The sequence below is a fragment of the Crinia signifera genome, chromosome 6, assembly GCF_055691185.1.
Source record: "Crinia signifera chromosome 6, ASM5569118v1, whole genome shotgun sequence".
Taxonomy (NCBI): Eukaryota; Metazoa; Chordata; class Amphibia; order Anura; family Myobatrachidae; genus Crinia; species Crinia signifera.
Window position 1 is genome coordinate 204,063,320 of NC_139222.1, and position 144,179 is coordinate 204,207,498.

Sequence of the window (144,179 nt, forward strand, 5' to 3'; positions counted from 1 at the left end):
GGGAGCTAGGTAAAGGTGTTTCATCACAGGTCTGCACTGCACTGCCACAAACCCCTCGGCAATGCACAACTCCCCTCTATACACTGCACACAAACCCCTCTAGTCTGCACTGCACAACACTGCTCTGCACTGCACAACACCCCTCTGAGCCTGCACAGCACAAACCCCTCTGCAGTCTGCAATGCACAACACCCCTCTGTCTGCACTACACAGCACCCCTCTGCACAACACCCCTCTGCACACTAAGTAATGATTGGTGACAAGTTTAAGTTCTACACCCCAGTGCACAACATCCAGATCCGCCATGAGCAGAGCTGTGCGCAGCTGGAAGCGTGACTGTGAAATGGCGCCAAATTCTCGTGAGGCCGAGCTTTTATAGACTCCGACACCAGATTCCCGCGTTCGGCTGTGCTCGGGTTTCCGAACAAAGTTGGAAACTTGCAAGCACCGCTCGCGGGATGTCGGGCCGGCTATGTTCAGACAGCTCATCTCTATAAATAATATAATAAACAATCCTTAAAAATTATTTAAAAACATTCTGATTATGGATATCAGCCAGAAACCATATACATGCAAGTACAGTTCGATGACAAACAGTTAAGGAATAGACAGGTTTTAACAACAAATAGGACATGTACTGTAGAAATATTTTGATAAACTGACAAATAAGACATCATCCTAAATTGGAAAATCCTTCAATTAGAATCAAAGCATGGAAATGTCATGTTTAGTCTTGGTCAAATTTTAGCTAGTCATTTTATACAGTGGTCTTAAAAAGAAAATATAAAAGAAATGTACAAAAAGTAAAGTACATCCTATTTCCTAATGTTGCAGAATTACTAAGCTATTACAGAAGGGGACAGTGTTTGCTCTACATTGAAGGCTTTAACGATTCATGTTAGAGGTTTTTATACTGTACTTGCATTACTAGCACAATCATCGCTATGATCAAATACCTTTGGGGGATAGGTGTATGTGGGTCATATCAAAAGGCCAGCTATAGTGTGACTTAACAAGCATAGATCATCTATCACAGCATACAAAGGGGAAAAAAAGAAATATATAAAGTTAAAAGTTTGTCAGAAAAAAAGGACAAGAAAAATGGAAAATGATAATTCAATTTCCAGGCATGCTTATGAAAAAAAAGGACTCTGGGACATATTCAATTATCTGAGGGGTTTCACCTCAACACTAATTGCACTTATCGATTCAATTATCCCCCAATACCATGAATGTTAAGGGCACGTTGTGCCCTTTTCCTCGCATTCTCGGTGGAGCAAGTTAAAGTCAATTTTAAAATGAACCCCATGGATATAACATGTGGGTAAACCCATAGATGCTAGCATTTTACGTGGAAACTATGAGTTACTTAATATACATTAATATACATTTGCATGGGGAAAATGCAGAATATATTATTTGAATAACTCCATGGTAAAACCTGGTCCTAACTGGATATACCTTATACAGTATGTGGATGTAGCCAGCATGTTCACATTCAATAATGTTGATGTGGTCACCAAGGTTTTTTTTTTTTTAAATACACTGTGAAGTACCACATTGTAACTGAGATCCAGGGATTATTGCAAGCATATTTCTTTCTATTGGATAGCACCCCAAAATTTAAATATTTAAGAGTGTGCTCTTCCACATGTTAAAAAAATATATTATAAAAATACAATCCATTCATGTCCTTCAAAGGGAGTACTCTCTCATACGCACACACACACACACACACACACACACACACACACACACACACACACACACACACACAGTGCATAACGTAACATTGTTCAATAGATCACTATTTATGTTAAATAAAGCATAAACAATTATATCACTAACAAACATACTTAAGGGCACCAAAAAAAAAATGACAGTACAGCAGTATGCACTTTCCAAAAAGCATTTAGGACACAGTGTCTATAAAATTACATGATAGTACATTACATTGCCAAAACACCCAGGAAAGAAAACAGTTGATTTATTCTAACAGTCAAAGAAAGGAATTGATTTGCTTTGCTAATGGCAGTGTAATCTCACATCTTGACACTCTACTATATCAGACTTGCCTTCTTGTTTGGCGAAGGTCTTGCAAGATGTTTTGCATATTTTATTGAAGGAGACTCTTAAAATGTACATTATGCAGAGATAGTGCGACTCTAACATCAATTTCAATAGTTTTACAACGTGCACTGGAAATTATGCCTTATTTGAGGACATGAATTTTAAAAAGTTGAACTTGAAGTGCCAATTTCAAAATAAAGGCTGCGGATGCAATAAATGTACCATAACCAAAAACATTGCATCGGCGAGAATACATTTTATTTTTTATATTTTTATTTATCCGCATAGATTCGCCACTTGTAAAAAGTATATTATAAAACCTTCTCTTTGAGATTGAAATATTCCTGCAATGAACTTGAGAGCCAGAGGCTTCAGTAGCATGTGACAGAAAAAATAAGTAAACACATAAACAGTCAGCAATCAAATCACCTGCAGTTATATACATAGGTTGCTTTATAAATTTACATAGTTGCATGTAAATCATACAGTTACAATTTTGACTGTAATTTATGGAAGAAAAAGTTTTCCTTTGAGATATATGACTGAAAACACATTGATTTACAATCTTATATTATTTTTGTGAAATTTTAAACTTTATTTTATTTATTTTCAAATATAATTTTTTTTATTTAAATAATTCCCATCTTACAAAAAGTAATAAAACTAGTTCTACATATGTGTCAGAATTAAAATAATATGGTAAATTGAAACATACATTTATGGATGTTCCCATTGAAATGCACTGGTGACGCGGGTGCCATACAGGGGTGGCTCAGATCTAAGACACCAGAGAGTGTCTTAAATCTACGAGCACTAGAGAAATCAATCGATGGTCAGTGACCATCAAATGATTTCTGCCCCGCACGGAAGCTGCGAATGAATGTTTATGCAAAACATCCATTCACATGTGCGCGGGTGCAGTCTGCGTGCGGGCGGACCTTAGTGCCGATGGTTAGGTGCCTTTAGATGACCCGGAAATCTGCAAATTTTGCAGTTTTGCATGTAAATCAAAATGAGGGCCAAAATGTGTAGAGAGAGTTAGATTTTGGTGGCGTGTGTTCAAACTGAAATCTAAATTGCAGTGTAAAAATAAAGCAGCCAGTATTTATTTACCCTGCACAAAAACAAAATAACTCAACCAAATCTAAAGCTGGCCATACTTTAGAATGACGTGCATACTATGCAGATCGTATGCAGGTCGTATGATTGAACGCGTGATCGTGTGTGCTATAAAACACATACAATCTGCTTAGAAATGCAAGCCATCCCGACTGATCATGCATACGATAGGATACCATATTATTCACTTTATTGTTATTACCATGTATAACATAGCAACAAAATACAGTTTTAGCATCAACCAGATACAATATACAGCAATTTATAAAAACTTACCCCCCCCCCCCCCCCCACACACACACACACACACTATGCATTAATATAAAAAGAAGAAAGAATCCTGCCCTATCAGATGCCAAAATTTAATACCACAACTGCTCTTGGGAAAAAGCTATTCTTTAGTCTGCTTGTTTTAGCCTTAAGGCATCTAAAACACCTTCTGGATGGACAAGTGTGAACAATCCCTGAACTGGGTGGGTTGGATTCTTCAGAATGCTATATGCTCTTTGAAAGCAAAGTTTCTGTGCAATATCCGCCACCGCCAGAAGAGAATCCGCTACTGTACAGCTCTCATGCCAAACCATAGTGCAGCTGGTTAAGATACTTTCAACCACACAGTGATAAAAGTTCTTCAATATATGTACAGATAAGCTGTTCCTAAGTAAATGCCCTGCAATACCATCAGGTCCAGCAGCTTTCCTTGCATCAATTTGACTCAATATTGCACACATCCTCTGCAGATGTAAAAGACAAAGGTTCACTATCCAAAGGCAATCTAGTCACATTTATATTATTCCCTGTGTCAAAATGTGCATAAAAATGATTTAAGTTTGTGACTGGAATGCCCTACCACATGCAGGGCCGGTGCTAGGGTGTCCGGCGCCCTCCTGCAAACCATAAATTTTGCGCCCTTTCACACTGCCATTGCAACAAGCTGTGGGAGCGTATGCAACATGCAATCCTATGGAGGATCTCGGGTGCATGTACACGTATGCATACACCATCTCAGTGCTGTGTCTGCAAAATGTTGCAGGCACCTTTACACACTGCAAGAATCTCATAGGTTATGTGCTAGATCCCATCGCACGGCATGCATGCAATGTGTGTGCGATGCGATCCAAAAGCAGTACAAGAAGTCTGTGCAGCACATACTTTGTACTGTGCGATGACCGCAGGAGAGCACATCACATCATACGCTGCTATTGCAGCGTGTATGGCCCATTTTAGGCACATAACCCAGCCCATTATTTAAAAAAATTCTAAATTAATATAAAAAAAATCTGCAATTATTACAAAATTTGTTATAAACATGTATAATAAAAGACTCACTGTTCTTTTGCTGTTTAACTCTTGTGCAGTCCCTCCTCTTCTATCTGTGTAGGCAGGACGCTGAGGACGCCATTACACCCCTCTCGTGACTGAGGGGGAAAGGAGGGGAGAGGATGAGGAGATGGAAGAAGAGGGGAGGAGATAGAGGGGGCAGAGTGTTGAGGACTGGCAGTGGCACTGGCACAGCACACTGAGAAGAGGGAAAGGAAGGGCGGCACTGCTACCTGTTCGTGATTTGTTTGATTTGTTTGACAGGTGCAGGGAGCAATGGCTAGGGGGCGGATCCGGACATGACATGTCATTCAGGCATTCACAGACAGCACTTCATGCCTCAGCGCAAGTGTCCTTGAGTAAGAGGGGGCAGGTCGCAGGAGGAGGACAGGGTGTGCGCAGTGCAGGGAGCAGCTCTTTATACTGCCGCCTGCCCGCTGTCAGAAAGGCGCTGCGGGCGGTGTGCAGGAGGCAGTGACAGTGAGGGCTGAGGCAGCTTTAGCAGAGCAGGGAGGGAGACAGCGCCTTTTCAGCATGGCGCCTCCCTGCTTTGCAGGAGCTGCTGAGTGTGTAGCGCCGGCCCTGACCACATGCGTTGGGGGTCAGTGCTCCTTGATCTTTAGTTTATAACAACACTTTTCTCTTGTGATACCCCTCTTCAGTTTCACCCTGGATTCACTGTATGCCTGGACATCCTCTTTCCTGAAGGCGATGTTACGGGTCCTCAGAAGGAGCTGAACCTCCTTATTTATCCACAGGGTACTTCCCCAGCATCCCTGCCCAGGCTGACCGGTCAGAGGGTAAATGCTTTGGCTGGGGGGACTTGTATAAAAAGTCTCCCCCCTGCTGTGGCATTAACCTTCTGGTTGGTTGGGCCCAGTGCTGGTTCTCAAAATACAGATGACCCCTACTCCCTACTCTTTTTATCCCCCATATTTTGGGAACTAGGATTGGCCCTTGAGCCTGGTGCTGGTTGTAGAGATTCATGGGGACCCCTACATTTTACCACGTGAATTTCTAGAATTAGGACCAGCTCTTTGAGCCTGGGGTTAGTTACGGCTGTGGGGGGGACCACAAGCCATTTTTAAAAATAATTTATATATTTTTTTTTACACTGAAGCCTGCACAGATCTGACTGCTCCGTGCAGGCTTCTGACAAATATGCCTGGAAAATGAGTTGTATTTTCCAGGCATATTTTTGTGGCAATTAGCAGCCATATTGCGGCAATCACAGCCGTATATTGTATATGACTGGTTAGTAAATTAGGAATCACCATTGTACTGATTGGTGATTCCTACTCGTATTTTTTTGATGGTGTATGCATTTGTATTCGTAAATACTAAGGTGCCATGAACACAGGTACATAGTAAATGCCGAAAATACATGTAGGCCTATGAATACGACTAAAATAAGAGTATTTAGCTAAGTAAATGTCCCCCAATACAATTTGTTATACCTAGTGGATTTTACCTCTTTGCAAACTCCTCAGCAATGCTTGCAAATCCCAAGCACTATGGGACTGATTCTAATTCGCATACAATGCTGATATTTTTGCAATTTTCAATGGTTTTCAACTACGTCTATGTCATTAAAAATGAGGGCTGCTTCCAGAACTTTCCTGTTCTGGTTTCCCATCCCAAACAGCTCCATTATTAAGGTAATACATTTGGAGGTAATAATTATCATTTGGTATAGTAATGTAAAGAAGTGAGGTCATTAATGGTATGTGATTGCGCTGTGAAATTTGGAGGATGGTGCAGAGTGTGAAAGTAAGTGGGGACTATTCATGAAATATAGAAGCTAATAGAAACTTCTAAATATTGTGTATCTTTATAAAATGTAACTGAAATTGCGGTGGGCACCATAAATGTATAGTAGGGCACAGGGACCTGTGGTGAGTTAAATGGCTGATGAGTCTCTGGCATGTACCAGAGCCAGATTTGCACATAATATATGAGCCATGCGGTACATGCGGGCATTATACATGGGATATGGTCACTGTATCGACAAGCATTAGGTCGAGATGTATTGAAGGTTGACATGACTGAAGGTCTACATGGGGTTAGGTCGACAGGGTCATTAGGTCTGCAGGGTCATTAGGTCAACATGGGGAAGGTCAACAGTCAAAAGGTCGACATGCGGTTTATACTTTTTACTCCATAGTTTTTATAAAATGATTAGAATAATGAAAACAAGAATTTATTTATATATTCTTTGTCTTTTTTACATACTTTATAAACTCAAAACTGTTTGCTCATTGTATTCTAGTCATAAACTATAGACCTTCAATGTCTCATTTGTAATTAGCTGCAATATGATTTCCAAAAAACAGGAGATGAATTAAGCTCTTCTGTGATTTGTTTCTATTAGAAATTTGAGAATATGGCACCTGTTGTATTGTAATGCTGTAAGGTATTTCTGAAATAGATATTGATAACTACCAGGGTTGCTAGGAGTACCAATGACCTTAGTCAAGGAAAGAAAGTCAGGAATGTCATTGAGAGATCAAAATTATGGTACCAAGCCAGTCTGGGGAGTCATTAAGTGCTAAGCCAAGCTGCTTCAATCTGATAAAATTCATTGTGTATGATAATTGATACATCAATCAATCAACTCACAGCTGTCATTTGTCAAACATGGGACAGTTAGGGGCTGATTGGTTTAAGCACCAGTTTTATCGCTCACAACGTGTTTTATCACTTATTGAGTGGTCCCATGACTGCAACATCGCAAGCTGGGCTATAACTGAATGAAAGTGCATGCATTCCATCTCAGCATGCCATTTGCCAAGAATGGGACACATATGCGTGTCCCCATCCCGGCGTACAGTGCGCAGAGAGGTAACACTTTGGTGTGCCAGTGGGATGAGCACTTGAATTACACATGCGTGAGGCCAACCTGTGATAAAATAAAATCTTGGTACATTTTTTATCGCTGGCCATAAGCAAGTTGATTTACATGAAGCAGGTGGGTGATAACCGGCCATTTTCTGCACACACTGGAAAAGATGGTGAGCGGCTTGCATAAGGATTTTCTGCTAATTGCAGTGCTGCAATATTTTTGCAAGCATTCACAAGCCTTGCAGAGGGTGGGATTTCACTCTGACTGGGTGGAGACTACCTGATCGCAAGGCTTTGCAAATTAGCAGCCCAGCAATCGGATCTGACTAACCCCCAAAGATCCTGTAAACCTTTATGCAAGCATGGGTCTACATAAATATGCATTCAGTGGTATTCACTCTTGTGACTACATAAATACATGCATGGAAGTCAGGGGAGTTCATCCCAGTCATCAGGAGTCAAGTTTGAGTTCAGTGCCCCCCTTTAACCCCTTCCTGACAGAGCCAGTTTTTGCGTTCCTGACAGAGCCTTTTTTTTCAAATCTGACATGTATCACTTAAGTGGGGATAACTTTTTTTTGCTTTTACTTATCCCAGTGATTTTGAGATTGTTTTTTCGTGACACATTGTACTTCAAATTAGTGGTAAATTTGGGTCGATACAGTCTGTGTTTTTTTGTGAAAAATACCAAAATGTCGTAAAAAAATGGAAAATTTAGCAATTTGAGACAAATAATCATACCACTCAAAATAGTTAATAACTAACATAGACCACTTTATGTTTCCATCATTATTTCAACTTCCTTTTAATTTTTTTGGACACTAGGAGGCTTACAATATGAATAGCAAATTCTTAATTTTTCAAGAAAATTTCAAACACTGATTTTTTTAGGGACCAGTTCAGTTCTGATGTGACTTTGAGGGACTTGTATGTGAGACACCCCCATAAATGATACCATTTCAAAAACTGCACCCCTCACAGTATTCAAAACAGCATTTTGGAAGTTTGTTAACCCTTTAGGTGTTTCACAGGAATTAAAACAAAGTGTAGGTGAAATTTCAAAATTTCATTTTTTTTGCAGATTTGCAATTTTAATACATTTTTCTAAGGAACACAGTACATTTTACTAGAGAAATGTGACTAAAAATTGATTCCCCCAATTCTTTTGTTTTCATAAATATCCTATATGTGGCCCTAGTGTGCACGTTGACCAAACCACAGGCTTCATAATAGAAGGAGCACCTACTTGATTTTGGAGCCTCCTTTTTATGAGATTATTTTTTAGGCACCATGTAGGTTTCTAGGCACCATAAGATGCTAAAATTTAGGAACCCCCCCACAAGTGACCCCATTTTGCAAACTACACCCCTCAGGGAATTCATCTAGGGGTATAGTGTACATTTCAAACCCCCAGGGGTTTCACCAATTGTGGTACAACTGGGCAGTGAAAATGAAAAATTAAATTTTTTACACAAAAATGCAGTTCTGGCTCCAAATTTTTCATTTTCACAAGGAATGAAGGAGAAAAAGCACCCCAAAATCTGTGCCCCAATTTCTCCCGAGTACGGCAATGCCTCACATGTGACCAAAAAATACCATTTGGGTGCATGGCAGGACTCAGAAGGGAAGGAGTGATTTTTGGATTTTGCAGCTCAGATTCTGGTGGAATGTTGGTGGGTGCTATGTTGCATTAGCAAGACCCCCCAAGCACCAATACAGTGGAACCCCCCACAAGTGACCCCATTTTGCAAACTACACCCCTCAGGGAATTCATCTAGGGGTATAGTGTACATTTCAAACCCCCAGGGGTTTCACCAATTTTGATACAACTGGGCAGTGAAAATGAAAAATTACATTTTTTTACACAAAAATGCAGTTCTGGCTAAAAAAATTTCATTTTCAGAAGGTATGAAGGAGAAAAAGCACCCCAAAATCTGTGCCCCAATTTCTCCCGAGTATGACAATGCCTCATATGTGACCAAAAAATACCAGTTGGGTGCATGGCAGGACTCAGAAGGGAAGGAGTGATTTTTGGTGGTGGAATGTTAGTGGGTGCTATGTCGCATTAGCAAGACCCCCAAAGCACCAATACAGTGGAACCCCCCACAAGTGACCCCATTTTGCAAACTACACCCCTCAGGGAATTCATCTAGGGGTATAGTGTACATTTCAAACCCCCAGGGGTTTCACCAATTTTGATACAACTAGGCAGTGAAAATGAAAAATTACATTTTTTTACACAAAAATGCAGTTCTGGCTCAAAATTTTTCATTTTCAGAAGGTAAGAAGGAGAAAAAGCACCCCAAAATCTGTGCCCCAATTTCTCCCGAGTACGGCAATGCCTCACGTGTGACCAAAAAATACCATTTGGGTGCATGGCAGGACTCAGAAGGGAAGGAGTGATTTTTGGATTTTGCAGCTCAGATTCTGGTGGAATTTTGGTGGGTGCTATGTCGCATTAGCAAGACCCCCCAAGCACCAATACAGTGGAACCCCCCACAAGTGACCCCATTTTGCAAACTACACCCCTCAGGGAATTCATCTAGGGGTATAGTGTACATTTCAAACCCCCAGGGGTTTCACCAATTTTGATACAACTGGGCTGTGCAAATGAAAAATTACATTTTTTACACAAAAATGCAGTTCTGGCTCAAAATTTTTCATTTTCACAAGGAATGAAGGAGACAAAGCACCCCAAAATCTGTGCCCTAATTTCTCCCGAGTACGGCAATGCCTCACATGTGACCAAAAAATACCATTTGGGTGCATGGCAGGACTCAGAAGGGAAGGAGTGATTTTTGGATTTTGCAGCTCAGATTCTGGTGGAATTTTGGTGGGTGCTATGTTGCATTAGCAAGACCCCCCAAGCACCAATACAGTGGAACCCCCCCACAAGTGACCCCATTTTGCAAACTACACTCCTCAGGGAATTCATCTAGGGGTATAGTGTACATTTCAAACCCCCAGGGGTTTCACCAATTTTGATACAACTGGGCAGTGAAAATGAAAAATTACATTTTTTTACACAAAAATGCAGTTCTGGCTCAAAATTTTTCATTTTCAGAAGGTATGAAGGAGAAAAAACACCCCAAAATCTGTGCCCCAATTTCTCCAGAGTACGGCAATGCCTCACATGTGACCAAAAAATACCATTTGGGTGCATGGCAGGACTCAGAAGGGAAGGAGTGATTTTTGGATTTTGCAGCTCAGATTCTGGTGGAATTTTGGTGGGTGCTATGTCGCATTAGCAAGACCCCCCAAGCACCAATACAGTGGAACCCCCCCACAAGTGACCCCATTTTGCAAACTACACCCCTCAGGGAATTCATCTAGGGGTATAGTGTACATTTCAAACCCCCAGGGGTTTCACCAATTTTGATACAACTGGGCTGTGCAAATGAAAAATTTCATTTTTTACACAAAAATGCAGTTCTGGCTCAAAATTTTTCATTTTCACAAGGAATGAAGGAGACAAAGCACCCCAAAATCTGTGCCCCAATTTCTCCCGAGTACGGCAATGCCTCACATGTGACCAAAAAATACCATTTGGGTGCATGGCAGGACTCAGAGGGGAAGGAGTGATTTTTGGATTTTGCAGCTCAGATTCTGGTGGAATTTTGGTGGGTGCTATGTCGCATTAGCAAGACCCCCCAAGCACCAATACAGTGGAACCCCCCCACAAGTGACCCCATTTTGCAAACTACACCCCTCAGGGAATTCATCTAGGGGTATAGTGTACATTTCAAACCCCCAGGGGTTTCACCAATTTTGATACAAGTGGGCAGTGAAAATGAAAAATTACATTTTTTTACACAAAAATGCAGTTCTGGCTCAAAATTTTTCATTTTCATAAGGTATGAAGGAGTAAAAGCACCCCAAAATCTGTGCCCCAATTTCTCCCGAGTATGGCAATGCCTCATATGTGACCAAAAAATACCAGTTGGGTGCATGGCAGGACTCAGAAGGGAAGGAGTGATTTTTGGTGGTGGAATGTTGGTGGGTGCTATGTCGCATTAGCAAGACCCCCAAAGCACCAATACAGTGGAACCCCCCCACAAGTGACCCCATTTTGCAAACTACACCCCTCAGGGAATTCATCTAGGGGTATAGTTTACATTTCAAACCCCCAGGGGTTTCACCAATTTTGATACAAGTGGGCAGTGAAAATGAAAAATTACATTTTTTTACACAAAAATGCAGTTCTGGCTCAAAAATTTTCATTTTCAGAAGGTATGAAGGAGACAAAGCACCCCAAAATCTGTGCCCCAATTTCTCCCGAGTACGGCAATGCCTCATGTGTGACCAAAAAGTGGCAGGACTCAGAAGGGAAGGAGTGATATTTGGATTTTGCAGCACAAATTCTGGTGGAATGATGGTGGGTGCTATGTCGCATTAGCAAGACCCCCAAAGTTCCAATACAGTGGAACCCCCCCACAAGTGACCCCATTTTGCAAACTACACCCCTCAGGGAATTCATCTAGGGGTATAGTTTACATTTCAAACCCCCAGGGGTTTCACCAATTTTGATACAAGTGGGCAGTGAAAATGAAAAATTACATTTTTTTACACAAAAATGCAGTTCTGGCTCAAAATTTTTCATTTTCAGAAGGTATGAAGGAGACAAAGCACCCCAAAATCTGTGCCCCAATTTCTCCCGAGTACGGCAATGCCTCATGTGTGACCAAAAAGTGGCAGGACTCAGAAGGGAAGGAGTGATATTTGGATTTTGCAGCACAAATTCTGGTGGAATGATGGTGGGTGCTATGTCGCATTAGCAAGACCCCCAAAGCACCAATACAGTGGAACCCCCCCACAAGTGACCCCATTTTGCAAACTACACCCCTCAGGGAATTCATCTAGGGGTATAGTGTACATTTCAAACCCCCAGGGGTTTCACCAATTTTGATACAAATGGGCAGTGAAAATGAAAAATTACATTTTTTTACACAAAAATGCAGTTCTGGCTAAAAATTTTTCATTTTCAGAAGGTATGAAGGAGAAAAAGCACCCCAAAATCTGTGCCCCAATTTCTCCCGAGTACGGCAATGCCTCACATGTGACCAAAAAATACTAGTTGGGTGCATGGCAGGACTCAGAAGGGAAGGAGTGATTTTTGGATTTTGCGGCTCAGATTCTGGTGGAATGAATGGTGGGTGCTATGTGGCATTAGCAAGACCCCCGAAGCACGGTGAAATGATGAACCTAATAATCCATAGATGTGTGGTATATTTTAAAACACTCCTTTATACATAGGCCGGGTTTGTCGGGGCAAGTGTCACACTGGAAAATAGTTTGCTTTCTTATTCCCTTTTTATAGCAAACTTTGCACCTTTTTTGTGTCCTGCCCTTTTTTCCAGTGGAGGGGATTTCATCAGGAAAATGCTGCCCTGGTACAATACGGGGGCCAGTACTAGAAGTACTGGGGCCCTCTGCCTGCTGGTTCCCAAATATTAGGCCCTTTATGACTTCCTCTTGAAAGTGCATAAATGTCCCCCTCTGGCCGGTAGAACGGAATAGCACGTAAGCGTTATACAGTGCCATCTGGATGATATACACGGCCAGCTTCTTGTACCAGATTTTTGTTTTCCGCAGGGCACTGTACGGCTTCAGTACCTGATCTGAAAGATCCACTCCGCCCATGTACCTATTGTAATCCAGGATACAATTAGGTTTTGAGGTGTGGGTACTGGTACCTCGTACAGGGACGGAGGTGGTACTGTCTCCGTGAATTGTTGTCAGTATAAGGACATCCCTCTTGTCCTTATATTTGACCAACAACATATTTTCGGTGCATATTCCCCTGCTTTCACCCCTTCTCATTACTTGGGCAATGTGCATTTTTGGGAGGCCTCTTTGGTTCTTGCGCACAGTACCGCAAGCTGCTGTACCTCTTGAACCAAGGGCCTTAAACAGGGGGATGCTAGTGTAAAAGTTATCCACATAGAGGTGATACAGTAACCTTTATCCAGGAAGGGGTGCACTAAATCCCAGACAATTTTTCCACTAACACCTACGAGGGAGGGGGGGCATTCTGGCGGTTCAATTCTTGAATCCTTCCCTTCATATACCCTAAACCTGTGAGTGTACCCTGAGGTGCTTTCACACAGCTTATACATTTTTATGCCATACCTTGCCCTCTTACTGGGAAGGTACTGGCGGAATTTAACCCTTCCTTTAAAATGTATAAGGGACTCGTCTATGCAAATGAATTTATCTGGGATGTACATGTCTTCAAATTTGGCACTGAAATGATCAATGACCGGCCTGACTTTGAATAGCCGGTCAAAGGTGGGATCATCTCTGGGTGGGCACTGTGCATTATCGTTGTAATGCAAAAATTTAAGGATCGTCTCAAATCGAGCCCGGGGCATGGCCATACGGTAAAATGGGGTGCTGTACAGAACATCTGTACTCCAATATTGCCTAATTTCTGGCTTTTTTACTATGCCCATATGAAACACCATACCCCAAAACGTCATCATCTCTACTGCATCTACAGGGGTCCACCTAGCAAATGATGATGTGGGGTTTTGAGCAATAAACTGCTGGGCATATAAATTAGTTTGGTCCACCATTAAATTTATAAAATCATCAGAGAAAAATCATTTGAAAAAGTCAATTTCTCTGAGACCTGTGGAATCAAATTGGATTCCTGGCATGGCCAAAAACTCAGGAACCTGGGGCTCAAAATTGTCTGGTGGTGGGGTCCATACGAGATCAATTATTGGGGGGGGTCTCAGCTGCTCTACGGGGGCGTCTTTGAGGGGGTCCCTCATCACCAGAGGAGGAAGAGGTGCTTAAGACGAATCCTTCAAATTCCCCGCTTGCCTCACTGGCTGTGTCAGAGTCAGAGGCAAGCATGGCATATGCCTCCTCCACTGAATACATTCTTCTGGATGACTGGGATGACATTTGGGATGACATTTGGGATGACATTTTTATTTTTGTGTTACTGGTAGTGAAATGTTTCAACACGTGTATAGTGTAGGGGGGGGTACAAACTTTATTTCAACCCGGGGGGTATGTAGTGTGTAGTGTGTATGTAGTGCAGAAAAAAAAATTACTTTATACAAAAAAAAAAAAAATTGAAGGGGTTAAAAAAAAAAATTGAAGGGGTTAAAAAAAAAAATTGAAGGGGTTAAAAAAAAAAAAAAAAAAGGTCCTGCGCCAAAAATTGAGCACAGATGTTGGTCAGTAACGTCCTTCACTGAACAGCGCTCAAAGGCAACAGGAATTTGATAAAAAAAAAAAAAAATAGATCAACCCTGTGCCGAAAAAGCTGATCAGTGATGTACGTCACTGATCAGCGCACAGTGGCCACAGGACACCCACAAAATCACAGTGTGTGTAAAAAAAAATTTAAAAAAGACCCCACAGCACCCACAAAAAAAAAAAAGGTGATCAGTGATGCGACACTGATTACCAGTGAGGGGCAGCAGGTGCACAACCTTTGGTGCAACTGACAGTGCAACTGGCAGCAACTGACAGGTATATATATAAAAAAAAAAAACCTCTGCACCCCCAAAAAGTTGCTGATCACCTCAGATATAGTGATCAGCACAAAAGGCGGGGGCAGCAGACACAAAATTTAGCACTCTCTATCACTCTCTATCACTCTCTGTCACTATCTCTCTCTATCTCTCTATCTCTCACTATCTATCACTCTATGACACTGCAGCAGCAGCAGTGACAGGTATATATATATATAAAAAAAAACCTGCGCCCCCAAAAAGTTGCTGATCAGTTAATTTATACTGATCAGCACAAAAGGGGGGGCAGCAGTCAGTTATATAAAAAATATATAGCACAATCTGTCACTATCTCTATCTCTCTCTCTCTCTATCTCTCTCTATCTCTCTATCTATAACTATCACACTGCAGCAGCACAAAATATAGCTCTCTCTGTCACTAGGCCTCTCTATCTCTCTCTATCTCTCTCTATCTCTCTCTCTCTATCTCTCTCTATCTCTCTCTATCTCTCTCTCTATCTCTCTATCTATAACTATATCACACTGCAGCAGCACAAAATATAGCACTCTCTGACACTATCTCTCTCTATCTCTATCTCTCTCTATCTAACGCTATTACACTGCAGCAGCACAAGTTCACAGGACGTCACAAGTAACAGGATCCAGGAAGCATCCAGCACACTACAAGCAGGATCCAGGAAGCATCCAGCACACTACAAGCAGTGATCAGGCAAGGTATTTGCAAGGATCAGGTAAGTATTTGGCAAGGTTCAGGTCAGTATACTGCGGCAGCTAGGCACGGTGACCGCACTGCACGCAATTCCAGACCGGAATGGCGTCTGCAGTGCAGTCACCGTTAGTTTAAATCCCCCTCCTTGGCTGTGATTGGTCCGTCGGTCCGACGAACCAATCACGGCCTTTGGGGGCGGGCGGGGTGAGGTGGGGTGACACCAGTGTCACCCTTACACCCCGCGGTGATTGGTGCTGTACTTTACAGCACCAATCACCTCCGATCCCGTGTCACCGGCGAACGTTATTCGCCGGTGACACAGGAAAACGCTGTGAATGGCTGTTCACACTGAACAGCCAATCACAGCGATCGCCGACGGGGGGGCGGCATCGCAGCCCCCCCTGGGCATGCACGGACATGTCTGCTGTCAGGGACAGCAGACATGTTGAAACTGTCACCGTGTCTATAGACGCGGTGACAGTTACAAGCCATGACGTACATTTACGCCATGTGTCGGGAAGTACTTCCCGACCATGACGTAAATGTACGTCAATTGTCGGGAAGGGGTTAAAAAAGGGGTAAAACAAATATGGTTTATGTGAATGTGTATGTGCATGTGTGTGTGTTCATAATTATATACTGTAGCGGTGCTCTAAACTGTCACTGCCCAATGTGTACTTTCCTAGAGGCATGTGTACGCTTGCAGTTGCTTGCTGCAGTGCAGGCTGAGCGGTACCAGAGGGCAGCCACCCTGTCCCCTAATGCAGGTATTAGCAGAGCACCTGGGACAGAGTCAATTAACTCTGTAGCAGCAGCAGTTGTCCCTCAGAGCTCTGTTGGAAGAGAAGCAGTCACACTAGGATCCCACTGTGAACCACACGGGTGCTGCTGTACCTGCTGGTGCCACTTCAGGGCTTGGAGTACAGAGGTAGGTAACTCCATTGCCTCTAGGAGTTACACCCCTGACATAAGTGTACATTTGTATAGCCCCAGAAATGGCAAATTTTTGCAATTAGCTACAATATCCAACAAGACATATGCACACAGTACTAACCAGTTTGTTACATAATAGCCAATAATAATGGTTACATCTACTATAGTTTTAATCCTGAATAAAGAATGTAACAAGAAAAGAAGTGAAAGTGAGTATGGGATTGACATGAGAGATGGAAGCAAATTCTATAGCTACTGTGATCCCGTGTGCAGAACATCTTTGAAAATATGCTAATACTGCAGCTGTGGGCAGTTGTACACAGATGCCCACAAATGGAGTCTCTACAACATTTATTGGGTACAAAACACAAGATCATTCATACACGGGTTGCAATATTAGACCTCAAAGCAATTTTATGCTTGATCAGAACATCCATCACAAATAAGCCGATGGAGCTTTTACAACTGTGTGCATTTAACTCACCTCCCCCCATTAAGTCCCACAAACACTTGCAACCTGTCAATCACTTTAAAACTAAGGGCCTGATTCAACATGCTCGGTCCCCAGCATATTTACTCAGGGGACTGATGGTGCAGCTTTGGGCATACATGTAGGCATATATATGCATGTGCAGGGTGATTGTAAGAATGCCTTCAGCGACTATCACTGAGGAGGGGCAGCAGTGGGTGGACAGGGGGCTGGTGCAGCATGGGCATGACCAGAAAAATGGTGAGTGCACCCAGAAAAACTCTGGGCATCCCCATGAGAACACAGACGTGGCAAAGCCTGTATGGGACCGGTGACTGACATCACATGATGTCAGTGCCTGCCCCCTGTGCGACCATCTCCGGCCCATATGCATATCAGATCAGACTGACTTATCTGCGAAGGATTTTTCACCCGTATTGCCGCATTTGAATGGATGTGTCTGGGAACACATCAATTTGCATGCAAATGCTCCCCTTTGCTCAGCGGAGAGGGGCAGGCGCTCGCTCGGCGGGCAATATTTAACTGCACGGTAAGCAGCAAATTTTATGCTGAATAACCCTCACAATCCTCACTGCATCTGTGTTAAACAATGACTCTGTTTGTGTGTGTGTGTGTGTGCGTGCGCACTATGACTCTGTTGCATGCACAATACAATAAAATACTTAACTGTGCAAACATCAGCATTGCATCTGTTCCTAAATAAGGCCCTATGTTATATAGGGCCTTATTCTGGTCGGTGCGGTCGGATGCACTCGGATGCGTATATGCGGACAGGACCGAACGTCCTGAGCCCCGCCTTCCGTAAGGACCGCTCACTGCGTCCGAATGCGGTAAGCCGCTGACCGCACGGAGCACAGATTTCTCGTGTGTACACCTCCTCCATCTCTGGGAACCTCCCCCACCATTCGATGGTCACAGACCTTCGAATGCAGGACTAGTGGTCAGGCAGCACCGAGTGCTCCAGACCACTCGGGCATTTCTCCGTGCAAAAGCAGGGATATGGGCGGGCAGCTGACATCTGGCTATGTCATATGTCCGCCCCCCACACGTGCGTCACGGCCGCATTACCATACATACGCCCAGCGTTTTCATGGGAACGCCCATGAAACTCTGGGCGTACACATATGGTAATGAGCCAAAACAGCCCTTCACGCCCCTCTCCTCCCCCTGTTCGGAGTGTAGAAAATTCATGCGGTATTTGGACGTGCCTGCCGTTCGCACATGCGCAGATATGCCTCTGGACATGCGCAAACACCAAACATCGGCGGACCGACCGCACGCGGACAGAACCGCACTAACCAAAATAAGGCCCATAGTTACAGGTCTTTATGAAAGAATACCTCCCAATCTTTTAAAAAAAGTAAATCAATGTGTAGCTTCAGAAAAATAAGGTATGACTTTGCATCAATGCCCTGATTGTGAGCATCTGCTCTTGCTTTTGTCACTATGGGGGAATACCCAGCGCTCTGTGAGCTGCTGGCATGCCCCCAGTCCCTCTGTCTTCAGTGAATAGATGCTGTGCACATGTGCACAGCATCTACTCACCTCTGATTAGTGACAGCTGGACAGAATTGTCCCCTAACGACACTGCTGCGCACAGGTGGGACTGCGGGATAGTCAGAAAAAAAAAAAAGAATCAGGATTATCCTGCAAGGGGTATGTAGAAGTTTCTGTTACATGGAGCACCCAAACAGAAAATAATTATTGTACAAGAGATCAGGCATTACGGTATATACTAAACTAAAGCTGACAAGTACCATATTGCATTATATATTAATGGGAATAATTTGTTACATTTTATCCTGTAAAGACTTTTAATGACTTTCCATGTGATTCGTGCATTGTGTCTACCTCAACTCCTAAAAATAATTTGCCCCATTTAGATCTATTTTTCAATAGCTCATATGCTGTGTACACTTGGTGAGATTTCAGAAGAAAGAAGATTTCAACTCAAAAAATGGCGCCCCTCCCTCGGATTCACTAACAAGAATATATGAAGAAATAATTGACGAAAATACTCCCCTTTAAGATATATTCATCCAAGAGGTTTCACTTCACATATCTCCTTTTCTCTCTCGGGGGGGATTATTCGGTGTTTCCATATAATAGAGATGAGAGATAAAAATAGATATCCAAATATGTGAAGTATGTCTCAATTCAAAAAAGTTATAATAGAGTAGGCTGATATGATAGTGGCGTACCACAACTCACTATAGGTAAGTTGGAATACTCGTATAAAGGTATCTTTCCTTAAAAGCAAATCGTACCCCTACTCATGATCAGGTATGTATTTTCCAAGCATATAATGGTTTCTTTTTGGTTCTCTCAAAAAACTTTTATTTCACAGACAATTTCCAATAAAAATTACAGAGCAAAAAAAGGGACTTGTGGCAAAATTTTAGGGTGAAGGAAGTGGGGCTGTGAAATCTACACACACAGCAAGAATCCGGATCTTAACTGCGTGTGGACTGTCGCTTTTCACTCACCTTCTTCCCTTGTAGTCTGTCCACAAGTTTTCAGTAAAAAACAGAAATGCACTAGTCCAGCAACAACAACATGTTTCGAGATGCTTCTGATCTCTTCCTCAGGTTCCTCTCGGTGAGATTTGCTTGCAACTGGACCCCGATTCGATTGGGATTGAATCTGGATCAAACTGAATGGCAAACAAAATACATTTGACTTGGACTACATACTGTAGTACAGATCTGTACTATATAGTCTTGCCTGCACAGTCTATTTTACTGTTTGTGTTAAACTAAATGGAAGAGCGCATCGGGATCAAATCGGCATCACATGAGACTACACAGGTTAAGGGAGGTATTCAATACCCGACGTGGGAAATAGCAGCGGGGGCACTCTGTCTTGCCCAATAGAATTGAAGAGGCAGATCGACAGAACAGGCCCAACTTTAAAAGCTGTCGGGCCCATTTTGCAGAGAATGGAGGTGAATTGTCGCGATCACGGGTGTATCTCGACAATCCACGGCCATTTACGCGTACACACCCCACTTTTCGCCGATCGGCAGGTGAGACATTGAATCCCGCCTGGCAATATGCGGTCGAGCAAAACGAAACCGTGCCAGGGTCGCGGCTGTTGGGACGGATCAACAGTCGTGACTCGGGATTGAGTATCCCTTATCCGAATATCCACTATAAATTATTTAAAAACCATAGTCTCCAAAAATTTCCTTTTTTTTTTCTTAAAACCTACTGGGTACATCTTTAACTGGCACTACTGGGTACTGGGGACATGATCTGTAACTGGTACTACTGAGGACACGATATGTAACTGGCCCTAAATATGTGTTGATTGCTTGACATTCAAATTCAGTGTCCAGTGTACACAAACTTTGTTTCATGTTTAAAACCTTGTTTCATGCACAAATAAAATATATTTTTGTGTATTTCATGTGTTTGATGTGCTTATTCAACATAAAGGCAAGATACCTCATTCAAATATAAAAATATTCCAAAATACGGAATAATCTGTTATACAAAATACTTCTGGTCCCGAGCATTTTGGATAAGGGATACTCAACCTGTATAGTCAAAATCGAACACAAAATCTCACTGTGTGTGCACAGCGATACTGTTAAATGCAATATCCTGTATTTACTATAGTGGTCCTCACCGTTATTGTGATCCCACTGATGTAATAACTGTACTATATAGTTTCTGGGTTTTCTTTTTTTTTTTTTTTGACCCTTTGTTTACATTTTTATTTTTCATTACATTATCATGTTGTTTTTCTGATATAATACAGGATTATTCTTTATAAAACATGACTTACAGTATAAACCTTCTGCTGATATCTGTGGGTATGACTAGATAACAGTTCAGAGGCAAGGTAAAACATTTCTATTTATGGTACAATGATTATTATGGTTCTTATTTTGCCATTTTCTCTTCTGAAAGGTATATTATCTGTTGTATGCATATGGACAATGAGGGTTATGTGTCTGTTTTAGCTTCAAGGAATATGCTGTGTGCAAACTGCACCTTTGTGAATTCTCACGGCAAAAATACTATTAAAACAAATGGATAGTGGATAATGGGTGATTTGCCGTTATTTTGCATGAATGCACCATCAATAAGCATTATGAATATATTGTCAATATCAAAATCTACTAAATCCACCTGTCATATCCTGCAGTGCTCAACCTGCATACAAGGATTCTGGGTAATGACTTGCTAATGAGCTTACTTTTCAGCTTCCTATCCATTATGTACAAAGAAATTTCCCCAGAGCTCCAGGCTGCCAAATGACACAGCTTGTACGGTAGAAACTGAGATAGTACTTTTAAGATGATGAAAAAATAACCCTGAGAGTTTTTAATATATATATTTTTTTCATTTGGTGTAATAATGGCATGTGATCTATCCCTGAAAAGTACAGCCGTAATGCAGTTGTTTGCAGGAAATATGCATGCTATCATCCGATCACAAATATTTGTTTTACATGGTACAAAATGTTCCAGGAATATTGGAAACCAATTATTTGAGTCTATGCACAGGAGACACCAAGCTCAGATTAAATAATCTATGATTAATTTGGTTAAAAATTAATTAGAGGCTTCTGTTGAGAAAATCACAATAGGAAAATATACAGTATAAATCCTTTGAGGAGGCAGAATGATAGAAACAATGTATTAACTGCAGATTATGTACATCTGAGACAACTAATTAAACCAGTAACATATGGCCATAATATCTATTTGCATAGCTATTGCATTACTGCTGAGATGTATGAATCTGAAGACAAATTGTTGACAGTCTTAGATATAAAGGAGTCTAACCTTCATGCATTATATTTGTTATAGAAATGACTACGGAGAGTTTAATTCAAGATAGTTTATGGACTTGGTCACAAGAGGACACGGTAAGCTTCATGCAAACAGTTCACACATGTCCCTAATTGCAAGATGGATAAATAGAGAGATATTACTGTATATAGATAGGCATACTGTAGATATTGGGTTAGATGATAGATTAATGGTGAATTTACAGTTTTTCAGCTGCAGTGTGTGCATTGCACATGGGCCCCTGAATCTCAGGGGGCCCACGCCGCACATGCTGCCCCCATGTTTTTAATATTACCCTCCAGGGTCCAACAATGGCGGCAACAGTGCCCCAGAAATACCACTGCACCATTTTTCCTGAGATCTCTGCATGTGCAGAGCTCAGCAGGTGTAGCTAGGTGACATGGTGCCCAGAGCAAGGGCACCATGCCTACTTATGCCACACACCATAATGTCTATTACATATTATGCCACACTGTAATGCATATTACATATTATGCCACAAAGAGGGGCGTGGCCACGGCTGAGGGAGAGTGAGGACGTGTGAGGCAGAGCTCTCTCCCGACACCATCCGTATGTAACATAGGGGAAGAGTCTGAACCTGCTACCCGGCATCCTCTTGCTGTTTCCCCGCCACTGACGTGCAGACTGAGCGCGAAGGTTATCCGGCGCACTGTGCGACGCTGCAGCCATCTCCCTGAATACAGCACGCTGTCTCTCTCCGTTCCCTGTGGCGCCAAAGTACCCCACGCCAAACACCTGCGGATGTGCAGGCGCGCACGAGCTCCAGGACCAGAGCGGGCTAGTTGGCAAGCCGCGGCTCAAGCAGACGGAACAGTGGAGAGAAGTGAAACCTGCGGGCGCATCTGACGGCTTTCTTTGCCGCATATAGCACACCAGCACGCCACCATCTGCACCCAACAGCCTTCTACCCCTCTCTATTCTCGGGGGCACCAAAGGGCTGTACGCCCAAACACCTGTAACACTCAGGCGAGCAAGGGCTCCAGGAGAGGAGCAAACAAGTTGGCGGGTCGCGACACATACAGCCGGAGCAAGGGCAAGCAAGCGAGATCAACCCTGTGGGCACATCTGACGGCTTTCCCTGCAGAATATAGCACACCAGTGCACCAGCATCTGCAGCTACGTGCAAACAACGGGACACTGTAGAAGTACAGGTACGGTGGTTGGTACAGCGGGGCATATCACGCAGCTTTTGTGGCCTAACAGCGCAAGTAATTCTGGGTGAGTTGGACAAAGCTTAAATTCTTCTGGTTACATTATAACACAGACTCTATCTTGATTGGCATATTGTGACCAGTGGTGGAGGAAGGGGGCAACTGCTAAGTGTATAGCGTCACTGTAGCCCTAAAGATTCAAGCACTGTGCATATTACTATTATTTACCTAGCGGGGACAACTGAATGACTGTGTGGACATAGCGGCTAGACCCACTCACTTTTTGATATTATTATCAACCTGTCTTGACAAAGATAACAGCATCATTCCCCTTTTCTAAATATGGGGAAAACTGGTACAGCAGCCGCAGCCCGCTTGGAGAAATATGCTAGAACCCAGGTTGGTAATACCTTGCAAACTTCAATCTCCACTCTTCAAACTACCCCTTTAAAAGAAAAAAGCCCCGCTGCCCCACCAGATGCTACTCTGCAACAGATCTTGGACACTATTAATAACAGCGAAATGCACCTAGGGGAAAAAATAAATAGTGTGCAGGCTGATGTAATCCAGATTAAAGATGATTTAAAGGAAGTTAAAAACAGGCTGAGCGAGGCAGAGAGCCGCATCTCGGCAGTGGAAGACTCCAGTGTAAAAATGCAGCACTCTATGGCCGACATGGCCTCACAGATTCGTGAAATCAAATATAAATTGTCAGACGTCGAAGGCAGATTACGCCGAAACAATATCAGACTTGTGGGGCTCCCTGAAAGAGCAGAAGGGGCTGATGTTTCAAAGTTCGTGGAGCAACTAATAAGCAATAACCATGACATTGCCTCGTTCACGAAACAATTTGCGGTCGAAAGGGCCCATAGAGTGCCTGCAAAGCCTCCTCAACCAGGTGCACCACCCCGTACACTTATTTTTAAATTATTGAACTACCGGGACAGAGATACCCTGCTGCGCTTGACCTGTATAAAAGGCTCGCTGGAACACGAAGGGGTTAAAATCTCAGCATTTCCCGATTTTTCACTCGACGTCCAGAAGAGCAGAATCCAGTTCGCAGATATTAAAAAATGCCTTAGGGAATTGGATATAAAGTACTCTATGCAATTTCCCGCAAAATTGAAGGTTATGGTGGACGGGGAATCACATTTTTTCCAGACACCGAGAGAAGCAGGATTATGGCTGGACAAAAAGGTTCCAGCAAGACACCAACTGGCTCCCTAATTAAAGGACTTCCCCAGGGCCTTTTTTTCCTTATAAAAGTCGGGGGAGAGGGATAGGACAACTGCCTTATTATGTTTCCGTGGTTTAGGGTTCAATAGCCCCCTGTTGGGTGCTAATCATTTTGTAATAATAGTTTTTTGTGTAGGAAGGATTTATTAAGTATGCCTAGGGTGGGGGGGCATATAGGGTGGGGGGAGGAGGGTAAATGTTATTGTCTTTATGTAGTATTGTTTAAAAGGACGGTGAAGTGTCATGGTAATTTTGATAACGCAATGGATCCCGCTGGTGACAATGAAGGGAGCATGATGTGCAGTGATAGTGCTAGTCTGGTAAATAACTGGCCCATCCGTGTATATATTAAAGCGTAAGGATTAGATGGTCTGTATTTTAGCATGGAACACCAGAGGAATAAATGACAAAATAAAGCGCTCCCTTGTCATGCGTCAGGTGCGACAAAGCAAGGCAGATATAATATGTCTATCCGAGACTCACCTTACAGGGCCAAACCTACAGGCTCTTAGAAACAGGCCATGGGTAAACCAGGCATATCATGCTCCTTTCACGACACATGCAAGGGGCATCTCGGTATTGTTTAAAAAAAACAGTAGCATTTAAATGCAATAGAGTAAAGATAGATCCAGGTGGTCGGTATATTTTTCTTGACGGTATAATCAATGTAAAACATATACAATTGCTGGCTATCTACATACCACCCCCGTTTGTCTTTGATGTGCTAGTTGCAGCTGCCGATTTTGTCGCAACCACTCCTGATGTGCCAGTAGTCTGTATTGGAGATTTTAACAATGTGTTGAATCCCAATATGGACAGATGGAAAAGAACTCAACTGGGCGGCAGGGTCGACAGCTGCTCTAGAAGTTTTAGTAATTTTTTTGAAGATTTGGGGTGGACTGATCCATGGAGAGTAGCAAATCCAGAATTAAGACAATATTCATGCTTTTCCACATCTTACACAGCATTCTCAAGAATAGACCTGGCCTTGGTATCCAAAGAGCTATTGCCATCTATAGTCAGCATAAGCTACAAAACAAGAGGTATCTCAGACCACTCCCCGTTAGTGTTAGAGCTAGACGACTCCACAGTAAAGAGCTGTGTTTTTTGGAAATTTAATGCTACCTGGCTAAATAATACAGAAGCCATGACCGGGTTAATCGAGCAATGGGATGAATTTTGGGCTATTAATAAAGGCTCAGCGTCAGATATGATAATTTGGGATACTTTCAAAGCTTATCTACGAGGCACTCTCAAAAAAAAACAGGGGAGATCAAAAGAGCCAAGAGACAGAAAATATTGGATCTTGAAAATGCTTGCAATATCTGTGAGGCCAGTTACTTAATAGATGGTACCCCTGCAGCTAAAAAAGCATGGGACCAGGCCAGAGAGAAATGGCTTGACTTCATAAAATCCGAAGATATAAAATATACAAAAATTAATACTCAGAGGTTCTATGCCTTCTCTGACAAAGTGGGCAGTTATCTTGCCTATCTGGCACGTGTAGAAAAACCTTCAAACAATATCTACAGAGTGTTAGACAGTAGGGGTATTATGCAACATAATACTGAGGATATCGGTTTGGTATTTAAAGATTTTTTTGAAACCTTATATTCATCTAGGAATCAGTTTAAGCCCCCGCAAATACAGAATTTTTTGAGTAACATTGTAATGCCCACTCTCCATCCAGATGATAAAGATGTCCTGGAAGCCCCAATAACGTTGGAAGAAATAACATATGCTATAAGGACACTACCAGGTGGCAAGGCCCCCGGTTTAGACGGCATACCCATTGACGTCTATAAAAAATATGTCGATTTTTTTGCTCCTCTGTTGATGGATCTGTTTGCGTCCTGTTTTGAAAAAGGGGAGTGCCCCCGTTCCATGATGGAAGCTAAAATAATACTTTTGCTGAAGCAGGGGAAAGACCCAACTGACCCCGAGGCATACAGGCCAATTTCATTGATCCCAGCAGAGGCAAAGATATTGGCTAAGATACTGGTGACTAGGCTGAATGAACACCTGGAGAAAATCATACACCCCAATCAAACAGGGTTCCTGCCAGGCAAATCCACATCGTTAAATATAAGAAAGGTATTTAGGCACCTCCAAATCTCGCAAAATATCACAAGTAAATCAGCAATAATGTCCTTAGATGCCGCCAAGGCATTCGACGCAGTCGAGTGGGAATACCTATGGGCGGTTATGAAGGCACTTGGCATTGGGGGTAATTTTGTTAGGTGGATTCAAATTTTATACAATAATCCAACAGCTAGGGTGTCAATAAATGGCTGGACGTCCGCTGCCTTCCCCCTCCAGCGCGGGACGAGGCAGGGATGCCCACTATCACCAAGCCTGTTCTCCTTGGCTATTGAGCCACTTGCTAGTGCTATAAGATCTAGCCCTGACATTGTGGGATTCGCAGCTGGTAACTGTATGGACACAGTGGCATTGTATGCCAACGACTTACTAATCTTTATGCAGGACTACACAGTTTCAGCTGTTAAAGTTCTAAATCTAATTGAATTACATGGTAGATATTCCGGGTTCAGCATAAACGTAAATAAATCTAGTATAATGGCTACGAAACCGCTTATACCCAACGAACTATATGTGGATTTGCCTGTCAGATGGACAGATTCCTTTAAATATCCTGGGATCTGGATATCAAGAAACCCGTATGACTTCTGCCAGTTGAATGTACAACCATTGTTGAATTTTATCACAGTAAAATTCAAATCATGGAGCAAATTGTTGCTCACAGTCACTGGCCGGATCAACTTGATCAAGATGATTATCTTACCCAAGGTTCTATATATTATTCAGCAGTCACCAGTGTACTTGCCGATGTCCTTGTTCAAAAAATTAAACTCCCAGTTGTCGTCATTTATATGGAACAATAACAGAGTTAAAATCCAAATGAACACCCTGGTGAGAAAAAAGACAAAAGGTGGGCTCTCTCTCCCCAACTTCAGATGGTATTATTTAGCAGGACAACTGCTGCACATTAAAGATTGGATTACTACAGAGTATGATAACAGCTTAGTTAAAATCCTTATGTCACAAGGGAACGATAGATGTACTCCACTCCAGTACTTACTGAAGGGGAGAGTCACTAAAAAAGACCCCCCCTTAGTGGCACAGGCAGTCAAGACATGGCGAGAAGCCAATAGTTTAATTGGCTTTTCCGATACCGAGATTGATCATCCATTATCAGACTATGGGAAATTTTGGGAGTTGATAACCCTCCAGCCTGACATTGCTTGGGGTACATACGGGGTGGTAGCGATTAGCCAATTCTATGACCATGGAGTTTTAAAATCATATACAAATCTGGCAGTAGAGTTTTCACTCCCCAAATCTTTTTTCTTTAGGTTTCTACAGTTGAGATGTGCATTGGAAGCCCAATTTAAAAATAGCATACCAAATTTTTCTATATCCCCAGTAAAAAGAGAGTTGTTGAAAGAGGGTAAAAAAAAAATTGTAGCAAGGTTATACAATATGATGTCAGATACATATAGTAACGGTGAAATGGTATCATTAGCCCAGAAATGGGAAAAGGACGTAGGTGTTTTTCTGCGCGGTGAATGGGAGATGGCACTGGCCTCTGTGCAATGTGCAACCAACTCTGTAAGAGTACAACAGGTACAGATGTATGTTTTGCACAGATCATATATGTCTACGACCAGGCTGGTAAAGATGAGAGCCAGGGCATCCCCCCTATGTCCAAAATGCAAGAGGGCGCCGGGCTCATTTTGGCATTTATTGTGGGAATGCGATGTGGTAAAAGAATTTTGGAGGGAAGTGCTACAAATGTTGGTGAATACAGGTATCCCTGTAACCACCTTGAATCCTAAAAGCTGTATTTTATCTATCTGTGCAGATGATGTTTTGAATAAATATGACAGGCTGTATATATATAATATGTGTGCTCTGGCCAAGATGATGATAGCAAGAACTTGGCTATCCAAGGATGGCCCCGATCCTGCTGCATGGATGGCACTAGTCAATTACACGAGTACACAAGAAAGATATATTTATTTAGGTAGAAAAAAGTTAAGCACATATTTTAATATACTGTATGGCACAGATGGTTAGAATCTAATTATGTAAAAAGTGTAACACAGTAGTAAATAAAGTTAATTAAGTCACAATATTTGGAGGACTTAGAGTCCCCCTCTTCCTTCCTTCACTTTCACCCCCTTTTTTTTTTTATTCGCTTACAAATTAAAGGGCATGCACATAAGTTAAATATATTTAAAGAGCTATAAAAATAAAATAAATTAAAAAAGAAGAGAAAAAAAAAAAAAAAAACCTGAATAAGTAGCTGTGCCATGTAGCCAAAAAACAAGGTTAAGATGTATCACATAATAAGTTAATATGACCATAGCAGTATATACATGCCTGCCATAAAAAGATAAAACAGTATCAATAATAAGTCAGTAGCCAATGATAATATGATAGCTGCTCCATGACTATATTGATAAATAATGACGGATATGCCTAGGCCTTGTCACTTGGCCGTCCACTGAGATAAAAAAAGGATGAAGATAAAAACAGATATACTACATTGCCCTCCTTTTTTTTTTTTTTTTTTTTGTCTTGTATTGTATTGTATTGTGTTGTATTTAGTACTGTCATTGTGGGAGCAATCAGCCTTATAATAACAGCTAATGTAATATTTACATGTACCTTTTGCGAGCTGTTGTTCTCCTGTCTGTTTTTTTTAACTGTGTATTAAAATAATAAAAATGAAGTTTAAAAAAACATATTATGCCACAAACAGGTATGCCACTGACACCATTTTATGGGCGAGATGTATCAAACAGAAAATGCGGTAAAACCCCGGTTTTACCGCATTTTCCAATGTTTTAAAAATGATACCGCATTGAAGGGTATCGCCACCTTTGGGTGGTGATACCCTATAGAAGCCTATGGGCTTCTTTTTGCAGCCCACCAACGCCGACGCAAGCCTGCCGCCTCGCCGACCCCCCCCCCTGGCTTACCTTCCTGAAGGGTCCTCCTGGACCCCGGAAGGTAAACCCCTCCTCCCCATAGTGAAGCAGCCGGACATCCTTCCGGCTGCAGGGGGAGGAGAAGGCGCCGGGGACAGCCTGCTTAGCTGTCCCCGGCGTGAGTTGAGAGCCAGGCAGCAGGGAGGTGACGGAGACCCCCCACACACCAGAGTACAGGTATTGCGGGGGGCTCCGTCACCGCACCGCAATGCCAGCCGCATATGTTAGTACATATGCCCTGGCATCGTGGCGGGGGGGGGGGGGCGCGAAGGGCGGCGATGTATTTTAATACATCTCGCCCTAAGTCCCACACACAAAAGTGCCTCTTACAAATGATGAGGGAAAGAAAGAGTATATACTGCGCTTATAAGCAGCTTAATAGGACGGTTTTTGATGTAATATGGGAAATTAATTAAGCGCTTGTAAAATATGTGTTAAAATGCAGTAAGTGAAATAAAATAAAAACATGTGCCATGCCGTATTTAACCAAATAAAATCATGTAGCCTTGATGATTCAATGTTTACAACTCCTTTTGGAGTTTTTTCTGGAGGTGCCTTCTTATGCAACGATGGTATTTTTTGGTAATTCCGTTTCTCCGAAAGTGAGAATGTAACTGCACAAGGCAATAGTGAGGCAGTCCTTGTGGCTAACTGTCCCTATCTATTACCTTCTTGCAGCGTTTCTCCTTTCTCCGTCCACGGAACTTTCCAGCCGTAGCGCTCACTCGATACCGGAAGTTCAGGATGTCGCTTCCGTGCAGCGTGTTTTGCGGCTTACTTCTGGCAAACTTGCATCGGCTCTTCTCCTTCTTACCCAACGCGTTTCGAAGCACTAGGCTTCCTTTTTAAGGATGTTGGAATGGTCTGAGTGTCTGTTTTTTTATACCAGTGCATAAACTCTTTTTTTCTTTGAAAAAACTTTATTTATAAAAACGGAAGTTTGGTTCTTTTTGGCGGCATGCACATGTCTCTAGGTTAATAATGTATATATGGTTTATTTGAAGGAAATGCTCATTTTTTTGAAAAAAATTCTTATGTAAGTATAAACGGGATATTTTGTACTTGTTTTTGTGTTAGTTATTTATTTTAAAAAGGCTGAAATTTCTAAATCAATATTTAGGCCCTTATTCAGATCTGATCACAGTACAAACTTGTTCTCCAAATGGGCAAAACCAAGTGAACTGCAGGTGGGGCAGATGTAACATGTGCAGAGAGAGTTAGATTTGTGTGAGTTATTTTGTTTCTGTGCAGGGTAAATACTGGCTGCATTATTTTTACACTGCTATTTAGATTTCAGTTTCAACACACCTAACCCAGATCTAACTCTCTCTGCACATGTTACATCTGCCCCACCTGCAGTGCACATGGTTTTGCCCATTTTGAGAACAAGTTTGTATTGTGATCAGATCTGAAAAAGGGCCTTAGTCCGAAGGGTTGCAGAGTCCTCAATTCGTAGATCCATTTTGATTCTCTTTTTTTAGCTGTATTACTGGATCTCCACCCCTCCAGTTCCTGGTGATTTTTTCTATGGCATTTATTTTTAGTGAGCTAAGGTCTTTATTGTGGACTTCTGAGAAATGTTGGGATAGGCTGTGAGTTGATAATCCTTTTTTAATATTATATACATGTTCAGCGATGCGGATTTTCAGACATCTTTTGGTTTGGCCAACATACTGGAGATCACATGGACATTCCAGTAGGTAGATCACTTCCTTTGTTAAGCAGGAGATATTTTGTTTCTGTGTGTATTCTTTAGAATTTTTATTTGAATGAAAAAGTGGTTAGTGGTTTACTGGAAGACAGAGTACTAAACCACTAACCACTTTTCACTCAAATAAAAATTCTAACACAACACAACAATATAATTAGATCCACTCATTGTTTGCATTTATATTGTTGTGTTTTTCATAAATGATTGTTGTTACTTGTTGCTTGGCAACGCACCACCCTCCGATGGCTATACAAAGCGTCCCGGTCCTGGCGGACATCTTGTGACTGGCGTGATGTGTAGATGTGTATTGGTTGGCGGAAGAGCGGCTGTAAGGCTGATGCTTCCGGCTGCTTGCACACCGCACGTCCGCCGGCCGGGTAAGCCACGAGACATGGTAGACGCATTTGTTGCTGTCAGCTGGACCCGAGGGACGCCCGCAGCCAGGTGCACCTTCTGGTGTTACCTGGCGTTGTGGGACGCTCCCAGTTCCGGCAGGTGAGTGTGGTGTGTTCCTGATTGGGGCGGGGTATGGGGTGGGATGTGTTATGTGTATGTGTATATATTGCCATTTGCTTTAATGCTTTTTGTGTGCTGTGTCCATCCCTGACGACGGGGGGTAACCCCAAAACCGTTGGAATAAAGGACATTTTAATTGCAGTCTGCTGAGTGCCGCTTTCATCCTTCCCTATATATATATATATATATATATATATATATAGGAGCCTGATGAAAATGCACCTGCATTGAAACGTTGCTGTTTGTCTCAATAAAGAAATTGGAAATTTACAAGTTTGGAGTGCCGCGTCATTACCCCACAGAAGTATATATATATATATATATATATATATATATATATATATATATATATATATATATATTCCAGAATATCGGCACTCACCCCTGAACACTTATTAGAAGCCCCGGGTGCCCGCTTAGGTAGGCTTGGTATGTAGAAAACGGAGGTTTATCGGCACTCACTGGAATAAAAGACAGAACTCAGCATAAAGCTTAACGTTTCAATTCGTGTTTAGAATTTTCATCAGAAGCAATTGTGTGAATGTACAGACAGACAATAAATACCTGATCCAAGACGGAGCACAGCTGGTCAATCCCGACTCCCACTTCCGCCAGCGTCCGCGTGTACGGCCTAGCACTTGGTGATGACACGCGGACGCTGGCGCAAGTGGGAGTCAGAATTTTATGACCTCAATAGTAGGGTCAACATTGCCTTGTAGTCAAACTTTAAAACAAGTAAAGTAAAGTCCAAAGTTTATAAACATCTACTATTAAAAAGTCTCTTATTCCACAACAATGTAGGAGGCTTTTCAAGATTATTAAAAAGTTCAACAAGATATTTATTTTACTTGAGGATAGCAAACAAACGTACCCAACGGATTTCGTCCCTACGTGGGACTTCATCAGGGGTTCGCTATGAACATATAAAAAATACACTTCAGATAAACATTTACAATAAATTTCTACATTCATTAAAAACTCAATTTTTTCGGACTTAACATTACATTTTGTTGAATAAGGCCTTCTTAATAATTATTATTCAACAAAATGTAAAGTTAAGTCCGAAAAAATTGAGTTTTTAATGAATGTAGAAATTTATTGTAAATGTTTATCTGAAGTGTATTTTCTATATGTTCATAGCGAACCCACATAGGGACGAAATGCGTTGGAGACGTTTGTATAATGGTTAGGGATGGGCCCCACTTTCCACATTTAAGAATGCAGTGATGGAAATAACGGTGGCGCACACGGCTGGAACAGTACATAAATATTAAACAGCCCACGGCGGCGCAACATGCAGTGATCCCCCAACAGACAGTGGTGCAGGTAGAGCATCAGCCCTCTGTGGGACGCATACAATCAAAAAAGGTGAAAAAAACAAAAATCAAGGCCTTGATAAAGCTGTTTTGATACAGTGAAACACATGTGTTGGCATAGGCCAATACTGGAATGTTTGTTGACTTACAATAGAAATGTGATTTTGATTAACTGTGATTGATATTAGTGTTGCAGTGGGTGATCCCCGTGAGGCAAAAGGTTACAAGGGGACCTATTTTGGAGAGAACCCAGCAGTGGGTCTCCAAAACCAATACTCCCCTGACCTTGATAGACATAGGCCTCGCATGTTGGCATTCTATGCCCATTTCTCTGCCTACCAATAGAAAAATATAGGAGGCAGTACCTTTGATAATCAACAGATGGCACTGAAAAATCACTAATACAACTAATATAAATTACAAGGCAGCCCCTTGATCTAATGCAATCTAGTGGATCAGTGAGCCATCTTTGATACACATCACACCTAGTGAGGGGATAGAACACCTATGCAACCTACCTGATAAGTTACAGTACAAACATTTTCTGGATTGGTCTTTGTGTAATTTTTAAACACACTACTTCTTTCTTCCTTTTGAAACACATTAAATGTTTATGTCTATGTATGTGATTTTACCTCTATTTTTCACTGTTGATCTAGTTCCTGCATTGTAAAACAGGAAATCTTAAAAATAACCTAATGAAAGTTATATTTTAAATAAAAATTGCTAGTGCGTTCCCCCCCAAACAGTCCCTTTCTTTCTTCTTTTGTAAAAGCCACATATACCTCCCTGATTACCACACCTTACTACACCTGTGCAGTCATGGCCGCAATAGGTCACATTTAATATAGTACATACATGCCTTAAGTTACAGCCAAATCATAGTGTAAATGAGTGCCAAGAAGCACATCCAACAATAGGCACTGATCTCTGTATAAAGTAAAAATCTGCCTTACCTAGATCACCATAATTCAGTGCATGATACCACTCATTTGGAACGCATACTTCCGGGTATGCGTTCCATGCACTGTCAGCTGGGGCACAGGGTGCGCACACAATAGGCACGTCACTTCATTCATTTAAGGCAGCCAATCATAATCGGTCACTGCTAGTCTGTGTCAGCCGGCGTCATAGGAGTAATGGCTGTGCGTTCCACCTATTCTAGCTGATTGGAACACAAAATAGCGTTATCCATGTATTCAGAACTCAAACAGGTATAAGGCACTCAATCTGGGGGCATACATTGGCTGCTTTACATAAATATATATATATATATATATATATATATATATATATATATATATATATATATATATATATATATATATATATATATATATATAGACAAAAAGTGAATAAGGAAACTTATACACACATGTGCAGACTAGTTAAAGGAAACTTATACACATACAGAAATAATTAACTAATTATTGACCAGTGGCTTAACACTAGATGACACATGATAGCACAGTCCATATTGGCTGACAGCCATCATATGCCACTAGACTAAGTCATCATCCATCATTGAAGGAATATGTTGAGATGATTATATTTGTTTAATCCTTTTGGATCTAATTTGTCCATGCGGTTGTGTTGGGAATCCTGCTAACGGGTCTCTTACCCGGAAATAGCACCCGCCGACGCCCGAGCAGCGTGGAGGCTTCATGTTACCCTAAAGCTACTTATAAGGTAAGAGAGCAACCTAGCTCTGTTTACTATCCACACTGGCACTTTATGCACTTTAGGGCGCATCCTGATGAAAAGGCCGCCGTGCGTTGAAACGTCGATGGAGCCTGTATAATGCCACTTTTGTCACTTTAAATAAATGGTGATTTCTTTCTAAAAATCCGTCGGAGTGCCACTGTCAGTTTTCCTTCTGGGTCCTTACAAGACACCGGGGAACAGGAGCTTGTAGCAAAAAATTGAGGGCACCGCGGTAATTACCCCCATCGTCCGGAGTGCCGAGCAAACCAAAGGAACTATATATATATATATATATATATATATATATATATATATATATATATTAGGGCGGAGTGAAAAAACTGAAATTGAGAAATTCAAAATCGGCTAGTGTGGGAAAGTTGTGACTTGACCTGAATAAGAAACGTGCAAAAGCATTTTGATCTGAGTCAACATCTTCTGTTCTGGCAAGAGGCCTAAAGTTTCACTTTTTAGGTGAAAATGACGAAACCTATGAAGATGCTCCAATCTAGTTATAATTATGTCAGGATGTCTTAGAGTGGTTCATTAATATACTTTAGCATAGTAAAAAACAGTACGAGCTTATCCTAGTGAAAAGTGACTGACTGGCGGGAGAAAAAATCCCTAATAATTGACCCATTTTCATGGTCACAATTGTGAATATTGTGTGTTTTCTCCTGAACGTGTTTATAATAGAAGAAGCACAAATACTCTAAATGGAATTTCATTGACACTGTGTGAAATATAACACTGCATAATAGCCCTTAATCAGACCTGATCGCAGTACAAATTTGTTCTCAAAATGGGCAAAACAAATGCTGCATTGCAGGTGGGGCAGATGTAACGTGCTGAGAGAGTTAAATTTGGGTGGGGTGTGTTGAAACTGAAATCTAAATTGCAGCAGGTATTTACCCTGCACAGAAACAAAATAACTCAACACAAATCTAAAGGTGGCCATACATCTACAGATCGATTGTCAGATCTGGCTGGTTGGAACAAATACCTGGTAATATCTGAATGACAGTTTTTGGCAGTTTTCCAGCATTTCAAAGGAAAGTGCTCTCATCGATTACCAGTATTTTGTTCCAAACAGACAGATCGGACAATAAATCTGTAGATGTATGGCCACATTAACTCCCTCTGCACATGTTACATCTGCCCCACCTGCAGCTGCATTACAGCATATAATTATGCCAAAGATAAGCCAATATATTAACAGTTAAATACATTAAAGTGCATTATGCTGTAATAAGTATTGCTGATTAATCCTGCCTAGCAGGGCTGTCTTTTTGTATGGGCTTAATGGGCACTTGCCCAGGGGCCCCCGGCGTATAAGGGCTGTATGTTGATAGCTGAGGATCCCCTTTTTCCAGGGATACCAAAATTTTGAAAATCGGCCCTGGGGAACTGCAGATATCCAACTTCAAAGCAGCAGTCCACATCCGACCTGTTAATTACAATTTCCAGTCATATTTCTCAGGTTCTCTCTGACACTAGCGGGTTGTCTCTATCATGCCCAGAACCAGAGATATCAGCCTTCAACCAGCCGGTCCCTGCTCCAGCTCCAAACGTCTGGTGTAGTTTTATATTTTTGTCAATTGATTGCTCTGGCTCCTGATCTCTGATACCCAAGTTCCCAGCACCTCCTGAAAGTTGGGACTCTAGGATTTTATACTATTGAAGGCTAAGAAATCTATTTCCAGATAATGGCAATATCTGCAGTCAAACAAGCTGCCCTTCCACCAGAAAATGACGAATATTAAGCCCACTCCATTATCCAACCGTCCCCTGTGTATAAAACACCCCCTACCTCCCTGGAAGTCATTTACAAGGGACCCTTCATACAGCTCAGTGCCCCCTTCCACACGTTACTGTTCTCCCTCCCACCACCTGTGCAGTAAAGGAGTAATTAGCAGAAGTTACTGCTCCAGGTCCTACATGTTGAATGGAAGATAGAGCACCCCCTGCCACCCATGGGACATCAAAGCTGCTGCTGATACCACCCCCCACCCCTAGGAGGGGAGAATGGGTAAGGGCCCCAGTGCATTGCTTTGCCCAGGTGCCCACACTGCTGTTAAGACGGCCCTGCTGCCTAGAAATGAACACAGTGATTGGCATATATGTACTGCTGGACACCACTCATAGAATGATTAACCTGTTATTTTTTGAATCAATGGTCTTGTTTTTTTTCCCCTAAACATTAGATGTATTTGTTTATTTATTTATTTACAGTTTCTTATATAGCTCAGCAAATTCCTTTACGCTTTACAATAGTAGACAGTGATAAAACAAACTGGGTAATGACAGACAGACTTGGGGGTTAGAGGGCCCTGCTGCAAGCTTACAATTTATTACATCATAATACACTTCAACGTATTTAACAGTTAATATATTGACTTATCTTTGGCATAATTATATGCTGTAATGCAGCCCAACCATGTTCCCAGTATAGGGGATGCAACACTGTTTTTCTGTCAATAAACAGAAGTGATATGTAGAATGATACATTAGACAGTTTACACTTACTTGTAATACTTATTGTAACAGTTACTGTTTTTCAATAACAGACTGCAACAGTTATTTCATATTTATATACACAGGATTGTCTATCTTTGTATATGCACTGCAAAGAGAGCAGCATAAATCCAATTTCATGTATTTCAGTGACACTGTGTGAAATATAACACTGCATAATGGCCCTTAATCAGACCTGATTGCAGTACAAATTTGTTCTCAAAATGGGCAAAAAAATGCTGGACTGCAGGTGGGGCAGATGTAACATGTGCAGAGAGATTTGAGGTGGCCATACATCTACAGATTTATTGTCCGATCTGTCTGGTTGGAACAAAATCCTGGTAAAAGATGAGAGCAAATGACAGTTGACCATTTGCTTTGAAATGCTGAAAAACTGTCATTCAGATATTACCAGCTGTTTGTTCCAACCGGCCCAATCTGGCAATCGATCTGTAGATGTATGACCACCTTTAGATTTGTGTGAGTTATTTTGTTTCTGTGCAAGGTAAATACCGGCTGCATTATTTTTACACTGTAATTTAGATTTCAGTTTCAACACACCCCACCCAAATTTAACTCTCTCAGCACGTTACATCTGCCCCACCTGCAATGCAGCATTTGTTTTGCCCATTTTGAGAACAAATTTTTACTGGGATCAGGTCTGATTAAGGGCTATTATGCAGTGTTATATTTCACACAGTGTCACCAAAATTCCATTTAGAGTATTTGTGCTTCTTCTATTATAAACACGTTCAGGGGAAAACACACAATATTCACAATTGTGACCATGAAAATGGGTCAATTATTAGGGATTTTTTCTCCCACCAAAGTCATTCACTTTGCACTAGGACAAGCTCGTACTCTCTTTTACTATGCTAAAGTATATTAATGAACCACTCTAAGACATCCTGGCATAATTTTAACTAGATCGGAGCATCTTCATAGTTTTCGTCATTTTCACCAAAAAAGTGAAACTTCAGGCCTCTTGCCAGAACAGAAGATGTTGACTCAAATCAAAATGCTTTTGCACGTTTCTTATTCAAGTCAAGTCACAACTTTTCCACACTAGCCGATTTTGAATTTCTCAATTTCAGTTTTTTCACTCCGCCCTAATATATATATATATTATAAGGGCACGGTAGTGCCCTTATATTAAGGCTGAATCCAACGAACGGATTTTTCCCATAGGGAACTTTTCGGATGGGGGCATGGTGTTTGAGGGACTGTACCTCAAAAGTGACTGAGCGTACTGAGCTGAAATTTGGCATGTACGCGTAGAATCGTCAACCGGTGCTGCATGCCAAATTTCAGGGCGAAATAATAAAAAATGACCAATTGGGAGCGATCTAAACTTCCAACTGCCAGTTTTTTTCTGACACTTGAGAAATGACACTTTGTCACCCATGTTAGTCTATGAGGGTTTTTTTGGGAAGGCATAACTCGGGGTAGGGGAACAATTGAGACTTGGGGTTTGTTTTATTAGGTAGATATTGTCCCAGTGGAGTGCCTTTTGGGGTTGAGGATTTTCAGATAGGTACAGTTTTTTTATAATTTAGTGAAATGTCCCCCATTATAAAGATAGGAGAGCTCAACTTGTTGCGCATGCGCCGTGGCCACCAACAGGGGGAGTACAGAGAGAGGCTTGGTTTGAGTGCACAAACACAGCCAGCTTGTTTCTGAGAGTAGAGGAGGCTGAGTCAGGGGCATGCCGGGAGTTGTAGTCTCTCTGGTGTGAGGGGAGCTGTAGTACATACACAGGGAGGGATAATAGATATGAAGCGTGACATGCAGGCTGCGGACTATCATTCCCAGCATGCCCCACCTGCTGCTGCCTGCTCCTGCAGACTTTTGGAATGTGAGAGGAGGAGGCGGCAAGAGGGAGAGACGGCGGTATTCACATAGCATTTCCAGAGGTTCCGCTGGGCGGACCCAGCGTGTGGCCGCTTTTAGGAAAAATCTCCGTGCCGCTGCCCTGCAACGCAGCTGACAGGCACTTTCATCTGCCGCTCCGGCCCCCGACAGCGGGTGTCACAGGAGATACTAGTGGGCAAGAGGTCTGATTCCCCGCTCCCCACCGCCAGCGCACCACCCGGAACTGCGGGCGTTTGGAAGGATGCCGTTTGCCGCAGGCGCCATCTTGGATGCCCTGTGTGCCGCGGAGATCTCTAGTACAGCGGTGCAGCAGGCACCCGGCGGCCGAACCCTCTTTCCTCTCCCCTACCTCCGGCGCTGCTGATTCCCAGAGGCTGTAGCACAGGTTCCACAGGCTTGGTAAGTGATCCTCTGATCACACTGTCCCCCCACAGTGGAGCTGTACCCACCAGGGGCTATAATAACGGTACACCAGTCTGTTCTAGTGGTGTATGTGTGTTGTACTGTACCTCATAACAACTGGCAGCCTGACACCTGCTCACCTCTCCCAATAACTGACACCCCAGAGACCAGCTTCAGCCTTGGGAGAGGCAGCCTGCATCTTTCTTTATCTGGGGGGGTACACTGTGTCTCCCCCCCAGTGTGTACGCTGTGTCCCCCCCAGTGTGTACGCTGTGTCCCCCCCAGTGTGTACGCTGTGTCCCCCCCAGTGTGTACGCTGTGTCCCCCCCAGTGTGTACGCTGTGTCCCCCCCAGTGTGTACGCTGTGTCCCCCCCAGTGTGTACGCTGTGTCCCCCCCAGTGTGTACGCTGTGTCCCCCCCAGTGTGTACGCTGTGTCCCCCCACACTGTGTACGCTGTGCCCCCCCCAGTGTGTACGCTGTGGCCCCCCCAGTGTGTACGCTGTGGCCCCCCCAGTGTGTACGCTGTGTCCCCCCCAGTGTGTACGCTGTGTCCCCCCCAGTGTGTACGCTGTGTCCCCCCCAGTGTGTACGCTGTGTCCCCCCCAGTGTGTACGCTGTGTCCCCCCCAGTGTGTACGCTGTGTCCCCCCCAGTGTGTACGCTGTGTCCCCCCCAGTGTGTACGCTGTGTCCCCCCAACTTCCAACTGCCAGTTTTTGGAGTTTGTTTTATTAGGTAGATATTGTCCCAGTGGAGTGCCTTTTGGGGTTGAGGATTTTCAGATAGGTACAGTTTTTTTATAATTTAGTGAAACATGCCCCATTATAGAGATAGGAGCTCCAACTTGTTGCGCATGCGCAAAAGCCACCACCAGGGGGAGTACACAGAGAGGCTTCACTTAGGTATGCCAAGATGGCCGACAGTGAAGCGATGGGAACTGCTGCGGCCAGAACCTCCTGTACAGGGGCGGATTGGCCTGGCGGGAAACCGGGCCGTTTCCCGGTGGGCCGGTCCAAATCTGGCCGCTTTCCCCCCCTGGCTGGGCCGCGGACCGCGCTACCATAGCGGTTAGCGGCCGCGACCTCTGCCTCAGTGACCGACTCCTGCCTGCCCAAACTAAATATGGCCGCGGCCGGCCGCGACTTTGACCGATTTAAAGATGGCCGCGGCCTTGTCACCTCAGCGGCCGCCCCATCACTCCTCTGCCGTGCCGCTGTCACTTCTGCAGCGCCGCCAACATTAATCAAGAGTTTCTGCTCATGCGCAGTTGGCGCGCAGCAGCGGGGCTTTGGCAGCGGCTCTAATAGCTTCTGTGCTGAAGCCTGAAGGGGTTCCGACAGGTGCAGGCATGACATCTTCCAAGGGCTCATGCTATCTCCGAGGCCCGCCGTTTCCCCTGCATGAGACATGTACAAGCAAGCAATATGGAATGGTGTGGTGCCCCCATTGAAGGTAATATATGCACGATGCATTGCACCCTGTGAACTGCCTTTAAACAGATTAAAACCTGTCTCTTGTACACATGATGATGTCATGATTGACCTCAGCTTATCCATTTCTGATGAGTATATTTTTCTTCTGGCCATTTTAATGTATGTCACTTATGCCACTTATCCTGTCACCCCACACTTGCTACCCCCACCTTCCCGCTCACCGCTCATCACCCCCACCCATCACTCCACACCTATTTCCCCCACCTACTGCTCACAGCCCGTTGCACCACATCCATTGTCTCCACTAATCCTGTCACCCCCACGTCTGTTACCCCACCTTCCTTCTCACCACTCATCACCCCCACCCATCATCTCCATTTCACACCCCTTACCCCCACCTTCCTGCTCACAGCCCTTTGCATCACACCCATTGTCTCTACTAATGATGTCATCTCCACGCCTGTTACCCCCATCCATTATCCCCACAGCCCATCAACCAGCACCCATCACAATTCCCCCATCATCAGGTCAGCCCACACCTACTACTCCCACCTTCCAGAGCATTGTTCCCAGTCTGGTCATAACTAGGGTGGTGCTGAGCACACAGCACATTTGCGTTATGGGCGCACCATCCACATCCACCCCAATTGGCCACCTATTTCTCCATGTTCTCCGATGATGCTGCTGTGCGCTCTGCAGCATCCAGCACCCGGAGGTCCCAATCTCTGGGTGGGAGCAGCAGCCTCTGCGCAATCACAAGGCAGCATTAGCAAGAAAGATCTTCTCCCCCAGGGACTGCGAGGAGGACTACAACAGCAACAGACTTGGACTTCTAGGAGTATGAATCCCACAGCAATCGACCGCTGTATGAGAACACTGGGAGAAGAAGGACAATCACCTGGATACTACCAGAGACCCCAGGTTTGACACCCCACACACCTCTAAGGTAAGGATGTCCCCGAATGTTACTGTCTGACACCAAGTGTGACACTCGAATGTTAATGCCTGACATCCATTGTTACTACTGTACATAAAACCTGAAACTACTGCTGCTGTAAGATGTGCTGCTGGGTTATGAGTCCTGGGATAGGGGTGCGGGTCGGCGGCAGAACAAGCGGAGATTCAAGTGGGCACCAGGTAAAAACTTTCCTGGGGCATCAAATTGCTTAGGAACGGCTTTGTAATAGATATACATACTGATATAGTGCTCAGACTTGCACTTGAACTGTTTTTCTTCTTTGCACAATGAGGCCTCTTGCGGGCTTGCTGCACTTGCCATGCTGTGGGCATGGTGGCTCGCTTAGCTCGCCACAAGATTCTGTTCCCCCTCTATGGCAGTTTGGATCCTGATTACCGAGATCCCGACTGTCAGCGTAGTAACTACATCCTTTATTTACTATATGAATGACCCGATGGAGAGTGCTGCAGCCTCTATAAAAAAAAAAAAAAAAAAGTAAATGAGGCAGGAAAGTGCCGCTGTCAGTGAGACAAGTGCTGCTGTCAGTGAGGCAGGGATGTGTTGGTGTCAGTGAGGCAGGGATGTGCCGGTGTCAGAGAGGCGGTGATGCGCTGCTATTACTGAGGCAGGGATGTGCCGCTGTCTGTGAGGCAGAGATGTGCCAACAATGTCTCTGTGAGTGATACTATATTTTATACTGTAGTTGGATTTGTGAACAGACGGTGCTGTAAAAGTTGGAAGTAGTGCATGTGTACAGTTATGCTGGAAAGTGCTTTTGCTTAGTGAAATATGATCTATGTAAGTGAGTTATAATTATTATTATTATTACATACCCTTTGAATGGCTATTGTGCCTATATATAAATATAGTATACAGTACGTGACATATTTCCTGTACAGTATGATGTAGCATGTGTGGTGTGATCGTCACCATAATGTCACACTAGCTAAGAAATCATTGGCAGCAGGAATCTTTAATTTATATATATATTTTTTTCCATTTGGTAATTGCTATTTCTATTTATTGCACCTTTGAATGTTTTTATAATGGGTGAGATCAGCACATAGTAGGGAGTGACATTATGTAGATATGCATGACCCTTTTGTAGTTATTTTATATAGCAAGCACCATTTGGTATAGTATAGAGCAGTGGTTCTCAACCTCGGTCCTCAGGACCCCCCCAAAAGTGCACATTTTTCAGGTCTTCACACAGAATCACAGGTGAAATAATTAGCTCCACCTGTGATCTTTTAAAATGTGTCAATGAATAATGAGTGCACCTGTGCTCCTGTCGGGTGACCTGGAAAACATGCACTGTTGGGGGTTCCTGAGGACCGAGGTTGAGAACGACTGGTATAGAGCATTATGGGCCCAATCTGAGTCTGACCAGTGTTGATGTTGGATGCAAGGGAGAAATGTTTTGCACCTCAGTTGCCCATCCTGACAATGTTTGTGCGTGCATCTGAATCTGAACTGAAATGCAGATTCATTACTAGGCGGTTAAAGTGGTCATTACTAGGCGGTTAAAGTGGGGTGGCTAATCAGACACAGATTTTATGTAATATGGGTGTGTTGCGTATAGAGACGCTGATTTGCTCACATTGAAGGCCATACTCAGACTGATGATCTGCATCTAACATAGGTAGACACTGACAATGTCTCACTACTTGCACATGCGGATGCACAGATGTACTCCAGAGAAGGGTTGCGAAGCAACATTAGTATAAAGTTGCAGGCACATCTGCAGCGAAAGACACAAGGCAATGCTGCAACTGCGTCCAATTCAGTATTAGGGCCAGATTCTCTAAGCTTCAAAAGTGATAAAATGGAGAGTGATAAAGAGCCAGCCAATCAGCTCCTACCTGCCATGTGACAGACTGTGTTTGAAAAATGTCAGACAGGAGCTGATTGGCTGGCTGTTTATCACTATCCATTTTATCACTTTTGAAGCTTAGAGAATCTGGCCCAGTGGCTCTAAGAGGATGGATTGTGCACCACTCTGCAGACCCCACCCCCTCAGACCACGCCCCTTTAAGGGCTGCTACCATAAATTTCCCGGGCTGATTTTCAAACCCAATCCGCCCCTGCTCCTGTAGGTATGTGCGCTCTCCACCCCCGCCCCATTAGCTTCTCATCCCCCTTCACCGTGTGTCCTGGGGACTGTATATGGACGGCACCCCAGCCCAGCCCCGCTGATTGTGCAGTTTGAGTGTGGTCTATAATAGTCTCCGAGGCAGCAGCAGCAGGAATGAATGGGAGGACCCGGTGGCAGTATATCGCCATGTCCGCCCATTCATTCCTGTTGCTGCCTCGGAGACTATTATATAAATATGAAACCGCATCTGCAGTGGGGCCGGGGGCCGTCCATACTCACCCTGGCCCCGCTGGAGAGCCCTGACGGAGACAGCAGGGGGCTCCGGCGGCAGTGTCATACAGAGCACAGCACACAAGCTGCTAGTGTGACTGCATATATATTTTCAGCAGCGAGCTCATCCCCCTGAACCTTGTGTCCAGACCCGGGGACCCCTGCTGCTTGTGTGGTCTGAGTCTGGTCTATATAATGGGCTCCGAGGCAGCAGCAGGAATGAATGGGAGGACGCGGCGGCAGTATACCGCCATGTCCACCTATTCATTCCTGCTGCTGCCTCGGAGCCTATTATAGATTGCACAAGCAGTGGTGCCGGGGTGCCGTCCATATACACCCCAGCCCTGCTCCCCGCTGGATAGCACTGACGGAGACAGCAGGGGGCTCCGGCGGCAGTGTCACACAGAGCACAGCACACAAGCTGCAAGTGTGACTGTGCCTTGTGTCCAGACCCGGGGACTGTGCCCCCACTGCTTGTGTGGTCTGAGTCTGGTCTATATAATGGGCTCCGAGGCAGCAGCAGGAATGAATGGGAGGACGCGGCAGCAGTATAACGTAGGGTTACCACCTTTTTGTTGAGAGATTCCCGGACATTGGCCCGCCCCTTGACACACCCACTGACCCATCCCAGCCCCGCCCCCAGACCCGCCCCCAGACCCGCCCCCAGACCCGCCTTATGTTGATTTTTTTTAAACCTTTGCTTCCATTTCATTCTTGATTTTGCATACCATAATTCCAGTTACATGTTATATCACATACATTAATGGCCATTACAAGTTATGCCACACATCGTGATGCTAATTCCGTGTTATGCCATATACCGCAATGGCCATTACACATTATGCCAGGACTCAACAGAATTTTTGCACAGGATGGACAACATGGACAGTGCGCGCCGAAGGCGCGCAGCAAAATTTTTGTCATAATGCTGACACACCGCACACCCATTATATAGTATAACCCATGCCATAATGGCCATTACATTTTATGCCACACACCGTAATGCCCATTGCACGTTTTAATGAACTTTGTAATTCCGATTACTCATAAGCCCACACATGATGCCCATGACATACTATATAACACACCGTAATGCCCATTACATACTATATAACACACCGTAATGCCCATTACATACTATATAACACACCGTAATGCCCATGACATACTATATAACACTGCAATGCCCATTACATACTATATAACACACCGTAATGCCCATGATATACTATATAACACCGCAATGCCCATTACATACTATATAACACTGCAATGCCCATTACATACTATATAACACACCGTAATGCCCTTGACATACTATATAGCACCGCAATGCCCATGACATACTATATAACACCGCAATGCCCATTACATACTATATAACACTGCAATGCCCATTACATACTATATAACACTACGCAATGCCCTTGACATACTATATAGCACCGCAATGCCCATGACATACTATATAACACCGCAATGCCCATTACATACTATATAACACTGCAATGCCCATTACATACTATATAACACTACGCAATGCCCTTGACATACTATATAGCACCGCAATGCCCATGTCATACTATATAACACCGCAATGCCCATGTCATACTATATAACACTAAGCAATGCCCATGTCATACTATATAACACTAAGCAATGCCCATGACATACTGTATAACACACCATACACATTTGACACATAAGTGCCACTTACCTATATGCTCAATGCCAGGGGCTTCATGCCGATGCCAAGGTGGACTGAATTTGCTCGTTGCCGAGGGGGATAGATCTGTGCCTCTGTGCTCGTTGCCGAGGGGGATAGATCTGTGCCTCTGCTCGTTGCCGAGGGGGATAGATCTGTGCCAGTGTGCTCGTTGCCGAGGGGGATTGATCTGTGCCAGTGTGCTCGTTGCCGAGGGGGATTGATCTGTGCCTCTGTGCTCGTTGCCGAGGGGGATTGATCTGTGCCTCTGTGCTCGTTGCCGAGGGGGATAGATCTGTGCCTCTGTGCTCGTTGCCGAGGGGGATTGATCTGTGCCAGTGTGCTCGTTGCCGAGGGGGATTGATCTGTGCCAGTGTGCTCGTTGCCGAGGGTGATTGATCTGTGCCAGTGTGCTCGTTGCCGAGGGGGATTGATCTGTGCCTCTGTGCTCGTTGCCGAGGGGGATTGATCTGTGCCAGTGTGCTCGTTGCCGAGGGGGATTGATCTGTGCCAGTGTGCTCGTTGCCGAGGGGGATTGATCTGTGCCAGTGTGCTCGTTGCCGAGGGGGATTGATCTGTGCCTGCCAGTGTGCTCGTTGCCAAGGGGGATAGAAACCCCCTCCCCCGCCTGCGGGAGGCAGACAGGCTTGTCAGTGTGCCTGTGCCTGCCTGCCCGTCCCCTCACGTCTCCCCCGCTGTATTCGCGGGAGAGACGTGCTGCTGTGCTGTATGATTTTAACATTTCTAACTCCCGCTGCTGGACCGCTAGCCAATGGCCGTTCGCGGTCCAGCAGCCAATCAACTGGTGGCTGCTGGACCGCGAGCGGCCATTGGCTAGCGGTCCAGCAGCATATGCAGCACCGCAGCAGCACGTCTCTCCCGCATACACAGCGGGGGAGACTTGAGGGGACGGGAGCAGGGCAGCGGGGGAGCGGGGAGACGAGGGGGCGGCGGCGGCGGCGGGCGGGTTATTCCCGGACTATGTATAGTCCGGGAAAGCCACCCGCCCGGACTCCGGACGCCGGTCTTAATTACCGGACTGTCCGGAGTAATCCCGGACGGGTGGTAACCCTAACGCCATGTCCACCCATTCATTCCTGCTGCTGCCTCAGAGACCATTATAGACCGCACAAGCCCTGCTCCCCGCTGGATAGCACTGACGGGGACAGGAGCAGGGCTCCGGTGGCAGTGTCACACTGACAGAGGCAGTGCACAGCACAGCGTGCACTTTATGCAGGAAGGAGGCAAGGAACTTGGGAGAGAGCTGCTAGTGTGCACATCTATTTTCAGCAGCTCCTCCCCTGCAATTGCACTGCACAACATCCAGTCCCCGCCTCCTCTGCCTTCTCGGACTCAGCCACAGATTCATTCAACAAGGTGGGGAAGAATATGTGTTTGGGGTGTGGGAGAGAAGACAGGCTGCACTTCAAGTGTGTGTTTGGGATGGAAGCAGCTCATTGTCTGTATGGGAAATCAGTAGTTTGAATGTGTTTGTGTATGGAGAGGTAACAGTCATTAGTCCGTGGTTGTGTGTTTGATTTGGGGAGGCAGCACTCTGTAATTCTAGTGTTTGTATGTGTGTAGGTATGTATGGGCAATCTGCAGTCTGAGTGTGGGGAGTAGACAGTCCATTAGTGTGTGTGTGTGGAGAGAGAGCAGGTTACAATCCATGTGTGTGTTTGGCCAGTATGTTTGTCTGTATACATGTGTCTATGGGCAGTCTGAGTGTGGGGGAGGTGGCATCCATTAGTGTTTGTGTAGAGAGAGCAGGTTACAATCCATGTGTAAGTTTGGGCAGTATCATATGTCTGTATGCATGTGTCTATGGGCAGTCTGAGTGTGGGGAGGAGAGTCTTGTGTGCATGTGTGAGAGAGCAGTTTCTTGCAATTAGTTTGGGTGGGGGTGCAGGAGGATCAGTGCTACTAAGTGACCCTAAATGTTGCACTTACTGTGTGTAGAATGTATGTGCTATCATATGACAGTATTATGCCTGTCATTCAGATCAAATAGTTTGCTTGATTAAAATTGGTATATCCCCCTCTAGCGTCACCCCACCCCACCATCTCTTTCCTCTTGTTTTGGTTTTCCCACCCTTTTCTATAGTCACCTCACCCCCTCTTGCTCACCCCATCATCTCACCCTTTCTCACCTCACCTCTTCTAGCCCTGTCTCCTCATCCACTCTCTCACCTCAACCCTTCTCGCCCCGTCACCCTCACTCCCTTTAGCCCCATCAGCCTCACTCCCTGTCAGCCTCACCCCCTCTGGCCTCGCCCTTCTAGCCCTGTCTCCTCACCCACTCTCGCCTCGCCCCTTCTAGCCCTGTCTCCTCACCCACTCTCGCCTTGCACCTTCTAGCCCTGTCTCCTCACCCACTCACCTCTACCCTTCTAGCCCTCACTTCTCACCCACTCTCGCCTCTCCCCTTCTAGCCCTGTCTCCTCACCCACTCTCGCCTCTCCCCTTCTAGCCCTGTCTCCTCACCCACTCTCGCCTCGCCCCTTCTAGCCCCGTCTCCTCACCCACTCTCGCCTCTCCCCTTCTAGCCCTGTCTCCTCACCTCTCCCTTTCTAGCCCTGACTCCTCACCCACTCACCTCTCCCTTTCTAGCCCTGACTCCTCACCCACTCACCTCTCCCATTCTAGCCCTCACTTCTCACCCACTCTCGCCTCTCCCCTTCTAGCCCTGTCTCCTCACCCACTCTCGCCTCTCCCCTTCTAGCCCTGTCTCCTCACCCACTCTCGCCTTGCACCTTCTAGCCCTGTCTCCTCACCCACTCACCTCTACCCTTCTAGCCCTCACTTCTCACCCACTCTCGCCTCTCCCCTTCTAGCCCTGTCTCCTCGACCACTCTCGCCTCTCCCCTTCTAGCCCTGTCTCCTCACCCACTCTCGCCTCGCCCCTTCTAGCCCCGTCTCCTCACCCACTCTCGCCTCTCCCCTTCTAGCCCTGTCTCCTCACCTCTCCCTTTCTAGCCCTGACTCCTCACCCACTCACCTCTCCCTTTCTAGCCCTGACTCCTCACCCACTCACCTCTCCCATTCTAGCCCTCACTTCTCACCCACTCTCGCCTCTCCCCTTCTAGCCCTGTCTCCTCACCCAACCATTCTCCTCCCACCTGCAGCCTAACCCGACTCATCCCCATCCCTACAGCCTAAACCTAACATACACTCCCCTCCGCAGCCTAACCATACATCCTGCTTCAGCCTATAACCCTAACCATACACACCCCCCGCAGCATATAACCCTAACCATACTCACCCCGCAGCCTATAACCCTAACCATGCACACACCCCACAGCCTATAACCCTAACCATACACACACACACACCTCACAGCCTATAACCCTAACCATATACAAACCCTGCAGCCTATAACCCTAACCATACACACACCCCAGAAGAAGCAGCTGTGGGCCGCGGACAGCGCCGGGGAGAAAGGGACAATACATCTGGGAGACAGAGGAGGGTGTCAGCAGCCTAAGCATCCCAGTCAGCATCCTTGAAAAAGGCTTTAAGAAGACGAAACGCGTAGGAGATCACCTCTAAACACTAACCAAATCACTCCCGCCAGCATAGGAAGAAGATCTGCAACAAACGCCACCGGAGAAGGAGCTCTGTGCACAGCGCCAGAGTCCAGGTGACGTCATCAAGCAGCGCACGCCGTTCAGCTGGACGCTGAGACAGAGAAGCGCCGGCTGTGAAGACACTATAGTTCTGCACAACAACAAGAGCCTGAAGCACTGCATATCGAACCCGTCAAACCGTGAGTGTTAACCTCATCTACACCACACTCAGACGGAGGAGAGCCACAGGAAGGCTCAATAACACTGACGCCTATTTCTGTGGGAAGGCATAGGCCATGGGTCTTCAAACTGTGGCCCTCCAGATGTTGTGGAACTACATGTCCCAGCATGCCCTGACCGTTTTGGCATGCTCTTATAGGAAAAAATGTGGCAATGCATGTTGGAACATGTAGTTTCACAACATCTGGAGGGCCACAGTTTGAAGACCCATGACATAGGCTAAGAGCCTTTGAGATTGTAAAGGGGTCTGGGAAGATCGCCTGAAGCCATTGAGGCTCGCCCCCACACAGACAGATAATCGTATTAAGAGAAGCAGACAATAAAGCTGGGTACACATATATACAATTGTTGGGCCGTTCTTCCATTCTGGTTCGGACGGCCGTTCAATTGTATATGTGTGTACGCTGTCCTGTACGAGCGATAAACGGCAAAAAACTGTCTTGACCGTCCATACTCGGTCAGTCGACGGTTCTTTGCTGTTTAATTTTCAACCGACAGGACGGCCCCATATCGGTACAAAAGTGCAGTGTGTACGCACGTTCGACCGATATGCTGCTGTCCTTGCGACTATACTGCCAAAGCTGGAACGCCCATGTGGGCGTTCCATAGCTGCATCATCTCTGGCAGGGTGACTAAAAAAAAAAAAACGGCGTGGGGTCTCCCCCACAGCCGTAACCAGAGCCGGGGCTGGTATTAAAAAATCAGGAAACCCGACAAATAGGGCTTTTTTAAAACCAGGCTCCAGGTCCGGGGCTGGTTCCCAAAATATGGGGGACAAAATGTCCCCCTTCTTCCTCTGCGTCTCTACTCAGAATGATTTCTGGCCAATCAGGAGCCGATAAAGTCGGAGTAGAGACGCAGAGGAAGAAGGATCTCTGCGTCTCTCCAGTGTCCAGCGGAGCGGGTCCCAGCAGCCGGGAGCAGCGCGACTTGAAGAGAAGATGCCGGGGTGGTCGCCACAGGACCCGGTGAGTAGGATTTCCTTCCCCAGGTACCCCTTTGGATTACTACGGATCCAGGACCCCGGACTCTTCAGCCCTGGAGCCCCGGACCAGCCCCGGAACCAAGCCACCGGACCGGACCCTGGGACCTACCGACGGGCTCAAGATAGGCAAGTATCATTGTGTTTGTGTAATGTATGTATTAAACTTTTATTTTTCTAATGTGTCAGTGTGTATTTATTTAACTATTTTTTTTTTTTACTGTGGAACTACAAGACCCAGCGGGCCCTTTAATGCCCCGCAGGCTGGGACTTGTGGTTCTCCAAGTCCCAGCTTGTGGGGGAGGCTTGCTGGGACTCATAGTTCCACAGTTTTAAAACAACAGTTTTTTCATCTATTTTTTTTACACCAGTATCAGCTCGATGCCCAGGGGCATCGAGGACAGCACCAGGCTTCAGCCTGGTCAGGTAAGTCCTGGAGGGGGGGGACCCCTTAATTGGGGGGGGGTCCCCACGACCCCTGGCCAGGCTGACCGGTCAGAGGGCTGAATGCTTTGGCCGGGGGCACTTGTATAAAAAGTCTCCCCCCGGCTGTGGCATTACCCTGCTGGCTGGTTTGGCCTGGGGCTGGTTCTTAAAATACGGGGGACCCCTAGTCATTTTGTCCCCCGTATTTTGGGAACCAGCCCCGGACCTGGAGCCTGGGGCTGGTTTTAAAAAATCAGCGAAGACCTATCTGGTTGGTTTCCTGATTTTTTAATACCAGCCCCCGGCTCTTCAGCCTGGTGCTGGTTACAGCCGTGGGGGGGGGGGGGGGGGCCACGTCGTTTTTTTTTTTTTAATGAGTAAAAGGGTGACTAAAATGTAGACGCAGTAACCCATCTATATAGAAGTTTAGTCACCCTGCCGGCTGACTAAAATTTAGGCGCAAACCCGTCTATATAGAACTTTAGTCAGCCGGCAGGGTGACTAAACTTCTATATAGACGGGTTACTGCGTCTACATTTTAGTCACCCTTTTAGTCATTAGAAAAAAACGACGTGGGGTCCCCCCCCACGGCTGTAACCAGTACCAGGCTGAAGAGCCGGGGCTGGTATTAAAAAAATCAGGAAACCAACCAGATAGGGCTTCGCTGATTTTTTAAAACCAGCCCCAGGCTCCAGGTCCGGGCCTGGTTCCCAAAATACGGTTGTCAAAATGACTAGGGGTCCCCCGTATTTTAAGAACCAGCCCCAGGCCAAACCAGCCAGCAGGGTAATGCCACAGCCGGGGGGAGACTTTTTATACAAGTCCCCCCCGCCAAAGCATTCAGCCCTCTGACCGGTCAGCCTCGCCAGGGGTCCTGAGGGAGTGGGGACCCCCCAATTAAGGGGTCCCCCCCCCTCCAGGACTTACCTGACAAAGCTGAAGCCTGGTGCTGTCCTCGATGCCCCTGGGCGGTGGGCATCGAGCTGATACTGGTGTAAAAAAAATAGATGAAAAAACTGTTGTTTTAAACTGTGGAACTATGAGTCCCAGCAAGCCTCCCCCGCAAGCTGGGACTTGGAGAACCACAAGTCCCAGCCTGTGGGGCATTAAAGGGCCCGCTGGGTCTTGTAGTTCCACAGTAAAAAAAAAATTAAATAAATACACACTGACACATTAGAAAAATAAAAGTTTAATACATACATTACACAAACACACTGATACTTACCTATCTTGATCCCGTAGGTAGGTCCCAGGGTCCGGTCCGGTGGCTTGGTTCCGGGGCTGGTCCGGGGCTCCAGGGCTGAAGAGTCCGGGGTCCTGGATCCGTAGTAATCCAAAGGGGTACCTGGGGAAGGAAATCCTACTCACCTGGTCCTGTGGCGACCACCCTGGCATCTTCTCTTCAAGTCGCACTGCTCCCGGCTGCTGGGACCCGCTCCGCTGGACACTGGAGAGACGCAGAGATCCTTCTTCCTCTGCATCTCTACTCAGAATGATTTCTGGCCAATCAGGAGCCGAGAAAGTCGTACCCCTTTGGATTACTACGGATCCTGGAGCCCCGGAACCAAGCCACCGGACCGGACCCTGGGACCTACCGACGGGCTCAAGATAGGTAAGTATCAGTGTGTTTGTGTAATGTATGTATTAAACTTTTATTTTTCTAATGTGTCAGTGTGTATTTATTCAATTCTTTTTTTTACTGTGGAACTACAAGACCCAGCGGGCCCTTTAATACCCCGCAGGCTGGGACTTGTGGTTCTCCAAGTCCCAGCATGCGGGGGAGGCTTGCTGGGACTCATAGTTCCACAGGAAAAGACAATAGTTTTTAATTCTATTTTTTTTACACTGAATCAGCCCGGTGGCCACCGCACAGGGCTACCGGGGACAGCACCAGGCTTCAGCCTGGTCAGGTAAGTCCTGGAGGGGGGGACCCCTTTATTGGGGGGGGGGGGTCCCCACTTCCCCAGGACTCCTGGCCAGGCTGACCGGTCAGAGGGCTGAATGCTTTGGCTGCCGGACCTTATATAATAAGTGTCCCCCCGGCTGTGGCATTACCCTGCTGGCTGGTTTGGCCTGGGGCTGGTTCTTAAAATACGGGGGACCCCTGGTCATTTTGTCCCCCGTATTTTGGGAACCAGCCCCGGACCTGGAGCCTGGGGCTGGTTTTAAAAAATCAGCGAAGCCCTATTTGTCGAGTTTCCGGATTTTTTAATACCAGCCCCGGCTCTTTCAGCCTGGTGCTGGTTACGGCTGTGGAGGGGACCCCACGCCGTTTTTTTTTTTTAATAGGTAAAAGGGTGACTGCTATATTTATGCCCTAACCCAGCCCATTATGATAATTTTGGTCACATGTGACATATCACTAGCCCAAATAGAGACAGTGTGTACGGTGGTACAATCTTTTTCTTGCGACTGTTTGGACGGGAGTACATCGGACGTCGCAAGTAAAATTGTACAGGTGTGTACGCTCGTGATCGGCTGTTGTTTGTGGACGGTCCGACGGGAGTACGGTCGGCCAAACGGTTGCAAGAAATAGGGATTGTATAGATGTGTACCCAGCTTAAGACATTCAGTACCACCGCATTTACACTAAAGTGGAGGCTGGAAAGGACATAGGTTACATAACCTATGGGATTGTACAGGAGTTCACAGAACTGCCTCAAGCCCACACAGGCTCCTTTCCACCCCGCATAAACTTTGACCTGACACTGACCAGATTTCCACTGCACATCACAAAGTGAGACCAAAGATCGCATCAGAAGTGAACCTATGGAGGCTAAAGGTATCCCAAAAAGGAACACCTGAATTCCTGTCGGGAATCGCACTTCTGTGACACGGCAGTGGAAATTTCTCAGCCAAAGGGGACCCCATATAGGTGTGATTGAAACACCAACAAAAGATTATTTACCCAAGCCCTTTACACAATTCCTTCCTCCTACACCACCAGTTTATGAACAATAAAATCTACAATTTACTTTATACTGTAGATTTTCTTTCTTTCAGATTCACTTTTCTATACACCCTACACTTACAGATACAACAGCATAAAGGCAGCGCTAAAGCATAACCAAATGTAACATTATTATTCAATAAGGGACCGGGAAACCTTAAAAGCTTGGCAGCGCCTGACCAACACAACAAAACCAGCGAGCGCAGTGCATTGGTGTGGTATGGGACTTCGACAGTCGGGATAACGAAAGTCATTATCCCGACAGTCATTATCCCGACAGTCATTATCCCGACGTCGGGATCCCGTCTGCCCGGAATCAGACAGCATGGCGAGCGCAAAAAAGCCCCTTGCGGGCTCGCTGTGTTCGCCACGCTGTGGGCACGGTGGCTCGCTAAGCAAGCCACCTATTCTATTCTCCCTCTATGGGGGTCGTGGACTCCCACGAGGGAAAATAGCGGGTGGTCGTCGGGCACCCGGCTGTCGGCGTTTTGGCAGTTGGGATCCCGACTGTCGGAAACCTGTCCGGCACCCAGTGCATTACCCCCGATTTTTCCACACACCCCACAGCCTATAACACTAACCCCCCCCACACACACACTGCAGCCTATAACAATAACCACACACACACCCCACAGCCTGTAACCCTAACCATACACACCCTGCAGTCCATAACCCTAACCATACACACACCCCACAGCCTGTAACCCTAACCACACACACCCCGCAGCCTGTAACCCTAACCATGCACACCCTGCAGCCTATAACCCTAACCATAGACACACACCGCACAGCCTATAACCCTAACCATACACACCTGCCGCAGCCTTTAACCCTAACCATACGCACACCCCGCAGTCTATAACCCTAACCATACACATACCCTGCAGCCTATAACCCTAACCATAGACACACACCGCACAGCCTATAACCCTAACCATACATACACCCCGCAGCCTATAACACTAACCATACACACACCCTGCAGCCTTTAACCCTAACCATACACACCTACAGCAGCCTTTAACCCTAACCATACGCACACCCCGCAGTCTATAACCCTAACCATACGCACACCCTGCAGCCTATAACCGTAACCACACACACCCCGCAGCCTATAACCGTAACCACACACACCCCGCAGCCTATAACCCCAACCATACACACACCCCGCAGCCTGTAACCCTAACCATACACTCCTCGCAGCCTATAACCCTAACCATACACACACACACCCCTCAGACTATAATCCTAACCATACACACACCCTGCAGCCTATAACCCTAACCATACACACACACCCTGCAGCCTATAGCCCTAACCATACACACACGCCTCGCAGCCTATAGCCCTAACCATACACACACCACATGGCCTATAACCCTAACCATACACCTCTCCCCCGCAGCCTATTACCCTAACCATACACACCTCGCAGCCTATAACCCTAACCATACACCTCCCCCCCCCGCAGCCTATTGCCCTAACCATGCACACGCCGCAGCCTATAACCCTAACCATGCACACCTTGCAGCCTAAAATCCTAACCATACACACACCCCGCAGCATTTAACCCTAACCATACACCCCCCAGCCTATAACCCCCTTAGTGCCCCTATGTGTACGCTGTCGCCCCCTCCCCTCAGTGACCCCATGTGTCCCCCACTCACTGGCCCATTGTGTCTCACTGGCCCTTGCGGCCTTCTCCCCCCACACCCCCTGCCCGCACCTCTCATCCGGCCGACCAGTGACCGATGGCTTTCATCTGCTCTGGGGCTTCTCCTCTCCCAGTCCTGCATAAACACAAACTGGCTAGGAAAAGAAAAGGGTGTTGGGATAAACCCAATGTAGGCGCCACTAATAGGAAGAGGAATTTAAGAAATATGCATCCCTTAATGGGGGTACCGTTCCTCTTCTCCGTATCAGTCAATCAGGGGTTAACCAGACAGACAGGCTTAAATCAGCATATGTTCTTAGGATCTTTGTCCTTTCTCCCAGGGTGTTTCATCCAGTTTACATGCAGTATGTGAAAAAAGGAAAGTGCATATGGTGCAGAAATCCTTTTATTTATATAAAACACATAGATACATATAAAAACCAAATAAAAGCTAAAGTGCTGTGGCAGGGGTGGTGAGGAAGAGTATAAGTTCTGTAATTACCAGAAGTATATGAGAAATCCGATTAGGGATGTTCTCATATAAAGCGTAGATGTCAGGGGTAACGTCTGGTCCCGTCCGGATTCAGTCCCAAGCGAGTCCCCTCTGCTGGTAACGTCAGAAAAACTTCTCCTGCAGTCCCTGCTTCAGCCCAGTCACCAACGCGTTTCAATCGCTACTGCGATCTAAGATCGCGTTGGTGACTGGGCTGAAGCAGGGACTGCAGGAGAAGTTTTTCTGACGTTACCAGCAGAGGGGACTCGCTTGGGACTGAATCCGGACGGGACCAGACGTTACCCCTGACATCTACGCTTTATATGAGAACATCCCTAATCGGATTTCTCATATACTTCTGGTAATTACAGAACTTATACTCTTCCTCACCACCCCTGCCACAGCACTTTAGCTTTTATTTGTTTTTATATGTATCTATGTGTTTTATATAAATAAAAGGATTTCTGCACCATATGCACTTTCCTTTTTTCACATACTGCATGTAAACTGGATGAAACACCCTGGGAGAAAGGACAAAGATCCTAAGAACATATGCTGATTTAAGCCTGTCTGTCTGGTTAACCCCTGATTGACTGATACGGAGAAGAGGAACGGTACCCCCATTAAGGGATGCCTATTTCTTAAATTCCTCTTCCTATTAGTGGCGCCTACATTGGGTTTATCCCAACACCCTTTTCTTTTTGTATCCATAAAACAGGTGGGAGGACACCTGAAGGGATTATCCACGTGGGCTGCCTATTTGCGCACTGAAAGGGACTTATATACTTTTTTCTTCACAAACTGGCTAGGCCTTGGTCTCTCGCTGTGGCTTCCTCCCTAGTACTGCCTGCTCGGTCAGACCTCAACTAAACCCCCTCCTACACCCACACCCCCGACGATGCACCAGTGCTGATTACCCTGCCGGCGGGCACCCGCTGTGGGCTCTGACCATGACCCAACTCTTTTCTGACGGCTCCATCACCATCCTGCCTGAGCTTCAAGTGAGGTCTGCTGCTGCTACGTTTATTTCTTTTAATTATATGGTACGCCAGCACCTTAAGTTACATTATTTTACAACTAATTACATGTGATTTATGTATATTTTTCTAAATGACTTTATTATGTGTTTATAAAATATTTTTGATATTTCAATTGAACTGAGTCTTGTGCCATTATTGAAAAGGGGAACTATATTACATTTAATTTTTAACTTTAATAAAAGGTTAATTGCTAATGCTGTGACAGCTTTCCAATTGTTATCTTTTATTTCTTACAAGCTGGTTTGCTTGTTGTCATATGCGGCTTTCCTTGGCTGTTATTATTTTTATTCAATATACTGTAGCACCAGAGGTACAGTATGGTGTGACTCATTACCTCCCTCCCTTTTTGTTTAGACTGAAATAGGTCACATTTCTCTTAGCAGAATTTGATCGTACCCAAAAAACAAATTTGATCATTGCACAAAACCAAAATGGCCCTGGGAGGGCTGCTGAGCATGCACAGTCATGTGTATCTCCTCCCACGGTCCTTTACAGGGAGGACCTAGGGAGGAGGCACATGCGCAGTAGCCCTCCCGGGGCCATTGCTGCACCGGGCAGAGATCCACAGGGAGCCTGCCGCCCTTGTCACCCCATCGACACTCCCCCTTAACTCCAGCGATGCAGTCTGGAGACTGCACCACTGTCATGCCAGAAATGGGAGGCCTGGCTCTGTGTTCCCGCTTAGCATCTGCAGACACCGGGGAAGAGGGGAGCGGCTGCCTGGAACTCGCTGCTGGAGGGGAAACCACCAAGTCAGACAGAAGGAGCATATTGGTCGCCATCCCCGGGAGGAACCCCCAGTCTGGTGGAGTTCCATGACCTGGTAGGGTCAGCGTGTCATGTATAGGTAGGCATCATTGACTCTGGCACCTGTATCCTAACCCTGTACACACACACACACACCCATAGCCTATCCATACATTCATATGTACGCTCACACACACATATATGTAGCCTAACCCTATCCATACATACATACTCTCACACCCACAGCTGTCATGTATATCTAGGGATAGGCATCATTGACTCTGTGTATGTGTGTGTGTGCAGGGATATAACACAGTTGCCAAGCACACACACCCATAGCCTATCCATATATGCGTGCACATACACATGTAGCCTAACCCTGTCCATACACACACGTAGCCTAACCCTGTCCATACACACACGTAGCCGAACACCATCCACACACACATAGCCTAACACCATCCACACACACATGTAGCCTACCCTATCTGCACACATGCCCATCCACACACTCTATACACACACATACACCCGCTGCCTAACTCTATCCATACACACACAGCCTAACCTTATCCATTCATACACCCATAGCCTAACCCTGTCCATACACACACACACACACACTCGCAGCCTAACCCTATCCATACATTTTTTATTTGATCTCTGCCCCAGGCAAGGGGCATGGCCTCACCGGAGAAGACTACCTTACACCCCAGTTTTTGGCCCTGCACCAACAGACCTTTGCCACCACAGGAAGATTTTTTTTTTTACCATATTAAGCCCCTTACAGTAATGTCCCCTGCACCATATGCCCCACCCTGCAATGCCCGTGATACATTATGCCCTACAGTATAGCTTCTACACACTGGGTGTTATGCTCATTGCCAGGGCTTTCATGCTCTGGGACGGGTGTCATACTCCTTGCCAGAGGTTTGTAATGCTTGTAGCCAGTGGTAATGCTTGTTGTTAAGGGTGTGTTATTGTTAAACATTTTTAAAAATCAAATGTTTATACTTACAGTGAAATTTTACATTTCTGAATTTAAAAAAATAAATTGAAAAAAAGCTATGAAATTCCAAAGACAAAAAACCTTGCGGTTTCACATGTCCCATTAAGGCTTCTTACACATTATCTGGCATTTCTGAAACCTGTTGTAACTCTTCCACTCAAACGCCAAAAAGCAATGAAATTACGATCATTAAGGCTGACGCCTTAATGGACGTGTTCCTTGCCCAATACAGATATGGTACGCCATCACAGCCTGTGGGTAAGTGCAGATTCAGCACTCTCACAGAGTGAGATTGCTGTCACTCACACAATGGTGGAGCTGCTAATTCACAGATTTGTGTGCTCATTGGAATACACACATGCAGTCTATGCAACTGAAGGTCTGAGCAGTAAACAGAGCCGAGAGGATGGGGTAAAAGTGGTGTTGACTGGGTTAGGAGGCCGTGTGGTGCGGTAGACTAAATGCTCAATTTATAGAAAGGAATAGAAATGCGTAGATGGTAGGAAGGCTAAGCAGCACTGATGGGGGACTAACGAAGCAGATGGGTGGAAAACAGTGGCACAGATTGGGGAAGGTAAGACAGAGTGATGCGATTGGGTGGGAACCAGAGGAGCAGTTTGAGGAAAAACAGCACTGATGGGGGAGGGGGTTCGGAGCAAAGGGGATAAAGGGAAAACAGAGCAGCACAGATGGAGAGGGGAGACAGCAGTACAGATGTCATGGATGAGGCGGGCAGAGCAGCATGGATGGAGGGGGAGACAGAGTATCACTAATAGAGGGGAAGCCAGTGGCACAGATAGAAGGAAACAGTGGCATCTGTGTGGAAAGACAGGGCAGTGCAGATGGGGAAAGACACATTGGTGCGGATGAGGGAATACACACAGCAGTAGGGATTGGGGAAGACAGAGCAGCCTGAGGGCGTATAGAAGAAGAAAGTGTAGATGCATAGTAGTTGGGAGTATTATAGTTTTTGCAATTATGAAAGATGTTTCTGGTAACTGCATGTGAATACTAAATGAAATGGATATAGGTAGTGAGTGTGAAAGATGTTGGACTCTCAGTGGGATAGTTCTAGCAATAGTGTTTATTCTAGCACCCGCTATCTTTTAAAACCCATGCAGTTCCTCTACCCTGTCTGGGGTGTTACTGTCTGCTGTAGTGTTTCTAGCACAGGTCTGGTTTGCAGTGCTGATATACAGATCACACTGTGCTAGAAGCACTACAGCAGACAGCTACACCCCAGGCAGGGAAGAGGAACTGCATGGGTTTTCAAAGATGGCGGGTGCTAGAATGAACACTATAGTAACTCAGTGGGCTAGACAGTTTTAGATGATTGCAGGTACTTATTAGGATGAGTGCGCCACATAACTGCTCAGACCTTCAGTTGCATAGACTGCATGTGTGTATTCCAATGAGCACACAAATCTGTGAATTAGCAGCTCCACCATTGTGTGAGTGACCGCAATCTCACTCTGTGAGAGTGCTGAATCTGCACTTACCCACAGGCTGTGATGGCGTACCATATCTGTATTGCGCAAGGAACACGTCCATTAAGGCGTCAGCCTTAATGATCGTAATTTCATTGCTTTTTGGCGTTTGAGTGGAAGAGTTACAACAGGTTTCAGAAATGCCAGATAATGTGTAAGAAGCCTTAATGGGACATGTGAAACCGCAAGGTTTTTTGTCTTTGGAATATATATATATATACTCACGCTGCCAAAGCAGCCGCAGCAGCACATGGGAAGAGAAGTCACACAAGGCAGGCTTAACAAACAAATAATAAAACTGACCTTATATCCCCCTCCACGTGAAGTACGCCACAGTACGTTTCCCGCGGCAGCCGTGTCAATTTCTTTAGAGTGCGGCACCCACGCACACGGCACCACGGCAATGTGTCCAAACCAGGAACGCGTCGCCATGACACCGGTGCCGTGTAGTGACGTCACCCCATCAGATTAGATATTATATATATATGTGGCATGGCAAAGGGGGTCCTGGCACTCGTCCTAACAGGGACAGCGACTTGGGTTGCCGTTCCTTTCCCTCAAGGAAAGAATGTAGTAAACAAAAGCTGGAAGGCACTCCTAAGATTTGATATAACTGCACGGCGGCAGACTTCAAAATAAATATAGTCAATCACAAAGCACGTGTGACACACTTGCTTTGTGTTTGACTATATTTATTTTGAAGTCTGCCACCATGCAGTTATATCAAATCTTGGGAGTGTCTTCCAGCTTTTGTTCACTATATATATCCTTGAAAACGGATTAAACTCCGAAACGTTGGATACTACTGCTGTAGTCTGACTGTGTTTATGCAAAGCAGAGTGCGTGCCACTGTTTCCCACATCTGTCTACCTCTGCTGTGTGTGCACCCCGGTCATCATTGATGTTACATGGAGTGCCATTCAAAGTATATCTATATATAGATATATATAGATATATATAGATATATATCTATATATATCTATATATATCTATATATATATATAGATAAAGTCCAGAAATATCGGCACTCTCTCCAAACAAATAGCTGCTCCGGGTGCCCCTCTGCAGATGCAATGTGTAGACTCCAAATAGAATGATGGCACTCACGGACAATAATACACTCAGACGCAAGTTATCAGCTTAACGTTTCAATTCAACATAGAATTTTCCTCAGAAGCTTCTGAGGAAAATTCTATGTTGAATTGAAACGTTAAGCTGATAACTTGCGTCTGAGTGTATTATTGTCCGTGAGTGCCATCATTCTATTTGGAGTCTATATATATATATAGATATATATATATATATATCTATATATATATAGATATATATATATATATATATATATATCTATATATATATATATATATATATATATATCTATATATTCCATAGACAAAAAAACCTTACGGTTTTATCCAAGCACCAATATTTTTTTCTTATAAAAGGTTTGCCTTAATTATTCCACCAAAGAAGTGTTTACTATCTAACACAAGCCTTTCCAATTATGGTCCTATTAGGAGGATCAAGCCTAAATTAAGCCTTTAATACTCTTTTTTAAAGAAGACTACTTCTTTCCTGTAATCATACCTATTGTAGGTGTAGCAATTAAGAAGATCAATTGTTTTTTCCCCTGATGAAGTTTCTTGATGAAACAAAATGCGTTGGGTATCCATCATAAACTGTAAAGGAAAATCACTGCTGTATGTACTACTCCAGCTTCAAAGAGTCGTGTAAAAACAAAGTATGGTACTTATGTAATATCTGGGCTCCCGTTTTTCTTATGAGACCGTGTCCCCTCGCGGGGCTCGCTGCGCTCGCCACGCTTCGGGCACGGTGGCTCGCTGCGCTCGCCACACTATATTAAATCAACTCCATGCGTAGTTGGATAGTAGGGATATGAAAAAATGGGGTTCATTTAACATGGGAGCCCAGATAATACATTAGTACCCAAAGTATTAATCATTGATTTATGATTGTTTTATGGTATTTTTATTAAATATTAAATATATGTTATGTACATATTGATTGTTCTTTTATGAAAATTACATATGAACACATTGGGCGCTTAGAAAAAACTATTGGCTTTGGATATATCTATATCTATATATATATATATATATATATATATATATATATATATATATATATATATATATATACACAAGGCTCCGACTGGCGGGGGGGGGGGAGCGGCACTCGGCGGTCTCCAACGTAGTAATGAACAGCAAACAATCAAATGATCAACGTTTCGGTTTATTAAAACCTTTGTCAAGATCAACATGCTATGCATTAAACATACCTTATATCCCTCTCCCCGTGTCAGCTGCCCGCCTCCGTCTTCCGGAAGACATCTGCGTCACCAGCCGGCGACGTGCGTTTCCCTGCGCAGTTAGATGACTCATGCAGCCTGGTGTGCTGCTGAATGAGGGACTTCCGGCCTCAGGAGACGGGTTGCTAGGCAACCAAATCTGCAAAAGACAGCAGAATAAAACAAGTGAACGTGCAAAATAAAAACATGATGCAAGTCATGAAAACTGTGAAAATCCCTCACAATACCATGGTGAGGTGCCAGGGAGTATCGCAACAAGTGGTCAGATCTGAAACTCCAGCAAAAAATTTTTATAAAAAAATATTGAAATAACTGGATAGATATATTGACGCTAGGATGACACTCTGTAGAACTTTACTTAGTGTCCATATGAAAAATGGCTAGCGAGTATGCAGAACTGACGACTGGGTGATGTTACTCATGCACATAGGGGAACACAAATACATAAGTAAATAAATGTATGGACATGTGAAAGAGAAAATACATAACAATCAGAAGAATACTTAGAATGGGATATATGATGCAATGCTGATGCCATGAGCAGGAGAAACATTCTCCATGTATATACAAAATACACATAAAAAATATGCATAAAAAATATATCACAACATGATAGTATATAAAAGAAAACACAGTTAAATCACCAATTCAGAGAAAACATGCCAGGGGAAGATTTTCATTGAGACCCTCCGGGCATACTGTCCTCAACTTATAAATCCATCTGGCTTCATGTTGAAGCAAGATTTTAGCTCTATCACCCCCACGCAACTTTTTGGGAATTTGCTCTATAATCTTGTAACGGAGTGTGGAGAGATTATGACCATGTTCCCGGAAATGCCGGGCTACCGGTTGTTCCGTATCAATTTTTTTGGCACTAAGAGATTGGCGGATGGATGTCCTATGCATGGCCATTCTTTCCTTGAACTGCCTAGTGGTCTTTCCAACATAGTAAAGACCACAAGGACAGCGCAGGAAATAGACCACGTGGGTCGAGGTACAGGTCACTACTTGTCTAATGGGGATTTTTCTGCCAGTTTGTGGATGACTGAAAAATTCCCCTGTTTCCATAAAGCTACAACAGGTGCACCCCGTACACCTATAGCAGCCTGGTTTCTTAGTCAGGAAATTAATGGGTGGAGGTGGTCTGAACGCGGAGATATCATTATGCACGAGCCAGTCTTTTAAATTACGGGCCCGTGCATAACTGGGCATGATGGAATAATCTTTAAGGGCTCTGATGTCCCTATCCGACGTGACCATGGGCCAAAGCCCTTTAATTTTACTGTTGGCAGCCTGACTCCCAGAATGATATTTTTGGACGAAGGGAATTTTCTTTTTTGGAGTCCCCCGAATTTTTTTAGGTTTGAGTGCCTCAAGACGTGGAATGGACAACACCTTGTCCTTCGCTTTTTTTAGATCCGCAAGATGGTATCCGCGTGTGCGAAATTGATCTATCATCAAATCTATTTCTTTTTCAGTGCTGGTCATATCATCTGAAATTCTGTGAATTCTCAAGAACTGAGAATAGGGCAATCCTTTTTTAGTGGACTCTGGGTGTGAGCTTGAAAAATGGAGGATGGTGTTGCGGTCAGTATCCTTTTTATAAAGACTGGTTCTGATGGTGTTATTCTGTATTGAAATATTGACGTCAAGGTAGTTTACCTTGGTTTTACTCATGCAGGAAGTAAATTTGATGGGAGAATCCGAACGGTTGGCCGTGGCGAGCAGTTCATGGAACTCCAACTCGCTGCCCACCCACAGCAACAGCAAATCGTCAATGTATCTGACGAAGAAAGGGATCTTGGCGGCTACCTCGGCATTCGCGAAAAACAACTCATGCTCAACATCAAACATGAATGTATTCGCGAATGCCGGCGCCACACAAGATCCCATAGCACACCCTTGTAACTGGATATACCAGCTACCATCAAATAAAAAATAATTTCTCTTGAGGGTGAGCTCAAGTAAAGAAATGAAAAAATCAATGTTAGGTCCCTGGTATAGCTCATGACCCGTCAGTAACCTGCGTGCCGCCTGCACACCAGCATCATGTGGGATGCTGGTGTACAGGCTTACCACATCCAGGGTACATAACCAACAGTTGTCTGGTTGGGGGGGCAGGGACTGTAATTTGGTGATTAATGTGGTAGTATCCTTGAGATACGTGACCTGAGACTGAATAATGGGCTGAAAAAAAGAATCTAAATATTGTGAAATAACATAATAAATGGAATCCCTGGCCGCTATGATGGGGCGACCAGGGGGTTTCAGTTGATCCTTGTGAAGTTTTGGTATGGTGTATAACACCGGAGCCACTGGGGCATTCTGAAACAAGGCTCTACGGGTTTCATCAGTGATGATGTTTGTAGCAACAGCATTTTTAAGGATAGTGTCCAATTCTTGGTTAAACTTGATCGTGGGGTCTTCAGGAAGGCGTCTGTAAACTGAGGGATCATCAAGTTGGCGGTATATCTCCTGACGGTACTGTTCAATGTCCTGAACCACGATACCGCCCCCCTTGTCTGCGGGGCGTATAACAATTGATTGGTCTTCACTGAGGGATTTTAGTATCAGTGTTTCTTGCTTGTTGAAATTCCCAAATTCAATGGGAGGGGGAGCACTTGGGGAATTACCCAGTTCATCCACTAATCGCAAGAAGCATTTCAATGAGATGTTGTTATTGTGAGGGTCAAAGTTTGAACGTGGTCTAAAGCGGTTGATTGGCTGGTTGGCGGATTCAGGGGTATTGTCCGACGAGGCAAAATGTTCTTTGAGGCGTAGGTTTCTGCCAAATCTATGTGTGTCCACCTTCCACTGAAATTTGTCAGAAACCTACGCCTCAAAGAACATTTTGCCTCGTCGGACAATACCCCTGAATCCGCCAACCAGCCAATCAACCGCTTTAGACCACGTTCAAACTTTGACCCTCACAATAACAACATCTCATTGAAATGCTTCTTGCGATTAGTGGATGAACTGGGTAATTCCCCAAGTGCTCCCCCTCCCATTGAATTTGGGAATTTCAACAAGCAAGAAACACTGATACTAAAATCCCTCAGTGAAGACCAATCAATTGTTATACGCCCCGCAGACAAGGGGGGCGGTATCGTGGTTCAGGACATTGAACAGTACCGTCAGGAGATATACCGCCAACTTGATGATCCCTCAGTTTACAGACGCCTTCCTGAAGACCCCACGATCAAGTTTAACCAAGAATTGGACACTATCCTTAAAAATGCTGTTGCTACAAACATCATCACTGATGAAACCCGTAGAGCCTTGTTTCAGAATGCCCCAGTGGCTCCGGTGTTATACACCATACCAAAACTTCACAAGGATCAACTGAAACCCCCTGGTCGCCCCATCATAGCGGCCAGGGATTCCATTTATTATGTTATTTCACAATATTTAGATTCTTTTTTTCAGCCCATTATTCAGTCTCAGGTCACGTATCTCAAGGATACTACCACATTAATCACCAAATTACAGTCCCTGCCCCCCCAACCAGACAACTGTTGGTTATGTACCCTGGATGTGGTAAGCCTGTACACCAGCATCCCACATGATGCTGGTGTGCAGGCGGCACGCAGGTTACTGACGGGTCATGAGCTATACCAGGGACCTAACATTGATTTTTTCATTTCTTTACTTGAGCTCACCCTCAAGAGAAATTATTTTTTATTTGATGGTAGCTGGTATATCCAGTTACAAGGGTGTGCTATGGGATCTTGTGTGGCGCCGGCATTCGCGAATACATTCATGTTTGATGTTGAGCATGAGTTGTTTTTCGCGAATGCCGAGGTAGCCGCCAAGATCCCTTTCTTCGTCAGATACATTGACGATTTGCTGTTGCTGTGGGTGGGCAGCGAGTTGGAGTTCCATGAACTGCTCGCCACGGCCAACCGTTCGGATTCTCCCATCAAATTTACTTCCTGCATGAGTAAAACCAAGGTAAACTACCTTGACGTCAATATTTCAATACAGAATAACACCATCAGAACCAGTCTTTATAAAAAGGATACTGACCGCAACACCATCCTCCATTTTTCAAGCTCACACCCAGAGTCCACTAAAAAAGGATTGCCCTATTCTCAGTTCTTGAGAATTCACAGAATTTCAGATGATATGACCAGCACTGAAAAAGAAATAGATTTGATGATAGATCAATTTCGCACACGCGGATACCATCTTGCGGATCTAAAAAAAGCGAAGGACAAGGTGTTGTCCATTCCACGTCTTGAGGCACTCAAACCTAAAAAAATTCGGGGGACTCCAAAAAAGAAAATTCCCTTCGTCCAAAAATATCATTCTGGGAGTCAGGCTGCCAACAGTAAAATTAAAGGGCTTTGGCCCATGGTCACGTCGGATAGGGACATCAGAGCCCTTAAAGATTATTCCATCATGCCCAGTTATGCACGGGCCCGTAATTTAAAAGACTGGCTCGTGCATAATGATATCTCCGCGTTCAGACCACCTCCACCCATTAATTTCCTGACTAAGAAACCAGGCTGCTATAGGTGTACGGGGTGCACCTGTTGTAGCTTTATGGAAACAGGGGAATTTTTCAGTCATCCACAAACTGGCAGAAAAATCCCCATTAGACAAGTAGTGACCTGTACCTCGACCCACGTGGTCTATTTCCTGCGCTGTCCTTGTGGTCTTTACTATGTTGGAAAGACCACTAGGCAGTTCAAGGAAAGAATGGCCATGCATAGGACATCCATCCGCCAATCTCTTAGTGCCAAAAAAATTGATACGGAACAACCGGTAGCCCGGCATTTCCGGGAACATGGTCATAATCTCTCCACACTCCGTTACAAGATTATAGAGCAAATTCCCAAAAAGTTGCGTGGGGGTGATAGAGCTAAAATCTTGCTTCAACATGAAGCCAGATGGATTTATAAGTTGAGGACAGTATGCCCGGAGGGTCTCAATGAAAATCTTCCCCTGGCATGTTTTCTCTGAATTGGTGATTTAACTGTGTTTTCTTTTATATACTATCATGTTGTGATATATTTTTTATGCATATTTTTTATGTGTATTTTGTATATACATGGAGAATGTTTCTCCTGCTCATGGCATCAGCATTGCATCATATATCCCATTCTAAGTATTCTTCTGATTGTTATGTATTTTCTCTTTCACATGTCCATACATTTATTTACTTATGTATTTGTGTTCCCCTATGTGCATGAGTAACATCACCCAGTCGTCAGTTCTGCATACTCGCTAGCCATTTTTCATATGGACACTAAGTAAAGTTCTACAGAGTGTCATCCTAGCGTCAATATATCTATCCAGTTATTTCAATATTTTTTTATAAAATTTTTTTGCTGGAGTTTCAGATCTGACCACTTGTTGCGATACTCCCTGGCACCTCACCATGGTATTGTGAGGGATTTTCACAGTTTTCATGACTTGCATCATGTTTTTATTTTGCACGTTCACTTGTTTTATTCTGCTGTCTTTTGCAGATTTGGTTGCCTAGCAACCCGTCTCCTGAGGCCGGAAGTCCCTCATTCAGCAGCACACCAGGCTGCATGAGTCATCTAACTGCGCAGGGAAACGCACGTCGCCGGCTGGTGACGCAGATGTCTTCCGGAAGACGGAGGCGGGCAGCTGACACGGGGAGAGGGATATAAGGTATGTTTAATGCATAGCATGTTGATCTTGACAAAGGTTTTAATAAACCGAAACGTTGATCATTTGATTGTTTGCTGTTCATTACTACGTTGGAGACCGCCGAGTGCCGCTCCCCCCCCCCCGCCAGTCGGAGCCTTGTGTATATTGTGGCCCTTTGGCCTCGTGGAGGTGGCACCGGGGCACCTACCTCTTGTGATTGGAGTGCCTGATCATCTTCACCCATATATATATATATATATATATATATATATATAAAATCCAGCAATCCGGCACTCAAGTGGTATATACGACGTGGTGTTAAATGCTCCGGTGCCTTCCTTGAACCACGAGTGTCCAATATAGCTTCAACAAACGAGGCGGCACTCATCAGACTTGATATGAAAACAGTCTTGTTTATTCCAATATGTTTCGGGAGTAATGTCCTCCCGTCGTCAGGGATGAAACAACAGTGACCAAGATCAGTTTAAATACATCACCAGTACTACCTCCACCAATCAGATTCACCTAATCAAGAGGCCTTACCTCTCAACCTGTGGGTCCACATAGGTGTACGCCTTAACAGGGAGTTTTAGTTACCGGCACATCTTGATTATACATTAATACAAAACATACGTGCAAATAATGAAAATAACCAAAATAATTAAAAACAATGCACTGCATTAGATAGAATGGTATACCTGAACACGATATTATAAGGTGCAACACAATCATTACAGTATAGCTGATGAATCAATATATTATTACAAGAAGCAATGTAGACCTAATTTTTTGTTTAACCCCTTAGGGGCCATTGCATCTAGTTTCATAATCCACATGCTTTCACATCTGAGTAGACGTTGTCCCCGATTCCCCCCTCTTTTTGATAGGGGGATGTGGTCTATGATCTTGGTTCGTAAGCTGGACACAGAATGTCCAGCTTCAACAAAATGACGTGGTACTGGCATATCACCCTTACCGGCTAGCAAAGCTGCTCTAATGCTAGCCCGGTGATTTGCCATCCTTTCCCTAAAGGTGGTCTCAGTTTTGCCCACATATATATATAGCCACACGGACAATATAATATGTAGACAATAAATTTAGAGGTGCAATTAACCACATGTCGAATCGAGAACTTTTTTCCACTGTAAGGATGCACAAAGCTGTTTCCCGTAAGAAGGGAACTACACGTTGTGCATCCGATACAGCGGTAACAACCTGGAGCTTTTGTTAAAAAATGAGTGGGTGCTTCAGGTTTAACTAGATTGGTGATGTCTAATTTGACCAATCTATCATGTAGATTGGCGCCCCGTGTGTATGCGGGCATCAATCTGGCATTGTGTTATTTTCATTATTTGCACGTATGTTTTGTATTAATGTATAATCAAGATGTGCCGGTAACTAAAACTCCCTGTGAGGCGTACACCTATGTGGACCCACAGGTTGAGAGGTAAGGCCTCTTGATTAGGTGAATCTGATTGGTGGAGGTAGTACTGGTGATGTATTTAAACTGATCTTGGTCACTGTTGTTTCATCCCTGACGACGGGAGGACATTACTCCCGAAACATGTTGGAATAAACAAGACTGTTTTCATGTCAAGTCTGATGAGTGCCGCCTCGTTTGTTGAAGCTATATATATATATATAGATATATATATATAGATATATATATCTATATATATATATATATATATATATATAGATAGATAGATAGATATATATATATATATATATATATATATATATATATATATATATATATATATATATATATATATATATATATATATATATATATATATTTGGTCTCTATATTACACAGCATTGGTTACATCCACACATTATCTGATTTGGAGATTGATGCAATTGTATTGCAAAAAGGAATGGCAGATGAAGCGAAAGCGATTTCACCTGAAATTATCTTCAGAGATCTACTACGCCTCAAAAAGAAGGAAGTTGACTATCATATCCATGCCTTATCATTAAGTGATTATTACAAAACCAAGAAGATTCCTCATGGCTTGCGAGTAAGAAATTGTCCTACAATTGGCAGATTCGACCCCCAGTTCTGTAGGCGCTGGATTGGCATTTTGAATAAATGCTCTTTTGACCTTATGGTCTTGGTCATAGAGCAGTCGTCCAAAGAACTCCAAAATATTAAAACCAAAATTGCTTCATTTGAAGAAACCCATATGCATACACTAGTGAACGATACAGACATGTACTGGCTACTATGTCTAAAAAATCAGATCTCCATCTACAAAAAAGAATTATTAACATTTAAAAAAGAGAAATTGTCGAAAGTCGACAACGATTATGAGAAACATACAGTATACTGCTGGCTCAGCGGCAATGCACCAGATGGTAACCGCAGACCTTTCTTTTTGCTGTATAAAACCAAGGATTCATCTACTCGCAATCATATCGACACAGCCTCGTCTAAGGTACTGGTAGCTCCATGAGCGACTCAGACAAAACCGGGCATCCTTCTATCCCTTTAGGAGCATGAACATGGAAAATGCGATTAAAAGATGGCGACAGTTTACCAGACGAGGGGGTCAAAGTAAAAGACAACAAAAAAACAGGCAAAACATCTGTCAAACCATCGAGACCACGCTAATTTACAACCTTTCCTTGTATGAACTCTCTGACCGTGAACAAAAAGTATTGAGTCGCGAGTTATCGTTTGTTCCATCAGTATCCTTTGATCAGTTTCAATGGCAAATTGAAAAGACTGAACTCATAAGGAAACTGAAATTGAAAGAATACTTCCACAGTCGGATTGACGACCCCTCCATGACCTTACCGACTACTCCTGTTCCAGATGCTTTGAAAAAATATTGTCCTCCATCCCAATTTGATCCCCAAACATTCAACCCGAGCATCAAAACATTTGCTTTGCTAATTGATGACTCGATTGATGCTGAAGTAACAGACTCAAGGAAGAAACATCCCAATTTATCTGTGCTAGAAAGAAAAGCCATAAAACAACTGGCAGATAATAAAGATTTGATAATCCGCCCGACTGACAAGGGCGGAGGGATAGTATTGCAGGACTTGAGTGATTATCATACTTAGATCATGTGTCAGCTTTCGGACCCCTCCACTTACAGGAAACTCTCTCGCAATCCATCTTTGACATGCAGACAACATTTAAGTGATATCATCAACATAAGCATAGACTCTGGAGTAATTAATATGAAGATAGCTAAGATTCTTCTCCCTGAATACCCGGTAATACCGATCCTTTACACATTGCCAAAAATACATAAGGGACTTAATCCTTCGCCTGGTCATCCTATCGTTTCTGAGACTAATTCTCTTTTGCAACCATCGGCCACATACCTGGACTCTCAACTACAACCTTTGATTCAACAAGAGACAATCTTTCTATTGGACACTACAACATTACTTCAACATCTTGACAACTTTTCTCCCTGAAAAGTGCCCATTGGCTACACCTCTATACTCCATGACATGGGCATCTCTGCGGTGCAATAGTTTCAGACCCCTTGCTGGATATATATATATATATATATATATATATATATGTCTGGGATGGAGGTAGGCGGCACTCACGGATTTTCAGTGAAGCAAAAGAAAATTTTATTGTGACTCCAACATGTTTCGGGCATAGCCCGTCCTCAGGGAACAATTCACATAGTGTGATGTGGTCAAATTAAATACAAAACGCCATACAGGAAAACCCGCCCCTGCCTCTTTAGCCCCTTACAACACTCACCTGTGGGCTCCCCTGCTGGCTGTCTCTCATGTCCGCCATCACCATGCTCTGCTGGCTCAGATATCATAGTTGGAGCTCCGTCGCCTCACAGGCTTCCGGCTTCTCCCTCTGATGTCATCAGCCTTCGCCTCGTGCTGTGGAACAGCCAGAGTAGGTAATAGAAAAAAGAAACTTCTACAAGTAGAAGCTAGGTGGATCCACCTGCTTGACACGCTGGCCCCCAGGGGCCTGCATGAGCAACACGGGTTACAACATTTTAAGTCATTCAAAAGTTGAGTATTACTTGAGTGTTGCCCAAGGCAGGTTAGGTCTTTTTATGAAGAAAATCATCACAATAAGATAAACCATACCTGCCATATAACTGCTGTGCCATTTTATTTGTATGTTGTATGTACGGTAATATTTTACACTTTTATTCCACAGCTGCAGTACAGAACTGCAGCAAGTATATGACGCCAGATAGGTGTCTCTTAAATTGACCCTTACAGGTCTCTTATGTCACGTTTTTAATACACTGTTTAATGCATGTTTTGCTTATGTTTTATAGAAGCGCCTGGTTGCCTAGACAACACATCCCTGAAGCGGCACCCAGAATCAGGCTTGGACTCCCGGTGCGTTCCACAGTGCGAGGCGAAGGCTGATGACATCAGAGGGAGAAGCCGGAAGCCTGTGAGGCGACGGAACTCCAACTATGGTGTCTGAGCCAGCAGAGCGTGGTGATGGCGGACGGGAGAGACAGCCAGCAGGGGAGCCCACAGGTAAGTGTTGTAAGGGGCTAATGAGGCGGGGGTGGGTTTTCCTGTATGGCGTTTTGTATTTATTTGACCACATCACACTGTGTGAATTGTTCCCTGAGAAACATGTTGGAGTCACAATAAAATTTTCTTTTGCTTCACTGAAAATCCGTGAGTGCCGCCTACCTCCATCCCAGACTATATATATATATATATATATATATATATATATATATATATACATACATCAATTTGTTTTTTTGGTTTTGTTTTGTAAGTGTATTGTTTGGGCAATGCTTCTGTAAATAATAAGTTCACACTCTTTGGATGAAACTCATTTCCTTCTCCAGGTTACAGAATACTGTACATGCTCCACTGGTTGAAGCTTTTTATAGTAATCTTTAAATTGTAGCATCTTTCACAGCAGGAAGACCCCCTAGGATAAGAACACAGCACTTTCTAATACTGAAATCAAATACGTCCTAATACAGTGAAATTGAAATTCTGGTATAGGGCAATTATTTTTTAGTTTTTATTGGTAGACTTTCTGAATCCTGACAAGAAAAAAAAAAATCTAATAGAATACGTTTACTTCCTTGCAGAAGTCTCCAATACTTTATATTACAGTACACTGGTTTAACCCCTTCACGACATTTGACGTATATATACGTCATGGTCGGGAAGTACTTCCCGACCGTTGACGTATATATACGTCATGACTTCTAACTGTCACTGCGTCTAGAGACGCAGTGACAGTTAGGTGATGTCTGCTGTCCCTGACAGCAGACATCCCCCCTCGTCGCCCAGGGGGGGCAGGGGTGCCCCCCCCGGTCGGCGATCGCTGTGATTGGCTGTTCAAATCTGAACAGTCAATCACAGCGTTTCCTGTGTTACCGGCGGCTAAGCCGCTCGGTAACACAGAAAACGGTGGTGATCGGTGCAGCACCGATCACCACCGAGCGGCAGCACCCCCCTCCCACCCGCCGGGCACTCACCCGGCAGCAGCAGCAGCTCCAGCGGCTCCACCGCTACGTCCGGAGCGCACGCTGCGCTCCCCTCCTCCCCCCTCCCCCCCGCAGCAGCAGCAGCAGCAGCAGCAGCTGCTGCTGGAAAAGTTAAAAATAAATTAAAATTAAAAAATGTGCAAATGTGTGTATATATATATATATATACACACACATATATATATATATATATATATATATATATGTGTGTGTATATATATGTATATATATGTATATATATATATATATACACACATATATATATATATATATATATATATATATGTGTGTGTGTGTGTGTGTGTGTGTGTGTGTGCGTATACCGCACCGATCACCAACGATCGCCAGCCCCCCCCCCTCCCACCCGGCAGCCCCCCTCCCTCCCACCCACCCGGCTGCCGCAGCGCCAGCACCCCTCCCACCCCCCCGCCAGCCGCAGCGCCAGCCCCCCTCCCAAAGCTGGTGACCAAAATGGGGTCACTTGTGGGGGGGTTCCACTGTATTGGTGCTTCGGGGGTCTTGCTAATGCGACATAGCACCCGCCATTCATTCCACCACCAAAAATCACTCCTTCCCTTCTGAGTCCTGCCATGCACCCAACTGGTATTTTTTGGTCACATGTGAGGCATTGCCGTACCCGGGAGAAATTGGGGCACAGATTTTGGGGTGCTTTGTCTCCTTCATTCCTTGTGAAAATTAAAAATTGAGCCAGAACTGCATTTTTGTGTAAAAAATTAAATTTTTTTACACAAAAATGCAGATCTGGCTCAAAATTTTTCATTTTCACAAGGAATGAAGGAGACAAAGCACCCCAAAATCTGTGCCCCAATTTCTCCCGGGTACGGCAATGCCTCACATGTGACCAAAAAATACCAGTTGGGTGCATGGCAGGACTCAGAAGGGAAGGAGTGATTTTTGGATTTTGCAGCACAGATTCTGGTTGAATGACCCCCGAAACACCCATACAGTGGAACCCCCCCACAAGTGACCCCATTTTGCAAACTACACCCCTCAGGGAATTCATCTAGGGGTATAGAGTACATTTCAAACCCCCCGGGGTTTCACCAATTTTGATACAACTGAGCTGTGAAAATGAAAAATTATTTTTTTTCATTTTCACTGCCCAGTTGTACCACAATTGGTGAAACCCCTGGGGGTTTGAAATGTACACTATACCCCTAGATGAATTCCCTGAAGGGTGTAGTTTGCAAAATGGGGTCACTTGTGGGGGGGTACCTAACTTTTAGCATCTTATGGTGCCTAGAAACCTACATGGTGCCTAAAAAATAATCTCATAAAAAGGAGGCTCCAAAATCAAGTAGGTGCTCCTTCTATTATGAAGCCTGTGGTTTGGTCACCGTGCACACTAGGGCCACATATAGGATATTTATGAAAACCAAAGAATTGGGGGAATCAATTTTTAGTCACATTTCTCTAGTAAAATCTACTGTGTTCCTTAGAAAAATGTATTAAAATTGCAAATCTGCAAAAAAAATGAAATTTGGAAATTTCACCTACACTTTCTTTTAATTCCTGTGAAACACCTAAAGGGTTAACAAACTTCCAAAATGCTGTTTTGAATACTGTGAGGGGTGCAGTTTTTGAAATGGCATCATTTATGGGGGTGTCTCACATACAAGTCACTCAAAGTCACATCATAACTGACCTGGTCCCTAAAAAAATCAGAGTTTGAAATTTTCTTGAAAATTTGAGAATTTGCTATTCATATTTGAAGCCTCCTAGTGTCCAAAAAAATGAAAATGAGGTTGAAATAATGATGGCAACATAAAGTAGACATATGGTCTATGTTAGTTATTCACTATTTTGAGTGGTAAGATTATTTGTCTCACAAGCAGAAAATTTAACATTTTGCAAATCGCAAAATTTTCCATTTTTTTACGACATTTTGGTATTTTTCACAAAAAAACACAGACTGTATCGACGAAAATTTACCACTAACTTGAAGTACAATGTGTCACGAGAAAACAATCTCAAAATCACTGGGATAAGTAAAAGCAAAAAAAAGTTATCCCCACTTAAGTGATACATGCCAGATTTGAAAAAAAGGGCTCTGTCAGGAAGGCAAAAACTGGCTCTGTCATGAAGGGGTTAAGCTACAATAAGCTACCATGTCTTTGTAAAACAAAGTTAAATAAAATTCAACTACAAACTTTTGTCTGATTCCTGTAGCTCTATTTTTTTACTTTTCACAGCATGATACTGTTGGATACAAGTTTAGATCTTCTGTATTATACTTTTGTTGATGTAAAACTTTTTTCTGATTTTAAGGTAAAAATTAAGAGTTGTCCTAGATGTACTACTTCATGCCAAAATCAAAATAACTTTACATCTTCCCCATCTAGCTAAACATCAGTGTTCCTAGGACTAGTGCCCACATTGGATAATTACTACTGTTAAAAAATGCAGTTGACTATGCTATTGGTATTACAGTCAAAAAGGGCAATCAAATTAATTGCAAGGTGTGCATGTTGATGTTGCTACAGTGTTTCAATGGGGCAGATGTATTAAGCCTTAACAAGAGATAAATGCAAGGGTGATAAAGCGAGATAAATGTTCAGCCAATCAGCTCCTTGCTGACTTTTTTCAAATACAGCCTGTAACATGGCAGTTAGCAGGTGATTGGCTGAATGTTTATCTCTCTTTATCACCCTTGCATTTATCTCTTGTTAAGGCTTAATACATCTGCCCCAATGACGGCATTGGTTCCTAATCTCACTCGGCTCAGGCTTAATTTCAGCCTGATTTTACTTAATATTGCTCATAGAACTATTTGTGTGAGTTTAGGTGGCTTTAATTTCTATTGCTGTGCTGGTTCATGGTCGTTAGGTGAACACAACTAAGGTCTAAATACATTGGGTCGACCATTGAAGGTCATAAATGAGTGAAAAACCCATGTCAACCTTTTGTCTATCGACCGTCCCAATGTCTATCTAATGCATATTCCGACCATATGACCCTGTCGACCTTAGGCATGTCATTCTTTATTGAGTGGTCGACCTTAGTTTAGTCGACACAATGACCCATACTCCTCACGATGCAGGGAAACTCACATTTAATTTGATTGACCCCTAAATGTAGACTTTTGAAGGCTGTCAATGTACTTCATTGCACATTACATTTTTAAAAATCAACTATAAACACAAATTTTCTTGGTGTCATATTTCTCTCTAAACTATTAATTATTACTGGAATTTACCAAGCAATTACTTTATAATAAATGGTTTATATGTGATTATCTATTCAACAGGACAATTTTTGAAAAGCCTATATTATCTATAAAATTAGTAACACGTTGGTGTAATATTCACATAATATATGCAAGACAGTGTTCTGCAGAAATATATAATCTTTTATGTGAAGTTAACTCCACTTTTGTCTTTCTGTTGCTTAAATGAAGAACAGTGGGGCTAGTAATCTAAGCCATCAAGTAAATGGATTTTGTAGAAATGATCCAAATCATTCTGTCCATAATGGAAAAGATGAGATCTCTTAGAATTTTCTTCCAGATAAAATATTTTCCTAGCACAGACAAAAAGAAGTGCTTCAATTGATTGGTTTGAAAACAGCTTTTCAATTAATAGATACTGACACATTTGCATTGCTTTAAATAAAATGAAACGGTTTAGATTAGAATACTATGCTCTACACAGCGTAGCATAATTTATATATGTCTAAAGAGAATTGTGCAAGACTTCTATTATAGAGAAATGTATAGTTAGGTAAATTAAGTTGCATAATTAATGTTCAGTATTACAAAGAGATTTGTAAACTAGTTTATGTTTTCTGCAGACTTAGAAACATTGTCATAAGAGAATATCAGGCTTATTAAAATCTAATACTGATTTTTGTGTTCCAACATAATTATGTTTTAAATTCCCACCACAATAGCTTTGGAATAAGGAATATCCGTGACCTAGTAGCATGATGAAGTGTTAAGATTAATGGTCCTTACATGATTCACAATGCTATAGCCAAATTCCAGATTGGTCTCTGCATCAATTTCATCATAAAGCAAATATGTTGCAGCGGTGGCACCCAAAGTTCAGGCACGTCGAGCATAGGATGTCTTGCCCTTTCTTTTTGTAAATTAAAAAGTAGAAAAAGAACTGAACTAATTTGTCTATTCATCCTCAATAAATAGTTCATATTGAGGGGCATTTTTTATTTAATGACAAATACTTAAATTGTGGTTACATTCATTTTCATACAGGAACTTGGCAACTCTTATAACTTGATGCAGAAGAAAATATTTATAAATGTTAAAATTTTCTGTACAGTATATATTATACCGGGGACAGAAAATATTGTTTTTCTTGCCAAGGGTTTAAGATCAATTTGGGAGTACTCGCAGGCCCAATTCAGCTATAGCTGAATTGGCTACAGTTTTAAAATTCATGAAAAATTATAAAATTCATTTATTTTCTCCATTTAAAGTACCTTAATATTCTAGGTCACTAAACTTAACAGAATTTATGTAGTTTTTAAAAACTATCTTCTTTCAACAATAGCAACAATATGTTTTATGTGTGATGCTGGTAGTCAGGTTTTAAACACATAACACATTCATAACTCCTTACCAACATTGGGAAAAGGCATGGCAGTGCACTGCTGAGCCTGCTGGGACATCCTCGGACCACAGCCCTGCTTCCTCCCAGCATACGGAGAGGAGCAACAGAAAGGACTTGGTGACACAGTTAGCACACCTCCTGTTCATTTGTTCAGTCCTATCTCTGTCCAACCACATCCAATATCCAGCCAGTTGGGCTTGTTTTGTTCAGTACATCTGCATCTTTGTTGTGAGTTACCACTAAATGCATGAAACCAAATGTTTTTGCCGCAAAAAATAGTTCTCCGAGAGGGGTACTAACAACTTTGATGTTTTTTGTTATATTTGTAGCAAATATACAAAAGAAAGAAAAAATATAACTGTATTCATAAAGCACATCAGGGTTATTTTGGATATCACAAAATCCAGAAAGACAAGAATTTGGTGCCTCACAAAGTTTTAAAACCTGCTACAGGGTCTACCTTGGGGTTGAGGTCCTTGAGATATTAATAATTAAGGACACCCTTTATTATTCTAGAGCTCTCACATACAGTGAACCCTGATTCTTCATATATTCAGTAATGTGCACTTACCATGTACAGTTACAAACTCTGTGACAAGCTATTATTACACTTTATGTTATACTGTTAGTGATACCTAGAGACTATAGAGGCCATACAACTCAGTCTCTATAGGCACACTATTCTAAAGGTCTGTCAGCAGGAAGGGATTGGGTCCTTTAAAGACCGCAATCCACCGCACAGACCTGGGTGACCTTACACTGTATAAACACAATTTATCTCTAAATAAGAAAATTCTGAGCAACTCCTGCCTGCCACCCTTGTTTTTATGTGTGTTATCCCAACCATGTATGTCTATTCATGTTGTTTTTAATAAATTTCGCAGCCTTTTAAAAAGGATCAAATAAAGGTTATATTTTATTGTTTATTTGTATGATGTGCACCGATATAAAGACACTCCCCTCTTTCTTCTTGTATTCCATTTACAATAGATCACTGCCTGGAGAACAAGGTGAACGGTTTAACCAGGATATTAAGATAATAGAAGAACTTCCCATCTTCAATAGAACTCCTATCTTAGTAAATTTACCTTTAACAGTTCTGCATCAGAGACTGGTGCTTAGAATGGTGATTTTTATTTGAGCCTTCATATTGAAGCCACCTGTTCTTACAGCATCTAAGCTGAGGGGAGCTCCAACTCTGTGGCATGTTTAGTGGAGGCTGTCAAGGATATCTTATTATCTGTATTCCTGTACCTTGCTTGATCTAGTGACTGTACAATACCCTATTTGAATGTTTTTCCAATGGATCAATAAACTTATCAAGCTACTTGTAAGAACTCTTAGATCTGAAAATGGCCTCTTCATACATATTCTGCATTTTATATGGTGTTGTTTTACTGATTTTGTTAGAAATAAACCCATTGTTTCACAAGTTTTACTTGAAATTGTATTGGTTATGTAGATTGGGAGTCTAAAACAAGTTGTATCAGGGACTACAGTACTACATCAGATTCTCTACCATTTAAGATCTGAATACCGTAGTTGATTGTAGTTCCGTTTTCCACGAAGACTGAATTGGAGGATAGTAATAGCACACACCTAATTTAAGACTTTCTGAGACAAAGTTTAACCTTTTTTGCTGCAAACATTTAAAATGGTACTTATGTATTATCTGGGCTCCCATGTTAAATGCACTCCATTTTTTCATACCCCTACTATCCAACTACGCATGGAGTTGATTTTATATAGTGTGGCGAGCGCAGCGAGCCACCGTGCCCGAAGCGTGGCGAGCGCAGCGAGCCCCGCGAGGGGACGCGGTCTCATAAGAAAAATGGGAGCCCAGATATTACATAAGTACCGAAAAGCCCAATGCTCCTGGTACAGATCCATATCCCACCTCTATAACAAGTTGAAACTCTGTATGAAGCTCATGGCTAATTGTCTTTATCTTCTTTTGACAAACTGCAGACATTCTGACCAAATGGGCTTAGTCTTGGGTTCTAAGTACAGGGCAACACTACAAAGGTTTTCAGCCAGTTGACATGCCAATTTAATATTCCTGCCATGCTTTTCTCAACTAATACAGTAAATGCATTTGATGGTATTGACCAGGATTTACTGATGGGTCTGCTGGGCCATCTGGGTTTGGGTCAGGGTGGACTTCAGTATCTGTATTCCAAGCCTTAAGCTTGAAGTAGACTAATGGAAGCCTTCTGGACCAGATTGATATTTTCAATGGCGCCTGTCAAGGCTGTCCTCTGCTCCTGTTATTTTTGGTATGTGAATGAAAGCTCTGGCAAGGGGCTACATGAACACTGACAAATCATAAATGAAAATGAGAGCCTGAATATAAGCTGGTCTTTCTTGCTGATGTGCTTACAGTAGTGGATAACCAAGCTGTTGTTTTGAATCTTGTCTCTAAAATCTGGCTATTTGGAGAGTTACCTCATTTCAAACTTACCTACTCAAAGTCAGAGTCTCACAATCTCACTATCTCACTATGGCCCTTATTCTGATCGGTGCGGCCGGATCCGATTATGCGGCCAGGACCGTGCGTGCGAAACCCCGCCTTCCATACGGATCGCCAACTCCGTCCGAACGCGGTAAGAAGCTGACCGAACAGACCGCACGTGTATTTTTCACGGAATACGCCTCCTCCATTTCAGGGAACCCCCCCATCATTCGATGGTCGCAGACCATCGAATGCAGGACCGAGTGCTCCACCAGCTCCCGCAACCTCAGACCACACGGACATTTTACCGTGCAAAAGCAGGGATCTGGGCGGGCAGCTGACATCCGGCGATGTCATATGTCCGCCCCCTACACGAGCGTCATGGCCGCATTACCATACGTACGCCCAGCGTTTGCATGGGAACGCCCATGAAACGCGGGGCGTATGCATATGGTAATGAGCCCAAATAGCCCTTCACGCCCCTCTCCACCCCCTGTTCGTAGTGTTCACATTTCATGCGGGATTTGGCCGTACGCCCGTTCGCACATGTGCAGAGACGACTCTGCACATGCGCAGACACAAAACATCGGCGGCACAAACGCACGCGGATATTACCGCACCGATCAGAATAAGGGCCTATGTCTTAGTAGAATTTTGTTGACTGGTTTATGTCACTCCTCCACTTTTTGTCACTCAGGTCAATTACATTGCTGTCCTACAAAGGCAATATGTTAAATTTCAGAAGATACTGGTTGAACTTGGTTCCTGAAATGCAAGTATTTTCTCCTGGACTGGGACAATCAGCATAACTAACACAAATGGCCTACTAATGGTTCTATATATCCTAAACATGTACAATTTAAATTTCCAGCTCTTGATTTTTTAACTTCCATTATGTAGACACATTGGCCCTTATTCTGGTTGGTGCGGTAATATCCGCGTGCGTTCGTGCCGCCGATGTTTTGTGTCTGCGCATGTGCAGAGGCGTCTCTGCGCATGTGCGAGCGGGGCGTACGGCCAAATCCCGCATGAAATGTGAACACTCCGAACAGGGGGTGGAGAGGGGCATGAAGGTCTATTTGGGCTCATTACCATATGCATACGCCCCGCGTTTCATGGGCGTTCCCATGCAAACGCTGGGCGTACGTATGGTAATGCAGTCGTGACGCACGTGTAGGGGGCGGGCATATGACATCGCCGGATGTCAGCTGCCCGCCCAGATCCCTGCTTTTGCAAGGAAAAATGTCCGTGTGGTCTGAGGTTGCGGGAGATGGTGGACCACTCGGTCCTGCATTCGATGGTCTGCGACCATCGAATGATGGGGGAGGTTCCCTGAGATGGAGGAGGCGTATTCCATGAAAAATATACGTGCGGTCCGTTCGGCTAGCTTCTTACAGCGTACGGACGGAGTTGGCGATCCGTATGGAAAGCGGGGTTTCGCACGCATGGTCCTGGCCACATATTCGGATCCGGCCGCACCGACCAGAATAAGGCCCATTGAGATACAGTACTTGTTTTAAGATTAAAATTCTATACAGAGACCTTCATAAAATACAACCAAGCCTAGAAACGTCTTTTCTTGCTCTTTTCCCACCTGAACACTTCTTGCATATTTGGGACAAATTGGTCAGCCATCTCCCTTCTCATTTATATTCCTATGCTTCAGTGTAACCAAATTTATTCCTAATCTTAACCTTTCAGTCTGGTTTGCTAATAATATGACTGTTTTAGGTGACCTTTTGGATGGTAATATTATGCTCCCATTTTCTATACTTCAGTCCCACTACAACTTCCCAAATAGAGAATTATCTCATTAACTTCAGGTTCAACATTGGCTCATGGGTCTACCTAGACTTGTGGATGTTCCATTTCTGGCCATTGCTGCACATTTATCTCAACGTAACTCAAAGAAAGGTATATCTATTTGGTGTAAGACCCTTTTAAACTTGATCCTTATCCTAAAATCCAATGCACAGTTGAATTGGGAGAAGGACTTGGGACTTTCACTGCCTGATGATCAGTGGGTACGAATTTTTGCCTCATCCTATCCAATGTTGATATATTTGAACCGTACAGAGATGAATATCAAACTTCTATACAGATTATATTTCACCCCTGAAAGACTACACACTTATTAGTAAACCTGTTCTAAGTACTGCTGGTACAATTGTCATGAAGTGAGTAACATTTTTCATATTTTTTGGACATGCCCCTATATTCAACATTTCTGGGCAGAGATAGTTGAGTTGATTAGTAAAGTGTTGAATCTGTCTTTAACCCCCTCTCCGGCTCTAGCCCTTCTACACTTATGTCCTGCTGGTGTTTTACCACATCAAAGATATATATTGGGGTACATATGTATAACAGCTAGGGTGGCAATAGCCCAAAGCTGGAAGCAACCTTTACACAGTTATTATTAAGTCTGGTTCTTAATAAAATAAATTTCCACTTTAATATGTAGTTTATGATTTATTCCCCCTCAGCCTCCTCTCCAATGGTAATATGGATGTCATGGCATGACTATACAACCGATGGTGGAGGTGCCTCCCTATCTTAATTAATATGATCTACATCTACAGATGGAGCCGCTCTCATTAAAGCAGCTACTGGTGATCTGATCACCAGCCAATGTCCCCTGCCAGCCTGTGCCACCCACAAGACACTTGCGTGCCCCAATATTGGCAATGGGATGTGCAAGCATGTGTGATGCTCATGTGTCCCCTTCCATTCTCATCAGCCGGCCATGCACCCACTAGCCTCCCCCAGCACTATGGATATGTCGCACTGGTGGGCAGGCTTAGGCTGGCTCAATCTGTAGGGGTTTTTTTTATATGTCTAGTATTGACCTAAAGTACCTTTCTATTAGATGCAGTATTCCCTAAAACTTATGCTGTTTGACTTATGTACATCTGAATACCTCATCTTTGTTATATTACACTTTTCTATGCTTATTTGATTCTGTTGTATGTGTTATTCAATATCTCTATTCATTTGTCTACATCCCATTTCTCTGTACACCCCCCTGTTTTCCCTGTTCCTATTCTGTATCCCATCCCTTTTAAAAATCGAAAATAAAATTTTCTAAAAAAATTGATGTAAAAAAATTGATTCAGATAAGCACTTGGGTGACTCCCAATTTTTGCATTTTATAATATACATATGCATGTGGTTATGCTTGCAGGAATCTTAGAGCAGAATAATTATTTGAGCCATAAAAATGGGTGAGATTTTAGTCCGCATCTGTTTCAACTATAACATCTGGCTTACTTTGGCTAGCTGTTCTACCTTCTGCAACATCCTTGCTCTGGTCACACTTTAGGAGCTGTATCTGTGGCACGATGGCAATGCCTGAATTCAGCAGAGCCAACAACATTCCCCTGTTGGCCTTTTCAGGGAAAACCTTGGTGTTCTTTTTTGCCATATTTGAAGTGTTTTAATAAAAGCTGACAGACTTGAAAGTATGGCATTTCTATGTCCAAAGGCCCATACACATTGGGCGATTTCAAGCTGAATGCCGCTCAAACTTACAATATAATACAAGGTTGAGATTTCCAAACTGTATAAGGCGCAAGAGGATCCTGATGATGTTCGGACCGACAAGCTTTTCAACAAGTATCTCCGTGTGTGTGAATTCTCTCCGTGTATATTTTTGAAAACATAAACCAGAGAAACCAGCAATTAGTTTAAGTCCAGACACATGGATAAATTTTACAGATGGAGCGAACAGAAAGAACTGAGGGTGAGCGTACCCCTACTCACTCTGTGAGTGGCACTGTATGTGCACGTAGCGTGTACTTTCTCCTGTTGGAATTAATCTTCTCTATTCTCTCTCCTCGCTCCAAAGCGATGTTTATATCGATGTTTATATCATGAAAAACAATAATAAATAATACTGTGTAAACCCGTTTTTTACTGGGTATATAAAGTTTTTTTTTTTTTTTCAATAAAAAAGTTGATTCTAGAGCGCACCTCACTCACCCGATCTCAGGGGGAGGCACTCATATAAAGGTATCTTTAAATACAGTGAACTTGTGACTCAAATGGTGAAAAATTGGGCGTACCCCACTCACGGTAAATATAGATGGTGTAAATGCCCGTAGCAGGTTCTTTTAAGTTCTTTCTCTCTTATCCAGTAGGATCCTCTTAATTTCTCTCCAAAATGTGAACATGAAATATAAATAAAACAATACAATGTGTAGATTCGTCCTGACTGATCAATATTTAACCAGGAAACCACAAAGTGGTGTGTGCTGAATCGTACCAGGACTCACTCGTTAGAGATTTTTATAAAGTGTATAAAGGTATCTTTGTGGGATATGAATTATATAGAAGATTCCTCCACCAAGACCAGAAGTGTAGAAAATTTTTTTCTTTACCCAGGAATAATAGGGTTTTAGATGAAGAATGATGGCGTACCAAACTTACGGATTCGTAAGGCTTTATGTTCTCATAGCGTTTTCTTTGTTAGGCTTATGTATTTAAACCATGTTGGACGATGCTTCATCCAGCCATGTACACCAATTGGTGCAGGGTAAGACAAAAAAAGGAATATTTTTGTCTCAGTGTTTTGTGTTCAAAAACAGAGAAGGGGTTATCTGCTCATTCCTTATTGACTAAAAATAAAGTTATTTTCCTTTGTCTCTCTTTTTTAAAAATTTATTTGGACAATTTAGGTAAAAAATTCAATCACCCTTTGATGGTCACATACCATACAACAGGGTGGACACAATACAAAAAGGACCCACACGGTCATATAGAAAAGGCAGAACTATTTAAAAACCACAACAATAAGCAAAAATAAAAAACATAAAAAAATTGGTAAAAAATATACATACATCCAATGAAGATTCGTGATAAAAAAGGAGGGGGTGATGGCTGCTCACACTCCACACCAACTGCCGATGCGTTTCGGTGTGTAAACACCTTTTTCAAGACATGTTGGTGGAGTGTGAGAAGCCATTATTTATACCCCGAGCAGCCAATCCCCATGAACAGGAAATGATGTCACACATTATTACAATACACGTTTCCCATGTTCAAAATACAAGCATACATATTACATTTCACTGTACATGCGCTATATAATCCGATCATCTCATATTATTACAGTTATCAATAGTAGAAATTACATTTACTATAATGCATCATTAGCGGTTGCCATGACAACCATGCGCGTCCTTCCGGTGTCAGGGAACGCCGTATAAATAGTTGAAATAAACTGTGTTGGTGAGCGGTTCTTATCTGTATCCAGAGTGTGCGCCTCCCGCCAGCGTACAGGCGCCGTCTTGCACAGTCAAGGCATGTAGATGTCTGCAGAGACGGAGCCGATGCTTTGGAACGCACACGCCCACCCAGATCTCTCCTCGTCTTCCGGCTGCTGGAACGCAGCTACGGAAGCCCAGAGGGGTCAATAGGTGAGGCGCATCTGTGTGTAAATGCTGGTTTCCGGCTTTCTTTGAACCACAGAATGCGGAAGTGTGTTTTAGTATACACATCGTCAGGACGCCCTGTTGTCATGGCAACGCATTCCGTCCTAAGATAGAAGAAAACAGGACAAACAGTCATTATTTGGCATATTTTGTTTCCATTCTAGCCTATTCTAATAGAACGGCTTTAAGAATATATAAACCTAGCAATTTTGGACAGCGTGAGGTAGAGAATATTACCGCTGTCATACCAATAGCAAAACTCCAAATATGGAAGAATATATGCTTACATAGTTTTTACAATATAGCAGTCACAAAAATTAACAATCAAAAAAAGACCAACAAAAAGGGAATTTCACACTAAAGGTTACCCAAGGCAACCCAGATTCCGAGCTGAAGTGGTACCTGTCACAGAAACCACTTCAGCTCGAAGTCGCTGTTCAAACCCCCCGGCATAAGTGTGTTGCAATTGAATATCAAATTCATCTCAGATTTGGCCAGGGGTGTTACATGATCTTTTTGTCTCATATTTCCCTTTATCAATCTAAGGCCACAAAAGGAAACTATTTCCTTTGTGGAACAATTATGTACCTTTTTGAAGTGGGAAGATAGAGAATGTGTTTCCATCCCGTTTTTCACATTTCTTAAATGCTCCCCCAGTCTAGTTTTGAAGGGCCTTGTGGTTCTACCAATGTAGTGCTTCCCACAACTACATTCGATGGTGTATACCACATTTTTGGTGTTACATGTGATAAAATCACTGATGGTTATTTTATACCCGTTGATGGTGTATTCCGAGATCTTGTTGGTACCTTTGCTTTTTATATTTTTGCATCCAATGCAACTCCCGCATCGAAAAAAGCCTTTTGTTGTAATTTTAGACATAGGGGGCTTGGACACAAACTGGCTCTTTACTAAATTATTCCGTATATTTGGAGCTTTGCGGTAGATATGTCTCGGATATTCTGGTATTAGATTTTTTAACACGGGATCGCTCTGTAAAATCTTCCAGTGTTTTCTAAAGATTTTTTCAACACTTTTGTGTTCTTCCGTGTAGGTGGTAATAAAGGAATATGCATAATCGCCATCCTTTTGCTGTTTTTTTGGGGCGGTGTTATTTGTGATAGACTCTTCTCTTACATTGTCGATTGCTGTTTCTAATTTGGACTCTTCATATCCACATGCCACAAACTTGTTCTTCATTGTTATAGCCTGTTCGGAGAACGTTGCACTATCGGAGCAATTCCTCCTCAGGCGTTTAAATTGGCCCTTTGGGATGGAACTGAGCCAATTTTTGTGGTGGCAACTCGATGAGGGAATATAAGTCCCTGAGTCTGTGGGTTTACAGTAGTTTTTGTATTTTAGCTGCCCTTCCTCTACGTAAACTGAAATGTCAAGAAAATTTATATTTTTTTCTTCTATTTCAAAGGAAAGTTTAATATTGCAGTCGTTACTGTTCAAATGATTACAGAAGGTTTCGAGAGTGTTTCTATCCCCTTCCCAGACGAAAAAGATATCGTCTATGTATCTTGCGTAGGACACCAGACTCGCCCCAAACGGGTTATTAGCCCAGATGGTACTCAGCTCCCATGCCCCCATAAATATGTTGGCATAGCTTGGGGCGAATCTGGTGCCCATCGCAGTCCCTGTCCGCTGAATATAAAATGAATCATTGAACAGAAAGAAGTTATTCTGCAGTATAAATAAAATCCCCTCCAGGATGAAATTTTGAAGGTCTTGTGATTTTTCAGATAAGGCTAAAAACTGTTTTGAACTTTGGATACCTATATCGTGCTGGATGATAGTGTATAGAGACCCTACGTCTGCGGTAACCAAGAGATAGTTATCTTTCCATTTGATAGAATCTATTAGTTTTAAAAAATCACCAGTATCCTTTAGGTGGGATTTATTAAGGGATACAAGAGGTTGTAGGTGGTAGTCTATGAACATAGAGAGGTTGCTTGTAATAGAATCCACCCCGGAAAATATTGGTCTTCCGGGGGGATCTATAAGACTTTTGTGGACTTTCGGTAGGGCGTACATTACAGGAGTGATGGGTTTTTCATTTAAGAGGAATTTAAACTCTCCGGGGGTTATTATATTTTTAGTGAGTGCACCCCTAAGAAGTTCCTCAAGTTTCTGTAACGTATTTAGGGTGGGGTCTCCCCTAAGTTTTTTATAAGTGGACCGATCTTCAAGTTGCCTCATTACTTCGGCTTCATATTTAATGGTGTCCATAATTACGACCCCCCCCCCTTTATCCGCCGGTTTTACTATGATCTTTTTATTTTCTTTCAAATCCTTCATAGCTGTTTTCTCTTTTTGGGACAGATTAGAGGTTTTTTTGTTTATCTTAATGGATTTTATATCCTCAAAAACCAAAGTTGAGAAGGTCTCTAAAAACGGGCCCTTACAATATTGTGGGTAAAAAACCGATTTGGGTTTGAAGGGGGTAATTTGTATTTCACTATTTTCCTCTTCCATTTGACTATCTTTCTTCTCAAAAAATTTCTTTAGAGTAAGTTTCCTAGTAAATCTTTGTAGGTCTATGTACAACTCAAAATTATTTATATGATTGGTTGGAGCGTACTTTAGGCCCTTTTGTAGGAGATTCTCCTCTTCCTTAGATAACGTATGGGAGCTTAGGTTGAAAATTTTGGTGGCCATTAGACCTGGTTTATCTTTTCTAACCTCCAATATTTCTTTTGTGGGTTTCTTTTTATCCCTTTTCTTTTTGTAGGGTTTAGATTTTTTAGATCTTTTTTGGGGGGTGGTTTTTCTTTTTTTTCCCCCTCTTTTGCCCCTATAATGATAAGGTTGTTCTAAATATTGGGGGTAGAGGCACAACTCATCTCTAAAAAAGAAGAGTGACTAAATGCATGATTTTCAATTGGAGAATTCTCTTCCCGAAGGGGACTATATCTATTGAAATATTTGATGGGAGAGTCTAATTGTTCTCTCACAGGTCTCCTATATTTTTTTGATGGAATTCTCCATTCTGGAGTTCTCTTTTGTTCATTCCTAGAATGATATGTTGATTCCCTTGGGGTGTATTTTCTCCAATGAGGTATACGGTATGTTTCCCGTTGTTCATATGAATCAAATCTTCGATGGGGAGATGGATTCCTATTAGACATAGGGGGTTCTCTATGATGTTGAGGTGGGTCTTCATTATGTCTAAACGGTCTTCCCTCAGATCTATTTGATCTATATTTGTATGTGCCCTGTGGTTTTCTTTTTTGGTTACTGTATTTTCTTTGTCCCTGGCTAGTCTGTTTAGATTCTTTTTGTGGGTTATTTACCGAATTTATTTCCTCCGTATTTTTACCTACATCCTCTTTATCTCTTTTGAACTTCTTAACCTTCCTCTGTATAATAGCTCTTTCTGTCTTTTTTACGTTAGTAGTGATGGTGTGTTCTAAATCTTTGAATTCCTCACCTTTTGAATATGGTGAGGCCAATGATTTATACAATTTTATCTCTTCCTCTAGTTTTTCTAACTCTCTTTTTCTTTCATTGATTATTAGCTCCATTAGGGAGAAGGAGCATTCATCCACAATGGTTTCCCATTGCTTTTTGAACTCCTCTCGTGCAGTTGAAAAGGTAGAGGTCTTATTAATTTTTAAACCCTTGGGGATCAATTTATGAGAGATGTACCTCTCCAGTGTAACCACCTCCCAAAGGGTTTTGCTCTCTTTCAACAATAGGTTCTCCAGCTTTGACATAATACCCTCTAGATCTTCATCGATCAACTCTGTGTCGTCAGGGTTATTTTCAAAGAGTTTCTCAAAGTTGGAGAGCCTTTGTTCTCTAAATTGGAACATGTTTTAGAAGATAGTGCTTTCTGGTATGTGTATTTATTTGCTGCCTGTGGGGGTCCTTCTATGAAGGTGAAAAAACAATATATAGAAACAATAGAAAAAATAGAATGAGACCCCTACTTGGCGCCTTGCTGCCCTCAATTCGTACTAGCTCGTGGTTATCACCCAACAACCAAACAAGATACAATATAATACAAGGTTGAGATTTCCAAACTGTATAAGGCGCAAGAGGATCCTGATGATGTTCGGACCGACAAGCTTTTCAACAAGTATCTCCGTGTGTGTGAATTCTCTCCGTGTATATTTTTGAAAACATAAACCAGAGAAACCAGCAATTAGTTTAAGTCCAGACACATGGATAAATTTTACAGATGGAGCGAACAGAAAGAACTGAGGGTGAGCGTACCCCTACTCACTCTGTGAGTGGCACTGTATGTGCACGTAGCGTGTACTTTCTCCTGTTGGAATTAATCTTCTCTATTCTCTCTCCTCGCTCCAAAGCGATGGCAATGCCTGAATTCAGCAGAGCCAACAACATTCCCCTGTTGGCCTTTTCAGGGAAAACCTTGGTGTTCTTTTTTGCCATATTTGAAGTGTTTTAATAAAAGCTGACAGACTTGAAAGTATGGCATTTCTATGTCCAAAGGCCCATACACATTGGGCGATTTCAAGCTGAATGCCGCTCAAACTTGGTGTTTATGGAAAATGGAATTCCAAGGTCACAAGTTAATGTATTTTAAACTAATTACAAAATTGAGCGGCTTTCTGCTCAAAGCCGTCCAGTGTGTATGGCCTGGCGATGAGCGGTGATGCACGCTCCTGCATCATCACCAGGAAAGGCGTTCATCTTCTGGTATTACGAGCAGATGAGCAACTTTGTGGATGGCTTTCCATAACAATGCACTATGGAAAGCCCCCCTGCCCCACTGACAGTACCAGGCAGGGGGGAAAGCTGCTCAGTGTGTATTGTTAATGGCGATTAAATATGACCAAAGAAACAATAAGTGAAAAGCGCAGTTTACGTAATATGTCCGTAACCTGCGTACCCTTTATACCTAACTACGTGCGAACAAAACGTAGTGCAGCGTAGCGTACCTTTATTGCGTGTTTTACACCAGAGAACTAATACCTTAATTAGAGATCCTTTCGCAGTAATCTGACTCTAATCTGCGAATATACCTTTAAGGACTGTGTCCGTAATATACCTTATCGCTATATGCGAATAAACAGACACAACCACAGTATTAAAGTAAGGAGATAAGAACTCCGTAAAAAGATGTATTTAAGTCCCTAATGGACAAAAGGGGGTTACAGAAATAGAAAATACAGGTATAACAGGTGATACAATAGTCTAACAATGAGTACAATAAACAGGCTCTACTAGGGGAAGAAAAACAGATACAGGATACAATCAGCCAACAATACAATAAGAATAAATGCCGTGAATGCAACCGTTACCGTCTCATCAAATATGCGCAGCGCAGTCCGGTCAGAGCTCGCTATCGTTCAGGGTTGAACTATAGCCCGGTCGAAGGTCAGGGAAAGGAAGATGTGCCGAAGTGACCAAGGCCGCCCTGGGTCACCTATCTTATAGGGTCAGAAGGGGGAGGTCAAAGGCCATTCCTATTGGTCAGAGATCGTATGTCAGGTCCACTGTGATTGGGGGGTAAGATGATACACCTGGTTTGAATAGGTGCAGGGGAGTGAACTTTAGGAGTCCTTTGTTTGTAAGTATCGTCGTCAGGGATTGTAAATAGCAGTCAAAACCGGATTTTAGTAGATTCCTTTGTTATACCCTTTTCAACAGAAACTGTCTTAGGAATATGGATTTTGTCCATAACTATCGGACCGTATGTATTGCGAAATATTCGCAATGACCGGAATACTGCGCACATGAAACGGGACGTAACGATACTAAACATGATACAGACGGATGTATGCAAATGCTAACTAAGCTATGTGTGGCATTCTAAACCTTTAACTATATTTTATTTAGTGTCAGTATGTTCTTATAAATTTATGTGTGATAGTATGGCTACGCTTCTGGTCCACTTTGTCACACAGACTCGGGTATGGAAACTTTATTAGTGCAACTCTGCGAACCAAAATGGCGGCCATACTATCCTAAAATGGCTTGTGTGCAACTCGACTTTAACAGTCCACCCTTTAACAGTAAATATAAAACTGTTACAAAACAAACATTTTACATTACAATACAGAAATTCATTATCCTAACAGAGAAATTGGGATCCATGAATTGAACATATAAGGGGAGTAAACCATCTGCTCTTTTGGCCGATCCAGGATCATGGATAAACGATGGGCCGCATTTATCGAACAATCTACTCAGGGTGACGAAGGATAATGTACAATTTTGGGATAAAAATAAAAACAAGGGAGGTTACAACATATACACGTTCACAAATATGGTTTATTTAAAGGGAGGTGGTTTCGATTCTAGGGTCATATACCAAACCCTGGTCTTCCTCTGCATCTCTCGTTCTTACACTCATGATTTCAGTCCGTTTTGTCTTTCCCCGGGTCACCACCTTTAAACATTTGAACAATAGCACAAAGACTATGATGGCACCACCGATACAGAGAAGAAGTTTTCCTATGCTAGCTATGATCCCTTGCGCCCATTCTCCTAAACCAGAGAACCAGTACATTGGATTCAACCAGGAGGTCCATTCGCTAACTTTGTTACCTATTTCTGCCAGGCTGATATTGTGTTCCCTTCTAAATTCCCATTTAAGCTGAAGAATCTCATCCATCCGATGATCGATGATTTCTTCTGGGTCTTCAGTATTGTTGGTGATATATGTACAACATTTCACCCCAAACTGTGTAGAGAGGGTGACACAATATCCTCCTGTCATAGCTGTCAGATAGTTCAACACCATCCGATGTTGGACTAGTTCTCTTTTATACGCTTGCAACTCCTTCCCAGTGTATCTACAAGTGTCATCATAAATCTCAGTGATGTTATCTACCAAGCTGGCTAATGCTTGTATATACTTAAAATGTATGACTCCTCTGGCGGTATGGGTGATATCTAATGCAATGAGGAGTTGGATACCGAACGACTCGTGTATCATTTCAGAAGCTAGGGGTTCTTTCTTGATTGTTAAATCTCTTTTGTGGATTTGATCATAATGGGTATGAGTGTAAGGAGGAGGTATACCTCTGTGTATGCTCACCATCTCATCATGTGTGAGGGTCATCACTTCAGGTAACACTCTACCTAGGTAACAAATTCCAACATAGTTCATGGAGAGCCATTTGTACGCCCTTCTACCACAAATATAATAAACATCGTCAGGGAGAAAATAAGGGACAGAGTATTTCATGATTTTGTCACACATTATCCATAAGAACATTCCTGTCCCCTGCTCCCTGACTAGTTCCTCACATGTTTCTGGCTGTAGGGTCATATTACAGTAGCCGGCTGATACTCTGCCGGCCATCATTTTACTTTTCTTCACCGTGTAGACATATTTATAGTGTCTCCCACTGGTTCGGATCTTTAACAATAATTCCTTATCAATAGGCTCTCCATCTGGACGCTGTGAGTAAGTTATTGTCTGGTTGTGCCATGTCACTTCCCAAGTACCAATCGTTCTAGAACTCGAGAAGTTCATACATACCAGGGATTTATCCACTTGGTATGGGTGTAGTCTAAGACTAGGGGACCTGGTATACAGGTATCTCTTATCCAATGGCCTCCCCTTATTTAATACACTTATCTCAGAAATATTAAGCGGGTATGGGACTAGGCCTACACTACTCCTTTTATGCAGCACTTGTGAACACACCCAGCATTCTGTTTGGTTTAAGACCTTACCCACTAGTGAGTGGTAATCACTCAAAGGATGTCGGCCTGTAGTTGCCTTACTTGTCGACTGACATCGCTGGATGCATTCTTCTTCCATTTTCGGTTGACAATATCTACAGACACAGTACTCACCAGACAATAACCCATCACATAGTCCTTGAACTACGTTTTCCTCATACCTTTTACCTTCTCCTGTTATGGGCAAAGTATCAAGCTGGTTTAGGGATTCTACCTCACCCATATCTGGGTCCATTATTACACTGTCAGAACTCCGCTCCGATCACTCTAGAATGTGGCAGCCACCGAGTATCTTTGGATGAAGAAAAGGACACAGAAAGAAAACAAAGAAATATATGCATAACTGTGAACCTGTTGCTTGGAGTCCTTCCATCATCTCTACCAGGGGACTTTTATTTGTTCTGCTCTTGGACCTTTGTTCGCTCAGGTTGCTCGACCTTGGCTGCCTTTCAGTCTTCCCGGAACAATGCTTCTAGCGACACTTCTTCTCTTTCGCTCTCTGCACTCGGGAACTCTGGGTTACTGGCTTTCTTGCAGTGGGACGAATGTATCCAAGTCTCTCTCTCTGTGACTTTAATTGATGTAGTGCTGGTCAACAAAACTTGGTACGGTCCTTCCCATCGGTCTATCAAACAACCTGAGCGTAAAAAATTTCGGATCATAACAAAGTCTCCTGGTTTAAGATTATGACAATTCTCGGTAGGCATATCAGGGTTCAGTACATTCAGCTCCTTTTGTTGTTTCCTTAGCTGTTTGTTTAACTTTAGGATATACTGTACAGTTAGCTCATTGTTACATTTGAGATCATCCTGTGGGTCTATCATGACGTGTGGCTGCCGACCAAACAATATCTCGAAGGGGGACAAGTTGAGCGGAGTCCTGGGAGTGGTCCTAATGCTATACAGCACAATAGGCAATGCCTCTGGCCATAACAACCCTGTTTCAGCCATAACTTTACCCAATTTGTTCTTAATAGTACCATTCATTCTCTCAACTTTGGCTCTCGCCTGGGGACGATATGGAGTATGAAGTTTACTATTAATCCCCAGGAGTTTACACATGATTTGGAAGACCTCTCCTGTGAAATGAGTGCCTCTGTCACTCTCAATGACCTTTGAGATACCATATCTACAGACAAACTCCTGACATATTTTCTTTGCTGTAAAGGTAGCAGTGTTGGAGGCAGCGGGGAAAGCCTCCACCCAGCTGGAAAACATGTCAACACACACTAATACATATTTCAAATTTCTACAGGGTGGTAACTGTATGAAGTCGATTTGTATTACCTGGAAAGGGCCTTCTGTAGGAGGGATGTGGGATGGCTCTGTTGGGATGGCTTTTCCAACGTTCTTCCTCAAACTGGTGAGGCATGACATTGCCACTCTACCTGCTTGAGAAGCGAACCCTGGTGCACACCAGTAGGCCTTTACCAGCTTGCACATACCTTCCTTCCCAAGATGTGTCAGCCCATGGGCCGCCTCGGCTAGACTAGGAAGGTATGCCCTGGGGGCCACTGGTTTCCCGTGTCCATCTCTCCAAAGTCCGGTGGACTCTTGGCCACATCCCTTCGACTTCCATACTGCTCTTTCCTGTGGGGAACACAAATTCTGCATGTCTATCAGTTTGGATGTGGATACCATGTTCAGTGTACAAAGGTTTGTAGGATGGGTGAGAATATTTACAGGGCATGCGGCCCTTTTCGCTGCCTCATCAGCGCGGCTGTTACCAAGTGACACCGGGTCCTTCTCTGATGTATAAGCTTTGCACTTGATAACAGCCACTCTGTCTGGAAGCTGGATAGCTCCCAGAAGTCTCCTAATGTATGTCGCATGCGCCACTGGTGTGCCAGCCGCCGTCATGAAATTTCGGAGGCGCCATAGGGCTCCAAAATCATGCACTACTCCGAAAGCATATCTGGAGTCGGTATATATGTTAACTGATTTTCCTTTGGCCAGTTCACATGCTCTGGTCAGTGCCACCAGTTCCGCTACTTGTGCTGAGTGAGGTGGTCCCAAGGGTTCAGCTTCCACAATACCTTCTCCATCTACTACCGCGTAGCCTGTGCACAGCTCTCCCATCTCCGTTTGTCTATGACAGCTACCATCAGTGAATAAGGTTATGTCTACCTCACTTAATGGGCTGTCGCTTATGTCAGGACGTGCTGTAAAGGTCTGATTCAGGTAGGTCATGCAATCATGCTTGTCCTCACCCTCATTAAACTCTGCTTTACCATATTCAGCAACATTCCCATCACCCTCCACCCTTTGTGCCTTGGAGGGCACATGAGGAAGGAATGTGGCTGGGTTTAGTGTGTTGCATCTTTTGATGGTAATATTTACTGGGGCCATCAGCGCCAGTTCCCACTTGGTGAACCGTGCTGAGGACACATGACGTGTTTGGGCAGAATTTAGGAGGGCAGAGACAGCATGGGGAGCATGAACAGTTAAATCGTGTCCCAACACCACGTCCTCACTCTTGCTTACTAGTTGTGCTATTGCGGCCACACTTCGTAAGCAAGTTGGGAGTGAGCGTGCTACTGTGTCCAGCTGGCCACTGTAGTACGCTACTGGTCGGTTGGCATCACCATGTTTTTGTACAAGTACTCCTGCCGCACACCCAGCTGATTCAGTTCCGTACAGTTCAAAGGGTTTCCCATAATCTGGCATTCCCAGTGCTGGGGCCTTTGTTAGGCTCACCTTTAGTTCCTCGAAAGCCAGCTCCGATTCCTCAGTATGAGAGACCCGGTCTGGCTTAGTTGAGGAAACCATCTCTTGTAGTGGTAATGCCAGAATAGAGAATCCTGGGATCCAATTGCGACAGTATCCACACATGCCTAGGAATGTACGGATCTGGTGCTGGGTCTGTGGCAGTACCATGTTCTGAATCGCTTGGATTCGGTCGTCGGTGAGGTGTCTCAGCCCTTGGGTAAGGCAGTGGCCCAGATACTTAACCCTGGTCTGGCATAATTGCAGCTTATCCTTTGATACTTTATGTCCTGTCTCTGAGAGATGCATCAGCAGCTGTCTAGTGTCATCCACTGATGACTCCAGTGACTCAGAACACAACAATAAGTCATCGACATATTGTATTAGTATCGAACCACTCATGGGTTGAAAGGATTGTAAACAATCATGCAAGGCCTGGGAAAAGATGCTGGGGCTGTCTATGAATCCCTGGGGGAGTCGTGTCCAGGTATACTGTACTCCTCTGTATGTAAAGGCAAACAGATACTGGCTGTCAGGGTGTAAAGGGACAGAGAAGAACGCAGAACACAAATCAATGACTGTGAAATGAGTACAGTGAGGTGGGATTTGCATTAGGATGACAGCTGGGTTTGGCACTACGGGGAATTGGCTCTCAACTACTTTGTTTACCCCTCTTAAATCCTGCACTAGTCTGTAGCCCCTCCCCCCGCTCTTTTTCACAGGAAAGATGGGACTATTGGCCGTGCTGGAAGTTCTAACTAGGATTTCCTGTTGGAGCAATCGTTGGATCACTGGGTATACTCCTAGCTCAACTTCAGGTTTTAAAGGGTATTGCGGTATTTTTGGGGCTATCCTGCCTTCTTTTAAGCGGATCTCTACTGGAGCTACATTTGCCATCAGCCCAGCATCCTGTCCATCTTTAGTCCAAAGGGAACTCGGTATTTGTGCTGTAATTTCAGCTACCCTAGATGGATTTGACTCTACAACAGTGGAATACAACATTAGCCTCTGAGGACTGTCCAGCATATCTTGCACTTCTTGTGTAAGATTTCTAGGAGTGTCCAGGAATACCCCATCGGGGGTGCAATAGATGACACATCCCATTTTACATAGTAAATCTCTACCCAGGAGGTTAGTCGGGGCCGCTGCAGCCAACAGGAAAGAATGTTTGGTATGCAGAGGCCCGATTGTAACCTCCGCTTGTTTCGTCAGTGGGTAATGTTGTATTTTTCCTGTTACCCCAATTGCTGCTACTGATTGGTCAGTGAAACCCAAGTGAAGAGGAGTGTTGAGAACAGATCTGGCCGCCCCTGTATCAACCAAAAAGGTTTGCCTTACTCCAGCTATATCAACCTTCACCTGAGGTTCCTCTCCAAGGTGTTGTGTCAATCTAACTGGCTGTAGGATACAGGTATGACCTGTTTCCTATTGTCTTACCTGGGTTGCCCTTAGCACAGTGTCAGCCATCAGATGGGGAGGAGGCATGTTGCGTGACCTGTCTGTCTCCTCCCATTGTCTAGGGGCTGGGTATCTCCGTGTCTCACCCTGGTGAGATTCCCATTCTCGCCTATGTGTTTTGTAACTCCTGGGGTTTCCTGACTTACATTGTGCTGAGTAGTGTCCTTCCTTATTGCAGTTGTAACAGATAATCTGCTTTCTACCTGTGTCCCTGGTGATTCCCTATTGTTCCTGTCCTTCCTTCTGCCACAATTTAAGAATTTCTATGTGCTTCACTCTCTTCTTACGACTGGAGAGTAGACATATTTCATCTTTTACTGCCGATAAGATTTCTGGATCGAAGCTACCAACACTGGGAAATTCTAACTTGCTGCCTTGTGTCATTTTTCTCCATTTCTTTTGGTAAACAACTGCTCGTTCACCGTGCTTACAGCACATAATGAAAGCCGCCGATCCTTTTGGTCGACTTGCTTCCTCCCTAACTGGCACGTTATCACTGTGTGACCCGTTATTACCCATAATTACAGGAATAAACATTCACAGCTAGTAGATACCGGTGGGTTGTTTAAGTTGAGAGCTCCCCAAAACACTTACTTCTCAGCGTCCTAGAACAGTCCCACAATCAAGCGGGTGCGAAGGCTACGAGGTATGATACTCAATCACCAAGTCTTTCAACTAGCAGCGAACTTCTAGTCAACTTGCAAGGTGCGGCCTAATTTTTCCAGGGCACAACAAACTTGTTTTCCTGTACCCCCAAAAACTGGATTTCCTAAATCAGCTAATCGGATCACTGGGTTCCGATGTAGCTTCTTGTACCCTCCTAGTGGATCAAAATAGGTAGTTCCACGGAAGGGGCAGTTCCTATGGGCACGTTGTCACGTGCACCCTGGTCCTACACTAGACTGTCCTACACTGGACTACACTGCACTTGAGTCGTGCCGTCACACACCCGTTCGCCTCAGTTTTGTTTCACACTGGGCGCTAGTTACACCTTGGACTTATGCTTATACTTGAAATATTTCTGTACAGAAAATCTTCCCAGGCTGGTAGCTTTTCACTAGATACTTATGCAGGTATAAATCCCTTATAATATGCTATAAGAATCTATTAAAATAATGCTTGAGTTGCTTGTTTTTGAAAAATGAACAAACAGAAAAAAAATTATTTTCTTTATTAATCACCGCCTTATCCACAGTATTACTATACTGTTTAAATAAAGCTAGTGGTTTAATACTGTTCACCTTTGAGTTCCTATGTGTGCTGCATGTGCAGTGCCAATGAACAGCCACGTGTGTACGTGCGTTGTTCACAGGCCGCCGATGAATCGGCCACCCACGTGTTCTATAGTGTATTTGCAAGGTGCGCTCAAGTTTTGCTATACGCAGTAATTGCGCCTAAATGTGGAATAAATCCCTTAACTTCGTCCGAAAGTTACGTATCAAGATGCGAAATAAATCCCGCACTTAATCCGTAAATCACGTACAAAGATGCGAAAATTTCCCGATATGGGCACGTGCGCGCGCACCTTGCGTAATACACAATAGACACTTTACGTTACTGTAAAAGGCTCAGAACTTATCGCCACGTGGCGGGGTCCCTGGCCCTGCAGTAACTAACACTAAAAGTTATAGTTTTGCACATAGGGGATCCTCTATGTACTATAATAAAACACAGGCCTTTGTCTCCACGTGTGCGAACTTTATCGCACGTGGCACATATATTGTAATAAACAAGCAACGCAAGACACTATACCCCGTTAAACTACTTGTGGCAGGCAGAAGTACAGTTTACTAAACTCTTAATATATGCTTTAAAACACGTGGCTTAATGTTTCACTTATTGTACTTCGGGTTCAACGCTAGCACTTCTTGAACCCTGCACCGCCGCGGACCTGGCCTATCCAGCAATGGATAATAAATACTTCCACCCTTTTGCTGGTATAGGTCAAGCCGCGCGCCTGGCACTGAGCTCCAGAATGTGAAACGGCCGGACGATGCCCCCAATTGTTAATGGCGATTAAATATGACCAAAGAAACAATAAGTGAAAAGCGCAGTTTACGTAATATGTCCGTAACCTGCGTACCCTTTATACCTAACTACGTGCGAACAAAACGTAGTGCAGCGTAGCGTACCTTTATTGCGTGTTTTACACCAGAGAACTAATACCTTAATTAGAGATCCTTTCGCAGTAATCTGACTCTAATCTGCGAATATACCTTTAAGGACTGTGTCCGTAATATACCTTATCGCTATATGCGAATAATCAGACACAACCACAGTATTAAAGTAAGGAGATAAGAACTCCGTAAAAAGATGTATTTAAGTCCCTAATGGACAAAAGGGGGTTACAGAAATAGAAAATACAGGTATAACAGGTGATACAATAGTCTACCAATGAGTACAATAAACAGGCTCTACTAGGGGAAGAAAAACAGATACAGGATACAATCAGCCAACAATACAATAAGAATAAATACCGTGAATGCAACCGTTACCGTCTCATCAAATATGCGCAGCGCAGTCCGGTCAGAGCTCGCTATCGTTCAGGGTTGAACTATAGCCCGGTCGAAGGTCAGGGAAAGGAAGATGTGCCGAAGTGACCAAGGCCGCCCTGGGTCACCTATCTTATAGGGTCAGAAGGGGGAGGTCAAAGGCCATTCCTATTGGTCAGAGATCGTATGTCAGGTCCACTGTGATTGGGGGGTAAGATGATACACCTGGTTTGAATAGGTGCAGGGGAGTGAACTTTAGGAGTCCTTTGTTTGTAAGTATCGTCGTCAGGGATTGTAAATAGCAGTCAAAACCGGATTTTAGTAGATTCCTTTGTTATACCCTTTTCAACAGAAACTGTCTTAGGAATATGGATTTTGTCCATAACTATCGGACCGTATGTATTGCGAAATATTCGCAATGACCGGAATACTGCGCACATGAAACGGGACGTAACGATACTAAACATGATACAGACGGATGTATGCAAATGCTAACTAAGCTATGTGTGGCGTTCTAAACCTTTAACTATATTTTATTTAGTGTCAGTATGTTCTTATGAATTTATGTGTGATAGTATGGCTACACTTCTGGTCCACTTTGTCACACAGACTCGGGTATGGAAACTTTATTAGTGCAACTCTGCGAACCAAAATGGCGGCCATACTATCCTAAAATGGCGTGTGTGCAACTAGACTTTAACAGTATGCACTGAGCGGCTTTCGCCCCAGTGAGGACAGCAATCATTGATGTCCATACACGCTTGAGAAAATCGCCCAGTGTGTATGGACCTTTAAAATACACTATATTAAGAGGAACATATGTTTACTTTGCACACACTGGTGATATCTGTAACTAAACAAGTTTTAAGTTTTATGCTACTTACTAAAAGTTAGCAAAATATTTCTTACATTTTTCAAGTTTTACCAAGCCAACATACATACAGTATGTGACAGTTTCTAGAGACAATCAAGAGTAAAATGTAGAAATGAGATAAGGTGGTCTCAGATGTGCATTCTGCACAGGCAGAAGAAGAGATGTATACATTATGAATGTATCCTGTCAAAGGTATTTTGGGCCCTCTTCTGTACTTCAATCTTTCACCCCACAGGCTGAACTTATGCCATCTGTTACACTTTCAGAATACACAATGATACGGATACTCATTTGAAATAAAGTCCGCTCTCCTCAATTCTCTCAGCACAATCATTCTTTCTTTTCTTTTGTCTTTTAAAATATTGCTAGTAAGCTATTGACCTGCTCTCTCCCCCCAAAACTACCACCACAAACACACATATTATCCAAACAATTCTCAGCTTAGTATGAGCGTGCCTTCCTAAAGCAGCAAAATTGTGATGCAGTCGCAGTTCGGAATGACCATTGTGACCACCATTGTGACTATTGTGTGGCAGAGGGCATTATGAGGCTAAGGAAACTGCATATGCAACACAGTTCTTGGCCTCACCACACCAGGGAAGTGGGGAGCGTACACCCATTTTACAAAATGCCAACCCTGTCCCTCCTGCGAATGCAAAAAGAAAAACGGGTGTGAAGTACCACTAGGGTAACTACCAGGCGCTATGTAGGGCTCTATTCAAATCAAGCACCGTTTGATTAAGGAGTAGTCCCCAGGATAAGACAAAAAGAAAATAATTTTAAACTGTGCTTTTGAGGAAGGAATAACCACAGTCACATTTTTAACAATTTATTAACTAATAAAAATCACATAAAAAATTGTCATAAAAACATTGTATACAGCTGAATACAATTAAAATAGCATAGTAATGGTGCGAGCCTTGATGTGCATTAACTCCACTTTGAATGGCTAAGGATAAGTATGAAAAGGCACCCCACTTCTTTACATTGATCCTGTTCCTATTGGACTCCAATGGACTGATGATTTTTTTGGGGGGACAGTTATTAACACTCACATTTCCGAGATTGCTGCCACTGCCTCATGCTGCAATAGAAGTGGTCCCCATGAAGTTGGTATGCTGTCCTTAAATCAACTTTGTATAGCCCCGGTTTATGGCAATGTCCAGTTGGGGTCCTGGTTCAGGTATCGGTTTGAACACAATGGAAAATAAGGAATGGGGGTGCTTGTAGGCTGACATGTTTCGCTGGGTGGCTCCCAGCTTTTTTAAAGGTGACCTCTCTTTGAAAGGCTCTCTATATTTATATCTTGGGCATATATGGCCCCTGATTGCACCAGCTGTTCTCATTTACTAATATATGCTCAATCGATGTGAATTCTTAATTATTTTATTCCTTTTACACTTCACACATTTATAAGTAGATTGTATATTTAAAAAAAACACAAGAAATTCATAAAAATAGAAGGCAGACATCTAATAAAATTAATCTAGCAATCACAATGGAGCTCAAATTCCAGTCACGTGACCTATTTGTTTATGTCACATGATCATTATAATAAGCAATAATCCTTTATTCTCCTTATCAAAAACTTCAAACTTTATTGGATTAAATACTTTACTTAGGTTTTCAGCGCTGGCTCTCAGACTGTTGTCTGATTGCCTAGTGCTGTTTTAGATCGCTCTCCACAGAGATCTTCCCCGGCGCCGCTTGACCAGAACCTCCAGGAAGTGTGAGACGCTGCACTTCCGGTGCAGCGTCTTCGTGGAAGTCTATGCATTCCGTTATACGTTCCAAGATGACAGGAGCGCTATTATATCGGAAGCCTGCATTCGGATTTGTTTATATTGCCATGGTAACTGTTCAATTACGGAGTTCTTTTACTGTTTTCAGCAGTCCATGAATTTGAAGTTTTTTGTTGACATAACATTTTCATATGGCCTTATAATATAGTAATCTAAAACTACTCAAACATTTCTTTATCTTATACATTCTTAATTATATCAATTTGCATATCATTTATTTATCACTGTCGGAGTTTCCGATCATATACTTATAGCAGGAATAGTTATCATATAAGTATATACAAAACAATAAAAAAAATATACATAAGAATAACAAATTATTATTCCAAGACATATATATTTTCTAAGACATGTATAGAGTATACAGATGACAGGCGATAATTCTAAGATAATTACTCATCTTATATATATAAATATTCTTTGAACTATAGATCATATTAATTCATATGTTATTTACTTACTTCTAATACACTTTTCTTCTCCTATCCTATCCTAATTTTTACTATATTTACTGCTATTCCAGAAGTGTATATAAAGTATAAAGATGACAGGTCATTATCTCGTTTTTATTTAATACTAAAGAACCAACACTTATATATGAGATTGTTATACAAAACCATTACAGGAATGAGAACCTGCTCAGCTAGGGGAGCATATTCCACATTATCTTCGGTATAGCTACAGTGCCACATTAAATTCAACTGATTCGTTTAGACCTTTTGGGAGTAAGCTGTCAACATCCAAAAAATTTCTTGAATGCAGACTTTACGATTTGTATCACCCCCCTGGATGTTGTGGGTATATGTTCTATACCTGTTATTCTCAAGCACCCAGGATCACTTTTGTGTTGATCAAAATAGTGCTTAGAAACACTGTGGAGCGTAAACTTATTTACAATATTACGGCAATGCTCCATAAACCTAGTTTTCAACTTCTGTGTGTGTTTCTCCCCACGTAGTGTAGATTACATCTACAAGTCAGCAAGTACACGACATAGTCAGTATAGCAATTGATGAAACTTCTCAGGTAAATAAACTGATCAATACCTGGTACTACTTCTGTCTTTTGTATATGCTGACATGTGGTGCAACCTGTTTTTCCACATTTGTGGAAAACTTTTACTGTGTCATCAGCCATGTACTTTTATCTGTGGTTTCAGGGGAAATTGATTTTAGGAAACTGGGGGCCAGAATATTTTTCAATGACTTATTCCTCTTGTAAATAAACTGAGGTTTTCCGGGAATGATTCCTCTCAGGATATGATCCTGTTTTAAAATAGGATAATTTTTAAGAACTATATTTTTTTGTTTTCTGGTGTTGACTGTGAAAAGTTGAAATGAATGCCAATTTCTGATTTTGTGTTAGTGTTGGATTTTTTCCTGTGTCATTTCTTTTTTCCCTATCTCTATTAATTAATTTAACTTCTTCTATGGCTTTCTTTGTCAGATGAGGAGGATAGCCTCTCTCATTAAAAGTTCTTACCATATTCTGGGCTTGTATGGTAAAAGTCTTCATGTCGCTGCAGTTCGTACAGCCTTAACAGCTGGCTTTTCGGAATATTCTTGATCCGAGCCGGAAGATGTCCACTTATAAAGTGTACGTAGGCATTCGTGCCTACTTCTTTGACATAATTTGCTGTTTTAATTTCATTATTTCTAATTTCTAGCTCTATATCCAGGAAGTTCATTCTGGTTCAGTTGTAGGAAAAGTGAATTTTAAAATAAATTGATTGGTTCCTACATTGCTCTTGGGAATGTTATAAAATACGTAAATTTTGGAACAAGGTTATTTGTTATACTAAAAGGGTCCTAAATATCTCAATGCCTCTTTCGAAAGATGCCTGTTATTTTTCATGTTTGATAGATCAGATTTAGATAGCCATGTTTCACGCTATACACCTTTATTAGTAACAATATTTACTATGGCTAAAACACTGACTTTATGTTATTGGACTTATAAAAACAGGACCTACTATCCGAGAACTAAAACTGAAGTTATTAAGCCTTCTGTATTATAATATAAGAACTATTATCTACCAGGATTCTCTACAAACTCGTTCTTTTCACAACAAATGAAATCTTTTTATTCAATTATTGGATGACAACTCAAGACATACCATTTTAAGCTACTTTGAAACTCGTCATTGGTCCAAGGTTAGCCAATACAAAGAAGCGAAGCCTATATCAAACCAAACTACCCATATGACTTAGGAAACAAGAGACCTCAATATTGCGGGATCAATCCGAAACTCCTCTATATTAGCAGATTGATCCTGTACAGAACAAATTACTTAAAGGGTAAAAAGTTGTGTAGCTCCGAGCCCTATAGAATCTAAGACGTGAGCCACCCACATTATCTCCTCAAAGACCTTGTCCTAAAAATAAAAAAAAGAATGTTGTCGTTTTTACTATTGTTTTCATCGACCCTTCATAGAATCCTCCTTTGATATGCTTATACTATGTCTTTATTATACTGAGATAAATTCCTGTTTTCTCTCATGCTAACTGTTGAGTGTATGCTTACCCCCCCCTAGCCCCAACTCTCCCCTTCCCAGCCTTAATTCCCTTATCTTTATTACCCTTAGATATGTCAACTGTATTGAGTTTATTGTGGGATTTCCCTACGTAACCAATAAGTACCATGTTAGGTCTGATTAGTGAAAACTCTTCAAAACTGTCTATATCAGGGGTAGCCAACTCCATTCCTCGAGAGCTACCAACAGCTCATGTTTTCCAGCTCACCTCGCAGGTGCACAGGTGCACTCATTACGGACTAACACATTTTAAAAGATCCATAGGTGGAGCTTAATACTTCACTCGTGATTCTGTGAGGAGATCTCGAAAACGTTAACTGATGGTAGCTCTCGAGGACTGGAGTTGGCTACCCCTGGTCTATATCCTTGTCAACCTGGCAGACCAAATTGTTAGATATGTATTTTGAGCATTCTGCATCTTATTGAACGTTTAAATGCTTTGTAATACTTGAAAATCCAAATAAAAAGTTTAACAAAAATAAATAAAATTAAATGAATTGGTGTTAAGTGACATGACAATCTCAGTGGCAGATAGTTCATCCCCATCACAAACAAAAACGAATCATCTACTGTTTTTAAAGTTGCAGGTGTGTTATTTTGCACAGTATCATATATATTGTATAGTATTACAGCATTGAAAGGATTGCAACAACTTAATGTCATTTATTAAAAAAAAAAAATTCATGAGCCATTACCATACAGTATCAGCAACAATTTATTCAAACCTGAAAACCTGTGAACTTTAACATAGTGCTACATTAATTGGTGCTATCTGCACAGAAGGTGATTTAAAAATCTGATTAATAATGACATAGAAAAGTGCAATAAGAACTTGTGATTTACTAAATTAGGCTATATTAGCTGATGTTAGCAATTTGCCATTCAACATGTTAAATGTGTTGCAATAAAGAAAAGTTTCTTAAAGATTTGTCATTGTAACATAAATATTTTTTACAATATTTTGTTCTTCTGGTGGTACTGATACACCACATAAACACCATTTTAAATCATATATAATTGAATTAGAATAAGTAGTTCCAGAAACAGGAAGAAATAATGTTAAAAAATAATGTACTGAACACTTGACCGGAGCTTGGAGGTTACTATTATTTTTTCTTAACTTTTAATTCTTAACTTTTAATGTATGGTAAGTAATTTTGTAAAAAAAAAATGCAGTCACCTTTATTGTGTGTGTTTGTGTGTGTGTGTGTGTGTGTGGTGGGGGGGATAGTGGCATCATTATTTACAGTTGCACAAATCTGTATGCAAGAAAGGAGAGGTAGGAGTGGCAGTCAAAGCAGTGATTTGCAATTGTGAGACTAAAACCTGGCAAGCACAGTCCGATATTGTTATCGATACCGGCTGTACCATGGGTGGACGATATTGTGCATACACACTGGATGATATTGTCCAGTGACATCACCCATGTCCTCTGAACATGCACATTGGCCTCATAGCCAACAATGACCTTCATGTTCCCACAAAGGGGTCCAATAACAATACGTGGGAAGGTACATAATTAACAATATTGAGTGTACATACTTCTGTACACTTTATTTATTGCTCAGAAGGACCCTTCTGAACAATATCTTTAAAAACTAGAGATGAGCGCATCCGGATTTCTGCAATCAGGATGCTACCGAACAGCCCAGATGTAAGCTGCGATCCGAGCGCTGTTCGGGATTTCCCAACAAGCTTGGATCGCAGAAAGATGCAAAAGTTCAACATCCTGTCATCAGATTGTCATGAGATCCGGACTCATATTATTCCCCACAACGTGCCTCCATCTTCACTCTGGCATTAAAGAGGGATGAAGGAGGTTGTGTCTCTGTGTCTCTCTGTGAAGCAGGTGTGGTGTGGCAACCCGTTCACCGTGGTGGTGTTCTGTACAAAACAGTCCTGTGGTACTGTCCTATCTGCTGCCGGTCCTGGTGTCCTGTGCTGTCTAGTGCTGGTGTCCTTTGATGCTATATAAGTGCAATGCAGTGGTGCTGTGCTGTCTAGTGTTGCTGTTAAGTCCAGTGGTACTACTATTAATTCCTGTGGTACTGCCTTAACATCCAGTGGCACTGTTGTTAAGGCCTGTATTACTGCCTTTAAGTCCAGTGGTACAGCAGACAGCCATATCAGTCCAGTTACAGTCTAGTGGTACTGCTGTTAAGTGTAGTGGTACTCCTGTAAGTCCAATACTGCCGGAAAGTGCAGAGGTACTACCGTTAAGTCCAGTGGTACAGCTGACAGCCATATAAATCCAGTGACAGTCCAGAGGTACTACTGTTAAGTCAGTGATACTAACGTTAAGTCCAGTGGCACTGCTGTTAAGTCCAGTACTGCTGTTTAGTACAGTTGTACTGCCTTTAAGTACAGTACTGTTGTTAAGTCCTCTAGTACTGCCCTTTAGTCCAGTGGTACTGCTGTAAAGTGTAGTGATACTGCCATTAAGTCTAGGTGTACAACCAACAGCCATATAAGTCCAGTGACAGCCCAGTGGTACTGCTGTAAAGTCCAGTGGTGCTGCTGTTAAGTCCAGTACTGCCATTTTGTCCAGTGATACTGCTGTTAAGTCCAGTAGTACAGCCAACAGCTGTATAAGTCCAGTGACAGTCCAATAAATAACCCCAAAATTAAAGGGTTATTTTGATCCGTATCATTTTTTTCAGTATTTGCCCTGTGTGTGTGGTTTAGGGTGTCAACTCCCCTGTGTCACATATTGTTATAACTCCAGAAAGATAATGGAGGACAAAAATTTGGAGGATAAAATAGTGAAAGAACAAGAACCACTTCCTCCTAGTGCTGAAGCTGATGCCACTAGTAATGACATAGATGATGAAATGCCATCAACGTAATTCGCCAAGGCCGATGCCCAATGTCATTGAAGAGGGCAATTAAAATTCAAAATACCAAAGTTCAATAACACAAAGAAAAAAATCTAAATCACTTGAGGAGAAACATACTCTTGCCAATATGCCATTTATGACACAGAGTGGCAAGGAACAGCTTAGGCCCTGGCCTATGTTCATGACTAGTGGTTCAGCTTCACCTGATATTCTAAGCCCTCCTCCTCTTCCCACTAGTAATTTTAAGAGAGTTAAGCTGTCTTCAAAAACACAGCAAACAACTGTGCCTTCTAAAAACATGGTATCACAAATCCCCAAGAAGAGTTCAAGGGTGTTGTTGGATGTCTAATCTTCCCATCACTGTAGGGGAAGAGGTGGCTCCTTCCACCATTTGCAGCACGCCCTCTGCATATGCTGGTAGGATCACCCACAGTCCAGTTCCTGATTTTCAGATTGAAGGTGTCAATATTGTACACCAGGAGGAGGGTATTGATGTAGCTGGCAGTGAGGAGGAAGTTGACAGGGAGGATGCTGCTGATGGTGATGTGGTTTTCTTAAATGAGGCAATGGGTGAAACAGTTGTTGTCTATGGGATGAAAAAGCCTATCATCCTGCCTGGCCAGAAGAATAATAAATCCACCTCTTCGGTCTGGAATTATTTTTATCCAAATCCGGACAACAATTGTATTGCCTTATGTAGCTTATGTAAAGCTGCAATAAGCATGGGTAAGGTCGTTGTCTCCCTTATACGTACCCTGAAGAGTGTTCACTGTTTAGTTCAGAAACTATGGCTAGGACCACAAGCAGCGCAGTGACACCTAAATTTCTTGGTCCTGTTGTATCCAAGTGCCTGAAAACTACACCAGCAACTCCCTTCTCCCTTCTCGCCTCCATCCGGATCGGAAGTAGTCCTACAGTTCATGTCACCAGCAAGACTGACTTCTCCTCTCCTAGCCGGTATTCCTCTGGAGGAACCTACAGTGCTATGCCTACTGCTGCCGCTGCTTCTGGTTGTAATTTATCATCCCAGAGGGGGAGAAGTTGGAATACCACTAATTTTACTAAGCAATTGACCATCCAACAGTCCTTTGCGATGAAGTATGACAGTGGTCATGCTATGGCAAAGCGGATAACTGAGGCCTTGAAAGCAATGTTGGTGTTAGACATGCTTCCAGTGCTGCCATTTGTGGAGTATTGACATCAGTCCCTGCTCCAGTGGTGCTTACGATCTACATTCCCTTATGGGGGGGATCTTAGAATGTACACCCGATTTACATGAGGTGCTATCATGCTGGGACTTGTTGCTGGCCTTTTTGGGGTTCCCAAATTCAAACTTAGTATTAGGGACCCACCAGAAATGAGGTCACCATGAAGCTGGTTGGTGGGCAAATATTTCTTGGCAAATGAATATACCGGGAACCTCTATTATTGATTGATTAATAATATGGAGTGTGCATCTGCGCCATGTGTTTTTCTTTGCAGATCTATATTCCCTACCACATGTACACACACACGCAGAGTCAATCTTTAGGTTTATTTTTTTTTTGGGAGACAATTGACCTACCAGTAAATTTTTGAACTGTGGGAGAAAACTGGAGTACCCAGAGGAAACCCACGCAAGTACATGGAGAATATATACAACATGCACAGTTAGGGCCATGGTGGGAATGTCCTCAATGCTGTGAGGCAGTAACGCTAACCATTACACCATCTATGCAGCCCATAGTTGGATGATATTGTGCGTGTGTATGTGTGTGTGTGTGTGTGTGTTTGTGTGTCTCGGTGTGAGGTAAATTTAGTGTTCATGCTAGATGCATTAGTGACAAGGGAATATTTCGTTTAGATGGGCAACATTATAAACATGGTGTATCGCTAAAGCTACTGTAGCTGTAGTAATACATAATGTCTTATCACTGACCCGCTGTCTGCAACTAGATTAACAATATATACTGTATTTATTCTGGGGCAAAAAAAGAGTTGATGGCACTGTCAACATCCCATCTTTAAAAGTATTTCTAGTAAATTTACTCCTACTGTAAATGCCCCCCCCCAAATGGCTGAAATAAAGACTGTGAATTAAGAACTTAAGTTAAGGAAAGTGCACTCTTTAAGATTAATGAATGGACAAGAACAGAGCAGTAACTGGGGATTTTGGTGCCTATTTTTCAACTAGGTACATATTGTAAGGCTTATCCCCTTGAGGGGAAGAGGCATGACAAATTTGATCTCAAAGAAAATCCATGCTATGGTGTATCTTCCCACTTAAGATGCAAAATCTACATTGCATATGTACAGTATCTTCCCAAATCCATACACAATTAAGCATGGCATTTTACAAGGCTACAGTGTATTTTTAATTCTAATTTCCTTTATTATTCCTGACTTAATGGTGTTTTCTGCTGCCTTTTTTGTTAAAGAGTGTGCTATGTTGACTTCTACTGTGTATAGTGCAGAACCTCCAGAATGCCGTGCTAGATACAGTAGCATACACAGACTCCTTTCATGCCACTGTATAGAGTGCCGCAGTACTGCATGGCAGGCAGTACTGTACTTAGCTCCTCTATGAGACCTGTTCTGACTGATATGTCAATGCTCTATGCACCACTTCTAACCCTGTGCTATTACTCAGTATACTGCTGTTACCAAATACACCCACCATCCTGGTTAAGGACATTTTTGTAAACTAAACTCCATTTCACATTCTGAACCCATTAAAACCCAAACAGGTTTCAATTGTAAAGTGCAATGGAAATTGTAAATAAATAATAAAGTACCAATGTTATATCAACATTTAGAATACTTGTTTACATTATTGTAGTATTTAGCGTGTTTGCTCGTACATTTCAATTTGCACAAACATGATAAAAGTATTATGTATAATACTTCACAAACTACATAACAGTTAAGGATTCCTAACACATACTGCTATGTAATGAAAATGTAATTTTTTCTTTACAGTACAGAAGAATTCCCAAGTCATAAAAAACAGTGCATTAAATTCCATTTGACTATTTGACAGATCAAAGTCTGTTTCTTTGGGATTAAAATCAATGTATGAATCAATTCCTAATTAGCGCTCTTACCAGAGGTACATATTAAATTGCATTAAATTATAGTTATTTAATATCAGTTCGATACAGTTTTATGCCTAATATAGTTTAAACAAGATTATATACAGTAAAACCAGCAAAGTTTTCAAAAGTAATTTGAGAAATAATACCTTTCTTTTTCAACTTCAAAAACACTTCTTTTTGTTTACAGTTTTCACGGTTTTCCTTTCTAGCTATTGACATGGCAATTTCATTTATGTAATAATGACCATAATAAAGAGCATACACATACTGTAATAGGTATATTGCATTTGAACCAGGGGTCATGGACTGTAGGATAATTTTCCCATTTTTCCCATTAAAATAAATTGGTCCTTAATATCACATCCCCACCGTACAGCACAAATGTGCTCAATTATTTTCTCTCTCACCTTTGTATCTTCCTGACCCCAGGACAACATTGCTGGGTCACCGTATCATTCAGTCCACCAAGAACCTTTGCAATCTGGTGAACCATCATTCAATAGATGGCACCTATCTTTGTGTATTAATGCTAATTTCCCTATAGATTTTAAGCTGGCAAGCAGAGCCCTCTTACCATTTTGACTGCATGTAACTACTCAGTTTGGTTTATCACTATTTCCAATTGTAAAGCCCAATGGAACTTGCTGTATAAGAAACTGTTAATATGTAAAATAAAATAAATATTGTGACATTCTGAGATATCTACACATACAGTAGGGCCTAAGTCATGTATGTACGCAAGTTGATGTTCACCCAATTTTTAACAAGGATGCCTGAGTAATCCATATTTTTTTGATAGACTGAGGGGTGCCCCCAGATTCTGGAGCCCCTAGGTAGCTGTCGAAAGCTGCCTAAAGGTAAAGCCAGTCCTGCATAGATCTACTTGTGCAGTAAATGTTACTAGGAGGTTGGATATTATGTGCCACACAGTCCACCTTTGATCCTGCACACTGGGTTCATCTCAACTCCAAGTGTATCCTACTCACTGGGTTCAGTTCATCATGCCAAGCATTTCAAGTGAATCCTGCTTACTGTGTTCAATTGAGAACACCAATCAGTTCAAGTGTATCCTGTTTACTGGATTTAGCTCAGCGTACCAAGCACTCCAGATATATCCTGTTCGCTGATTATTTCTTATCACCAACATTTCTAGTGAGCCTAGGTTCCAGAATTACACTTATTAGAAAATCCTACATACAGTCTCCTCTGTTCAACACATACTGTAGCTGCCCCTCCTCCAACTCCTGAATTGGGGAAGCCGGTCCCATAATACTACGTACATAAAGTTCCATTCAAAAGTAAACATCACTTGATTCCCACTCAATGCTATGAGCATGCTGCCCTGAAACTTCTGCCATTCTAAGTATCCTGACTTTCCCAAAATGTGCTTTGGATTTTTACTTCCTAAACTTTCTCTAATTAAAACATCTTCATAAGTATGTTCACCTATTAGTACTTGGCTGACTTATAATAGTACATTACAGATGAGACAACAAAAAAAGCTGAGCAAGAAGATACAGTCATTAATGAGACTGCTGTAATTTGCTACACTTAGGGCCTGATTCAGACCTGTTCGCTAAGCTGTGTATACTCGCAGCCTAGCAAACAGGTCTGCACAGCTCGCTGCCCCACCTAACAGCCCCCACATCCCCTCGCTAGCATGCGAGGGAATGTGTACATGAACACATGCACTTGCATGTGGCTGAAGGGGAGAGTAATCATTTGATGGTTGCTGACCAGTAATAAAAATCAATCTGATCTGACTTTTATTTCCTCTGGAGATGGCCAAAAAGGGGGCAGGTGATGATGTCATGTGACCTCAGAAGGCATTGACCCACCTGCATTCCCAGGGGAATGTTTAAATGGGGACACCCATTTTAAATGAATAGTCAATTTTGTACGAATGCATTTTGAACGAATGCAGTGCGACAGCCTCTTACCAGGCCTATGCAAAGTGTCATACAGGTGATATGCCTCCTGTCGATATTTGGCCTATAAGGCGCAATGTGGGCGTTGCTAATTTGCCTTCCCGCTTCAACAGCTACTACATAAATGCATGCACCTCGGACGCAGCCATTTTGCGAGTTTGGAGGAGGTGGTTACAATTTGGTTGGAAAGGGAGTGGAGTTTGGAGAACTTGGAGAGTGTGGCAAAACTTTTTAAAAGGCTCCCAAAAGGAACATAACCCCCAAAAAAGGGCAGGATACATAGAAAACACATACTGTAAATACATGATATTAGAACATGAACATCAAAGTGCCCTTCTCACAACAATTAAAACTGTCTAGATGAAATGGACGTAAAAGTGTTTGTTAGCTGTTGTAAACATCTCGAATAGTGAACATTCAATAGGTTTGTGAAGATATATCGACAGTTCAAGGACAAATCAGCTTGATTAGTCAATGTGTTAACAACAGTCGCGAAAACATTATATTGAATACGCGAAAGCAAAAGGACAACATTTTCATGCAAAATAACCAAATATCACCATATATCTGTCAGAAACAGCAGTAAATTGTCAAGATCATGGCCAGATCTTGACAATCCGTTTTCGAGGACATGCCCCCTTTATGCTGATCGGCAGGCGGGACATTGAATCCCAACTGCAGATAAACTGGTGAACGGAATTAAAACTTGCCAGGGTCCTGACTGTTGGTGCATACCAACAGTTGGGACCAGGGATTAAATACCACCCTTACAGTTAAAACTGATCTATTTAAACCAGTAGATCTATGTGAAGGTTTTAGTATCTGCGCAGATTAATTTCATATCACAAAGAAAATAAAAAATTTCACAGACACTGTGAGTTACTCTATTGTTTATAAATTGTATGGCTGACCAATCCACATTCTGTTATATTTGTTATTGTATACCACTGAAAATGTTTATTATAATAATTTTTAAAGAAAACTGTTTGCATTTGGAATAGACTATACCATTATAAATTCTGTAATTTTTCTCAAAAGCAAACCCATCTTAGTATTAATATCCACATCCTTTATTCTTACAGTATGTATATTTAAACTTTATTGGGGATAATTACATGATTGAGTAGCACATAATTTTTGGATTAATTTCTCAGTAGACTTTCACCCAAAGAGAACATAGAAACATAGAACATAGAAACATAGAATTTGACGGCAGATAAGAACCATTTGGCCCATCTAGTCTGCCCCTTTTTTTACCCTTCAGGTGATCTCAACCCTTTTTAATCCTTATTTATTTTTAAGGATAATAAAAAACTGTCGATGTGTTAACAACAGTCGCGAAAACATTATATTGAATACGCGAAAGCAAAATGACAACATTTTCATGCAAAACAACCAAATATCACCATATATCTGCCATAAACAGCAGTAAACATACATCCCATATTTGTACTTAAAGGAAATTCTGTACTCTCTCCACTCCCATCTAAGTTTATTAACTTAGATGGGAGTTATATTTCAGACGGGATGTTACTTTGGGCAACCAATCTGATTCTAAATATTATCTTCAAAACAGTGCTAAAAAAGTTATAAGGTGGAGAGTAATAAACAAGCCAATCAGCTGCTGACTGTCATGTTAAAGGCTGGGTTTTGAAAAATGACAGGTAGGATCTGATTGGCTGGTTTGTTTATCAATCTCCACTTTATCACTTTTTGAAGCTTGATACATCTGGCCCTAAGTGTCTACAAAATAATTATTTTATTATTATATCGTATCAAAAAATACAAATGAAAAAACTTTGAATGGAGTTCAAAACTAACTAGTTACATTATAGATGTATCTTTCGCAAAAAACTTTCCTTATAAATTCATAATTTACTAAAAAAACATTTGGGATTCAGGACAATGCACATTAAATTTTAATTAATGCTTTTTATGCATAAACACATTTGGTAAAAGAAAACACATCTAAGGATGTTGTTTTGTGTTTTTTTATGCTAATCTATTAAGGAAGCTCTAGTCATTTGAAACAGGTGAGTAGCGAATTCACAAAAAAAATCACTTATGCAGTCTAAAGAAACAACTGTGTTTTAATTTTATGTGGATGTCACAGATATAAAACGCATGCACCAGAATTTATATACCATTTTTATACGCAAAAAACATAAAGTCAGTCTAATAGTTGATTGATCCAGCTAACTTAAAATATGAGTACCTATAACATAGTTACTGTAACTTATCAGAGGAGACAACAAGTCGATGGATCTATGGTAGTATTTTTAGGATCTACATTGTACAGGGGTGTCAAGCTCAAATTCATCGGGGGCCGCATCAGCAGTTTGGTCACCCTCAAAGGGCCGGTTTTATCTGTAGGACTATGTGTCCACTCTTTATTATCATAAATTATTGTCACTGCATTCAATTATAACAGTTTTTGTAATAATGTAAGTAATAACTAGCAGGGAGATTGGCTGGGGGCCTGGGACAGGGCACAGTGACGTGACGTCAGATCGCCCAGCAGGTGACCTGGGCCTCTGGGTTCGCAGGACTCTCGCTAGAGTTCTGGACTGGTGGTGACAGTGGGACAGATAATGATAATGACCCTGGACACAGGCAGCCGCACTGCAGATTTGTGGGCTCAGGCTGCGGCTGTGTGCTGCTGGCCTGGCTCTCTGCCTGCCAGGCCACGGACTTTGGACTGGACAGACTGGTCTGGACAACAAGAGACAACACAACTGTGCCCACCCCACTGCCGAACTTACAGTAAATATACTGAACCAACTGATGCCACTGCTACGCAGCGCGGCACCACAGGCAGGAGGCAGCTCACCGCCGGGCTGGCGCCCAAGTCCGACAGGCAGCTGCAGCAGCATGCACGTCACTGTGTCACTGGCACTGCTGTCAGGCAGGCGTGTGTCACACATGGCAGCGGCGTAGCCTGTGACGTGTGTTATGGCTTCCTGCAGTAATGTAATCGGCGCCAGGCGGGGGTGGGTGGCAGCGGCTGCGCGGGCCACATGATGAGGTCTGGCGGGCCGGATTTGGCCCACGGGCCTTGTGTTTGACACCCGTGATCTACAACATTACATTAAAGGAGGAAAAGTAATTTCATCCTGTGTTACTCTGGGGGAAATTTACTAAGATGTGAGTTGTATTTCACATGGGGTGTTGCTATGGGCAACTAATCAGATACTATCTTTTTTTTGTATAAACTTTTTTAGTAAAGATTTTTTTATATGCATTCTATGAAAAAGAATAAGGGAGAGGGATAAACATAAACTAGAAATAAGGTAAACATGGGGGGGACATTGAATGGTACTACCTATAATACAGCACCACTCTCGATTAGATTTTTTTCTTATTGTATCTGCCTCTTACTTCCGGGTATATGTAGTGGATATTAGCGATCTTAAACACATAAACCAAGATTAAATATATGGATTAACAACTCTCCCTTTCTTATACCTTTTTACTTATTATCTTTCCCCATATTATTTTCTTCATATTTCCATCTAGAAAGTTAAGGGTAGGTTATGATATCTTAACCAGTGGACCACGTGTTTATAAAGGGTACTTCTTTATCTTCTACAATACTAGAGGTGTATTCCATGTGGTATACATCCCAAATTACCGCCAATATTACATTCCTTAAGGGGTTGTTTGTGATTTACAATGGGAGGCGATCTTAATTTTTATTGCAATAGTTCTTTACCATATAAGTTTTTGAGTTGGTTTCGATATATCTGGGATGTTTTGAGGCAATAAGGAAAAAACAGGAGAAAAAGGGATTACTGTTGCTGTTATATGTGAAATTAAACTATGAATAAATCTCCATATTCACGTTATTCTAGGGCATTCCCAAAAACATGTCCTCCAACAAAGGTCAGAAATATTTGATAACATACGTGATAATTTTGCAGGAGTCATATACCATCGCATATATATTTTAAAAGCAATTTCTCTGTATCGAATTGATGATGATATTGAGCTCACGTTTTGTTTAATCTGGGCCCAAGTATCTAAATCCAATTGATTTCAGAAGTCCGTTTCCCAAGCTATTTCATGCGGCGTACGGTCGGATTACCATGTTTGAGCAACAACTGATAAATTGTAGAGTCAAGACCTTTAGATGGTGCTCTTTTAACCCCTTCTTGACATTGCCTTTTATGGTAATTTTTTTTTTTTTCCTCCTTGCGTTCAAATAAGCGTAACTTTTTTTAATTTTCCGGCTATATAGACACATGAGGGCTTTTTTTTTGTTGTACTTTTTAATGTACTTTTTAATGGTACCATTTACTATACAGTATAATATTCTGGGGAATCAGGAAATAATTCAATGTGGGGTAAAAAGAAAAAAAAACGCAATTCCACAATTTTGCGCTGGTTACGTTTTTTTTGGAGTTCATAGTTCGTTTAAAATGATGGGTTATCTTTATTCTATGGGTCGTTACGATTCCGGTGATACCAAACTTATATAGTTTTCGTTACATTTTACCACTAAAAAAAAAAATAGAAAATGTTACGGTTTTTCGAATTTGCGTCGCGTCGCCATGTTCTGCGGCTTATAACTTTTTTATTTTTCCACCTGCGGACCTGGGTGAGGGCTCATTTTTTGCGGGCTGAAGTGTCCTTTTTAATTAATACCATTATGGGATATGGGCGACTTTCTGATCTCTTTTAGCTATTTTTTTTTGGGTAGGCGATGCGACCAAAAAACGTAGTTTTGGCGTTGGGGATTATTTTCCGTTTACGCCTTTAACCGTGCGGGATAACTAATGTTATATTTTAATAGATCGAACTTTTAGGAACGCGGCGATACCAAATATGTTTATTTTTTTTATTTTTTATTTATTTTTATTTGGGAAATGGGGAAAGGGGGGTGATTTGAACTTTTAATATTTTTTTATTTTTAAACTTTTTTTTTTTTTTTTTTTTTACTTTTACTACAAGGCCCCCTAGTGTACTTGACCACTAGGGGGCGCGATCGCCTGTACTAGGTTCAGCCATAGAGCTCTATGGCTGAACGTAGTGATTTTATGCACTTCCTATTACATCCTGCCTCAGGCAGGATATGATAGGTATGCAGACACGGCCAGCACAGGGGTCTACATTAGACCCCTGGCTACCATGGCAACCGATCGGCACCCTCCGATCTCGCTGCGGGGGGCCCCGATCGGCGCCGGAGGGGGGCGCCCCCCCTCCGATCAGCTATTTAAGCACTGCGGTCGCTTTGCCCGCGGTGCTTAAAGGGTTAAACGGCCACGATCGGCGAACTCGCCGCTCGTGGCCGTGAGAGCAGGGACCTGGCTGTAATATACAGCCATTACCTGCTCTCTTTCAAGCCAGCTCACTCCGTGAGCTGGCTTGATTCCCCCGCAACCGACATATGACGTAAATGTACGTCATATGTCGGGAAGGGGTTAAAACAAAGAGATTCTGGTATAGATCTAGGTCTCACATTACTTGTATTATAATGAGATGTGTATATACTACGCAGCTAAAGAAACTAATGGAAACAATGGTTTGGAATTTTATATATTTTTTTGCAAATGGGAATTTATTTGAAGGTGCTATTTCATTAATGAGTAAACAGTCAATATTACTCCAATACTGGAATGTGTTTCTATCTTTTCCTGGTGGAAAGCCAGGATTATACCAAATTGGGATCACTTCCGTCGGTGAGGATACCAATTTATAAAGCTTGGTCAATCTATCCCATAACTTTAACGTAAATGAAATAATACTCAAACTGTACATTTTTAGGTCTTAGGTTATGTGGTATCCAGAGTAGGGTAGAGACTGAATGGATATGTGACAGATCCGCTTCCAGCTGTACCCATCTCCGAGTATACCTATTTGAGTGCCATAACACTGTTTGTTAAAGGTGGACCCCATAGTAATATAGTTTCAAATTTGGTAATCCCAGACCCCCTCTTTAGTGCCATTATGCAATGTTTTCAATTGCTCTCTTTCCTGACCTCAGAAATTGTGTGAATATTTTATGTAAATTCTGAAAGGTGCAGGTTGGTATTAATATTGGCATGCCTGGAAGAGATATAGGAAATGGGGCAGCACATTAATTTTTAAGGCATTTGCTCTTCCTGACCATGAAATGAACGGACCTGTCCATCTATTCAGGTCTTCTGTAATTTCCTGAAATCAGTCTAGGGTACTTAGCGTCATATATTTGATTATAATGTTTTGTGAGAAATATACCCAAATATTTCAATTGGGACTTTTCCCAGTCCAATTGGTAAGCCAATGAAATATTTTTTTTTTTTTTTTTTTTTTTGGGGGGGGGGGGGGGGGAGGTGTAGCCCCATGACCTCTATGTTAGTTGAGTTGATCTTAAAATTAGAAATCAGGCTAAATTAATGAAGAGCCTGAAATGTATTAGATAAAGAAGTAATTGGGTTTCAGTGTGAGGAGAATATCATCTGCATATAATGGAATTTTATAATCCTGTGTACCTATTTTAACCCCAGAGATATCTATAGATTACGTATTTTGGATGCTTAAGGTTCAACCATAAGTGCAAAGATCAGTGGGGATAGGGGACACCCTTGTCTTGTTCCAGTTTTAATTGTAAAAGGGGAAGACTTAAAACCATTTACCAGTACTTTTGCTATCGGAGACCTATACAAAGCTTGTATTCCAGTTCCTGTCAAAACGTGAAAGGACATAGTACATATAATGCTATGAGACTCGATCAAAAGTCTTCTCGGCATCTAGGCTCATAATTAAAGCTGGCATTTTTTGTACTTTCTAGAAATTTAATAGTATTATTTGCCCTTCTGATATTCCCAAAGGCTTGATCTGGATGTATGTAGGAGCTTTTGGTGATCAGTTGCACAGGAAGGGAGATGGATATCAGAATAATTTTTTAATTTATTCAATTGGCCCCCTCTGGTCAAGTTTATTCAGTTTCTATTAGATCCAGGGGTGTGCTCCCACCGACAATTTATTTAATGAGATTTTTACAGAAAAGAGAATGGATTGTCATATGGTGGTGCACCATTTATAGAAAAGAGTCATAAAATTTACCTTTTATTATTTTTATTTTAAAAGTGAAGAACACGAAATATGACAAACAACAAATAACATTAACACAAGTGAAAACAGTGTGCTATTAAAAGGCACGTGCGAGTTCCCGGAGCAAATTCCCTCTATTCAATATTATCAATTACACTACTAGCTTTCTCCTTCTTGACCTTTAAACAATTGTTTGAGGAGAGAAGTGTGTCAATCTTAAATAGGTTTGTGTTCTATATACAAATGTAACAGCCTGTCTGTTAGCTACTTGGATGCGGTGTTTGGTACTCAATTGGTTGAGATTGAATTAATTAGCTCAATTAATTACCAGTTTATCTGGCGTGGTGCTGTTTGTATTATTTGTATATTGATAATACAATTGAGCTGTGTGTTATCACAGAAATGCAGTAATATCACTAATCGGTTACCCCTTTCCGTCTGAGGTCACTATTAAATCAGTGCTTACAGAGCGGGTTTTTAGGGTGATGCAGCACCTCTATTATATGTATGGGTTACTGCTAGTAAATCAATTCAATGCCCGGATAAACATTGCTACCTGGGCTAGGGTTATTAATTAAGCTGATGGTGTGGAGTTATTTCCTTACGCCGTTTATTGAGAATATAGCTTATAGTTGCGGTCGCAGGGAGACTCTTTAACCAGTACAGCTTAAACCTGCCCTATATGGACGGTATGCAATGATTCCCCCAAAAGGAGAGGCTGGTGGTAACAGTAACAATAGTATCACAGGTACTAGGTAGAACCCCGTGCTGTCGACCTGATACTATGGTCGCGTACAGCTAGCGGGGAGCCGTCCGTTCTCCGTATAACAGGTAGCTATCGGCGCGCACTCCCTGTCCTAGGGACAAGTGCCGCAAACAGGATTTCAGTTGCCGTATGTCTTTGAGTCCAACCCTGTGCCACTGTCAGCTTGTACTGCTGCTGGCGTGGTCTTAGGGTGACTAGTGACAAGAGGCTGCTAATACATTAGAGTCCTGAAAAGGACTAATAAATACATTTCATAGAACACAAAAAAAGGGGGGTAGGGAATTGCTGGAGGAACGTGCGCACGGCTGGGTCGGCCGGCGTACGCTTCGTAGGTCTTCCTCAGGGCAACCAGTATAGGTGCCCAGGGTAGGCTTATAAGGCTTGTTCTGATTTGAATGGTCCAATAATCAGGTTCTTGGTCACAGAGGTCCCGCCCCTGCTACAGTTCACCTGTCATTTGAGGGTATATATCCCTTCAATTATTCCTTAATACGAATGTATATATGCTTAGTTAGTTCTTCAAATTATGGGTACATTATCCATGTATATGTGAATATTTTTACTGTTTGAAACAGCTTAAGACAGCTGAGATTGGCTTAATTAATGCGTATATGTGTTCAATTAGTATCTTCTCTTGTTGGTTTCTGGGTAATAATGTTGGGCTTCAGTGCACCCATGTGTCCACATGGGATGTATGTCGACCAATACCAACAATAGAATATTACTCCAATGTTGGGCTCCAGTGCATCCATGTGTCAACATGAGATGCATGTCGACCAATACGTATAGGTGTTCAATCGTTTTCTGGGTTTTTGGAGTCATAGAATATTACAATATAAGGCTCCAGTGCATCCATGTGTCAACATGAGGGGCATGTCGACTAGTGCATTGAATGCTTGACATAATTCAAGTTATTGCATTTCTATAGGTACCGTTGGGATCTGGTCCCGTGTATGTTAGTATATTGAGATGTATGTCGACCAATACCAAAATAGAATATTGCCCCAATGTTAGGCTCCAGTGCACCCATGTGTCAACATGAGATGCATGTCGACCAATACGTATAGGTGTTCAATCGTTTTCTGGGTTTTTGGAGTCATAGAATATTACAAGATAAGGCTCCAGTGCATCCATGTGTCAACATGAGGGGCATGTCGACTAGTGCATTGAATGCTTGACATAATTCAAGTTATTGCATTTCTATAGGTACCGTCGGGATCTGGTCCCGTGTATGTTAGTATATTGAGATGTATGTCGACCAATACCAAAATAGAATATTGCCCCAATGTTAGGCTCCAGTGCACCCATGTGTCAACATGAGATGCATGTCGACCAATACGTATAGGTGTTCAATCGTTTTCTGGGTTTTTGGAGTCATAGAATATTACAATATAAGGCTCCAGTGCATCCATGTGTCAACATGAGGGGCATGTCGACTAGTGCATTGAATGCTTGACATAATTCAAGTTATTGCATTTCTATAGGTACCGTTGGGATCTGGTCCCGTGTATGTTAGTATATTGAGATGTATGTCGACCAATACCAAAATAGAATATTGCCCCAATGTTAGGCTCCAGTGCACCCATGTGTCAACATGAGATGCATGTCGACCAATACGTATAGGTGTTCAATCGTTTTCTGGGTTTTTGGAGTCATAGAATATTACAATATAAGGCTCCAGTGCATCCATGTGTCAACATGAGGGGCATGTCGACTAGTGCATTGAATGCTTGACATAATTCAAGTTATTGCATTTCTATAGGTACCGTCGGGATCTGGTCCCGTGTATGTTAGTATATTGAGATGTATGTCGACCAATACCAAAATAGAATATTGCCCCAATGTTAGGCTCCAGTGCACCCATGTGTCAACATGAGATGCATGTCGACCAATATGTATAGATGTTCAATCGTTTTCTGGGTTTTGGAGTCATAGAATATTACAATATAAGGCTCCAGTGCATCCATGTGTCAACATGAGGGGCATGTCGACTAATGCATTGAATGTTTGACATAATTCAAGTTATTGTATTTCTATAGGTACCGTCGGGATCTAGTCCCGTGTATGGTAATATATTGTGTCGTAGAGCTTGTGTGTCGACTTTGGATGTATCAGGCAGGGCATTTAAGGTCTGAGTTTAAGGTCTGAGTTTAGTAGTGACATTGGACGGTAACTACTGCAGTCAGTAGGGTCTCTTCCCACCTTTGGAATTACTATTATCTCTGCCGCCGTAGAAGCTAAATCGAATGGTTTTCCCTGTAGCACTTCGTTATAAAACTTTTTTAGAAAAGGAATTAGTTGAGGCCTAAGTGTCTTATAGTATACAGACGAAAGGCCACCTGAGTTTTTTGCCATTTTAATTGTGGCTTCGATCTCCACACACGAGAGTTCCGCCTCTAAGGATTGACACTGTGGGCCTTATTTTAGTTCACTCTTTCTGACAAAATCCTTCTTAGATGGACAAAACCATGTGCACTGCAGGGGGGCAGATGTAAAATGTGCAGAGAGAATTAGATTTGGGTGAGTTATTTAGTTTCTGTGCAGGGTAAATACTGGCTAATTTATTTTTACACTGCAATATAGATCTCACTTTGAAGTAAAACCCCACCCAAATCTAATTATCTCTGCACAAGTTACATCTGCCTCACCTGCAGTGCACATGGTTTTGTCCATCTAAGAATGATTTTGTCAGAAAGAATGAACTAGAATAAGGCCCTCTGTCTCCGAGAGTATCGGAAGCGAACAATCAGATAAAAATTTATCAAAACTTAACCGCATTGTTTCTTAATCTGTCACATTCAGAATATTATACAATGTATTGTAATACTCTCTGAAACACTGTGCAATCCCCCGAGGGTCATAAATTAATCTATTTTGTGTATCTTTGTCCCTCTGTTTACTCGGCCGATAGCGTTAGGCCAGCAGGGAATCTGCTTTATCTCCTTTAGCGTAAAAAATTATATTTCAGCCATCTCATTGTTTTTGCTGCTTTCCCTGATTGAATCTGGTATAGTTTACTTTTTAATACTAATAATTTACTATAAATCATACGTTTAGGATTTTTTTGATGGGTTTTTGTTAGTGATTCTGTTTCTCCAGCTCCATGCTTATTTTTTGATTTTTTAATTTTTGGATATAAAATGTCCCCTGATAGTTTCTTTATGTGCCTCCAATATAGTTGATGAAGCGACCTCTTCTGTAACATTTACCTCAAAAAATTCCTTTAAGATCTTTTCCGTTTGAGTAACATATTCTTTATTCAAAAGGAGTGCCAAATTTAATCTCCATCTGAAATTTGATGGGAAAGTTTGGGAAGAAGTTATCGATATGGAAACAGCTAGGTGGTCTGACCAAACCACCGGTGTAACCCAAACTTTATTCAGTCCTGGAGTAGTGTTAGAGTCCATTAGAAAGAGATCTAGTCTAGAATAGACTTTATGAGGGACCGAATAATGTGTGTATGTACATTCTGTCGGATTCAGTACTCTCCATGTTTTAAATCCATCAATCTTTTTGATTCTCTACTTGTAGCCTGGCTCAGGGGTTTAGAGCTGATCTGTCACAGTGTATATCTGAAACCGCATTAAACCCCACCCCCCACCCCTTCTGTTTTTTGCTATTTTATTAAATTGTGTGAAAAAATCTTTATGGAAGGTTTTCTGTTCCATATTTGGAGCATATACCGATGCTAAAGTCAAAGAGGATTGTCCCAGGTTAAGAACCAAAATATTAAACTGTCCTTTCAGATGTAAATAAGACCGTTCTATTTGACATGCCAGTGAGTTGTGTATCAAAATGCATGTGCCTTTACGTTTTTTTTTGTAGAGGATGAGTAAAAGACCTGTGGAAATGAACATGAGGACAGAGAGGGATGTACCATTTTAAAGTGAGTTTCTTGTAATAAAAGTATATCTATCTTCTGTTTTTTTAAAGAACTGTATTGACATGGTTCATTTACATGGAGAGTTTAATCCGTTCACATTTAGCATCATTATTTTCAGGTTCATGGCCAGGGGCGGGCTGGGCCGGGGGGCAGAGTGCCATATGCCCCCCGGGCCGCTTACCCACCCACTGGCTGCGGGCCGTGCTGCGGCTGGATCAGCTTCTCCAGCCCTCCTGCACTGGCCGCGGCTTACAGAACACGGCCGCGGCTACAGGAAAATGGCCGCCGGCCCCCTGCACTGAGGACATGTCCTCAGTGCAGGAGGCCGGCGGCCATTTTCCTGTAGCCGCGGCCGTGTTCTGGAAGCCGCGGCCAGCGCAGGAGGGCTGGAGAAGCTGATCCAGCCGCAGCACGGCCCGCAGCTACCGAGTGGGTAAGCGCTCTCCCCCCCCCCCCCCCTCCCTCACCCCAGCATATGTGTTTCTGTCACTGTGGGGGCATATCTGGCACTGTGTGGGGGCATATCTGGCACTGTGTGGGGGCATATCTGGCACTGTGTGGGGGCATATGTGTATCTGGCACTGTGGGGGGCATATCTGGCACTGTGGGGGGCATATCTGGCACTGTGGGGGCATATATGTATTTGGCACTGTGGGGGCATATGTGTATCTGGCACAGTGGGGCATATGTGTATTTGGCACTGTGGGGGCATATGTGTATCTGGCACTGTGGGGGCATATGTGTATTTGGCACTGTGGGGGCATATCTGGCACTGTGGGGGCATATGTGTATCTGGCACTGTGGGGGCATATGTGTATCTGGCACTGTGGGGACATATGTGTATCTGGCACTGTGGGGGCATATGTGTCTGGCACTGTGGGGGCATATGTGTATTTGGCACTGTGGGGGCATATGTGTCTCTGGCACTGTGGGGGCATATGTGTCTCTGGCACTGTGGGGGCATATCTGGCACTGTGGGGGCATATGTGTCTTTGGCACTGTGGGGGAATATGTGTCTCTGGCACTGAGGGGGCATATGTGTCTTTGGCACTGTGGGGGAATATGTGTCTCTGGCACTGTGGGGGCATATCTGGCACTGTGGGGGCATATGTGTCTTTGGCACTGTGGGGGAATATGTGTCTCTGGCACTGTGGGGGCATATGTGTCTCTGGCACTGTGGGGGCATATGTGTCTCTGGCACTCTGGGGGCATATCTGGCACTGTGGAGGAATATGCGTATTTGGCACTGTGGCAGAATATCTGGCACTGTGGCGGCATTTGTGTCTGGCACTGTGGGGGCATATGTGTATTTGGTACTGTGGCGGAATATCTTGCACTGTGGGGGCATATCTGGCACTGTGGACATCACATTGTGCGGTGTAATGGGCATCATGGTATGGGGCGTAATGGACATTACGGTGTGGGGAGCATTGGGTAATTGCCATCACAGTATGGGGTGTAATGGGCATCAAGGTGTGCAGCATAATGTGTAATTAGCATCACAGTGTGCGGTGTATTGAGTAATTAGCATCGCAGTGTTGGGCGTAATGTGTAACTGGCATCATGGTGTTCAGCATAATGTGTAATTGGCATTACGGCATGTGGCTTTATGTGTAATGGGTATTACAAGGTTCGCTAAAATGTGCAATCTGCAGGTACACAATACAATCATGGTACAGACAACGCCCCTTATGATAGGCCACGCCCCTAATTTTTCGGCGCGCCTACGGCGCGCAAAAGCATTCCTTCCGACGGTCACTTGGCTGATTATGGGCCAGTGCTCTGGACTTGCCCCCTAGGCTAAAAGTTGCCAGCCAGCCCCTGTTCATGGCACATACCTATGAAATTTAGTGCAAACTAAACAAGTGAGCTGTATAATCAAGTAGCATTTAAGACAAGGGGAAGTGGGGGGTTGGTGAAAATAAGCTAAAGGACACATTGGGAAAGATGGCCTACTGGACATTTGAGTAACTAAAGAGTGTCCTATGACTCACGGTCTCGGCTATCCGCAATTTTAATGGGTGTCCCCCTCTCCAGGAGATCACCCGGTAATTGCGGAAGGGTGGGGGGAGGGAGTCTCAAAGATTGGGGGCAGGGCTGCTGCCATTTATTCTAGGTTTTAATGCTCATTTACTTTAGCTAAGGAGAGCCAGCTAATAACTTTATGGATTAGCTCTCTTTTAGCGTCTTTCTCCTACGTATTTCTATTTGTTCATAATTGGACAAAAAAAATATACATTTTTAAACTTGAACCAAAGTTTAAATATTTACAGTATATTCATTTTTATTTCTATTCTTACTATTTTTTTTCCAGCAAGATAAAATTCTTAAGTACTCATTTTCCATCGTCTAATAAGGGTTCCTTTATTTTCCAATGAAGGGATAGAAACAAGTAAAAAAAAAAGGGGGGGGGGGGGGGGACAAGAGTCTATTATTCTACCGGTATGCCCTCTATCTCAGAAGGAGGGATCCTTTTGAGTACTTTTCCTGGTTGTCTCCTGTGGTGGTTTGATAGGTGCTGGGGGTTCGTCTCGGTGGGAGAATATACTCCAGTAAATTTCCTATTCTAGGTTTAGCCAGTGCTCTATGGGCTCTGTTCAATAGGAATTGATCCTCTATGCTCTCTAGGAGTAGTTGATGAAAGAGGCACATCAGATAGCTCTTGACCTCTTGATTTTCCACTGATTCAGGCACATTACGGATACGTAACTTGTTTCTTAGCAATCTGTTTTCTAAGTCTTCAATATGTTGCAGCATAAGGTCAATTTCTGTTCGCAGTTCTGTGATCTCCTGTGTCATGACATCCTGATATTTACAGAGATCATCTGTTTTATGTTTTAACGTATCTATACGTGTGCCCAGTGAGGTGATTTCTGTTTTCAGTTCTTGTGTGGCTGCTTTAAGATCAACTTTGAAAGTGGTTGTTAATCTCTGGATCAGTGATTTGTATGGGTCTGTGTAAACTATTTGAGATGTCTCTGATCTTGAAGGTGAGTTAGTCTGATTTAGGGTAATCCCTGGTGAGGGTAGTTGTTGATTCATCTGTTTACTTTTTTGAGGGAAAAAATATGTTTGTTCCTGTGATTGTTTTTTTCGGTTCCTGTTAGACATTTTTAAAATCAGTCGAATATCAGAGCTTTAGGCCTGTATACGTTTAAGAATATTTTTAATTCTTTCAAGAGAAAGGAAAGTTCACTTAGTTTTAAAGTCCCTATGTCAATTATCCTTTATAGGAGTTTTAAAACTTGAGGGCCGCCCTGCATCCTCTTTTTTTTACATAGTGTGTTCCATCTGGTCAGGTCGCATGGAGGTGATGAATGTCTGTAGAGGGGGGTTGTATCTCCGTTTGGTATGGGAATTGTACCGTTACAGATCGAAAGTCAATCCAGAGGGTAATTAAACTGGCCCAACAAATAATGGGTACTGCTCTCCCTTCTGCCGATGACATTCAGAGGAAGCGTTGTCTGCATAGGGCGCATAATATCTTGAAAGATGGAACCCACCCGGCTAATGGGTTGTTTGTATTACTGCCTTCGGGTAGACGGTTTAGTTGCCTAAGGAATAGGACCAGTAGGATGAGGAATAGTTTTTTTTCTAGGGCTATTTTAGAGTTAAACGCTAATTTGGGTCATGTGGGGAGGGTTAATGGGACTTAAGTTTTATTGTAAATTGTCTTTGGATCATTTGGTATTTTATTATATGTATATATTTGGATGGATGCTAAACTGAATTTTGTCGCCCTAATTGGGGTGATGACAATAAAGACGTATCTAATCTAATCTAATCATTATTCCTAGCCCCTTCCTGCAATGAGGCCGACATGATATGTCGACTCTGCTGATATCCGGCACATTGCGCATATTCCGTTATAATAATTTTTAGTGTATTCGATAGGTCTGCTGTTTCCAAACTCTCTAACACATCTATAGGTTGATGCAGACTTTATTTGACTGGTGCGCCTTTGGGGGCATGTGAAATAATACTATGTACATTGGATTATTGCGTTTCTTTTAATCTCTTTTCATTATTGTTGCTTATTATTTTTTCCTTTACCCTTTACCATGTTTCACACATCGGTTATTTGTATATGTCTGGTTTTAGTATGTATCACATTTTTGTCTCAGAAGGTTACCCTAGCAACCAGGGACGAGATGATGATGTCATCAGTGGGCGCATCCCTCGGACCGGGACGGGTGCCTTCACGTGGTTTGACTATTGCATAAAGGTATGTTCTTCACATGTTTGTATTATCCTGATGACGATGGAATAAAACATCGAAAATGTTTGATCACCTATTTCTGCAGTATCATTCATATTTATACAGATGGGGCATGGCTCATCTTTGCAGGAAATGGCGATGGCGACACCAGCCGCCATCCCCCGCCAGCCGCCATCTGTATAGCGAGAAGGAGATGCGCGCGCATGAGAAGCGCACGCGTCCCGCTTCCAGCACTTCCCCCGGGTCACTGCTGGCTTGTCGGCAGTCACCCCGGGTCCCTGCCGCCTGCCCGCACCCCCCCTAACCCTGTCCGTCTCCCTGAAGCGGAGACGGACAGGTTCCCGTCGCCCCGCCGACAGAGATTTGGACTAACAGAAGGGACTAAATTAAAAGCTTGGCCTACATTGTTTTTTATGACATGTTAACATCGATGGTTTCCTATGATATATGCACTTTAGATCTTTTCCAATATGCCTCCATTATTGTAGTTATACAGGATTAATGGTACATTTAACTTTAATTATGATTCTCCTTGTTAGGCGACTACACTTTATAACTTTAAATATTGTAACTGAAATGCATTATAATGTATGTGGATGTCTTTTTTATCATTCCTCTCTGTGAGTGTATTTTTAATTGGTGTTAAGTGGAGACAGGTGCCACTGGGCGGACCGGGGGTAATGGTGCATTGGCTGGAATAACACCTGTCGGTGCATGATTGCCACTGGGGCATGACTGCGGGGTGTCCCGCTCCCCCATTGGTGAAGGTGTGTCTTGTGAATGTTTTTTATATCTGATGTGTGGTCAATTGTACTTTGCTGCCTGCGCTACCACTGCTGCGTGGCTCAGCTCGTCATTGCTGGAGTAGAGATGCCTGCAGCAGCGGAGCTGACAATTGTGTGCCCCACTGATCACCAATGTTAAAGGAGCAAGCCCCAGGAAATTGCAAAGTTTGCCTATGCCTAGGGCCTATGCCTAGGGCCTGAAAACTATTTAAGAGTAATCTTTTTACTGTCTCCACCTCCATCTGTATTGCTGCATCTTAAATCAGATATTCTGCATATGTCTTTAATTCAGAAGGCAGAGGCATGCCTAAAAAAAAGTTAAAGTAAGATTGATATATTCATTAACAAAAATGCCTAAAAGCTTGTCAGAATACTGTGATGTGATAAAAGTGAAAATAATTAGGCAGAGTACCTCAATAGCATATACAGTAGGATAGGAATATTTAAAAATATATGAAAAATTTAATAATTTCTTCTTATAATGCAAAAATCACTGATGCCTAATTTTATTATTATTCAGCAGCAAAAAAGATTTATGATATCTGCTTGTCACAGTGATAGAAAATATTTTATCAATGCAACTTACTACAAAAATATTGGTGTAAAATAAAATGTAACATTGTTATTTGAAATTTCTTACTACTATACATGTCCCTGCAAGCTGCCCTGGCATGCCAGCATAGTTATAACACAAAGATAATGTCATGCCCTTAGATAAAGGGTCTCCTGGCACCTGCTGTTAGTCCACCTGTAAAGAACATTTAAAATAACAACAGTACACACACAGAATGTAAAAACAAAAAACAAAAAAACAACATACCAATTCCATGTAGTCTTCCTAAAACAAATAAAAAGCAAAACCTGATCCCATATGGACAATGCTGACCCCCTTCAAATGTACATAAATAGGGAAATAACAGTCTTACATGTGTATTTTAAAAGTCCAGCAAACGTAAACAGAAGTCTCAAATTAGGTCAATATTTTCTCTGAATTTTTCTCAGCAGGATTTACATATGGAAAAACAAAAACTAAATTCAACATAGTGTTATAACGTTAAGACATAATGGCACCCCAGTATTTGATGATACTGTCATAATGGCTCCCCAGCTGTGCCTTATCATACCTGCTATCCTGAACTCTGTCATCCGTTGTACCAGCTGGTGCTCTTGCATTGCTGGTGTCCCCAGCCTGAAGCCGCTTAGCTATCCTGACCTGCTGTAATCCCGAACTCAAGCTATGTGGCTATTCTGCCCTGCTGGTGTCCCCAACCTGAAGCCACTCAGCTATTGTGACCTGCTGGAATCCCCAGCTCAAGCTATCTGGCTGTCCTGTCCCACTAGTGCATGCTATCCTCAGCCATTCCTTTTAGCTCTAATGTGAGGGCTTCTAGCAAGGGGCCACGACCTGCTATTCAGATGCAGTTAAGTCCATACCTCTTTGCGGAGGTCCCTGGTGAATACCGCTGTTCAGTTAGACTCCACACCCTCGCCAAGGAGTTTAGCCAAGATTCACATTCTGCTAAGTACATGCACATTGCTGGCTTCCCCAGCATCCAGTCATTAAGTGCTGGCAGCCCCAGCTTCAGTCATCTGGAAATCTTGCTCTGCTGTTAACCAGCTTCACGTCTTTCAGTCTCCCTGCAGTGTTGGCATCCCCAGCTTCAGTCATTTGGAAATCCTGCTCTGCTGTTAAGCAGCTTCACTTCTTCCAGTCTTCCCGCAGAGCTGGCATCGCCAGCTTCAGTCATATGGAAATCCTGGTCTGCTGTTAACCAGATTCATGTCTTCCAGTCTTCCTGCAGTGCTGAGATCCCCAGCTTCAGTCATCTAGAAATCCCGCTCTGCTGATATCCTTTATCGCTGGTAACCCAAGCTCAACTCATCTGGAATCCTGCTCTGCTGATATACAGCTTCACATATTTTAGTATTCCTTCATCGCTAGAGTTCCCAGCTCAATTCATCTGCAATCCTGCTCTGCTGTTATCCAACTTCACATCTTCCAGTATTCCTGCATTGCTGGCTTTAAACTGTATACAGCTGTGTAGGTAAATAAAAGAACACCCCTTTTCTGCGCTGGCATGAATGTATTTTCGGGCTGGACTCACCACACCTCTCCTTTTATCATTTACAGTCCAACAGGTGACAGCAATAACTTGAGAGGGAAATCCAGCAACTGATGAGCCATCTCTGCATACCCCCCAGTAAGTATAAGCATCCTCCATGCTCCCTCTTTCTGCCTGGACCTCTCCACACCAACTGCCCTGTCCAACTGCTCACCCTGCTTCTGACACAGGTCATGTGACATGCTACAGACTTTCTGTGCAGCTGATGAGGCTGCTGGGAATTATTCACCACTGTAAACAAATTCACCATAGTGTGCTTCGACATGACACACAATACTTTGTATAATAGGTTATTACACTTGTACTTTTTACTGCTTCTGCACACACATATTACAGTATCACCATTACATAATGTATAACATGGTACTCCCTACAAAATGTGACCAGGGTGATAAGTATAGTAGCTCTATGCAGGGGGGAGAGTTGGTACTAATTACCCGGGCTGCTGAAGGGGCCTGGCCCTGGTCCGCCCCCCCCCCCCCCCCTCCACTCCCTTCCCCCTCCATCCCTCCCAGGCAGCAGCAGCACACATCTATAGCATGTGCTGTGCTGACAGCAGGCTCAGCATGAGCATCTCACTGGCAGCATGAGAGCTCATGCTGAGTCTGCTGTCAGCATAGCACATGCTGCTGCTGCTTTTGAGGGGGGGGGGGCAATAACACCCCCCCTCGATTTTAGAGTGTTTTTTTTTCACACCCTAAACATTTTGGGGGTGTGGCCTTATAGTGGGAGGTGGCCATGCCTCCCTCGATTAGGCCACACCACATAAAATTTACTGTGGCCCGGAATACCTCTCGGCTGCCCTGGTTCTGTGTCCATGCACACAGAAATGTGTTACCTCAGAAATGTAGAAATGTATAGGTATGACAGACACTATAACCGATGTGTTTTAGTGCACTGTGGCAACTTTTCAGGATCTGTGTCAGATTTGAGAAAGTAGCAAGCTAGAGATCTCTTGGCTCATTTTCAATTCTACCTTCATCCCTACTACACTTGAACATGAAGCACAACCAACACTCCTAACTAGTGAGATGCTGCTGCTTTATCCTTCAAACAGAAGGAGGCCTTAGCAGGAAGCATAACAATAGATTAAATAAATATGGTTATATCACTCAGCCTTAATGGAAGTCTGCAGGTCCAGATTGACTTTCTGGACCTGGACTTTACTAGCTAAAAGTATGGCCACAGGGCTGCAATCGATGCTTTCATCAGTTTTAACCACAATCTTGGATTTGTTCGGGGTAGGCATGCAGTAAAGGCTATATTGTCAGTGGTGGCAACTCATGGTTCGCTTGGTGATAAGGGAATGCTTCTGAATCTTGATATTAATAGGACTTTTGACGTGCTGTGGTGACCACATCTGTTCCATATGCTGGATGGTCACTGTTTCGGGTGGGATTCACTGAACGTATCTGCTATTTTTATACCATTCCTCATATGTCACTATACTTTATAAAATGGAATGGTAGAACCTTGATTTCATATGGAGAGGGGCACCCATCAGGAATGCCTTTTATATTCTCTTTTATTTAATTTAGCATTCCCTTGTGTAGAATTATCCAAAGTTTGCAACTTTTATACGGTATTAAAATGATCAGTCAGGAACAGTTAACTTCTCTTCTGATTTGTACCTCCGCAATGCTGCCGTCCACGTGCAGTCATCTGACCACACACGTGGAGGCCATTTTGCGATAGCTTGCGGGGCTCCTGTATTTTTTTAATTGTTTGACGGGTCCCAGAGCAAAATAGTTTGATAAACCCCGTTATAAAGTATACATACTCTGTTTTATGGCACTGCATTCGCTATAACTCATATTACTGATATGTTCTACCTACTGTAGAATGGCAATGTGTAATGTTTGCCATCCTTGTTTGTCATTAAGCTCTTTTTAATGCCTGTGGTCAGCACATAGTTGCCTACTCTCCTGCATTCTGCATGAGACTCCCTGAAATAGCAGCAATCTCCCTCTCTTACTGATTCTTCTAACAATCTCCCTCATTTCACCTAACCCATATTATGTAGCTGTTACATTTTTGGGATAAAAAGGAACGAGATATATAATCACAGTTCATTGAATTATCAGGGCCATCAGCGTTGATGATAAAACACAATGATCCCTTGGCTACATAAAACAAAATAGATAAACAACCTCTGACACATACCAGTGAATTTTCTTTAGCAAGTATAGTAGCTATTACTTACTGCTTTGGGGATCATCTGCATTTGGATATAAGTCATTTTAAATTGATTCCTGATTACTCTCAGATGTAGTAGAACAAATATGGAACTAGACACGCCCTTTGAGTGGAGCATGACACGTCCACCCAATGGGCGCTGTGCAAAATTCTACTACCAACCATATTCTCCCTGAAACTAGTTTTCACAAGTAGCCAAGTATGGGTTAGCACAAAGATAATAATAACAATAGAATATGTTATGTGTTTTTTAATGCTGTCTACCATGTTATATTCTTTATTTAAACAGTCTTTCTGATTTAGGACTGTTCAGCAGAACTTCAAGCTCAAAGCAAAAGTTAAACACAAACTGTATTGTTCATGTTAGCTTTTTGTACCTTTTGTATACTGCAGTTAGTTCTGTTGTACTACATTCAGTGGAAACTCTAACTTGAGACATAGCCTTTGGAAAAACCTGGGAAACTACAGAAACAAGCAGAGATAAATGGAAACCTGGTGCTTAGGAAAAAACCCAAACCTTCCATTTCTTCATTTGAACACAGAACAGAATCTTTCATACAAAAGCTGTTTAAGATAAATCTGTCTTTTATATAAGTACTTTGTGTTTGCAGTCTCAGAAGATAAAATCACCAGTCGAGAAGCTTTGCTAAGTGTAGTTTCATACTTTCACAGTTCTCGGGTTTTTTTTTTTTTTTGGTAAATAAAAGATGCAAGAAAAATTATTTTATCTGCAGCATTCCACATTAGTCAGAACAGTCACAGAAACATGGAATTATCTAAGTTAGCTGTACAATTTCAGCCAGATGTGATTCACGGAGCATAACATGGGATAAGCTCATTGGGATGAATTAGAATAATTACAAAGCCATAATAGGGTATTTTTTTAAGAGAAATGTTGAAAGCTATACAGTAGGAATATATATATTAGAACTCCTGAGTATTCAGATAAAAATAAGATTTCAGTGCAGGTTCACAGTATCTAGGGTTTTCACTCCCCCGGAATTACTCCGGACAGCCCGGAATTGAGCCCGGTGCAGGTGGCATTCACAGACAATAAAATGTCTGGCAGCCCCGTCCTCCAAGTCCGACGTGGGTCATATTAGGCATTATGGCATGTGATATTATATGTAATGACCATTACAGTGTGTGCCATAACTTTGGTATAACATGTAATGGACATTATGGCATGTGGTATAATATGTATTAAATGTGTGACGTGTGATAGGTATTATGGTGTGAATATTTGGCCTATGTCGTGTACTGTCCCTATTTTTGTTTGGCTCCTACACTTTCAAGAAATTTTAGAGTCCTGGCATAACGTATAATGGGCATCATGGCATGTGGCGTAACGTGTAATGAGCATCTCGGTGTGTGGCATAACTTTTAATAGGCATCTTGGTGTGTGCCATAACATGTTATGGGCATCTTGTTGTGTGGCATAATGTGCATCTCGGTGTCATAACGAATAATAGGCATCACGGTGTGTGGCATAATGTGTAATCGGGATTACTTGTGTGACGTAATGTGTAAGTGGCATTACGGTGTGCCAAATCATGAATATGTTTGAAGCAAAGGTTCAAAAAACCATGATAAGGCAGTCAAGGGGCAGAGCTGGGGTGGGTCAAGGGGTGGGACAGGGGGCGGGTCAAGGGGCAGGCTACTGTCCGGGAATCAAAAGGTTGTACCTGTGACCGGATTTACAACCCCACTTAAAGAGAATATACTTGGAAGATCCTAAAAGCCAAATGGCCTACTAATACTGGATCAGGATATAGCTTTGCATGGCTGCTAGTGTTGCACTATTTAATTATCAGCCTATATTCTTTGGATAATAATTAAAAGAAAATTGAGCTTTAGCATTTGCTCGGAAGGATGCATAGAGAAAATGTATTGAATGTGTCACCTAATTATTACATATTCTCAAAGAATACAAATTAGAATTAGCTGTAATATTATTTTAAAGTAAATAAAAACCTGTCACTTTATAAATAATTACATAAACTTAAGTTTCAGAAAATAAATGTTTAAGATGTGTTTAACACAATGTAGAACATCTGACAGCTGATGTGGCATCTGGTCCATAGACTGTCAAGGGCAAGGTCAACATAGGCAACATGTCGACACAAGCAAACTGATGACATGGCGGAGGTTAACACATGTAAAAGTTTTATGTTTTTGAATGTTTTCATCCACATCCACATGGATTCTGATTGGGAACGGTAAAGTGTGCCACACCCATAAAACGTTGGGCACGCGTCTATCTGCAGCCACCCCAGTGCGTCTTTACGCACTGCTGGGTGCGAAAGGGACGGCAAACATGCAGATCACCATACACCTTTCGCAACCAGTGCATGCACATGTGCAGAAATGCACATGCACATTAGTCAAACATTGCTTTCCTGCAAGAACACACAAGGGAGCATTTCATCCAAAATCAGGTGCTAAGTCCCACTGCCAACTTTTTCAAAGTTGGGAGGTTTAGAAACACACATCATTTGTTTTCTCAGAATTCCGTTCTAAATGGCAAATATGATTTGTGAAATGAAAAATTAGACCCTGGAAAAAAAAACCACCACACAAACATTGAGAAAACATATTAACTCCACAGAAAAAGTACCATAGCTGGGAATTAAAGTAATGACCTACATTGTTTGTGCTGTGAATGCTAACCATTACTCCACCATGTTGATTCTGCTTTGTTGAAAATCCGCCTTACTCAAGTTGCATTGGCTTTCAGGATAACTGTGACCTTTTTAACCTTACCATCAAGGTAAAATATATAGTTTTTGTGTTAAAATGTATGAATTCTCCAGCATATGAAAAATATATTGATTATTTGTGAAAAATCACTTGAATTTCCCAGAAGACAAAAGGAGAGCACTGTATGTCTATTTGCTATTCTGTAAGCGCCTCAACAGTTTTCTAAGCAAACATTTTTAATAATAAAACACCTAGAAAGACATTGATATATTGCAATATTATGGGGGCTGACAGTTCAGGAATGAAAAGATACAAAAATGTAAAAATGTATGTGTCTTTAAAAAATGATAATGCATTTCTCTAAAAAAAATGATAATGCAGCCTCTGTTGCCTACCTTTCATATGTTTAATTTAGAGATCCAATTTCCCTGTGATGATCCTTATGCTTTGAATACTGTGTACTGTCAGATAAAGTATCTTTCAGAATGATATACACTTGAGAGGATACATTGGACCCATCAGGCATCGTGGCAATACACTGTGAAATATTTCACAGTGTTGTCCACCACGGGTGTTTGACATACATCCTGCAAAACATTGCAATGATACTGATTGAATATGTATTTACATATGTGATTAGTATTGCAAAGAACAGCTTTCCAAAAAGAGCTGCTCCTTCAACTTCCGTGTCGGGGAACCTCCTGCCCATAGGCTTCTATAGCAGGTACAAAAAAGGAAAAGTCTTACATGCGCTAAAAGTTAAAGTCCTGAAATATTGATGGTCATCCACAGGACTCCAATCCTTTTTGTCACTCCAAACGTTCGTAAATGTGGAGAAAATAAAGACAAATGATATAGTAAAACTATTGAAAATAAACCTATTCTCCCTTTAAGGTGAAATAGGAATAAAGGAAAATGGTGTTCCTAATAGTTTCCAAAAGATCCAGGGTGATTTACGGGGTCACCTCACATGTGCACAGACGGAATAGTACTCACATGCATGCTTGCATATGCCAAGCTCTGTATGATCTCATAAAGGTATCTTTTGAAATAGGACTCAAAATAGGCAGAATAAAAACAGCATTCTTTAATCTTTACAACCACAGCGGAGCAGGAACACGATAATGACAGCCTTCATACCACATCAGATGTAACCCGGGTGTTTAGTTATGGTACCAAACACTGCAACCACAATGCTCCACACTCTGCTGATTTAAAAGTTTCCCAGACACTTGATTCTACGCGTTTAGGCACGCTGCGGTGCCTTTTTCAAGAAATGTGTCTGTAATTAATATAAATTCACATCCTAAAAATATAGCCAAAGATTTTGCGCGCATAATACCAATAAAGCGTATATATATTATGCTTACCACACATAAGTAGACTATCAGTCATGCGGACAAAGGGACCTGATCTAACCAGGATCCTCCACGTGTATCTCTGAGTCTAAAAGACACCGGCGTCTGCCTCACCATATTTTCAGGAGTTGTCTAGCTGCTTGTATGCAGAGAGTGGAGGGAAGGCTGACAGTCACTGCTAGCTGAGAACTAAGTGGCGTGTAAGCCTGGTGGGGCAGATGGTACAACTGGCAGTAGTGGGTAACAGAGACCACATTCACATGACAGAGAGGCAGGGGCAACTAGAAGAGCTGACAGCAGTTGTCAGCAGAGAGTTCAGCAGCAAGGCTGGGCATGTGCAAGCCACAGACCATAAGGCTGAGCATGTGTAAGCCATAGACCATAAGGCTGAGCATGTGTAGGATGAGCATGTGTAAGCCATAGACCATAAGGCTGAGCATGTGCAAGCCATAGACCATAAGGCTGAGCATGTGCAAGCCATAGACCATAAGGCTGAGCATGTGTAGGATGAGCATGTGCAAGCCAAAGACCATAAGTACAGTATGAGAATGTGTAAGCCATAGACCATAAGGCTGAGCATGTGTAAGCCATAGACCATAAGGATGAGCATGTGTAAACCATAGCCCATAAGGATGAGCATGTGTAAGCCATAGACCATAAGTATGAGCATGTGTAAGCCATAGACCATAATGCTGAGCATGTACAAGCCATAGACCATAAGGCTGAGCATGTGCAAGCCATAGACAATAAGGCTGAGCATGTGCAAGCCATAGCATATTAAAATGAGCATGCACAAGTCATAGACCATAAGGATGAGCATGTGCATGTCATTCACAGAACTCTCAAAACTGAAAGTGGATAAATCAATGGGGCCAGATGGGATACATCCAAGGATACTAAAAGAGCTTAAAGGGGAGCTGGTAAAACCAATAACAGAATTATTTAACCAGTCACTAGCTACTAAAGTAATCCCAATGTACTAGAAAACAGCAAATAAAGTCCCACTACAGAAAAGTGGAAGCAAGGAAGAGGTAAGCAACTATCGACCAGTGAGCTTTACATCAGCAGTAGGGAAATTGACAGAAACACTCTTAAAACAAAGAGTTGTAGAATATCTCAAAACCAGCAATTTCCAGGATCCAAAACAGCATGGGTTTACTGGGGGAAGATCATGTCAAAAAAATCTAGTTGAATGTATAAGAGCATGGTTGCAGTACAGAACACAGAGAGTTTTAGTAAAGGGAGTACAGTTAAAGGAGGGAAAGGTTACAAGTGGAGTACCCCAGGGATCTGTACGTGGACCAGTGCTTTTTAATATCTTTATTGGTGATATTGTAAATGGAATTGAGAGTAAAATGTGCCTTTTTGCAGATGACACAAAGGTATGCAACAGGGTAGACACACCAGGAGGGGTAAAAATAATGATTGATGATCTGGGTAGATTAGAGGAATGGTCAAGAGCATGGCAACTACAGTTTAATGCCAAAAAATGCAAAATCATGCACTTGGGTCTCAAAAATTCAAAGACTACATATAGTATAAATAGCACTATAATGGAAACTACTGAGGAAAAGAGGGGTCAAGGTGTCACTATTTCAGGGGACTTAAAGGCAGGTAGGCAATGTAACGAAGCAATGAAGAAGGCAAGTCAGATGCTTGGTTGCATAGGGAGAGGTATCAGCAGTAGAAAAAAAGAAGCAATAATGCCACTCTATAGGTCATTGGTGCGACCTTATCTAGAGTACTGTGTTCAGTTCTGGAGGCCATATCTCCAGAACGATATAAATACATTAGAGACTGTACAAAGAAGGGCAACTAAAATGGTGCATGGCCTACACCACAAAACGTACCAGGAAAGACTAAAAGATCTTAATATGTATACTTTGGAGCAGAGAAGGGAAAGGGGGGGGGGGGGGGCATGATAGAAACATTCAAATATATCAAGGGCTTTAACAAGGTACAGGTGGGAGACATTCTTTACAGGAAGAGGAGCAGCAGAACAAGAGGACATTTACTGAAACTAGAGGGAGGAAGATTCAGGGGAAATTTGAGGAAGAATTACTTCACAGAAAGAGTAGTAGATAAGTGGAATAGCCTCCCATCAGAGGTGGTAGAGGCAAATACAGTAGTACAATTTAAACATGCTTGGGATAGGCATATTGATATCCTTACAAAGAAATAAGGATCAAATATGGTTTGAGGTAACATGTTTAAAAAAAGGGCAGACTAGATGGGCCAAGTGGTTCTTATCTGCCGTCAAATTCTATGTTTCTATGTTTCTAGACCATAAGGCTGAGATGTGCTGTAAATAATTTGAGTAATGCAAATATTAGACTATGTGACAATTGGCCGCCCCTGCATCAAATTCCATTGTCTCTGATTAGTAAGCAGGTGTCAGCCTGGCTTAATTTGTATCATAAATGCTTTCAATCTGAATACATATCCATTTGATGCCTTTGATCCAAATATTTAGCACTGAAAATGCATTATTAAATAGGGACCAGTGTATCTTACAAAATAACTTGCTGACCAAATTCTGTGAAAGTATGTATTTTCAGAATTGATCTTATTTAAATTAGACAATGATTGTCGTTAATGACTCGGTGTTTACCCTTATTATAATAATACCTTTTGAACTTCTGCAGTGATATTTGGGCATCTGGCTTTTTTACAACACCTATTAACAGTGGTTTGCATAAGATGCCACCTAATGATTTTTAAACATTAGTTTTGGCAGGAACTTTACTCCACAGGCCAGTCTTAATTTTATGTGCTATGGACAAAATGAATGAAGAAAAAAAACAGCAGGCGCTTGCCAACAGAAAGGTTAGGAATGCACTGTGTAACAGGTGTTTACATTCTCTCTCTAAAATATTAATGCTGAATCATAAGTCATTAAATTGTTCTTCCAGAGAGTGGTTTGGAGTGGCCACACATATCTTAATTAGGAACACGCACTTAACTTTCTGCTTGTTTACTGTGATATTAAAAATAATATACAATATGGAAATATTTTTTATGTTGACTATACTTGACATGAAATTAAATATTTAAGTATTCTCTAAATAAGCTGTATCACTTTTACAAAAATGGGATATGGCATTTACTCTGTAGGTTTAATCTCTACCATGACATGCTGCCTGGATAAAGGGGGTTATTCAGATTGATACTTGGGCTGCTAATTTGCAATCAAGTAATCGCTGCCCAGCCAGAGTGCAATCCTGCCCTGTACAAACCTGCAAATCAATGTGCAGCGCTTGGAAATGGCTTGCAAAAATGACGCTGATCGCCAAATAGCAGCAAATTCCATTCACAAAGTGCTCACCATCTATTGATTTTTGCACTGTTTGCAGTTTGCACATAGCCAAAGACTTATTCGGCAGCTGTGATTGACACAGGAAGTTCGGGGCCTGAGTCACATGACTTCCCTTGAAATGCTGGGGCATGCCTGTGTTTTCCCTGACACTCAGAAAACTTCCAGTTAACAATCCCAGAGGGTGGCTTTCTGTCAATCAACATGCATACAGCCAGCGATAACAAAAATGTAGCAGGATGGCCTTGCGCATGCATACTGTGAGCCATACACATTTGCAGTCATTCAATTATTGTTCCGCGTGTAAATTAACCTCCATAGTGTTGATCTCTGGTATGCTGGTTACAAAAGCTGCATACACACGGGGGGCGATAGGGGCTAAAATCGCTGGAAATATGGTAGCTGGCGACCATATTGCCAGAGATTGGAGTGCGCACCAGCGATAAATCGCCGCGTGCGCGCTCCCGTTTTTAGCCCCCTTATGATCGCTGGTGGCAGGAGCTTGCTCCTGCCACCAGCTGATTATCTCTGCTGCTCCCCCGGCAGAGGTTCCTTTCATCAGCGACCATCTCTGGTCGCTGATGAAATGGAGAAACTGAGCAATATATTGCTCAGCAATATATTGCAGAGCAATATATGTCTCCCCCCGTGTGTACGGGGCTTAAAGCCCTGTACACACGGGGGGAGATATATTGCTGAGCAATACATTGCTAGCAATATATTGCTCAATTTCTCCTTTTCTCCATCTCTGGTCGCTGATGAAAGGGAACATCTGCTGGTGGTGCCGCAAAGGTAATCAGCTGGTCACAGGAGCAGCGATTTCAGCCCCTATCGCCCCCGTGTCTACACAGCTTAAGTGAAATTCACCACCTGTATTGCAACCTTACAATATCAGAGGACTTAGGGGGTTATTTTGGTTCACTCGTTCTGACCAATTCCTTCTTAGATGGACAAAACCACGTGCACTGCAGGGGGGCAGATGTAACATGTGCAGAGAGAATTAGATTTGGGTGAGTTATTTTGTTTCTGTGCAGGGAAAATACTGACTGCTTTATTTTTACACTGCAATATAGATCTCACTTTGAAGTAAAACCCCACCCAAATCGAATTCTCTCTGCACATGTTACATCTGCCCCATCTGCAGTGCACATGGTTTTGTCCATCTAAGAAGGAATTTGTCAGAAAGGGTGAACCAAAATAAACCCATTAGTGACAGGACATAGTTTTGGATGTGGCTGCAGGGAAATTGGGACATAGTCTTGCTCCTGGTGTGGTGGTTTTATATTCTCATTTTTAATCCAATTTTTAATCATGTATGCTTTGGAAACACCTGTATCTACAGCATGCAGCACTACATCTCCCAATCCACATTAAATTGGTGCAAAATCCTAATCCCAGGACTGCAGTATGAACCTGTATAAAATGCATGTGTTATGTTGCAGTATCTTAAAACATTATATCGGATGACTAAATTTGTTGGAGTGGCAGAGGAAAGCAGTAAAAGTGAATGTTAACATTCACATTCTGTTGTTAGGGGTTATTCTGGTTCACACACAAAGTTAAAATCACTCTCTAATGGACAAAACCATGTGCACTGCAGGGGGGTAGATGTAACATGTGCAGAGAGAGTTAGATGTGGGTGAGTTATTTTGTTTCTATGCTGGGTAAATACTGGCTGCTTTATTTTTACACTGCAAAATAGATGACAGTTTGAAGTAAAACCCCACCCAAATCTAACTCTCTCTGCACAAGTTACACCTGCCCCCTGAAGTGCACATGTTTTTTTCCATTAAAGAGTGAACCAGAATAACCCACTTAGTGTAGCATTATTAAAAACAGTTGTAACCTGATGTGATTGGCTTATAACAATCCTGCTAGCTTTGTAAAAATAATTATCCCTAGCTTCATCTGTATGGGCCTAGATGAAAACGGCATTATCATCACCTGGATCAATGTACTGCATCTCTATCTCTATTCTCCGGCTACCGAGCAGGTAAATGCTGACACACCGAACACATGCCTCCCCACCAAAGAAATCCCCACACTAGCATGTGAGCAGGTGTGTACCCTTACACATCCAGTCGCATGCGGCCACAAGAAGGAAAAAATATTCAATGGTTGTTCACTTATACTTACTTTTATCCTGGACGGAGATGGGCGAGATAAGGGTTGGGCACTGATGTCATGTGCCGTCAGCTGCCCTCCCCAAGCCTACATGGACATGCCTGCATTCTATGGGCATGACCA